Genomic DNA, 115,698 nt, shown 5'->3' with positions numbered 1-115,698 from the left:
TGTTTTCACATTACCCAGTGCCCAAACATTACCTTAATGTGTCATCTTCTGTTCTGTCATTGCCTCAAAGTATTATCATGATCCTTGTGAACACCCACAAACCTGCCTCATTAGCTCCTGACACTCCCTCCTCCCCTTCCAGGGATGACTGATAGCCACCCTTGTGCCAATGCCATTCCCTAGGCTGCAACCTCGTGCTTTGCTCATTCTCCCTCTTCTCTAGGGCTCGTATCAGCTCTCTCTCCGATTGCACTGTTGGATTTTTATGTTTCCTTGGCAAAAGGACAGTTTTTTGTTTCGCCTGTGTAGCACCCTGGTCCCTGACTCACTCCACTAGGTGCAAAGATAACACAAATAATGAGTGTCATCCAGAGAACTTTCTGGGAATTACAGGAAGCTGGGAAGGAGCACCTTTAATCTTTTTCTGCCAGATCCAACTCAAGCCTCTGTTATCCCTTTTTGCTCTAGACTGACCTTTCCATCTCCTTGATTGCAAAGCCTGAAAACTTTTCCTTGCCTGAATTATCTGTGACAGCAAAATTGCTTTGGCTGACTGGTCTCACCTGTCCTGCTTCCCTGTGGCGTGTCAGCCATGGTGGAGCTCAGGGATTGTCCTTCAGGCATGTCCAGGCATTTCCTACTTCTTCCTTTACATCACACCAGGGACAAGACTGATTTCTGCTACACTGTCACAGGGGTACAGGACACTTTTCTTTCCAGAAACGTTATGCAGAGCTCCCAGCCACAGGAACACAAATAAAACCACTAATAATAAATAGACAAGGATTCAGGAAGCACACCAGTGGCTGATAGAAAGAAGGCAATATGCCACAGTATTTGCTGTAAGAGTCCCTATTTCAGCTGTCTTTCCCGTTCAAGGCAGCGAGAGGAGAACATGAAGAGGCAGCCAATTCAAGTAAAGCACACTGAAAGGTCAGAGGAATCCATCTAGCTTGTGCAGCACCATTTTGTAAGCAGAGAATAGCTCTTCATTAAACTCGTTTTGTGAAAGTGATTGAAGGGAGAAAGGAAAATAGCTTAACACTCTCATTACAATCTCTGGGAATTACCTGTTCCCCACGACTGCTTTGATGGGTCTGGCTTTTGTCTGGCTATGCCCAAATCAATACACACACAGTGCTTCCAGCCCCCACCAGGGCACTGGAGGAAGGAGCTCTGTGTTTCAGTGTCCAGGGTACACCCATGCACAGAGGTGTCCCTGCTGGGCTGGGGGCTGGACACCTGGCAGAGCCAAACAGCACCAGAGATGAAGGCTGTGCCATGTGGATACAGGGGCAGTCCCTGCTGCTCCTTTTGACTCTCAGTGGTTGACACTTCCACAAGCACTGCAGTCCCTGGAGGTGGGAAGAGCTCCTTGAGCACCCCAGCAAAGGGGTTACAAAATACCCTATTTCTATTTTTTAGTCAAATGCTGTAAGTCTGGCACTAATGTCCAAGCTGAGACCGAGTCTGGACGAGGAACTGGTTTGAAGTTGATGGGTCTGATGCAACAAGATGTGAAGCAGCCTGAGTTGGTGTGGGCTTGCCTGTATGGTGACCCAGGTGGGGCAGGGAGGGCACCTCTCCTGGCAGGGTGTAACTAAGAGGCAGAGTTATCCTGGTGGGTCTAATGCCAGGTCAGCACCTTTGGGAGGCGAGGAGCCCTGCTCATATAAAGACTGTTAACCCCCTGCCTGTCCTTTATTTTCTTCATTCCTTCTGGCTGTCCCTTTAGTGTCACATCTCTCAGTCAGCCAAATTCTAGGCTCACACCTCCTATAGCACTATATAACAGCCTCATCAGGGAAGCAGCCCTGGGAAAATGGATGAAACACCATTCCCTGCCGGTTCTCTTCTCGCTACAGGTGGAAGAAAGATGAGCTAGCAATTTGCTGCTGGCCTGGCAAGATAGCAGTGAATTACGGCAGCTCCTGAGCCAGCTCAGCTGCGCTGGCGAGCGTTCAGGGAGAGGAGAAACCCTTCCCGCAGGAGCGGAGGAGGGAAGCAGGTGTGTTATTCCCTTTTGTTCACTTGATGGCAGAGATCACAGAGCTAACACGGGCCATAAAGGATCCTCGGCTCCTCTGAAAAGCCACATGCCCCCGAGGACAATCGATCCTGGCACTCGTGTTTGGCAAAGCGCATTGGGCTCTGGCAGCCTGCCGTGGCAGAGCCTGTTCCTGGGCTGCGCCGGGGGCCAGCGACACACGCGGTGTCCCGGCTCCTGCACAAAGACACCGCTCCTGACAGAGGGGCCAGGGCTGCCGAGGGGACACCGCGAACCCGGCACTCGAGTCACTGCATGAATGTGAGAAACGCCTGGAAAATCGCACAAAGCACTGAACAACCCGTGGGCAATTCTCTGTCACAGTAAAACTTCGGTGCAAATGAGAAACCTAACAACTGAAAACAGCTCAGATGCACTGGTAGGAAGCAAAAAGCAGCCTCAATTATCTACCACCTATGTTTTTCTTTCCCCTCTCAGGATTTCTTTGGTCTCCTCACACTGCAATAAATAACAGACATAAACCAGATCCAGGGGCAAATTAAGTCCTGTGTGATACAGATTGCCCGTGACACATCTTTGGGCCAAAGACTGGCTTTGGTTCACCACTGTTAAAATGCCAGGGGTTCAGCAGAGCTGCTCTGGACGTCTGGTGGCATGATCAGGGTCAGAGCCTGGTCCCTGCTTCACGCAGAAAGACGTTTTGAAACCAGCCAGAAAGATCTGCTCAAAAGATGCTCCACCAACCTTTGCTTTTGGGGCTGATGCAGATGATTTAATTGCTACAGTTTCTGGAATAACGCTGAATTTACTGATGGCTTTTAATAGAATGCTCAAAAAGGATTTCAGACGTGTCCTTCACAAGAGGCCATGAAGGAAACTCAGTAATAGTACGATAATTGCATTAGCATCTCCAGTGAGCCCAGGGCCGTGCGTTGGTGCGTGCCTTATAAGGCACGCAGAGAGGCCTTGCCCTACATACACAAGGATGGCAAAGTGGGAGAGAGAGGACAAGGATCTGCGTCTCACTAGCCTACATTAAACTGCCCATTACAAACCTGCACCAACAGCACAGGTGCATCAGCAGATGCTCTACGCTAGTCGGGTCAAATGTGGTTTATCCAGCTCACAAAGCCTGCCCAGCCCTCCGTGGGTCCTGTGGAACTAAGCCTGGGAGTTGGTAAGCCCCTGAACAACACAGTAACATGGAAAGCATCCTTTTCGATCTTCTTAAGAACCCTACTCGGACCCCAAATGACAGGTTCCACTAGGCTGACAGGCTGCTGACTTGCAGAGGCACCTTTCCCTTGATGTTCACACTGAAACATTTGCCCTGTGAGCTTGCTGCAAGCCTCCTTCCTCTCCAAACCCCCCTGCCAAGCAAGGGACAGCACACCCGGATGCTGCACTGCAACAGGTGCTGCCGGACTCGCCTTGCTTGCGAGCAGAAAGTTAAATGGCCATTTAACATGGCCAAATCTAGCAGAAGCACACTGGTGACTGTGACACGGGTGTATCACTAATGTGTGGCTATATTGAACCAATACACATGCCATAGGTACCGGTATGCGTGTATATGGGATTATACACACATACACACCTGTCTTACGCCGAGATACACTGTCTCCATCAGCCGTGAACAGCATCACGCTCCCCGGAAGGGGATGCAGGGAATCTCTGCCACGGCCGCCGGAGCCGGACACCTCACCGCACCCCACCGCACCGAACCGCACCCTGCGGCTGCCCCCGAGCCCCGTCCCGGCTCGCCCCCGGCGGGAGAAGGGAGGGGGCCGGGGGTCCGGCTGCGGGCGGCTCCGCTCCGCTCCGCTCCGCCCAGCCCAGCCCCGCTCCCATCCCCGCTGCGGCAGCGGGACCTCCGCGCCGCTCCGCGCCGCTGCGCGCCTGGCTCAGCCCCGCGCTCCGCAGGGGCCGGGCTGCGCGGGGGGCGGAGGCGTGGGCGGAGGGACGGAGGAGCAGCAGGAGGAGGAGGGAAGGGAAAAAGGAGGGAGAAAGGGAGGGGGATTTACCCCATTGTCCTCGGCGGGAGCTGGGCAGAGCCGCCGCCGCCGCTGTGCGCAGGCTCGTCCGGCCCCTCGCCCGGCGCGGAGGAGCAGCTGCCGGCGGTAAGGGGAGGCTCCGCTGCGCTCCGCGCCCCCCCCGTTCCCCCCAGCGCATCCCCGATGCCCCCGGGGCGGCGGCGGCGGCGGGCGCGGAGCTAGCGCGGGCGCGGGAGCCGCATGGCCCGCGGGGAGCGCGGCGGCAGCGCCCCGCCTCGCCGGGGCGGCCGGGGCGGCGGCGGCAGCGCGGCGGCGGCTGCGGGCATGGGGGCGCCGGGCGGCGCGGCCCTCGGCCCCGGCGCGCTGCCGCGGCGCTGAGCCCCCGGCCCTGAGCCCCCGGCCCTGCCCGCGCGGAGGAGGAGGAGGAGAGGAGGAGGAGGAGGAGGAAGGACCCGATGGCGAACAGCAGCGAGCTGGGGAGCAGCAGCAGCCCGCACCTGCCCAGCGCCGGCGGCCTGCTGAGCGCCTCCGGGCTGAAGCTCGCCACGCTGGGGCTGATCCTCTGCGTCAGCCTGGCCGGGAACGTGCTCTTCGCCTGGCTCATCCTCAAGGACCGGCACCTGCACCGCGCGCCCTACTACCTGCTGCTGGACCTCTGCCTGGCCGACGGGCTCCGCTCGCTCGCCTGCTTCCCCTTCGTCATGCTGTCGGTGCGCAGCGGGGCCGCCTGGCCCCACGGGCCCCTCAGCTGCAAGGTGCTGGCCTTCCTGGCCGTGCTCTTCTGCTTCCACGCCGCCTTCCTGCTCTTCTGCGTGGGGGTCACGCGCTACATGGCCATCGCCCACCACCGCTTCTACGCCAAGCGCATGACGGGCTGGACCTGCCTGGCTGTGGTGTGCATGGTGTGGACCCTCTCCATGGCCATGGCCTTTCCCCCCGTCTTTGACGTGGGCACCTACAAGTTCATCCGGGAGGAGGAACAGTGCATCTTCGAGCACCGCTACGTCAAGGCCAATGACACGCTGGGCTTCATGCTCATGCTGGCGGCCGTCATCGCCGCCACCCACCTGGTCTACATCAAGCTGCTCTTCTTCATCCACGGCCACCGCAAGATGAAGCCGGCCCAGCTGGTACCGGCCATCAGCCAGAACTGGACCTTCCACGGGCCGGGAGCCACCGGCCAAGCGGCTGCGAACTGGACGGCTGGCTTTGGCAGGGGGCCCACGCCGCCCACCCTCGTGGGCATAAGGCAGGCCACCCACAGCCAGATCAAGAGGCTGCTGGTGCTGGAGGAGTTTAAGATGGAGAAAAGGCTCTGCAAGATGTTCTACATGATCACCTTGCTCTTCCTGCTGCTCTGGTCCCCCTACATTGTGGCCTGCTACTTGCGGGTCTTCATTAAGGCCAGCTCCATCCCCCAGGTCTACCTGACCACCTCTGTCTGGATGACGTTTGCCCAGGCAGGGGTCAACCCGATCCTCTGCTTCATCTTCAACAAGGAGCTCAGGGTCTGTCTCCGAGCCCACTTCCCGTGCTGCCAAAGCATCCAGAGCACCCAGGGCACCATCCTTTGCGATCTCAAGAGCTTTGGGATGTAGGGGGGCTTTTCTCTTTCTAAAAAAAGAAAGATGGATATAAATTTCCATGTTTCTGCATATGAGCTCAAGAGAGTGTGACCTGTGGGGGACATACTAAACCACCACCCAGCACCCAAACCTTAGGCTGTAAGAAGCTATTTTATTTATTTTTCTATATTTTGCGTATGCTCTCTTCAGAACATAACAGGTTGCTGTCTATGGGAACAGGTACTTGAGCAGAACACCCCCAAACCTTAGGCAGTAAGAAGCTGGTTTTTTTCTTTGTGATTGTGTGGTTTTTAAAAACAAAACAGGGCTCCGAGTTTCTGGTCTTGCTTCTAACGTTTCTAAACATGATTCCAACAGATACGGATTAAGGCCATGACATTTTTTTTTATTTCCCTATTCCTGTCTGTTTTGATAAAGGCTTAACAATTTTACTCATGTAATATTTGATAAGGGCCAAGACAATTTTATACTAAAGTTATTTTTGATGACCTCAAGAGGTGTTGTTTTATTATTATTTGATTTTAAGTGAAGAACATGAAGAGGACGTTCCTAATGGGGTCAGAAGTCAGTTTTGGTGGGAGCTGTTGGGTTCATTCATTCACAAATGGTTTGAGTATTTGAAGCTGTTAGTTATAACTTTTGCTTGACATGCAAACAGTGTAGAACTAATTTCAAATTTTCTTGTTGCACTATTAATTTGGTAATATTTCAGAACTATTTGTGAAACGTGATTTTAAAATACCAACTTTAAAAATAAGCAACTATAGCAGTTTTTAAAACCTAGATTGAAATTCATATTTTACTGCCTTTATAGGAAGTTATCTACAAACCTGGGTAATACTTGTACATTTTGACTGTTTTCTTTAATAAAATATTGAAAACCTTTACTGTATGTAATTGTTTCAGAATGGCAGCATTCTGCTTTGCTGACAAATAACTTGTGTATGTGGAAGGTTGTATGTCTTGTGTCTGAGTAGATTTCACAGCTAAGGTTATTATGGACAAGCACAATCCTTATTTGCTGTTAGATCTCAATTTAGGTGTTTATACCAATAAAAGTGACTAAAGCTATTTTTAAGAAGACTTAAATTCATGATGGGCAACAGGTTTAAATAGCACAATTCTTTGTGTCTGCTGAAACCAAATTTCTGTTGTAGCTAACTGCTCCTCTGTTAATGACAGAAAAGAGTGCGTAATTGTGGATGGCTAATTTTAGTAGGCAAAGCAGTTTTTTAACTCTGGCTTGGTCAATACCATACTCATTTATAAACTATATTCTTAATGGGAAGCTTACATTTATTAAGCACGGCATTTTAACCTGCTCTGTTCTACAAAAACGTCTCTAAAAGTATTTCAACCAGTAACCTGATGGCGGGATCCTGGCCCAGCTTCTCAGCTGTCTCAGAGGAAGCTGGCCCTGAGGTGCTTCCCCTCTCTGATGGATCATGTAACAGTTAACAAACATGTGCTGGAGCAAGTCTCACACAAAATAGCAGGGATACAAGCTCAGTTTATATGCAGAAATCTGCATCTGCTGAGTATTTCTGTAGAGAGTAGTCCAAAACTGGTAGACATCAACTGAGAAATAGTTGTCTTGTGACTTTGAAGGGAGCCCAAAAGAGACGTGGCAGATCAGAAGAGGGCAAAGGTGGCAGCTTCAGATTGAGGCAGGGAATGAAATGAGGTGGGGCTCCTGGTTTGGTTTAAATCTCGTTTTTTCCATCCCCAGCTGGGATTTGGACACCAGAAAGGCAGCATTTCCTGCAGTGCATAAGGAGAAGGTTGCAATTTGAGTTTCGGGTACAGTTGCAGTACCAGTACTGCCAGAACTGGGCTCAGAAATATGACCATGGATGGGGTATCTTTAAAACAGAGAGGCTTAGTGATCATTTCCAAAGCTTCTAAAGCATTTTGAAAATGCACCTGGGTACAGAAGGAAAGCTGTCATACTTCAGATCACAGCAGCAGCTGGTTATCAGTGCTAATTATGTTTTCAGGCTGGAAAATAAGATGACAGCTTAGTGAGTGTTGGAGAGTAATGGACTAGAGTTGTTTTACAAAGACTGTGGGGCAAGGCATGGATGCTGTTGCTGGGAATTGTGTTCCAAGTAAACTTTATACCTCTGATTTACTTTTAGGTCTTTTCTGCAGGGTTCCAACTTCTGGAACTGTTCTCATATCTCATATTTCTCTCAGAAGCTGCCTACATAGTAGGGGCCTAGAACTGTGATCCGTAACTCAGATCTTGCCATCTTTTTCCTAATCCTGCTAGTAACCAAGCCAATATTTTCTTTCTCTTTACTCTATTAAAAATGTCTGATGTTTTGGCATCCTCTCTCTCTTCCAGGCTATAAGTAGTATGGTTATGATTCTATTTAAACCACAGAGATGGGAAAATAGTTATTTTAAAACCTCCTTAAAAGCTGCAACGACCAGATTTTTCCCTTCTAGAAAAAAATGAACACAAGTTGTAGAGTCAGTAGTATATGTGGGGGGTGAAAACTCACCTTTGGGTGACCTGATGGTTTTATTTAGGCTTGGCTTATCAAGCAGTGCTGCTGTATTGAATCCCAGCCTCTGTGCAGAGGCATCCCCTGGCTCAGTGATGCCCTCACAAGATGGGTGATTGGTTCTTATCTGGTGAAGATAATGTGTGCTATGCTATCACCCATCAGTGGCAGCCAGACCCAGCCTTGCTACAGCACCAGCATACAAAAAAAAAAAATAACAATCATGTGTATACCATGCCTTTTGCTTGCACACAGCTTCCAGGGCTGTCTCAGGACTCCTGATATACTCTGAGGGCAAAATCACTGCTGTTTGAAGTCAAGGTTTGAAGTTAATTTTATATTTTAGGTACTTGTGATGTCAGTCAGATTGTGATCCAGGCTGTGGTAGTACAAAAGAGAAGGAACTCCAGTTGCTTTAATTCAAGGTTTAGATGGGTTTTGTACAATAGGGCTTAATTCCAAAAGATGTGAAACTAAATATCAAGGACATGGCAGAAAATTAAGGAGTATTCAGTGCCAGCACACCAAAAAACACTACTTTGCTGGCTGAGAGTGCACCTAGAAAGTATGGAAAACCAAAAAGGGCTGGAGAAGCACCAGAGGAGAAATATTCCTTCTGAAATCTGAGGAAATATAAGAAAGTTGCAAAAGAAAAAAAAAAAAGCACTTCCAAAGCACAGCATTCACTCACATAGCAGCCTTTAGTCTGCATATGGGGAAAGTGGGTCACAGAGATTAAATGCTTTGACCAAGATCAGAGAAGGGGTGTCGGGGAGGATAAAAACCTGCTCTGGATTAAAAAAACAAAAAGAGAGAAATAATGTTGGGGAGAATGAGCGCAGGGAGAGATGGTTGCTGCTGTATGGACTGTGAGGTGTGGCTGCAAATCCCCCATCCTGCAAAAACCAGAGCACTTTCAGTCCACTCAGAAGTGCCAAGGGCTGAGACTCAGTGGGAGCTGGGTGTTAATAAGTACTCCCATATGAGAAGCTATTGCTGCTTGTACAAGTCTTGGGCTCTCTTGCAAAAACTCAGATGGTTTGAACCCCTCTTCCCATCCCCACTGACCAAAACACAAAGTACTTGGGAGGTTTGGTGGGCTGCACAGCAGCGGGGCTCTCCCAGCTCTCCCATCGACCTGTGCTTCACCAGAATGTCCATTCAGTCCTCTCTCCACCCCTCCAGGCAGCTGCATGATAGTTTCCCATATTCTGGGCACCACAAGTGCTGAGTACCACAGGAAATACCAATATCATCTCCCCCAGAGATTCTTCACAGTCTGGCTCAGAGGTCACAGCATGCTGCTTCTGCATATCTGTGGTGAGGGATTGCAGTTGTGCTGAGAGCTGCTCCAGAAAAATCTTGATTGCTGCTGGCATCTTCACTCACTCCCCAGGTATTTAACACATTCCTTACAAGCATCTCCAGTCAAAATCTTGAAGTCAGTGGAGGTTTTTAGTATAGACTTAAATGTCAGGCCAGCTTGAAAAATGACACTGGTCTGAAATCCCAGTTAGCAGCTGAGATGATCTCTGATTTACAGCACTCAGTGCACCTCTAGGGTGCTTGTAGCTCTGCTGCTAGATTTGGAAAGAGTTGGCTAGGAAAGGAGCTGAAACATTTCTCCTCAGCCAAATTATGTTGTTGGGTAAAGGTCTCGTTCAGTGCTTGTGCTAGAGGTGAAAGCTGAGCAGGGGATGTGTAGCCCACAAGCTGTCATCGTTTGCTTTTCCAATACCAGCTCTGCACAGAAGAGGTAAAGCTGCCTCCCAAAATGGTGCGCAGCCAGTAGCCTCGAGGAAAAGGGCAGGAATTTGGCTCAGTCTGATAGCAACAGTTCTTTCCCGAGGCTCTACCTGGATGTGGTGCAGCTACATCTTCAGAAGGCTGCTCTGCCATATGCTGTGGGACTGCCCTGGGACACACTGTGCAGAGCCCAGAGGAGAGCAAAGCTGCCATTTTCCCTCTTTTCCCCGAAAAGGATGCGGCTGGACCTTTGCCACTCACCCCAGGTGGTTAAGCACAGTCACCTTGCTCTTTGGAGGCACCTGCACTTGCTCAGAATTGCCAACAAACCGCCCTGAGGGAAGTGGCTCCAGACAGAGTAACAGACACATATTGGCAGAAGGCAAAGCTAAGTGTCACTTCATTAGCTCAGGCTGCAGACTGGATCATTCCACACAGTATCAGAATACCCCAGAAACCTTATTAGACAGTTATGCTGCTAATCAAAAATTATTAGAAACATGGCAGGGGGGCTGTTTTCTAATAGAGGTTTCCTAAAGTCATCATTTTTTGCACAGCTTCCTTTGTAGTTGCTCAAAACACTGCAGAGGCTATAATTAACTCTATTTTGATAGGAACCGGGAAGCATTTCCCATGCTATGATCTTCTTAGGCTTCAGAATATTAAAAAATATATGACATGTTGAGGAAATGCAGCCATCTGAGAAAGACCATCCGTGAAGATGGTCTCCTAAAAGCTGGTGCTGAATCGTGCAGGACTGGGGCTGTGCCTATGGACATCTTACCCCAAACCTCCTTCCATGCTGGTGACCTCTGATGCCATGTCATTCCTGAAGGATTTGTGTGGGATAAATCCTTATCCATCAGTTGTAGAACTGGTGACCGGGAGCTGATTTTCCAGCTTGACTTCTGTGGCACTCTGACTTTCCCTAGAGCTGCTGATGCTGAGCATCTCCAAGCCTATTTTCACTTGGTACAAGTCGTTAACTGCCCCACACCTCGATGCTTTATCCCAAGAATAATTAGTTATTCACCTTTCTAATGCAGAGAACCACCGATGGCAAGAGCATTATCACGGGTGAACAATCGCTGACTACACAAGCTTTCATCGCTTTAAAGTCAAGCTCAGCCTTTCATGCAAGCTGTTGCATTTCTATATTTCTATTCATGTTTAATGACCTCAGCACTTGCACTCTGTCTTTGATCTCGAGTCATGCATGGCTGTACTGTGGATCTATTTACTGGAAGGCCACTGCATTCAGTGCCACATTTTTCTCATCTGCTGTGACCAGGTTGATAGCACAAAGCACTTTGTGTAGGAGGCTTTCAAGTTCAAAGCCAGTCTTGCAAGGGCACAGGGAAGCTGTGAAGTCACAGCTAATTTTAGGCAGTCATCATGGCATTCATAGAGTAGGCAGAAATCAAGAGATTGCCCAGTGGAGGGAAAGCCCATCCTAAAGTTTCTGAATATTATCTACTGGTATGTCATTAAAAAAATAATCCTGTGTTTGTGTGAGGATGATTAACCATTGGAACAAATCATCCAGGGAAAAAAATGGATCTTCCATCTGTGAGACGTGCAGTGTGAGCCTGCGCGCCTGCCCACGGCACACCTGCCCAGAGCCTGCTGCCTGCCCAGCCAGGGCCCCTGCACCAGGGTCTGGGGCTCAGCCCCAGCACACAGGCAAGAAAAAGAAATCAGAAACACCAGGAACAGCACCAGAACCCTCTCTGTCTCAGAGTGATTCACGCCTTCCTTTTGCTAACTGTTTTACAATACCATTTTATCACAGCATAAAAACAGCAGTGCTTGCTTCTCTCAGAAATTTTAGCAGAGGTAGAGCTAAAATGGCTTTGTCATTAAGGAGGGAAACACAGGAAGATTCAGAGGAAGGGCTGAAGTCTGGGTGCATTCTGACAGTGAGAGAAAGAGGAATGATTTAGTGGAATATTACCTCACTGCATCGAACCACTCAATCTGTCCCCATCTGTCACTGAGCACTTGCAGGAGGGTGCTGGAAAGGAAACGTTGAATAGCTTGATAGTCGAGTAAATCTACTGGGCTTTTTCCTTTTCTTTTTCTTTCCCTCCCTCAGTAGGCTTTGCATGCTCACACAACACAGCAAGTCCCTCAGTGTGCTGTGCCAAGGGAGAGGGGACAGCCCCTGGGTGCCTCAGGGCTGCAGTGGCCCTGGGGCACAGAGACCAGCTCTGGGTGCCCACAGGGCCGAGCTGCCCCTGGGAGCCAGGACCAGCAGAGCCCCAGGAGCCCTGTGGGTGTGCAGGAAGGTGGATGAAGAGGGAATATGTCAAGCCAAGCTGCAGTGACTACAGGGGGAGAACGTGGGCACCTGAGCCAGGGAGCCAGCAGCATCACAGGCAGAGGTAAAGCTGGAGCTGTGGTGTGAAAGCAAGGAGGGGCATGTTTGGGCTGAGCTTCACCAAAGGGTGGCCCAGCGGGGTGATGAGGGAGGCTGCAGAAACCAGGCTCTGCAGGACCTGCCACAGAGCTGCCAGTGGGGATAGAGAGCTTGGCAATGATTTTCCTCCCCAGTAGATCCTAAACACTCAGCAGGACAGACTTTTTCTTACTGTTTGTGCAATATCTGTCTGAGCCTAAGTGCTGATGTAAACCAAATCCAAATAGTTGAAGGCTCTGTTGCAATGTGTGAAAGGTTTGTTAGCAACTTTGGGGAGTTTAATGAAAGGGTGGAGAAGGGAGCTGGAATTAGGACACCACCACAGTCAGGAAATTTTGCTGTTGGATTTGAAGGGGTGGAGGACCTTTCTGTCAAGGTTTCATCCATGTGGGAAAACAAATTTAGAGGAAAAAATTAAAAACCTACTAATTCCACAGGATGTGGTGAAATTTTTGGAAAGAGTGAGAATGTTGGCAGCTGCCTCACCAATGCCTTTCCCTGAGCTGACCCTTCTGGTCCCGTGAAAGAGGTCAGAGGCATGCTCTGCTGCCTGGGCTCCCATGTAGCCTGGAGGAGTAAATAAAGGGTGAATTCCTGCACCCCCTGGAATTAATATCAGCTTTGCTGGTTTGCAAACTCCTTGCAGCAAGAGCCACATCTGCCCATTTGTGGTGAAAGAGCCCACAAATCTCTGCGTGAAATGACATGAGTGCACTCACATGTGCAAGAGAAAAAGTAAGTAAGGAAGACCCAGCCCTGCTTGCTGGGCTAGAACCAGGCCATATTTTTAGTCTGCTTCTGCACTGCATTATTGCCTTGGGATTTACAAAGCCACATTATGCTTTAAAAGCAGATTTAATCCTTTCCGTGTGTTACGACGCTGTGGCAGAAGCACGGCACCAGAGTTTGGGAGACCTGGTGGAAATCCCAGCCTAGGAAGAGAGACCCTGCCCAAGCAGTGCAGAGCAGAGCTCTCCAGGGTCCATGGCCCACCCTTCCTGTACCATCTGCTGGGATGCAGGGCAGTCATTGCATCCCAGGCCAATGCAGGCTGCAGCAATGCAGGTACATGCTACATGCAGCACAGGCTCTTGCTTTGTATGGTCTGGGAGATTTGTGAACTTCTGGAGCTGGGGACAGGCCTGTAACACAGTGATATCTGGTGCCTTTAATTGATTACATGCTTATTAGGAAAGGGGAAGCAAGGCTTTTGGGGTGGAGCATCAGTCTGGGGTGCTCTGGGTACTCCTGGCCCACAATTAATAGACACAGAGTTTTCCAGGTTTTGCAGAGGAGATTTTCTGTCCTTTTGACATTGTGCTTGCCTTCATTTTCTGCCCCCACTCAGCTGCTCACACTCAGATTTTTGGGAAACCCCTGCCACAGGGGGTTTTACACCTGTCCTCTGTGGTATATTGCTCTTTCCTCCTCTCCTGCACACGTTGCTGTCACCCTGCATTGTACATCTTGTCACAGAACAAGCTGCCATCCATCCTTCTCCCTTCAGTGCACCAGGATTGCTCAGCTTTAGCCTTTTCCAGCCCTGAGGACCAGGCAGAGCGACTCAAAGGCTGCCACCATCCTCCAAGGCAGACATGCCACATGGGGGAACCTGCCCTGCCACATCCTTGAAATGTGTTCTACTGCACTGGGCCAGGTCTGCCTGCACTCAAGACTCTCCTTGAGAAACCACAGGTGATTTGCTGATGTGCATTAACTCATCTCCATTCCTGTGCTCAGAATTATTGATCAGTCTAATGACTGTACCCCTGCTGGTTTGCCATTTCATATCTATGTAACAGAGAAAGGCACATTGATTTTGCTGTTATCAAAATCCTCTTGCATTTGCACAGTCTATTCTCTTCCTGCAATTTTCTAATTCCTTCTGGAAAACACGTTACACATTGTCAGGATCAAACTCCTGAGACATCTTGTTTAAATCAAGGGATTCTTAGCACCTTCTGCTTCTTTTGAATATCCATCTGTGCAGAAAACACAAATCCCAGAGCTGCTGGCGTAGGGGGAGGCACTGGCAAGGACTTTGGTCTGGGGTCACACTTGCTGGTATCATCCTTTGGTTTGGTGGATTGTGCTGATGGAGAAAATTTGCTCAGTCCCTCTTGACAAGGAATGTTGCATGATCTCAAACACTCTAGAGCTTTGGGGTCACAACAAGACTACTGTTTCCCACACCACTACAAGCTAGCAATACCAACAATAATCACTTTTCTTACCTTAAAGTGTTCTCTGTAGAGGTATGCATTATTCCCTTTTATCTTCCCAAACACCATGATGACCTTCAGCCAGTTCATCTCCTTCCAGTTACTAGTTCTGTAAAACCACTATGTGGTCAGGGTGACCTGTCTCTTCTGTGTACACCCACTCAGATTTGAGTTCCCCCTTGCCACACAAACAGAATAATTTACTTTTGTGTCACCTCTGTAACACTGGTTTTTTGAAGTGGCAAAATTTTCCAGAGGTGAACTGTGGGCAGGAGGATGCAGATGGAGCTGAGTTTAAGCTGGGCTTGCTGGTGCTCAGCAGCAGAGCCTTCCCTGCAGTCCCCCAGGCTCACAAGTGTGTGCTGGCTCAGCCAACTCTGCACCCTCAAACCCCAAACACCTTGCTTCCCCTTTCCTAATAAGCACCTAATCAAATTAAGGCAGCAACTCGTTATATGTGATGGTGCCCTTTCCTGCAAGCTCTCTCTGCTAACCTAAAATCTGGCAATAAACATGGAAATGCCTCCAGTGTGGTGGGATATCAACATTATTCTATAGCATATCTGTAATATCAATATTCATATAATATTAAAAATTAATGCACACGTTTCTATTAATAATGAAATTACTGCAATATTAATAAAGTTAAAACACACGTTGGCACAGATCTAAGTGCAGTGAATAAAGGGAAGTGTTTAAACCAGCCTCTCTCTTCTCAAGCTGTGGGTATGGGGAGTGAGGCTTTTCCCCTGCACCAAGGAGGTTTCAGGGCTGCACAAGTTCTGTTCTATTTTCTCATCTGATTTCTTCTGCAAGGGCTGTCCCCTTCCTTCCTCCCTTCAAGGCGGGTGAGGAAGCTGTCCCTGGCCTGAGACACCTTCCAGGGTGATTCTGGGGCAAGCGCAGGGGACTGCAGAACACTTTTTGTGGCAGGGCTGGCTTGAGGCTGGCCACCTTTTCTGTGGGGCATCCTGAGTCATTTGCTGTGCTCCTCAAGACAAAAGCTGCCTCCAGGGAAGAGCAGAGGGGACTGCATGGCCGTCCACATTTGGAAATACTTGCGGTCACTGGTTTGTCTATTATCAGAGTAAAGCAAAGGTAAAGGGTGCCCTCCCAGCCCCTTCCACTGCAGACAGAAATTAAAGGGCCTTTGCAGGTGTGCTTGGGAGAGGAAAGCTCCCCTAGGATGGGAAAAAAAGATAATTGATTAGGGCAGAGTTTAGGAAATAATGGGGATGCAAAAGCTTAATCTTCCTTCCAGAAGGATTCTCTCAAATCAACTAACCTCCACTGTGAGTGTCAATTAATGGAAATTAAATTACTAAAAGGGGAATCGTAATAATTATTGCCAAGTGAATATAGTGGGGATGTAGGACAGTGAGGTTTTGCCTTTATCTCTCCTACATCAGCAGGGAAGGTGTGGAGAAGGACAAGTATGGGATAATGCATCTCTCAAAGCTGCACCATCCCAATTCCCTGTCCAGGAGTGTCTGCAGGACACAGAACTTCCACTGCTATAGATGGTGTGAACTTTGAACTCGTGTAATTGGGGCTGTTCTCATTACCCAGATAAATGCTTAATCCCACAAGTTAATTGGCACGAATGACAATACAAAGTTGATCTGCTCTTGTCTGATAAACTCTCCTAGGATCTGGCAGGTCTGAGGCAGTCTTTAGGTATAGCTGTCCACTCTTTTACAGTGATGTAAACCAGGGCCACTGCCTCCAGTGGAGTCACTGGTGAATGAGGCCAGCAGGAGATGAGGAGCAGGGCTATTGCTTCCTCCCATGGTTCATTTTTTGTGCTCTGATTTAAAAAAATGGAGCAAGAGATGGGACGCAGGCACATTTGGGCTGCTGCTATTTTTCTTCTTGATTTTATGTAAATTGAAGTCCTTGGTATTGAGCTTATTTTATGGGGACAAGCATGGACAAAAAAGCGACCCCCACACTTCCAGTGTGCTCCTCCTCTGCAAGCCAGCCTTTGGGGGTTCACAGGGTATTTGGGAAGCCCCCCTGTTCAGTGACAATGGTAGAATCAGGCTTGGGGGTTGGTTTTAAATCCAGGGTATGGGAATTTCTGGAGTGCTGGCACATCACTTTGAACTCAATAAATGACTTGGCCTTTCACCACCCCTTTGGGTTAGTGTTGAGCCCCTCTGAGACTTCAGATCTAATACAAGTGCTTCGTACCTGATCACATTAATGCAAACCAGATGTAAAATTACCCTGCAGTGGCACTTCAGTCCTTTTTTTTTTCTATCACCACTTGCACAGCTGCAGTATCACCACTGCAAAGGGGGAGGCAAAATTCAGAGGCACTGGAGTGGGTACCCTGGGGATGGACTGTCTTCTGCCAGGAGGATACAATCTCTCTCAAGACTTTTATTTCCCTAACATATGAGGAATCCATGAGGACCTGGCAATACCTAATCCAGTTATTCTTTTCTGTCTCCTGAGGAAGGTGGTGGAGCCCAGTAGAAGGCACCTGGTAACTCCCAGGGATGTTTCTCCTCTCAGTTTTACAGGTCTGGCCTTGACACAGTGTGCTCACTTCTCCAACCCCCCCATCTCCACCAGTAGCAAAGCACTGATTGTTGAAAGATGAATGACTTCACTTTTCCAGTTCCAGCATATGTTTGCATGTCTGAGAGCAAGAAACATGTGAATCTCACACAAACTGTTGGAATTCCAGCTCTGGGGACTGACAAGTAAATATGAAGTTGCACAATATTTCATAGAAAACCCACAAATCTTATGTTTGCTGGGCTAAAGTTGGTCCTTTGAGGCACCAGCCAAGAAAAACCTCTCATATTATTTACACCAAGATTCCTCCAAATTCTGAAACTGCAGTTTGATTGAGGAATTCATGCCTCAAGTTTCCCAAGAAGCAGCCAGAGAGGCACATAATCTTTTGCTAAGCTATCCATAAGGAGCTCTGCTAGCTTAGGTGGTGAATCAAGTGTGGGATAACAGATTACACTGAAAAAAAAATGAAAAAACACAATGACAAAATAATGTTATAATATTAAAATAAATCAAATCATACACTGCCATTATTCTGATACAGAATTTTTGCACAGCAGATTTGATACATGTACAAGAAGTCAGGCAGCCCATTACAATAAACTTCAGGGTTCCTTTTTCTTTAATATAAACTACATCTTAATACATAGTTTGGGATGATCAGGTAGTTTTACACCAATTCAAGTAACAACAACTTCTCATCTTAGAACACTAAAATAAGTAAATCTTTTAATGCTCTGAATCCTGAAATGTTTTGTTTCCACTTGCCACTTTTTAAAAGTGTAAAAAACTACATCTATTGGTTAAACCTTTACCCTAGAGGTGTGCCTAACTTACAAATAAAATTATATTAATAAAGATATGAAATGCAATGTAAATACAGTTATTTTGGCAATTGTCATATGCTTCACACTATGCAGTTATCCAAATCTCAGTTCAATTCGGATATTCCAAAGTGTAAAGATGTGGCCAAATTTTTTCCAAAACTGGCAATAAACTTGGATTTTTTCATTCTGGGGTTGAACTAGAACCACGAAGCCCACAAAATGATTCAGGAATGGTCAAGCCCTTGCCCTCAGAAAGAGTTTTGCTCCAGTAGATGTTGTTTGGTTACCCCAAAATGAAATCATCCTCCACTGCAAGTCCCTCCTGGAAACCTTGGCCACAGCAGCAGTGTCTCATCTGCAGCTGACGTTGGTGAGGCAGGGAAGTGAGGTGCAGGGTTCCTCCTGGCAGGTAACCCTTTTTGTCACGACAACGAGGGAAGGGAAATACTGAGCGGCTCTTTCTCGTGCAGAACAGTTCCTGCTAAAAAAAGACGTCTTCTTTTCTGAAGTCTGGTAAACACCTGAATCTGCTGTGGGGAGTCCTTAGGCAGGCCAGGCCCGGCAGGCACGGGCAGGTGTGGTGCATCCGCCGCCCGGAGAAGGGCACCTGGGGACAGAGCAAGGACATCAGCTGTGCTGGTGGGGTTATTTTTTTCCTTTTCACAAACAGGATGGCATTGCTGGGGTACATTCCTTGAGCTTTATTTGCAGCATCAGCCTCATTACACGGTTGAGACAAGAAGATGGCAAAAGCTTACTTACAGCCAGCCGCAGCCAAAGATTTCTTTGTTACAGAGCATTTAAAAACTTTTTAGCTAATAGCATATTTACTATTTCCCACAATCGGTGACAGGGAGAGCCACGGCGCTGGTGGCTGGGGGGATGAAATGGGAGGAATAATGGGGATATGGGGAATGCTGCCCAGTTCCCTCCCTTCACACCCAGAGCTCCCCACGAGCTGCAGCACAGAGCAGATGGCAAAGGCAGCCCCGTTGTACACCCAGCCCAGCCACTGTGAAGAGCAGTCACGTTGCTGTGTGAATCTACATCTGTGACACATGTTCTCAATTTACTCTCATTTCATAAAGGAGTTTGTTGTGAAACTACACGGGCCTTGAACATCACGTTTTGTGGTGCCACTATGCAGGGCTCTCTGCGTGTCCCGAATCCTGCCTTGTCACATGGCACAGAGCAGGACCTGGGAACCTTGGGATCCCGTGGTAAGCAGGCTGGAAGGGAACTCTGGAGGTCACCTCGCCTGACCTCCCTGTGAGCAGGATCCTTTTCACCACAGGGCAGAGGTTTCTCATTTCATCCCACCCTCCTCCAGCCACATTGTGCTGCAGGGAGCACATATGGAGCACATTAGACAAATGTAATTGTGCCATGACATGCACACGCACTGACAATCTTCAACAACTTGGTCACAAGCTCTGTCTCTTACAGGAGCCAAAAAGGCCAGCCCAGTGGGAAGTGTCTGGGAGCTGTGGTGCTGCCAGCTGGCAGCACACACTGAGCATTCCCTGGATGCAGCAAAGGAGGCACAGAGGTGCAAAGCCTCTGCTACCAGCCAGGCAGGCAGCCCTAATTCCCTCACTTCTGTGTGGCTGAAGCCTAAAATTTTATTATTCCAAGATTTTCTTGTGTCAGTGTACAAATTTTGTCTTTGAGAAAGCCCCACACAGTCCTCCATGCATGGTGCCAAGCACCAGCCTGACCCCAGCGACGCCCTGCTGGGGGCAGGAGGTGGCAGAGGGCTCACATCCCCTGACCTGGGCCAGCACCATCCTAAGAGCAGCTCCAGGGCAAGGGATGTTGTGGGTTTCCATGTGCCACCCTCCACAGCCCCTCTACTCCAGTGTGAGCAGAGAGGCAACGACCTCCCACACCTGCTGGGGACTCCCCATGGGAATCATCCCTTTGGGTGCCCCCACGCAGCGCTGCAGCCAAACCCAAAACCTGAGCTCAGGTTTCTGACTGCTTTCTCAGCCTTCTGACAGCTCAGGTGTTTCATTCTAAACAGTCCACTTGCTGCAAGGAAATGTTCCTCTCAGTGGGACTCCCATGCTGCCAAACCTCACCTGCCTGCAAACCCTGCCTGGCCCTGCCTCAGACCCGGCCTCAAAATTCCAGCTGGGACTGCTAATGGCATCAGTCCATCACCATCTCGTTGTTGAGAAGGAACCTAGAAGGTGGAACCCCAACTGCCAGCCATCTCCTCCAGTTATCTCCTGGCTCCTCTGGATGTCCCCAAGGTGCCATGGCCATGGTGGTGCCTGATTTTGACCTATCCTGCAGTAAATGAAAAGTTTTGGTGATCAGGGCACCCAGCTGCTCCCTACACAAGTATTTACCAGAAAGGAACCACTGAGCAAACCCTCCATCCTTAAAACAACCTCATTTCACGTTCTCCAGTAAATCAATTTGGTTTGTGTTTCTCAGGAAGATCAGTGGAGATATTAAAATTAACCTCATAAAGCTTATAAACATCAGTGACTTAGTGTCTGGGGTGGACAGGCATCTACTCTGATTGTAATTATGCAGGCAATCAGCTTGAAATATATCAGACAGTTTAAATTATTGCCCAATAACAATAAGCTCATAAAACCCTCTAGAAGACAATTCCCCTTATCCTAATTCCTGGTAATGGAAAGAGCCCTTACAAGAAGAACCTGCTACATTACATAGTAAAAATGACCATTTGGTCCCCAATACCACAGCAGAAGTTTTAAAAATTTAACTGCAATAAAATAGAGCCTTAAACTTCCTAAAACTGAAAAAATAAACTGAGGAGCCAGGCCTTGGAGGAAACAGTGAGAGAGGCAGCTAACTAGCTGCACATTTATGATCTGAATTTATTGCCTTATATCTTCCACTTGTGATGACTCTTGGGCTGTGCTCTTCCTTGAGGATGACTCTGAGGACCATCAGGTTCTCAAGCTCCCTGCTAACATCCCATTCAGCCTTTTGTGTTTTAAATAAGCAGCTTTTTTTTCATACTGCATAACAAACACATAATTACATAGCCTTAAATAAATAAATAATGTTAAAATCATTGTATTAATAATACAGTGTGTGTGTATATGTATCTATACATGGATATTTAAAATTAATAGGTAGAACAGAAACAAAGAGAGCCTGCGGGCACTTTTCTCAAGTCCAAATGTGTGTCAACACTTTCTCAATGCACCAGCTGTCCCAACACCAACTGGTGACATTTTTATGCTTGTGACAGGGTCTTGTCCACTGCCCCTGGGGTTGGTGGCACTGGCTGTGCTCCTGCTCACACCAGAAGGGATTGGCAGGGCTGGGCTTGGGAGCTGCCAGCACGGTTTTGGATCACATAACAAAACAAAGCAGCGACAACAAACTAATAAGAAAACAATCTGGGAAGCATGTAGTGCTTTCATCCTCTGATTCTCTTCAGCATAATTCTGACAGTAATGCGCTTCCTTACGCAGGTACCTTCATCTCTGTTCCCACACAGAGGCAGGTGGCTGGATATTGTAAGGAATGGGAAGTTTCCCTCCCTTTCCACCACGTACAGGCTTTATGCCGTGTGAAGTACAGCTCAGCACGTTCCTCCAGCCCCCCAGCCCCCTGGTGAGGTACTCACTCTGTGACTCAAGGGGTGGCACTCGTCCCCCAGGTTTCCCATCGGGGTGCACACCCTCAGGCTGCGGATCCAGAGGCTGACGGCGCAGCACATCCTGCCCCCGCACTGCTGGTCTCGGTCACAGGCCTGGAGTGCAACACAGCATCAAGCAAATTACATGAATAATAAATGTACTCCAGAAATAGGACAGATCAGGTGCTCAGGAGCTGCCTCTGGCACCCCTAAGTTATCATGGCTCATTAAGGCTGAATAATAAGATTTAAGGCTGATTTGCAATACTTGTGTCTCCCATGGATTGGAACGTGCAGGCTCCTGGCACATTTTGGAGGTGGGATCGGGTTGTTTAAAGCCAGGACCACACACAGAGCTGCTCTGGGCCAAACCCAGGACTGTCAGCGATTTGCAGTCCAAACTTCTGAGCACTGATAGACCATGGCACGTGCCACTCGCTTTCCCAGCGCCCAGATCAGTGCCTGAGTGAGCTCAGCCAGGAGCAACTACCAACCACACTAAACTTCTCACCAAAAGAGTCACCAAACCAGTCTTATGGAGAAGCTAAGATAGGAAATCATCATTATTTAACGACTTTTAGGTAACTATTCCTTCTAACTTCACATGATAATACCAAGGTGAGTGCCCTTGCAACACTACTGCATGAGAGTTTCGTTAGAGAAGTCCAAGTGGAAGCAGCTAAAACAGAAGTTTAAGTATAGATTCTGTGGTTGTTATCTGGAATTACACATAGCTAAAAGAGGCCTTAAGAAAAGCTTTGCATAAGTGTTCACATCCAAAAAAAAAAAAAAATTCTGCTGTGGTAGCATTCCCCTTCACAGGAGGCAAAAAATTATTTTAGCCACTTACCCAATACAGCTTAGATAAGCAAAAACCAAAATGCAGACTAGTGGGTATGTTTAAAACCCACAAACCATGAAGAGCAATTGACACATTAGGGTTTGAAAACAAGCTACTGTACGTTTTCAGTTACTTTTTAATCAAAAGCTTCTATAGATTTAATACAAAAACCAGTCTCCTTTCTCCAGTGAGAAATGCCATCAGTTAAAGGTTCTGCATACATCCTAAATGTGGGCTTGATTAACTCACTGCTCTGGATGTCTGGCAGCAGCAGGGAGAGATGGAAGGCACTGGTCAGCACTACGTAAATGGGAAACTCATAAAAACATACGTAAATGTTGATAACAGCTCTGGGGAAGGCACATTCCCAGAGTAAACATGCTCTTGAGGGAAAAACTCACTGATCTTACCTTGGGATTTACGTGATAAATGGCTTTAGACTGTACTCACTGGGTAAATATTGCACTGACCAGCAGAGCCAGATCAAAATACAAGTTTAAAGCTCAGTCAGTAGTTTAGGAAGAAGCTGTTGCATTAGAATCATTATTAAATAGTGTGTGTGACCCAAACAGCTCCTAAACAAAGAGCTCTGTGCTGCAGGTAAGCCCAAACACAGAGCATTTGATTGTAAGACTAATATGGCCAAAAAACTACCACTCCAGCCTGCCAGGTAGATAATACTCACTTTCTGACCTCTCTCTCAAAAAAAATTAAAATAATAATAATTTTAAAAGCACTTGATATTATTTTGCTGTAGTCACAACTAAAAATGCAGGTGCAGTGATTTTGGCTGCCCCCAGCACACTGCTGGGGTGTCCACTGCTCAGCTGGAGTCACAGGCTCTGCTATTTCTCACCTGCCAGCTCCTGACTCCCTTTTGTTCTCAGTTATGTATCTCAAAGTCCATTCAGCTCTGTGGGACTGGTCCTGGGGTGAAATACCACTCAGCTGAAAAACCCACCTGGGTATGTTCTACCGAGCAAGAGTCTTGAATGTCCAGGCTGCACAATTTCTTTCCTGACCTCACACACACACTTTTACATCTGGCAGAACTTTTAAGGCTCCCTTTCCAAAAATGTATGACAAGTTTTGAAAATATTCAGCCCAAGCGTTCCTGCCCACACCTTATCTGCAATGTGTAATTCCTGCTGCTACTCCTAAACTTCCCCAAACACCTCATGAGCGCCTCATTTAAACGCAGTCTTCTGGAAATCAGCCCAAGAATATGTCCCAGGTGAAATGCCAGCTGCAAAGGCAACAGGTTTCAGCACAGGAACCACCACTGGATTGAGGAAAGTTTGAAAAAAAGTCCTTAAATTGCAAAGGAAAAACACCTTTCAGGCTCAGGCGTTGGGGAACACGAACGTCAGCTCTCATCTGAGATTTGCCCGTTCATCAACAGCCAAAAATGCATCAAAGTGGTTTAAGCAGAAATGCTCTGCAATAGTTAATAAAGTAACATTTTCTAATTCTAATCTATTTTTACTTTTAGAATCTGCCTTGTCCTTGATCTATTATTCAGTGCCTCACAGTTGCTTTATTTAATGGATTCATTATGCTTTAAAGGTGTAGCCACAGCTCTAATAACAGATAAACTGCTCCTCTGTTGCTGGGTATGTTTCTACTTAAAAAAAACTTGAAATCCTCAATTATTAAAAAATTCCTTCACATTCTCTGGTCTTTAAATAAAAGAAAAAAAAACAGTCCTGGGAACTGATCTGACTTCCAGAGAAATGCCCACGAGCTGTTTCATGGACTTCAGGGGTCCGGACAGGGAGCCTGGAGCCACAGAGAAATCCACTGCTGTGAGTGCAACTTCTGATGGTTACAAAAGACATGTGAGCTCTCAAAGGAATGCAAATGCTGAGTTATTAATCCAAAGCAAACACTTAAAAATCACTTAACTAAAAAGTGATGCAACTCTTCGGGTTAAATAACGATTTTAGGGAAAAAAAGTATTTTCACAACCACAGTAAATCTTGAGCCTAAAAACAACAACAACAGAGACTTGTTTGCAAGGGGTGGCTATTGAGGGGAAAAAGCAGAACAATCATAGACAAAATTAAAAAAAAAAAAAAGGGAAAACAGAGTTTCCTAGGATTGTAATCCTGCCCTGTACATGGAGGTGCTGGAGGAACTTGGGGTGCACAGTGAGCAGTGCAATGCCCTGAGCCAGACCCCCTCAGAGCAGGTTTGGAGACAGCTGGGGTTGCATGCGGGGAGATGGGAGACAGCTCCAGTCCTGGAAAAGCAGCAGAAACCTCTGCATGCTCCTGGACAACCCCCCCGAGTCCAGACATCCCTCACCCCAAAGAAACAGACCCCACGCTGTGGCATCCCCTCACCTCAGAGACCCACGAGTCCTGGCATTGCCCACCGCAGAGACTGACACATCTGGCATCACTCACCGCAGAGAGACCCCCAGGCTCTGCTGGCTCTGAATCCAGACCGACCCGCAGCTCCGGGCACCCCTCATCCCTAGAGATGCCACGTCCGGCACCACTTATCCCAGACGGACCCCCAAGCCCTGTCACCTCTCACCGCCTGACTCTGCTTTCCCTCCCACGTCCTCGTTATCGCTTATCCCAGCTCCGGCCATCCTTCACCGCTCTCGGCACCGCTCCGTCCTGGCATGGCTGAGTGCGGACAGACCCCGAGTCTCGGCAGTGCAGAGAGCAGAGAGCAGCCGCGGGAACCCCTTAGGGCAGAGCGCTCCCCTCTCCCTGGATATCCCTTAGGGCAGAGCGCACCCTCTCTCTGGGCACCCCTTCGGGCAGAGCGCTCCCCTTTTCCCGGGCATCCCTTAGGGCAGAGCGCTCCTCTCTCCCCGGGACTCCCTTAGGGCAGAGCGCTCCCCTCTTCCCGGGCATCCCTTCGGGCAGAGCGCTCCCCTCTCCCCGAGCATCCCTTAGGGCAGAGCGCTCCCCTCTCCCCGGATATCCCGCCCGGCAGAGCGCTCCTGTCTCTGCGGGCGCCCCTTATCCCGGCCGGTTTCCCCAGTCCCGCTATCACTCCCCGCGAACAAACCCCGACTCCCGTCCCCGCCGCCGCGGAGCCCTCTCTCCCTCCCTCCCTCCCTCGCTCCGTCCCTGCCGGTGCCGGCTCCCGCCGGTGCCGTCGGTGCCGGGCGGCGGCGCTCACCCCGGTGATGACGGCGCCGTGCCCCGCGGCCAGCAGCAGCGCCAGCAGCACCAGCAGCATCAGCGGCGGCAGCGGCGGCGGGGCTCCGCGCAGGCTCCGCATGGTGCGGTGCGCGGCGCAGCGGAGCCGGGCTCGGAGCCGCCCCGCCGTTATAAAGCCGGGGCTGAGTCACCCCCGCGGCCGCGGGCACACACCGCGCCCAGGTGCGCAAAGGCGGCGGGGGGGCCCCGCCGGGATGGGGGCGGCCCCGGGGAACATCCCACAGCGTGCTGGGGACATCCCGCATCAGCTCCGGGGGACCGGGGCTTAGCGGGTAACATCGCACGGCGGTTCTGGGACAGCGTCCCAGGGCTCGGGGGGAAATCCCACAGTGCGGCTGAAGGATCGCCACAGCAGGTGTGGCGGGGTCGTCCCCGGGCTGGCTGGGGTACACGCTGTAGCAGGGATGAGGATGTCCCACAGCTGGTCTAAGGGTTCATCCCAAGGCTGGCTATGGGCATCCCACAGCAGATTAGGGAGCAGGGAGGCAGCCAACAGCAGTTTAAGGGGGAAACATCCCACAACATGTTGGGGATGTCATGCAGCAAGTTGGGGGCAGGAGACAGCAGGTAAGAGCACATCCCACAGTGGGGCAGTGGTTGCCCCCAGCCACTGGAGCCAGCATGGACCAGTTCCCTCTGCTCTCCGGCCAGCAGCAGACCCAGACCCTGTGTCACCCCTGCTCCCTCTGTGAACAGAAACCACCTGCAGCCCCCAGCCCAGCCTCTGCTGACACCTGGCAGAGCTGTGGGCATGGCCATGAGGGACATGCAGGCTGTGCTCATCTTGTCTGGGACAGAGCAGCATCAAAAGTACCCCACAGTCTGAGTAAGAATTGGACCAATCCCAATTCCTGCTGGAAGCCCAGAACCCCTTTGAATTCCTGTTGTCCTGTGGTTCTCCCCTCCTTGCCACGGGCAGTCTCTGCCCCTGCCAAAGCCATCCCAGCTCCCTTGGCAGCCAGGGGCACAAGAGGAAAACAGCTCCCTTCTTCAGCAGGGCTGGCTCCCACCAAAGGTCTGTGGGAAGACAGTGAGAAGGAGCACTGGGAGCAGAGAGCCCCATTCCAGAAGCTGTGCCCCACTGGCTCCTTCCAGCACAAATGCCAGGCCATGCTCTCGTGGTCTCAGTGAGCACCTGTTTCTACAGGCACACCACTGAAATTCAGCACAAACCAAGGCCTGGCCACTAATGGTGGTACCTTTGGGCACCTCCACCCTCTGTGAGAGGACATCACTAAAACACATGCAGCATTTCCTTCCCTTCTTCTCTCACTCCTTTTCTTCTCTATTTTCCTTACTTTTCCAGCTCTTTATGCTTCTTTGTGCCTTTCTTCTCCCTCCTAACTCCCCTTTTATCCCTTTTCCTGCCTCTCTGTTCCTACTTCCATCTCTCTGTGCCCTTTATTCTACTCCCCTCCTCCAGCGAGTCCCATTCTCACAAGTAGGTCCCGTTTTCCCCAGATTTTTCAATTTATATTTTTGTTCCAACAGGGAAGGCTGAGCCTTTGTAGAGCCCACATTTCCCTGAGCCCTCAGCCAGCCTTGTTCCTTTCTGAGGTGAGCCTGAGCGTGGCTGAAGGGGAGCAGGAGCACCGAGCCTCTCGTGCTCTCCCGCTCGGCTCAGTCCCGCTCAGGAGCTGTCAAATCGATTCCTTGGTGGCCTCCCCTCAGGGGGGTCAGTCTCTCTGGAGGTGTTTCCATTACAAACGTGGCCTTTTTGGGTGCTTAGGGTTATTTTGTACAAGTGCACTCAAGACAAATGTGGGCTGGGTAAATGGGGTTTACTCTGAGGATGCTTTAAAAGCAAACTGGGATGAGCCAATCTTGACGTGAAAGGATTAAAAATAGCTGGGATGTATCCTTAGTTGTTGTAAACTCATGTTGCTGCATGAAGCAGTTTAAACCAGGTGAAGGGATTAGCTTATTTTAAATTCCGTTTGTATCCTGAAAACTAAAAATTAATGTAAGCCAGGAATGATTATTTTCACGATCTCCAGGTGTCCAGAACTTTCAAAAACATATAATCACTTTCAGCTTTAAACCTCCTGATCCTCTAAAAACACTTTACAATTGAGGAGAAATAATAAGGGGGAAGGGAAGAATTTTGTGCAGGTTTGTGTAGACTCAGTCATTTCTTGTGAAATACATTGGACAAAAAAATACCATTTATGAAAGGTTGTCAATCCTGAGCCTGGAAGGGCAGCATTATACATTACAAAGGGGATGCTACAGACTTACTAGAAGCCACCCTAATGTGAATATTCTTATTACCAACTTGAGCTAAAACTGGTTTGCTATCAGAAGAGACCATTCACATCTATATGGCCTTTAGGTGACTATGAAATTGTAATGAGATATTAATTAATTCCGATTAAATCGTTCCTGTTCTTAAAGAAAAGGTGAAAGTTGAGGAGATGGCTTTCTGAATTTCAGTGTCATTGCAGTTGTTTTACTGCAAATGTAGTAAAAACCCACAACGTGTCTTCAATGTAAATCCTCACAGTGCCCATCTCATGAATGCAGTTGGTGGGACTCTCTGGTTCTTCTCAAAGCCTCAGTTTTACTGAAGACTATCTGTGAGCAGGCATTCAAATAATTATTTGGCCTATTCAAGTGATAATGCTCTACAGAATTTACAGAATTTTGAAGACTAAGAATGTGAATACATCAGCTATCTAAAAAGATAATTTTCTCATAAAAGAATTGAGAAGAAGCATGTAATGCGAGACAGGAGAATTATCTTTTTTGCCCTAAAAACTCTCTTAATAATGACAGTGTCTAATTTGTCTAATCTTTGACACTGTATATCCAAAAATGGTCTTGATTCAGCAAAATGGTGAAAGCCTGCTGACTCTTGTAGAGGAAGAATGTATTTATTTATATCAGACATAGAAAAATGTATAGTCTAGGTGTACAGTTCACCCAAGGTAGGAAAGACCTCAAATCAGTTGCCTTAGTGCCTGAAATAACCCAAACACACAAGTCACTCAAGAATAAATTTTCTAAGCTGTACTCTGAGTTGGGATGTAGTCCAACACTTCTGCTTTAGGTCAATAATTAATGTTAATTAATTAAAGTAGAGGTTGACAGACAAACAGCCCAAGTCTCTTCTCAATCATTTGTCTTCTCTTGAGGTCTGTGCACGAGGCAGAACAGACCATTTCTGCTGACATTAATTTGGGTCCCCAGCACTTACACAACCACCATTTATGGTTTTTTTTGAGTTGCAAATATTTTTGTAAATGACTTCTAAGTTTCCTGCCTCTCTCTCTGATGCGGCTGGAGTTGGCCAGTGCCTTCTCAGGTTACCAGCAGCAGTCTGGCAGAGAAATGGAGGCTTCACACCTGCAGCTCTTGCTGAGACTGTAAAACCCATCTGGGATCCAAGGTGTGAGTGGCTCAGCAAGTCTGGGCACCCCCTGTGTGAGGCTGGATCACATGGACAGTGTTTGCATCATGTGGAGAAAATGAGAGGCAGTTCAGGCTGTGAGATGCAATTCTCACAGTGGGATTGCCTCTGGGGAGGTCCATGGGGCTGCTGCTTGCAGGAACTTGCAGCATTGGCTGAGAGCTCAGCACGTTTCTGCCCCGGGATGGGAGGCAGATGAGGAGAGCAGCAGCATCCACGCACCTCATGCTCACGCCTGGCCTCTTCTGACGTCAAATAAACTAATTTCTAAAACGTCTAAACACAAATGCTGATGTTGGGATTAGGAGAGGCACCGTTGTCTGAATTCCTACCAAATCAATCCATAAATTTCACTGGTGAATGCAAAATGTAGAGAAAAATTGTGTTTTAAACTAGCACTTAAGAGATATCCAGCACTGGCTTACAACATTGAAGACAACTTCCCTCAGCAAACTACTCCAACTCTTAAAACCTCATTTCCTGCTTGAATTTCACTGAGCTGGACCAGCATATGATATTAAGCCCTCTAATATCAGGAATTTTCACCTTCCATGTGTAATAAGCTGGGAACAAATTCCACAATACCTGTTTCACTAGACAGCAATATTTTTGTCACCAACAAATGAATCTGGTAGCTCATCTCCATGACCTTTCCAATAGATCAACAAAGTGCAAAGTCTCTGGCATGATTTCAGGAATATTGTCATCCCCTGGGAATAGCCACACTGCTCTATGCTTAGTTATATAATCTTGCAGGCCAAGTCAGCAATCAGTGTATAAACAGAAATATAGTGGATATACTAATAAAAAATGAAGCAGATTGACAGAGAACTTCAGCATTAAAAAAGCATCCACAAGTGATTTTATTTCTGGGGCCAGACAAGAAATGGTTGTAGTGAGCTGCTGTTGTATGATCTGTTCCCAGTGCTCCTGGTGTCTCATTACGCTGCTTTTCAGCACTGCTGTTGTCATAGTAGTCCCTGAAGAACCTTATGTAAGGAATAAGATGATGGTTCTGCAGTATGTTAAAAAAGAGCATTTAACAGGTAAGTGCTAATGTTCTAGATTAGGGATTCTCACTCCCTTACTCTGCACTGGCTCATGTAATTGCATGAATCACTTTGATTGCAAAGTGCACGCTCTCCTGTCAGCTTAGAGGGATTGAAGTGGAATATTACAGAGTCTGCTCAGGAAACAGTGCTAGAATAAGAAAAAAGCTGTGAACATACCACAAAAACTAACAATTCCTAGTTACTCATGAAATGTACTTCTTTGATTTGCACACAGATTTTACTTAGACTTTTGTGCAGACATGACTGCGTTGGCAAAGTCCAGGGCAGCACAATTCCAAGTGATTCAGCAGGAACTGTGGATTTATGTGATGGGCAGGGACTCCATGCCTTGCTGTAATTTTCAGATATGTCTTTTAAAAAATGTAGAGTTCCTGCCAAGAAGATATAGAATTGGTTTGGGGAGTTTGCTGGACTTTGGGGAAACATTCTTTCAGCCTTTTTTGTTCTTGCTGATTGCTTTTGGTGGGAAACAGCTTTGCCTTACACACCAAAATGGACCATAAGCTGTGAGCTGTGGGCAGAGGATCCTCTGGTGGAGCCAGGGCCTCTCGATGCACACCTAACCTAGAGAGTGAGGTAATTTTTCACTGAAATGGGACTCACTGGGCCATGGGAGAAGGAGGTGGGAAGGTTTTCATGGCCACAGAGATCTACCCAACACAAGAACTGGAGAGGAATTATTCAGGAGGGCATTGCTGTAGTCTGCTCCCACCATGGACAGGCAGTTTATCCCATGCCTCAATGGGATCTAGTGAGCCCAAAGCCAAGCAGGTTTTGCAGGCTCGTATTCAATAAACAAACCAGCCCATCTTTTCTCCCTGCCAGGCCCCTCATGGGTCCCTCTGGTCCCTTCCAGTTCTGCCTCCCCACCTCTCCAGGCACCATACAAGTCTTCTCTGTGTGCCTCATCATGGAGACCTGAGGGAGCACTATGAATGCTGCTAATCCCTGGCTTGCCACTGTCTCCAGAGGGACCAAGAAGAGGTCACTTGTTCAGTTTTTATTTACTGAACTGGTGCCATATGGCTTCCTTAGATTGCCTGCAGGAAGCAGGGTTTTTTTCTCCTTAACACACAGTTTAGTTTGTGTTTTGGTTTTGTTGCTTTGCTTTTCCACTGCTTGGCTGGAATGTGGTGGTGGCCAGTGAGAGGATACAGGGCAGGTTGTGCTCCTGCCCCTATTAGCATATTGGGTCTGGAAAGAATTAACCAATGAGGCAATGCCCAGAGAAAAGAGCCAGTTGTTCTGCAAACTGGCAGAATTTCACCACTGAAATCTCCTCCTTTGCACCTCTGTTCTGTCCCACTGTCTTCCCAAGGCCAGTGGCAGCTGTAGCTGTTCTCCTGTTCATTTGGGGTATGTGTGGCAGCTGGAAGCACATCTCTGTCCATCCCACAGGATGGGGCATTCCCCACTGCAGATGTGGGACTGGCAGCTCCATGGCTCCCCAGCCTTCCCTGATGCTCTGAGCATTGGTCATCCAAGGCAGAAGCAGGGAGGACACATACACAGAGGATCTCGCCCACTTACCCGTCTGCCTTGGCTTTCAGGCCCCCCAGGAGATTTTTTAAATTTTAATTTCTCTGCAATTTTTCTCGTTTCTGACTTTTTCCTTTCATCCTTGTAGTTTGCGCGGTTTCATCTGTCACTGCCATGGGAAGGCAGGTAATCCCAGCAGAGCCCATCTGAGGGGCCTCCAGGGCCTGGAGTACCACTGAGTTCCTTTTTCTCCTTTTCATCCATATGCAAGATTGCTCAGAAGGGTGAAAATTCCAGTGAAATGGCATGTTAGCAAAAAGCATGCATTAACAACCCTGTGGGGATGGCTGCAAAATGCTTTCCCTCACCAGAGCCACCTCCAACACAGAAACTTCACTTACTTCTCCCTTAAGGATGAACTTAGAAAATTGCAGTGTCTCTCTAGTGAGTTATATTCCTAGGAATCCCAAAGCACTTAGTAAATTACATTCTCGTGACTTCCTTCAGCTGTGACTGGGGTATAACCAGAGCTGGGGTGACAACTGGCCAGGCTTTAGCTTCACGTGCCCTCATTGAAAATGAACTTTGGCTACACCAGAGAAAGAGCCCCACCCCTGGCTCAGTAGCGGTGCAGTTTGCGGTTCTCTCTTAGGATGCAGAAAATAAAGTGCTAATGTGGAGCTTAGATCTGTTTGGGCTGCTCTCAGGAAAAAACACGGACTTTTCAGCCCCAGAAGAAATCAGCACCTTGGGTTTATCTTTTAGCTGACAAGCTGTGACGAGGGTGAGTCCTGCACACGCAGGCGAGGGCACTGCCCGGGGCTGCAGCCCTGAGATCCCCCAGCCTTGGCCAGCTGGGTCTGAGCAGAGGTGCACAAGCCCCAGGTCAGGGCAGGGAAGCCCTGGCTTTGCTTTCGAGGGAAGAGCGTGACCTACAGCATCACCTCCTGAAAACCACCTGCTACAAAGGACAAATTATCCGCCTCATCCTCCCACTTCCCACTCTGTTCTCCTGCCAGCTCGCTTTTCAAGAGCCACTAGTGCAAAGGGCAGCTAATTATTCCAGGAATTCAAATTGGTTCCTTTTATGGCAGAGATCAAACAAAAGCAAACCCCCAGCAATGCGAGCTGGTGTTGGCTGCCTGCCTCAGCCGCCAGCCCAGTGCTGGGAAGATGAGTCTCATCCTCCCAACAGCTCATTATCTGGGCAGAAGTTGCCAGAAAACAGATGGGAAAGAATGGAGGCACAGGAGGATGAGGATGGCACAAGGCTGAGGGAAAGGAAGCAGCAAAAGGAGTGTGGTTTAAGTGTGACAGGTGAAAGGTGTGACAGAGCTTGTCCATGCTAGACCACACAGCCCAGCAGCAGCTCTGCCGTCTCAAAACCACTTCACTGGGTGCTGGTATCGTCTCAACTCCAGTTCCAGGGTGACTTTGTGGCATGGCAGGGGTTTTTGGGCCATGAACACCCAGGTGGGCTCATCTCTCCCCACCACAGACCCATTAGCCAATGTCCCCATGCTGAGGACATGGACCTGCACCACCTCTTTTGCTGCCCAGGTTCCCAAAGGGAATTTTCCCATTCTACCAACTACACCCAAACAGCATGGCCAGCTCAGGCACACGTGGCAGTGACATTTGCCATTCCCCCCAGAGCCAATATCTCCTGCTGCCTCCCTCCTGTGACCAGGGTGCCACCAAAACAGCTTTGCCTGAGAACAACGCCGTTATGAAAAATGGCTGAATAAGACCATAACACTCTTTCTTGTTGCCTTGACAATACACTGAAGCTCAAGAGATCCATTTTTACCCTGTGCTGGGGTAATACCAGCTGATGAAACCCTGCAGGAAACAAGGCAAGCAACTAGACGCACAAAACTAAGTTTTTACACATGTGTAGGAGCATCAGGATAAGTGGGGTTTTGCCTCCAGAGAGGGTCTGGCTCTTTGCCTGGGAAAAGTCTCCAGTCTCTCCCTCTAAAGGCTGAATTTTCAAGTACTATATAGCAAATCCCTTCCCAGTGCTCCACTGTTTTTATAAAGTACAAAGTAATCCCAAATGTCCAAAACACTCATGTTCTTTAGCTAGAGCCTTGCTGCAAAATCTGCTGAGTCTGGAGATGACCTGCAGTCAACATCCATGGGCTTAAGGGGGTTTAACCAACAGGCTGTTGCTCACAGAGGAACTGAATTCCTATTTTCCAGAGCACTGTTTCTTTTACATTGCTATTAATTCCAATCATGGCACATCTAATTTAGGAATTCCTCTGTGACCAATACATTTCAGTGCCATGACAGGAGCATGCAGCAGTGAGAAAACAGTTAAATGTGGCTGCCTCAGCTCAGTCCATTACTTGGTCTCTGGGGAACAGCACCATTTCCTAAAGTGACTCCTCCCTTGTCACTCCATGTAGGAGCTCCATGAATGAATGAGAAATTGGCTTTCTTGTGAGGGTCATTGCCCAGCCAGGATTATCCTGCAGGGCTGGAGGCTCAGGAGTCCCTGTTCTGAGAGGCACTGAGCCCTCTGCTCAAGGTCCCACAATTGAGACAATATCATGTGGTTTCATGAGCTACTGACTGTATTCAGACCTGTTGGAAGCATCAAGAGCGGAACAGGCAGGTACTGCTCCAGCTCTTTCTAAATCCAGCTCTTTCTAAACCCAGTTTCTCAACTTCCTGCAGCAAGACAGAGCAATTACACTCCAGATGATGAAATATTTCCTTCAGTTTACCCTAAATTCCAGCGAGTGATGTAACCAGCCATCCTTTAGTTTTGCATCACCTAACACAGTAAAGAGAGTGAACAAATCAATTCTCAGTGGATCGCTTTGGTATTTAAATCCCGCAATCAAACCTTTTCTGTTTTACTTATTCAGATCCCTTTCACATCTGCCGTCAGGGTGTCCTTACACGCCTCATCCTGCCAAGGTTAATAGTCAGAGCTGGGATGGTTCCAGCTCATTTCGTCGTCTTGTCTGAGATGACATTTTCAGCAGCAAGTGCTTTGTGTCTGACTGGCGTAAAGTCAAGTGCCTTACCTCTCATAGCCAGTGCTGACAGTGCTCAGTTAGAAGTCTGCTAAATGGCTGGTTTCTGTAATTACACTAATTGCCTAGGAGAAAAGAGAGAGGAGGGTATCCTTCATTGAAAAAAAACACGTACGTGTGAGTCTACGCTGACCTTTTCCTGCTGTTTCCTTCTCCTCTGTGAATGAACACTGTCAGCTGAAATTTCCCAGTGTTTGCTCCTTGTTTTGCACTTCCTGGTTACAGCTTGGGGGGACATGGCCAGCAATATGCATGGATTTTTTTAAAAGAGCAGGTACAATTTGCATGGACATAGATTTTACTTTTTCTGAGCAGTATAAAGAGAATACTCTGTTGAAAATAAGGTGAAAGGGAGCAATATTCAAGTATGCATGTAATTTTCTTCAACTTAGTCCTACTTGCTTAATATTAAGCACTAAATGAGAGAAAAATAAAGGAAAGTGTGTGGTTTCAATAAACAGGGAACTTAAAGAAATCCCTCTGTACATTATCATCTTTAGCTGCATCTTAACTTCCTCTACCAGAAGAGCTGCCCAGAATGTGGACAGCAGAGCGAACTTTGCCACAGACAAATCCTAACTCAAGTTCAACCAGCAGCACTCAGGAATTAACTCCTCATGTCCTGGGACCTGTGACTTTCCTTTGCCCTGGGAATGGCTAAGGTTGTTTATGCTTCTGCCTCTAATCCAACATAAGCTGGAGGAGCTCTGGGGGTTTCTCTTTGCAAGGACAAATTCATCCTGACTGTCTCAGTGGCAGGACACAGCGATCCCCCTGCATCAGAAACACAGCTCCCTTGGCCTTGGCATCCCCACTGCAGCTCCCAGTGCACGGGGAGCTCCTGGCCCTGGCTGGTTTCTACCACCCCACTCTCTACTGCACCCTGACAGCTCTCCTTTAAGCAGCTGGAGCCCCGCAGATTTCCCTCAGATCCACAGGCCATCAAGAGACCCCTAAATAAGCAGCAGCAGGAGAAAGCCCTGGGTGCAGTGTGGGCCAGCCTTTGAAGCTGACATCACTTGGGTTGGAGGTGTTTTGAACTGCAGAGAGGAAGCTTTATGAAAAGGCTTTTATTCTGACAGTCAAGCTTAAGCCTGCCATGACTGTATGTAAAGTGCAAACTCGGAACTTAAAGAGGGAAAATAAAAGGGCTGGATTCAGCGGACAGTTGGGTTTGACTCCAGCTCAGCTGTCAGAGGAATAATGCCTTTGAAAAAGAACAAACCAAATCCTCAGTTCTTTTCCCCAGCATCAGCCCTGACTGTTGCAGCTTCAAAGGCTGGGCTATGCTGTGGAGGTCCCACAGGGAGAGCGGAGCCACCCCCGCAGCTGCTCCAGCCCTTTGCATGGCAGGCCACAGCACAGCACAGCCCCTTGCTCCACACCCTGGGTCCCCCAAGCTGCCCTGGTCAGGCTGCTGCCCACCCACAGCTCCATAGGAAGGGAGGCTCATTCCCTGGCTCTGGTGTTTCTTCACTTTGGGGCTGCTCTCACGGCAGCACTGAGTGTGGGTCAGTGCCACCTCTCAGATGCTCATTTAGGAAATGAGTGAGTAATTATCATTTCTGCTTTGTACCTCCAGCATCTGCTCCTACACCTCCAGGTACACCTGGTGCTCCAACCATGGGGGTGACCTCAGTGGCCGAGCTCCTCCAAAGGCAAAGGTCTGCTCACAAAATATTCATGTAGAGTCAGCAAACCCAAATGGCAGAGCTGGACGTCAAGGCAGAAACTAAAGCAGCTCCTATTCACTGGGGTTGTATTTGCCTTTCCAAAGGGCCTAACATTTTATGTGATTCATTACGATTAGAGCCCTGAGTGTATTCATCAGGGCCTTGTTGGTATGGAAATTAATCATTTTAGTGTTCTGAGCTTTGATGGTGGCTCCCATGAGGCTTGGCATGCTGGCCCCTGGGTGACATGAAGGTGCTTGTGCATGGAACAGCGTGGGGTGAGCTCAGCAGGGCTTGCTCCAGGGCTGAAGAGATAGCCAAGGGCTCTGGAATCCTGACCACAAGCTCAGCTTGATGAGGCAGGAGGAGGGATAGCAGCCATCTCAGGCCTACACACCACTCCATGGCACAGCACCAGGAATGAGCAATCCCGAGGCATTTGTGTGCTCCCACCTCAGCCTTTGTGGTGTTTTAATAGCGGCCAAAGCAGTTAAATTAAAGGGAGACCATTGAACCACTGCTACTGCTGCCATAATCTTCCACTCTGGTATTTGTCTCCATCCCCATGGTTAGTGCCCCTCCAATGAGGGTGGTCTGGCTGGATGAGTGGCAGAGATCAGGTTTTGAAGGTGCTGGTCCTTCTGCAGGGGGGACAGCAGCAGGAATAGCTGCTCCTTTGGGACTGGGTCATACAGGCAGGAGCAGGGGCTGGGCTGTGGGATGCTTCACACTGGGTGTGGTACATGCACATCTCTGCACCTCAAAGCCCATACTGCCCCTTCCTCATGTGGTATTTGGTCATAAGTGAGAGAAATTAATCCACATTTTCAGTCCTCTGGATATTAAAAAAAAATTAAAATAAAAGTCTGAAATGGGTAATGTTAAGACTGCTGCATGATAAATTCATAGATTTATTACTCTTATAGTCCTGCATAGCTGCAAAATCTCTGAGTTATTACAGCTTTACAGCATCCTGACCCTTCAAGTGTTTGTATTTCCCATTGCATCCTTACCAGGGATAAGAGATAACTGCACTTGTCTGCAAAACGCCCTGGGTAAGACAAGATCATCAGGAAAATGGCAAAAAGTAAGATGCATGTTCTGTGTTGCAGTGACTTCCCTGTCACTTCTGCTCAGTTTATTAGCAGAAAACATACTTTTACTGCACTCCTGCCTTCAGATTCAATCTAATGCAGGAGGTGCACAGACACAGAGGGGTTTTTTTTCCCTTTTCTCTTTGTGATGTGATACTGATCACTCTGAAAAAACCTCTCCTCTTTGTCGGCTGGTTGGCAGCCAGTGACGCAGGGACAGAGAATTGCTGCGTGTTGCCAACGTCTCCAGCCTGACCTCATCCATGAGCTGACCGAGCATCCATGGGACGACGACGTTTCTTTTGGCATGAAGAAAATCTCTGGCAAGTTCCCTCAGTGAGACCTTGCAGACTTTCCACAAACATTCCTGACGTAGCAGGAATCAGGGGACAAGGCCAAAGATCTTCACAAAGGTGGCCTTAGCTTTGTTCTTCCACACTGAAATTGAGCTTTCCTGCAAATTTCAATTTTTTTTTTTAACCAAAACCATCCCACCTTGGTTTTTTCTGGCACAACCATCTCCCTCCAACACTAAATCTCATTATGAGTTGAAAAGAATGACGGAAACCACGAGGCTGTAAGAGGAGGAAGTGCTAAGGTTGTTGCTTCTGTTTCCAAAGCATGAAACAAGGTATTGAATAATGAGTTTTTCCTTTCAGTGCTTGAGCTCTGTGGGGATATTGCTACAGCTAATTCCTAGTCGTGTATTTAACAAACTTACAAGCAAGGTCACTTGGTCACATGTCAGCTCTGGGAACCCCATGAGCCCTGTGGGCAAAGAGAACTAAAAGCAAAAAAAGAACAAGATCTCTGAATTCATCAGAAAACCAGACAGAAAAAGCCTGTGGAATAAATGCTGTAATCCCTCATCCCTCAGGGATGGAGTGGCTGTCTGACCCTGGGCACTGCTGGTCTAGTAGCATTTCCTTGGGGACATTTTGGGCTAGTTTGCCCAGAGCTTGCCTGTGGTCTGCCATAGAAACTGTTTCTCTCAAAGCTCAAATGGTCATCCACAAGCTCCCTGTAGGAGGAAATAATAACCACAAACTTTCTCAGCTTGTCACCACAGGGCTGGCCACATTACGAATGAACTTTTCCCATTCATACTTGGATTTCACCACATGAAGAAGAAAGAGAAGAAACACTGCGAAGAGAGGGAGGCTGGAAAGAAAAGAGCAGAGCAAAGAAACAGTCATTGTAAACAATGATTCAGGAGATCCTTCCCAAAAGTAACACAAGCAGCTCACTCAACATCCTATGTCAGAAATGGTGATTCCATGTCTGGGATTCAGGAATAAGGATCATTAAGTATTGACAGCATTTGCAAATATTAAACAAAGCATTTCTCTGCTGTTGCATGGGTAAGTGAACTAACAGGCTGACATTACATTTCTTAGAATCACAGAAAGGCTGGGGTTGGAAGGGACCTTAAAAATCATCTAGGTCCAATCCTAATCTTAACTCTAATTATTATGAAGCATTTTGAAAGCACTTTATCAGACTTGTACCACGACACAAACCCTCCTTCAGGAAACTGTGACAGTGCTAAAGAAAAATCTGGTGAAATCAGGAAAACTGTTAAAGATCCTTGGCCTTGGAAGGATCTCATAAGAAGTCCCCATTCCAACTCCTGCTGGGTGGCTGGCACGGGCTCCTGTACCCCAGCATGTGGTAGGATTTGATGAATAACAGCAAAATTAATGCTGCCATTCCCCAGCTCCCTCATTTCAGCCCTGAGCAGGATGGATGCAATCAGGGATGTGCAGCAGGGTGGACGTGAACCTCCCTTGGTTTGCACCTACTCGCCTGCCAGGAGCAGGATGGGGAGCAGAGCTTGGAAAGAGATAAGAACTCTGACTGGTTTTATTTTGCTGTTTAAATGTCTTTTCCTTCCTTTAACTTTACAGCCTTGAGTCCATTACTCACTCCATGTCTGAATTGAAATTATGGGGGGGGGAAAAAAAAAATCTTCCATGCATTTACTTGGATTCATTATCTGTCAAGTGGTATAGAAGGAATAAATTGGGAAGGAAATTTTAAAACCATTCTTTTGACATGAGTCACAGGAGTAAGCTATCAGAAGCCATGTCAAAGGCACTGCAGTAGGCAAGAAACATATAGCATCTTTATGATTCTTCATTTCATAAAATCCAAACCATAAACAACAGAAACAAGGGAAGGCAGGGAATGTAATTTCATTAGAGCAAACGTGACATAAATTTAATAATAAATATTAGCTGTTATCTAGGAAAATATGAAAAGCCATTTTCAAAATCATTAGCTCTAATCACAAATGAATTTTGCAGCTTCTTTTCCATTTTGTACCTCTGTAATGAACTCTGATAAATTCAAGGGACTACATGTTAAATAAAGAGATAGAAGGGTCTAATTTGCTGCTTCATTAAACCGGCTTATTTCTGGAACGTCTTGCGTGTTGCTCTGAATTTCCCATCTCTGAAAGGTGGAGACAATGAGCTATCTGTTTCTAATGTAGTGTGGCACACAATTAGGGATTCAAAAGGATGTGAATCTCTTTCCATCAGAGATACACGCAGCAATTATTATTTTATTACCAAATACTGTCAGCGTTACGGATTTCCAACAGCTACCCTGACACCTGACGCGCATGTTAAATTTGCACAAGGCGTCGCAAGAAAAAGTCAGATGGAGCATATTTATGCCACATTATTCTTTCTTACTTAAGTCTCTGGAATGGTTAAGTATTCCTGGAGTGAAGATTTGCAGATGGACAGGGTATTTAGAGGATGACCTGCCTGTTTGGGTGTATTTTAACATGGTGATACAGCGCAAGCTCAAGTTTACAAACTCTGCTCACAGATCTACAGAGCATTTAGGAAGTTGTCTGAATGTATCTCTGCCCAGTGAACTTACACATGTGGATCTGAGACACTGGCCTGCTTGGGGATGAATTCCACTAAAGTTCTCTCAGCTTCAGCTGAAATTTCTTTTCAAAACACACGTTAACCAAAAAGTTCTGTAGCCTCCACTTGACTCTAGCCAAGTGGATTTGCAGGAGGAAGATATTTGAAGCAGTCCTGGAACCATAAAAATACTCAAAAAGGCTTTGACCTCACAGAGAAACACAGATGTCTCTTTAGATGCAGTATCAGCTCGGGATTTATCTCCAAAACCAGGATATATGTAGCTATCCACATGAGAAACTCTCCTGGTAATCTGAACAACACTGGAAGGAAATGATTTAAGCATTTAGGGTCCTGTTTGCCTTCACATGTATATGGTCAGGATTACCACTTATGTACCACAGGTTTGCAAAATTTCCAACCACTGGACAGTCCTGGATTTCATCCTCCTCTCATTGCCTTTCTCAGCACAAGATGATGGGGCTTGGGACAGCCTGGTCTAGTTGAAGGTGTCCCTGCTCATTTTAGGGACAGAAGAGCTTTAGGAACTAGAAGAGCTTTAAGGTCCCTTCCAACCCAAACCATTCTATGTTTCTGTGAGTCTCATGAAAAAACAAAGTTCTCAGCAACTTGCAGGATCCAAATTGCCATGCCAGAGCAAAGCAAAGCAAAAGCTGTAATACACTTTATAACTACAGGGAGGGAAAAGGAAAGAAAGAAACTCCCCAAAACACTGGACTTGAAAATTCAAACTCTCAAGTCAGAACATTCAAAATCACGGTCCCCACAGCACCCATAAGTCACCTCCTTGCACATATGTCACACATGCTACTGGGTATGAGGTTATATTTATGTCTTGTTCTTCCTCTGCCAGGAACAGAGTTATGGCTACTGGGGGAACTGTAAGTTTCATTTTCCTGACTTATGTGTATTGAATCTTCAAGAAAGGAAAAAAAAGAACCAACCCAACCTGCTTGCTTGGATGGTAGCAAATATGTCTCCCTCTGACTTTATTTCCACTTCCTTTTCTGTTCCCCTGCCTCTTCACAGCCAGCTAAAACTCTGGACTCTACCCACATGAAGAGGAATAGTTGTTAAAAAGAAGCAACTTGTGTGTTCCTCAGGAAAAATTTTTGACCAAGAGTCTTTGGACCAGGTTGTCCAGGGCAGTGGGGGAGTCACCATCCCTGGAGGGATGTAGGTGTGACACTGAGGGACATGGTTTACTGATGAGCGTGGCACTGCTGGGGTAACAGCTGGTCTCAATGGTCTTTGAGGTCTTTACCTGAAGGATTCTATCATTCCTTGGAAGAGGCAACATCTTCCCATACAGTTCCAGCCCCCACAGGACCAGGCTGGAGAGGCTGCACTAAAACCACTGAAGCCTTCTAAGTTCTCATTACTAAACTATAGCTTGCAGCAATCTTTTAAAATAAACTCTACCACTTTCTTGTGGGTGACTTGCAACAATGCCTAAGCTATCCCTGTCTGGAACTGCTTACAACACCAGTTCAAAGTTCATCAAAATGCAACTGGAGCAACTCAGAACTCCTATTTCAGAGGCATTTACCAGCAGTCATTGCACAGTGGCAATTGAGAGGTGAGGAACACTTCTTTTTCTTCTGTCTGCAGTGACAATAGCTGTTGAGTGGCCTTCTTGCTGGAAATTGTATTTAGGAGATTGGCACATACTTTTAAAGAAAATTTCAAACAATTTCTCCTGTTTCTCTGCTGAAAGTTATGAAGTAACACCTATTGCAGTGGCTCAGGGGTGGTTACGGGGAAAGGGTCTTTGCAAAGGCTGTGGGATGGTTCCCAATGACTTTGATAACCCCTCTGCCTGTTTGACTTCCCCTCTCCCTCTCTGGCATTCCCAATTTCCTGCTGACACCCACCATGGGCAGCGGCAGCAAGTACAGCAGTCCGTGTGTCCAGGCACTGGGCACAGCTACCTGGGACAGAGAGAGAAATAAGCAGCACTAACAAAATCAATTCTCAGCATTTTGGTGTTCAGCAGAGCACTGCTGCCATGGCTCGCTCTGCAAAGCAAAAGATGCTCCTCGCTCCCTTTGGTCATTTATGGATAGGAGAAAAAGGAAAGAAAAGAGAATTAACCTGGAACCTGCTGCTGTGTCTCTACACTGTGATACTTTCTTGTGGAAGCCCCACTGATTTAAAAATGCTTTTGATTTGATTTCCTGGAACATTCTGTTGTTTTCAACTCCAGCATGGGTTTATTTCAGACATATTTCCGAGGCTTTCAACGAACAAAGATGCAAAGAAATATATTGCATTTGGGAAAACCATACAAATGGTAAATGTCTTTTCAAATAAGTTATAATGATATTTCAAGGGCAGTTTAGACCTATTCAAATTGCATATTCTCATTACCATTCTTAGCAACAGACGTAAGTCCTTCAATCTCCATGTAGTTTTGTTACTCTCTCTCCACAATTTTCAATTTCCCTACAACTATTCAACTGATTTATTATTTCCCTCCTGTATTTTAAATGCGTTGTAACCCCATACATTTGTTTCACTCTCTCAGCTTCAATACTAAAGGTCGTTAAAACCCCCAAAATATCCTTTGCTTATACCACAACTTTAAATGTGCTCTTTCTTGTCCAGTGGCTTGTTACGTAATTACGAGTGGCGATATCATCCTGTTTTTATATTTTTATGATTAAAGAGATAAAAATGAACTCAGCTGAATAAAATGTAGGAAGCTACTTGCAATATCTGTGGCAATTCTGCTGCTGCCCCAGTTGCAGAGGTGACAGAGAGATGCAGAATTAATCTCTCTCGGTGTGTTGCTTGAAAGTTAACTAAGAAGAAATAAATTATACAGTATTAACAACTGACCCTTCTGATGAAGTGCTGCTTAAACATGCAACAGATTTTAAATCAATTGCATTGTAGAGAGAGGCAAGGTACATGCCAGCCCAGGCAGTCTAAATCTGCCTTAAAAGTGAAGATGTGCTGCCAGCCATGTCCCAAGATCACACCTCAGTGTCTCTGTGGGTAGCACTTGGTGGGACACCATCCCTTTGGTCCTGTGCCTGGCTGGGAGCTGCTCACCCTCCACACGCCAAGGCAGCCCCACAGGTTCCCAACATGCAAGGACACAACCCTGGCCATTTTTGTTTGAAAATGCAAATCTACAAACCTCCAAACCTGACAGTGGAAGCAAGAAGCCGGTGCGAACACATCGCAGCTCCCTGGGAATACACCATGCATGGGAATTCAGTCTCCCAGCTGTGCTGAGGGAGGTCAGGAAGGCTGTGGAAGGTCGAGGGAAGGTGAGCAGAGCTGAGTGCAGGGGGTGGCAGGATGCTGCTGCAGGGAGCTCGGGCTCAGGGACCCGCCAGGTGCTGCAAGGGCTGCGCTGACGGAGCGCGGGGTGACGGCCGTGCCCGCTGCCATATGGGACTGTCAACACTGCTCACAGAGCAGCAGCACGGAGCTGCAGGGGACCTGCAGAGCCCAGGCAGCCAGTGCCCTGCCCCAGAGCAGGATCAGGCCTGGCAGACCCTCCCTGACAGCTGATTTCTAACAGATTGCTCCTGCCTCCTCTCCAGATCTAGATCACCCGTTCAACACGCCCTGCCTCCACCACCACAGGACTTTCTGACTGCTCATCCGCATCCTCCCTGCCACCCGCTCCTGCCAGCCCTTTGCCAGCTCCTCACCAAGCCTGAGGAGCACCAGCTCCTCTGCAGAGAAATTCTGATGTAGGCACACAGGGAAACGATGATGCAGAACACTGCAGTTGTGGTTTTTATCTCTGTGTTCCTTAGTAACCCATTTTGTGTGCTGGAAAAAACAGCACAATATCTGAGCCCCTGAATTGCTGAAGAGAGCAGTGCAAAGACTGTGGACAAGGGACATTAGAGCCAACCAAGTTCATGGCCAGATTGCCTCAAGGACTCTTGGACCTCCTCACTTCAGACACGTCTTTGCTGCTCCCAGCCCCTTTGCTCCAGGTGTAAATCCAGTGATGGAAAAAGAGGGGACAGTGCCCTTCCGGAGCTGTCCTCAGCGAGGCTGAGATCACTGCCATTTGTTCCACTGCTGGCTCCAAGAGGTGTCAGTGTGGGACGTGCCAGCCTCCTGCAGCGTGTTTACTGCGTGGATGAGCCCAGGAGCTCAGACAAGACAGGAAAGGATCCGCTTTCATTCCCGCTAGCCCGGGCCCTCCCCTTGAATCACAGCCTTGGCTTGAAAACAAAAGGTTCATGTAAACATATAGCTTGCTTTCAATCTGAAGCTGCAATTCCTTCTTCTCTACTAAAAGGTTATGGGTTTTTTTCCTATGTCACTGCCAGACTTGGAACCTGCCCGGTGCTGGCATGGCCAGTGCTCGGAGCTGGGATGGGGACAATGAAGTAAAACCCATGGCTGGTAGAAACCCCCCATCCTGAGCTCCTCTGGGTCTTGGATCTCTGGCGTTTCTCTGGACAGGCACAGTCCTGCACACCCAGAGGAGATTCCTGATGCTGCCCTAAGAGACAGCCCCCGGGAGCCATGGCTGGAGGGGAGCCGGGGGATGAGGCAGAGCTCCTTCAAAGCTCGTGTTCAACTTAGGAAAACAAACGAAAGGAAGAGAAAAGCTCTGCCATTACTCACTCCCACGCTGTGCCGCCGCGGGAGCGCTGGCTCACAGGAGCACAGGGAGGGCAGCAGGAGCATCCCGACAGGCTCTGAGTCACACCTGACACACACACAGGCCACTGTGTCACCGGGGCTCCCAGTCACCCCCAGCCACCGGCCCCTGGCTGCCCTGGCCATCTGCATCACTGCAGGCACCCTAACTGTGCTGGCTCCCAGCCCATCCAGGCACTGGACATGGAGAGAGCCTTTGGCGAGCCTGGCACTTCCCTCAACAGTCCCAGCACGTTCTCCCAGCACCTTCTCAGCTTTCCCCCCACCTGCTTTACCACTGCTGTGGCTGCTGCTCTACCTCCAGCAGCACAATGCCACCTCCCGCTGCTCCTCACTGTCCCAGGCTCTTCTTACACATTTTATCTGTACAAAATAGACTTTGCTTCACTTTTGCTGGGAGTTGCAGTAAAATACACAGACTTCATTTGCTCGTTCAGCTGGGGCTAGTGGGAAAAGGTGCCCACAGCTGCCCCTGGACCAAGTACCTCTAATCCTTCACTCTTCCACAGCTGGTTTTCCTGGGAGAGACTACAGCAACTCCTTGGCAGCTTCAGTGCTGAGAGAGCAATGATGGCAGCAGAGCCCCAGCCTCCCTGCCTGACACCCCTCACCCTCCCCACATGGAGCGGTTTTCAAAGCAGAGTTTAAGTGGACAGTAATAAGACAAAAGAAAACAACCCCAAACCTATAACACAAACACACATCCTCCCTCACATCACCCTTCTACAAAAGCAAGCTAATTTTGCACCAAGTCACTCATTCCCTTCAGAGAAAAAGAAGCCACTGGTGCATCTGCTCTCCAGGCACAACCCCTTCAAGCTGGCGCTGCCATCCTCAGGGATCTGCTAATTTCACATTCCCTAACAAGGGCTGCAGTCCCACACTGCTGACTTGCTCTGTGTTATCACAACCATTAAAACACTCATTAGAGAAGTGCTCTGCTTGCTCTTTGGCCTTTGGAGCTCATTTGAGTCGCTGAGTAGCTGGTCAGGCTCTTGGAAGAGTATTCTTAAGAAAATAACATCTGATGATAAATTTACAGCTCCAGCAACTGCATATTAAACGCATTTTACTCCAGCTAGTCCCGTGTCACAAGTTGTCAGTACAGACTGGTGAGAAATGAATATGAAATATTCATGAAGTTATCAATGGGACCAAGATATCTGGTTAATGATGTTGCTGAGCAGTTCCTCTGCTCCGGGTGCCTGGTGCTGACTGGCTCGTTAGGGTGGCAGGGTTTGCTCCGTACCACCGACACACCATCTCCTGGACCAACTCCATCTTAATTAGCTCTGCTGCCACTGGAATTAGCCAACATGTTGGAGGAGTCACTTAAATTAACTTCTGACTGTTCCTCAGACAGATGGGACCTCGGTAGCCGTGCCTGCCTATTACATTTGTTTAATCACTCCTTAAAGCACTGTCACAACACGCTGTACCGGCTGGGTGCGTCACAGACCTGGCCTTGGCTCCAGCACTGGGTTCTGGAAACGAATGCTTTTCTTAGAAGGTGTCTGAGCTTTGCCAGGCAAGCTGATTAGCAATTTGGAGCACAGTGTAGAGGTATCCAGGTAGCGAGGTCCCGCTGGCTTGTGCAGCTGGTGTCCCAAAATAGGACCTGCTTTGGAATTCGCATCACGCCCCACCCCCAGTGCCCACTGCTGACCCTGGTGGTGGGGCTGGGGTCCTTGGGGGTCTGTGCTGTCTGGGTCCCCCACCATGGCACAGGCTGGACACTCTCTAGTCCATACACAGAGCCCTGCTGATGGGTTTTGCATGAATGGGCACAACAAGTACCGACAGGATCCCCTCGTGCACCCCTGGCTGTGCTGAGCTTGCTTGGGAGACCACCAGCTGATGGCTGACCTCTGACACTCCAAAGACAGAGGGTCAGTGCCCTCTGTGGCCCATTCCAGCCCGGGGCTGTCACAGAAGGAGAGGCTGGAGAGCTGCTGTGCACTTGTACCACAGCTGCGTGCGAGAGGGGCTACAGCACTGCCCTCCTAAAGCTGGCCACAGTGTCTACAGACTGCAGGATAGCTGCAAGAAGCCCAAATGCTGGAGGATGGGACATTCTGGAGTATTTCAGCCCAAATTCTGGAATTGAAAACTTTAAGACATTTCTACAAATATTAGCAATGACAAAAGGGGCTGGGATGAGGCTGTTTGGTACCTGGAGGTCGCTGTGCTGCAGACCTGGCCCTGTCACACCTTCAGTACCACCAGCCAGGGCTTTTGCCTGCTGCAGGAATGTTCCTCTACCTGCCACAGCACCTGCTGAGGACCCTCTCACCCAGCTCTTGCTTTAGTTTGACTTCAGAACCACAAAGAGATGGCACAGCTCCAGTCATACCCCTGTATTTGGGTGCAGGAGCAGATCTGAAAAGCTGAACTGATGCTTAGTCAAGAGACTTTTCAGAGCCCATCTAGTCGACTTTATGTGAAGGAGTGAGCAGAAAGTGCTCTTAGTTTCCAGGGTTTAAAAAAAAAAAAAAGGTTCACATTGCTTCCTCCCTGGAGGTTTGCTTTCAAGTTTCAGCTTCAAACCAGCCCAGATTTCAAAGTTCCAGCACACACATCACTCTGCATGCAGACCACGCAGGTTAAGGATTTCCCTGCAGCTTCCCACGGTGCACAGCCCCTGCTGCTCCCTGCCTAATGTACTGCACAGCTTAATTGTGACAGAAATAAACCCACATCACTTGCAGGACCCGAGCTGTACCTTGGTTGGGGGATGTTTTCCTCATTTCTCTCAAGATTTCCCATACCAGCAGTGCTGTTGTTCTTTTCTGAAGTGATAGCATCTCTCTGGTAGGACCATACTGCAGCTTTTCTGAAACTCACAGCAAGGAGCAACAAAAAATGCTTCCACCATGCCTCGTCCCACTGCAGGTTTACTTCAGTGCCAGCACTGGTGCTGATTTAATTCCATAACTCTAACTTTTAAAGGCAGGCTTAATCTGCCGTACTGTGGCCTCTCTGTTGCAAGTCATCTTCCCTTATTCCAAGCAATTTATTCACTGATGCAGTGAGGCACTTAAGTCCGTGCTTAAGTGTCATTTAATTCAGTGCACAGGCCTTAGCTCTAGCAGAGTCAGAGCTACAACACTGTAAAATCCTCTCCTGCTGTGGGGATGGGGCGCTGTGTGACGTGGTGTCCCCTCCGTGGGGTACAGGATGTCCCTGGGTCATGGCCCTGCTGACCTGGGGCTGCCCTGCTGAGTGCTCTGGTTTTGTGGGGAATTAGGGGCAGGGATGTCTGCTGGCTGTGACTGCTCTGGGATGAGTTTATCAAAGCAGAGTGGGTTTGGAGGCCACGCTCACAGCCCTTGCACGGTGTTTTTTACAATGAACATTATTCAGATGGAGATAGCCATGGCTTGGCATTCATTCCTTAACCCATGCTAAGATCTCCTGTTGTTTCTGTGCTGATCCCTGGGTGTTGCCCCTCTCTGTGAAGCAAGATCAGCCTTCCATGGCTGCAGGAGCACTGTTGGCATTCCTGTGCAAACTGCCTGCTCTGCAAAGGGAAGGAGCAGCCGTCCCCTGCACAATAGTGCACAAATAAGGACATGATTAAACCATACTGGATGCTGAGAGGCAAACTACTGCACTATGATGTTCAAAAAGCCAGAATAATGTGATGGTTATAAAGACAGACAGCTCAGGCAAAGCTTGCCTAGAGCACAGAATGATTGTCAGGATGGGCAAAAATGTAGAAAATCATGTGAGTGTGTAAGCTGCCAAAGCCAATTAATCCAAAGAACATTTTGCAACCATTAGGCTTCTATTACTGTGCGTGCATTGTAATTACTATGGGTCTGCACAGATATGATTGCAGATCTTTAATGATACTGAGGTTCTATTTGAACTTTAATTATTTCCATTTAATTTGTTTGTGTTTAATTGTTGCAGCACCAAAAGTTGGGAAAAGTGACTTATTTTTTAATTTGTCATTTTGAGTGCTGCTGTACCCGGATCGTCCTAGCAACCAAGAAGAGGAGTCTGGAAGGGCTGCCCAAAAGGAAGAGATGCTGTGGTGTTTCCCTGTCTCGTGCTACTTTACAGGCAACTCATGTTGTTAATATCAGAGCCTGGAAAATAGCAGGAACATGGTGATCAAGGAAACTTCTGCTGATAAAAAAGTACAGAGAGCACTTTTCTAGGCAGCTTTGACTGAATCATCGTCCTCTATGCCAGGGTTGAAGCAGCCAGAGGAATAAAGGTGAACCCAAACCTTACAGTCAGGACTGCATCCACATTTTGCTCTTGGCTTAAATCAGTGTTGCAACATCCTGGACTCTAACTGTGAGAAATATATAGGATAAAACTGAGATTTCAGCTTGGGTATTTGGGCTTATCCTCTGCCAAAGACAAACAATGTGAGTTTGTGTTACTTTCCTGTCTTGATTGGTAGCCCCTCCTCCCTGTTAAAGAGCACAAAATCTATTTTATCAAAAAAATGAGAACATGATATTTCTCATCTTGGTGTATGGCTGACCTGAGGAAGGTGCAACAACTGTTTGCCACTTTTAGGGAAATGAAATGAGTGATGAGTTATTAAATAAATCAATTCAATCCAGGGAATATTCTTTCATGTCTTCTGTCCATGTAGGTAAAACTACAGTGAAATGCTGCTAGTAGGAAAAACATGAGACAGGAAAAAGTAGCTGAATGTCTAGCAAAAGAGTTTAAGACACAAACCCCACTGGTTTGCCACCAGTTGAAGCATCTTAAATTCTGAAATTGAGTCTCAAGTCTGTAAGTTGCCCATCAGATCTCAATGTCTGTGGAGGTAACATCTCTGTACAGTACTCACTTCCCTGGACAAGAAATGCTGACCGTGCCAGTCCTTTAAGGAGGGTTGTGCTGGACCAAAAGAATGTAAAATGATAGAATGATGATAGAATGGTTTGGGCTAGAAGAGGCCTTAAAGATAATTTCCTTCCAACCTCCCCACCATGGACAGGGACACCTTGCACTAGACATACAAAAAAAAAATCTTAATCTTGTGATTTAAAAAAATACAATAAAACTTAAAAGAATAAATCCAAGATATAGCAGAATTGCTAGTAGAAGCAGTCATCTCGGGGCATTTGCCTAGCCTGGCCTTTTTGAAGTCTCAAAGCCTTTAAAGAGATGGATGGCTTTGGACAAGCCATTAACTACTAATCTTATTCCTTTTTGGGGGAGAATGAACTGTAAGCTACACTTTCTTTTGTTCCTTCAGCCAGATGTAATTTCAAGTGTCTGAGTTCTATGATAGCACAGCATTCTGGACAACTGGGACAGAGGAACCCCACACAAAGGATTGCCTTGCCTCCCTGCTGGCATTTTCCAGCCTCAGTGGCTCTGTGACAATAGCAAAAAGAAGAGAGGCAAGGGGGAAAAAGAAAGACAACGAGGAAAACTCCTGGTCCCAGCAGTGAGCACTGCAAACAGGCAGGGACAGCTCTCCCAGTAAGGAGATAAACAGGCAAAGAAATCCCCTTCTTGTGGGTCGGAGCACATGGCTGTGTTTGTTTTCAGAGTCCAACAAGAGGGACTCTGATCTATCTGCTTCATCTGCACACAGGCAGCTGAAGGTTTTCAACCTGCTGCTCAAGGGTAAGCAGCTCCTGAGCCAGCACGAGTTGGGGCAGCACCTGGGTTTGTTTTTTTTTTAATATGTCTGCTTTACTTAGGAATGACAGAGAGATTTGTGACTGACAAAACTTACAGCACCGTCTCCCACCTCCCTCGCAGACCAGCCCTGACCTAAAATCCTGTGAAACAAAGTAAAGCCTGAGCTTCTCCCTCCCTCCAGCCCTGACGGCGTGGGCTTTGCTTCCATTTCCTTTTCCCAGTGCCATATAAAACATGCAAAAAAATTACAGGCAGGTCTGTAAGCACAAAACCTCTACCCTGCACAGCCCATGCCCACCATGTTATGGGTGTTTACAGCCCAACCCATTCCCCAGCCATACAACTCAGACTGAAGCTCAATCCCTGAGCAATACATCCTCGTGACTGATAGAAACAATCACTTTAGACGAAGGCTCACAGGTATTTAAACAAGTTAAAAGTGTTTCAGCAGCCTGATTAAAATAAGTGGGCCAAAATCCAAACACAATTTTCTCCCTGGCCAGCCTTAGCAGTGGTTGTAAATCAAGAGTGGTTGTGATGTTATTAATTACTATTTCAGCTCCTGTAGCAGCATTATGGAGACAGAGCACAAAGATCTCGTTACAAGTCAGATGGACAGCTCTGAAGTGATCAGAAAGCCATGAGTGCTCATGGGAGTGCTCATGGGAGCACCCTTTTAAGCTATTAGTTATTTAAGCAATTCATAAGAAGAGGGAATTGAGCTGTGCTGGGAAGGAGAGAGTGCCTCCCAGCCCCTCACCACGGAGAGAGGTTTCCTGGTTTGTCTACATCAAAGGCTCGTAGCTGCACCTCCTACTCATTTGATCTTAATTCAGCTCAAAAAATCTCTGCTTCATGCATTTCTAGGTATGACTTAGACATGAAACATGATGTGATGGGCCTTTAATGAATAAGGGAACACGTACTGGGAGTCATCTGTGCCAGGAAGATTTGATCTGGTTTTGGGAAAGAGGTGAACACGTAGCCATACACGCACATACGTGCAGCTATAAATAAAGCAGGAGCTGTTTGCAGGGGAAACAGGAGCCCAGAGCCACTCCCTTGATTCAATTCATTGTCCCAGCTTATCTCTGTAATTTTATCAGCCTAAAAATATCCAACAGCCAGCGTTCTCTATGCAAATCATCATAATTTGAAGTGAAACATGGGGCAGCAGTAGGAGCCTTGGCAAGAGCACGGGGTGAGGCCAGACTCTCCTCTGGCTCCTGAGCAGTGGCTGGTGGTGGCACCACAGGGAGCAGCCCAGGCTCCCAAACCTCCTGGTCTGTCCCCCACCCACTTCCCAGAGTCCCTGAGCAGCCACAGCTTCCCAAGGAGAGCCTGCAGAAACCTGCCAATAGGTCCTGTGAGACTCACTAAATACTTCAACTGTCTTGGGAGACTTCTCAGTCACTAACGTGTGCTGGAATGAAATAAAGGCTTTCTCTGGTGGTGTCTGAAAGGCAGATGGGCTGGCAGCAGGCAGGCAGTGTGGCAAGGGATAGGTCACTGAGGATAATCCAAATTTTGGGGTGCAGTGCTACCCCAGCCCTCCTTCAGGCCCTGGGATATGTAACTGCCCTGTCCCCACCCTGCTTGCAGAGAAGCACCCTGATTTCTCCCTCCTAATTTTCTTCTGAGCTGGGTAATTAATATTCCAGTACAAACAGTTAATTACTTGAGGATGTTTTTCTGCTCCTTCTGACCATGTGTCCGGGGTCAGTGTTTGCTCATGGGTCTCTGATGTGTAGCTCTCAAAACAGTGATAACTAATGACTATGAAGTCTTGGTGACTCCCATTCCAGGGAAAAACCCACCAAAGGAGGATCACCACCAGTGCTTTCTGTCTAAAAAGCAGCAAAATTTTCTTCTGTGTGTCTTTTGAAGCAGGGTGGCCAAGGCAGGGAGTTCTGCCCAAAGCACAGAACACAGAAATCAAGGTGAGAGAAGAGATTTGGGAAGCATGAAATCTTAAAGGACGTAGACACGAGAGATTTCCAGGGGCTCAGATAGCTGAGCAGAGAAAAAAGCTATGCCTTTATAGCAGACACATGATGCTTAACAGATGGGTCAGCTCAAGAAGTCTGTGCACACAAGGGGAGGGAGATGATAATTCAGAGGAGGAAATGCACCAGGGACAGGAGATCCAACCACTGAGGAGGAGCCATGGCCTCTGGTTGGCACCGTTTGTTTGGTGTTTGTTCAAAAGACGTCCCAGCAATGCTTACAAAGCTTCATAAACCACCAAGGAGCAAAGCTCAAAAACTCAAAAACTCTCTTCTCAAAGGGCTACTCAGTGGTAATTGAAGATTTTTTTTTGAAATTACAAGAGTTTAAGCAAACCAAGGCAGATATTTCTCCGTTCAGCGCCGTGTGTTGAAGCAGGGCACTGTGGATGTGCTGTTCTCAGCACACATCCCCATCTGTTACACCCTAGCACAGGGTGGGCACCTCCCCAAACATTGGGGATGGCAGAATGGCAAGAGCTGGTTGCATATCCCAGAAATCTGTTTGGGTTTTTTGTAATAAACAGGTCCTGAATGACGTCAGTGGGTTAAAAAGGCACCATTATCACACTGACTGCCTGACCCAAGCCCTGCTGAACCCACACAAGTCTTTTAGTGACTTCAACAGGCAGTGGGTCAGGCCTGAAGAGAGCACCACACACTGAGCCATCTAAAATCGAGACAAACTCAATCAACTTTGTGAAATAACAAGATTTACCTCACTGCAGCCTCCATAACCCCTGCTAACGTCAGGGTCCAGGCTTTAAGGAACCAAATATTAAAGGCTTCTCCGACATGAAAGTCAGCAAGTACTAATTTTGGGTAAACCTCCTCTGGGACACAGGGATTAGCTGGGGGGGAGCAGCTGGGCTGCTATTAGCTCCTGAAAGTCGAGTCATTCGTTTCCTTCTTTCAGCCTTTAATAAGCTTCACTGGAGGCAGCTTTTAAAATAAAACCCAAAGCTTGAGCATAAGCCCTTCATCCCTCTCTGTCCTGGGCAGCACTCCCTCCCTGCCCTGATGTCTGTGCATGTCCACCCCTGAAAGAGGCCAGGGGGTTGTGTCAAACCCGTTCTGCAGGATCAGCTCCTTCCAGAGTGTTACTCACTGGGCTCCAGAAGACACAGTGCCAGGCCCCGTAATACAAATAGCTTCTGAAAGAAAAATTAATGTATAGTGTCAACAGCCCAGAGCTCCAGATAGGGCAGAGGAAAACAAGCTGTGGGGCATTTTGTGAAGGTGAGGAAATGGAAAGGCTGTTTGCCTGCATTTCACCTTGCGCAGATGGGAAAGGAGTGCATGGGCACACTGACACTCATCACCTTTATGAGGTGTCCCAGGGCTAAATCCTCACTCACCGTGATGAAATGTAGGGGCAAGCCTGCAACTTTTGTGCTTCAATAATAGAAGAAGCTATTTATACAGATACGTGAAATATTTAGACTCAGAGTGTTTCATTTCACTTAATTTAATACCACTTAACACTTGTGGAACTTCTATAAATGAAATCTCTAGAGATTCAGATCCCTACTGTGTCCAAATGTATCTGGAAAAGAAATGTGTCCATTTTCAGAGCAACAAATGCTCAATTGCAGATTTTCAGCACAATAAAATCCCCAGACTAGCAATTTAATTATTCAGCTGACTGGTGGAAGAATAAGAAGTTAGAGAAGTCTAAAGCCATGTGATGAAAACTCTGGAGCAAGTTATAACAAATGTTTGCTTTAAGACACTAACTGAGCTACCCAGAAGCTTGCATTTATGGGATAATGATAATTTAATAGTTATGCAAGAAAGTACCATCTTTGTTCTCGTAATCTCTCCTCCTATGGTCAAAGCTATTTTCTTTCTGAGAGCTACATCAAATAGGAGTATTCTTCATGCCAGAATTTTTGACCAAGATTTTAATCCTGTTACAGGAGGCATATGGCCAGACACATTCATTTCCATGGGTACCCATGCAAACATAAATCTCCTGCCCTGAAATCAGTGTGCTGAAAAATACCCAAGTCACACTATCAGGTCAGCTTTCAAATTATGGGGCTCTGTGCTCCTTCCTCTTCTCCCCTCATCACCTCCAGGAAGGCATCACACTTTGCCACTGCTCTTGATATTGGTGTTGGAGACCAGCCAGTTCCTGCCATCTCAGCACTGAACCACACAGAAATGGGAACTTTCAGGGGTTTCAAGGCTTAAAAACCCAAGCACATATCCAGAGCCAGTAATATTCCCTGTTTGCAGAGAGCCTGTGATCTAAAGAAGGAGAAGGGGAAAGGAGCATGGCTGTGTTCCTCACAGCTGGGATTTCAAGGAATAAACAAGGAGAGCGTTGTCAGCACATGCTGTTGGAGCACTGCAGGAGCTCCACCAGCAGCCACTCACCCAGCCTCCTTCCAGGGAAGGATCCACCAGGATTTGGTCTTTGTAACTTGCTGATGAGCTGTGGGAGCAGCCAGCACAGGATGCAGGCCCAGAGCTAGGATCCAAATGTATTCTCATGGCACAGGCTGTTATTAGCCACAATACACTTCTGGCATTAGACAATTTATAATTGCGTTACTAATTACATCACCAATTAAGTACAATCTGCCATTTCTGGAATTCTCTCCCTAGTCAAACGCTGTCCTTGAGGCATTAAAAACATGCTGACATCCAGCAGCAGGAGCAGCAAATCACAGCATTATCACAGGATCCCTCTTGAACTGCTGCCCATCAGATAAGCCTGCAGGAGCTCAGCATCCTCCAGCCAGCTCAGGCTGTGCCTTCACTCACCCTGCAGCTGATGCAGCCCAAACCACAGAGGCAGCACTTGGGAAAAAAGCATCTCCCATCACACCAGGGCAAGCCCCTGCCTGCTGGGGTCGGAGGTGATATGAGGTCCTGGCTGCCCACACAGATCCAAAAAAGACTGAAAATTCTCCTCTCCTTCCTGCTCTGGGCTCTGACTGTCTGCTTCAGGCCATACTTTCCACAGACTCATCTCTGCCATGGAGTAATTTTTTCCTATTCTGGCAGCCTCAAGACACAGCAGCCCTGATGAGCTCTGTGCCGCCAGCACACAGCAGGAATCGGGCACCAATTTGGGACACAATGCATTGGTTATGGGGACTTTATGGGAGCCATCAGAAGGGGGATGGCAGCAGTCAGGTGCCAGATGAGCCCTCCCTGCTAAGGAGGCAGCTCACAGCCCTTGTGGCTGGGGTGCTGGCACGTTTGCCATGCCCCCAGTGCTCCTCAGCAGCAGTGAACATGCACAGTGTGGCTTTGGGAACAGCCTCACTGTTTCTCCTCCATCACAGCTTAACCCCACGTGGTGACAGCCTGGGCTGGGGGATGTTCCCCTGTACCACCTGTGTGGCTCTGGAGATTTTCCCCATCCTTCCAACACCCTCCTGAGAAAAAAAAAATTCGAGGACACCCAGCTGGTTTTGCAGACTGTTTCACCCTTGGGGGACACAGCTTGGTGAACTGCACCTCCTCTTGTCCCACCCCACTTTACCACCACTTGGTGCTCTCCACCATCACACACTTCACGTCCAAATCACTCACAGAGAAGCTCCCAAGTGCTGCCCTGCATTTTAAGCCATCAAGGTTGGTCCCTCCTGACGTGTTGTGACAAAGCCAGCCAATCACTCAGTCCTAGCTGGTTTATTTTAGTTGTTTATTTATCCATTACAGCTCTTACTGGAAGGGGAAAAGCAGGAAACTTGCACTGCAAGGATCAAGAGCAAATGCCCCAGTAAATCCTGTGCATGATGCTGAGGGCTGATGCTCCTAGTTGTGGCTTCATGTTTGGAGAAGAGCCAGCAAATAATCTACAGAAGGAAGGTGATGGGCCAGGAACTGCATCAGTGGGGCACAAGGGTGACAAACTCGGGCTGTGACCCAAGGACAGTGCCAGAGTCCCTCTCTCTGCCCTCACCACAATGGGAGCAGCTTCCCTACACACACCTCCTGGTCCCAAAAGTGCCAGAAGAAAGGTGTAATTGGGTCACCTGTAACACAGCAGTGACACCAGAAGCTTTGTAACACATTTGATATCCACTGAGGAAAACTGCAGCACAGAATTAAATATTTAACTGGGATAACCATGTTAACTCAGCCTTTTCAGATTTAGGTCCCTTCAATAAATTTTTTCTTCTGCACAAGCAAAGGCCAAGTGAAGAGCCATCAGATTTGTGCAGCGCTTCTCCTTCCTGTGCATTGATTTTCCAGACCTGACATAAATCCATTCCCAGCATCAATGGCCTGCCCAGGACTCTCCTTCACTGGAGTTGCACTGTTGTCTGGTTTTGCTTCAATACAACTTGTTGGAGGCAGCACTGAGGCAAGTCAAAAATGCCTAGTGCTACAGAGTCCCAGTGTGGATAATGCCACCAGAAGAAGAAACCTGCCCTAAAATCTGGGAAACAGCACCCCAAAACACCTCACAGGATCACCACTGAGGTGGACTGAGACCACCTATGTCCTGCTATCCAAGGGGGATGCTATCTCCTCCCTCCTCAGTGTGTCCTTGCCACCCCTGGTGGTGGCACAGCCCGTCTTGGGGAAAGTTTTGCCCTCTCAGATGCAAAAGCTGAGTTCAGGCTTTGGATGCTTCACAGACTGATTTAATCTTTCTTGACAACTTGTCTTCTACTGTGTGGATTTGTTTAAAAGGGAGAGAGCAGTTGTTAATATCTACAGGAAGGGAAAGAAAACAGAGTCCCCGCTCCACTGGTCCAACAACCCTGCTGCCACTGCTGCCTTGTCAGGGGAAATTAGGCTGGAGGGGTGCAAGTCCCACAAAGAAGTTGTTTTTTTCCTACTAAATGTTCTTTAAGAGACCTCAGCTGGCCTCTTCCTGATAGTGATACTTAACTCCAAAAGTTTCCACTGGCTCAAATTTCTCGGAGGCTGAGCTCTTCAAACTAGTGGGGAAGAGATGCTTCCATGGGAGTGAGTTCCTGAGGAGCCCTGAGCATCCTGGAAGCTGAACTCTACATGAAAGGCACATTGAGGACAGGCAGTGAAGGAAATACAAATCATTTGCCTAATGAGCAGACAAACTTTTCCTAGCTGTTTTCACTGCATTTCCAGAGGAATAATTCTGATTTCTCCTGCCAGGTTTCTGCTGTTGGTCTGTGCTCTTCCCACTGCTGTCGTCATTCCAGCTAACCCTTGTCCACTCAGGAAATTCATGGTATGTATATTTTTGTGCATGGTGCTCTTGAGATGTCTGAAAAATGTTCCTGTGAACCAGGCACTGATTTATCACTCTCTGGAGAAGATAAATTTCTGTCTGCTTCCTGCATCTCTGTGTTAAGATACAATGTGAATACAAATTTGTTTGGAAAGGTTGCAGTAAAACAATAATAAGCCTTTCTCTTCTTGTATTTTATGTAATGCAGCTATTCCCATTTCACACTGGAAATGCGAGATATCAGTATTTGAACAAACATTTGGCTGGGTTGGCTGAAGATGTCTCATCACTGACTAACATTAACTTTGCCTTTAGGATTATCTAATTTTTATAAATAAAATGGGAGAAAATACTTGGCATTTGAGGGTTACAGCTGCTCTGCTCTGCAGAATTCCTGCCCACAGCCCACATCCCAAATTTTGGCACTGCTCTGGACATACCCTGCATGGAACTTCAGCTCTGGCTCTCTCTGAGGCCAGGGACAAAATCTCCAAGCACCTCCAGGATTTCCCGGTCCTCACAAGGACAGGGCACTGCTGATTCCTGTCCCCTGCAAGGGGGCTGTTTGCAGTGGGCACAGGCTGGTGCAGAGAGCAGTTCCCAGGGAGAGGTGGTGGCAGTGGCCAGGACCCCCAGCTCCCTCCCTGCAGCCCCACTTCCAGCCCCAGTCTAAACCTCACACCCATCACAGCTAATGCAAAAAGCTACTCCCTGGGGCTCTGGGGCCAGCCAAAAAATGATGAAAGAAAATTGAAATTCAGGCAGAGGTCTGATCCTGCCCGAGCTCACAGCTGCACAAATCCCAGCAAGATGAACCCTACTGAACTGCAGCTTCAGTTGTGTCCCTTTGTGGGCTGGCACGGTGAGGCTGGCAGTGGAGCAGAGGGACTGGGTGTCACCCCAGGTCTGTGTGGGCAGCAGACAGGCCCCTGCCTCCCCAGGGAGGGGAAAAGCCAAAGCAAACCCCTCCAAAAGAAGGGACAGAAGGGTCTCAGGTCCTGTGCCACGTATGGAGATGTTAGCTCCTTTGGCAATTAGCTGCATTATAGGTGAATTAGAGGTTCTTATGCCCACTGAAACAAGTAGAGATGCAGCTCCTGATAAATTCTGACTGATAGGCAATGCTGATCTCTGATGCAGATCTGGCTCAGGAATGGAAAGAGCCCAGCAGTCACAACCTCTCTGCAGAGAGCATCTCTCCATCACATCCTGCTGACCCCAGCATCCTCCACTGGGATGAGCTGGGCAACCTCAGCACAATAAAACCACAAGAGGATTTTTTCCAAATCCCCTCCTTTTTGTGGGTTTGTTGGTTTTTTGTTTGTTTGTTTGGGGTTTTTTTGGTTTTGTTTTTTGGGGTTTTTTGGTGGTTTTTTTGGGTTTTTTTTTTTACCTTTGGATGTCAAAGATTGGCAATACTGCCCAAGGGAATCAGGAGGAAACAGTAAAACACATCTAGCCTTTTGCCTGGACTGGAACTAGCAGCACTTTGTAGGCTGAACTCAAATACTCTCAACAGCAGTTCATCTCACTCAGACAATTTTCAATAAATGTGTACATTTTTAACAGCCTACATATACATCAGGTTCCTTTTGCAGATAATGACAAGAAAAACAAGGAGTTCCCTTAGTGATGTGCCCACGTAATGGAGACAGTTCTCAGGAGCTGGGAAAGCAGGGAAAATGCAGAAGAGGAGGATATTTTTTACATGGTAAAAACTGTGCAATTTGGCTCATGATATGTCCTTGGACAAATCTCTCATCCTGACCACATTTAGGGAAAATTACCCTATAATAGCAGCAGATGAGACTTTTATTTGATCAACAGTGTGAGAAGAGGGAAGCATTTGGGCTTAGCAAATGCTTGCTTCTGCCTCCACATTCTCACTCTGCAGCATTTTGTTTCCGAGGATAGTGCATGGCACAGCATGAACCCCCTCCATTCTCTCACCTTCTAGGCTGAAATACTGGGACTGAATTTACAATTAAAAAGAGACAACAGCAGCTAAGTGAGCAGCAAAATATTTGCATTGTTGTAAACTGCCAGGTTGCATGAACTGTGAAGTCCCTGGGCTATTTTGGGATAATTCAGCACCTTTCAACTGTCACATAAAATTTCATGGGGGATGATGCTTGGTATTGTTTATATGACATTAGCTTCACCTTTTCATCCTACTGGGGACCATCAAATGCAAAACTGGATTAAATTTGGCAGATCACATTATATATGGGGAAGTGAGAAATATTGCTGTATCACAAATGATTTTCCCAAAGGCACCAGCCAACCTCTGGTATTTTGATGCTGAGGCGATAAATAATTTTCCACTAGTAATTTCCATATTCAGTAAGCTGAGAAGTTTTTCTCAGTATGCAAATGAGATTTATTTAAAGCACCATTTTCTGTTGCTTACAATTAGATTGATTTGGATGGCTGCAGGAGGATGTTTGTCTTGGGTGTTGCTGAGTGGGCAGGAGCACAGGGAAGTCCTTCATGCAACACACACTCGCCTTTGAACTAAACTTGCTGGGCTTGTCCTGGCTGGACAAGAAATGTGCCAAATTAGGACAATATGTGGGTGATCTGGAGTTTTATGTTTTGGGTACTAGAATTATTTTACTTGATTGTAAAAACTTGGGTAGACACAGAAATGAGCAGGCAACACAAAATGAGTGAGCCTCAAAACCAACCCTGATTAGGAGGAGAAAACTTTCCAAGTACCAATTCTGCATTTAGATTGTTTCTGCAATATCACAAATTCTTATTTATTTTGACACCACCATTGAAAAGCACCAACACAGTCAGGTCCACTAATCTTGTAGTCAAACATAACAGGGGGATAAAAGCAATGCCCAGAAAGTGAATAATGAACTTGATCACAGACATAAAAAGGAAGATCTTGACCCAGATATACTAAAAATAGAACCAACACCATTTTTACCAGGACCTACATTTCCTTCAAGAGACCAGTGATGATCAAATAGACAAAGTATAAAATGGTATCCACTTGGTGCCATGATCTAGTTGAGGTGTTAGAACACGGGTTGGACTCGATGATCTTAAAGGTCTCTTCCAACCTAGAAATTCTGTGATTCTGTGATTCTGTGGTTGTTCCCCAGCCCACTGGTTGTTCCCCTGCATACTAAATCCAGCTGAATTTCTGCATTGGCTTCTCCTAAGCTCCAGGAGAAAGCTCTGGCCAGCTCAGCACATCCCACCCCCCTGCAGCATTCAGTGACAACACTCTGAGAAGTTTCTGATGGGCTGGATGGGAGACAGAGCAAGGAGGAGGGGAGAGGCTGGGCTGGAAGGGCTGTGAACAGCACAAACAAAACGAGCTGAAGCATGTCCTGGGTGCTGTGTCCTGCTCTCCCACCAACATTTCCCACCCCCAGACCTGGCAGAGCACTCAGACAGGGGCTCTTGGATGCACTGCACAAGCCTCAGTGAAGGAATGAGCAAAGAATAAAGCCTTTCCTCCAAACAGCTCCTCCTCATCTCGCTCACAGGGTAAATCAGTCTCGGGTGGCACAGCAGTGGGAATGTCCATGAGACCCCCTTCCCCTGGCACCAGCCTGCCACAGCTGCCAGCTGGGCTGTGGGGTGCAGAGCCCCCTTTGGTCCCCCCTGCTGCCCCCCCTTGCTGGCTGGCTCACCCAGGATGACAAGGTTGTTATTCTGAGTCATCCTCGGGCTGCTGCTCCACTGCAGGCCCCGCTGTGAGCATCACCAAGGCGCCTGTTTCCAGTTTGCACACCACGGGAAGGCAGTTTAAAGGAAACTCAGTCCCATGGAGAGAGCCAGCACTAGGTTGATGCGTCTCACAAACTCTAAATTAATGAGTGATGCACAGGCTTTACATACAGAGCTGAACTCAGCTCTCAGAATTTGCATTTGTCACTGATGCAAGCCCTGTGATGGCTCGATGGCAAAGCCTGTCCCTCCCTGCCCAGCCTGATCTGGCACTTTCAGTGGAGGTGCCTGCAGGCACTGGAGAACAGCCCATGCATTAATCACACTTGCTGGACCTTTCCAATGGTCCTACACTCTGTCATGTTGTTGCATGGTTTTAAATTTGCTTCCTAAGGCTTCTCTCTCAAGCTAGACATTATATCCTGTATTTAACTGGCATTGCTTGCTTCCTTCTGCCTCTCCCCAGCAGGCAGGAGTGCATCTCAGGGCCTGGTTGAGGATCTCTGCTGACACAAATGGGTGCATTGCTATAATTTTGATGCTGCTGCTCTCACTTTAATGTGAGGAAAGTTTGATCTCCTAAAGTTAAGAAAACTCACACAAAAAAGTTTGAAATTTCCACAGTGGGAGACTTGTTCTTCTTTTTATGGTAGCACATGAAGTGCTGCCTGTTAACGAGGTGTTCCTGGCAGTGGTGTTTAAATCAGGAACGTGTGAGTCTGAATGCACAGATGTGAAACCCACTCTGGTTTGTACATGAGCTGCAGTCTCACCCAGCAAGTGCTGGAGGCAGCAGAAAGCTGCACTGAATCTGCTTTATGGGCTGCTGGGGCACCACAGAGCAAGCAAGAACCAGCTTACCCAGATCAACAGCCCCCAAAACATGTCAAATGATGGTTAAGGTGTCCTTCAGCAAAGGGTGGTTCCTGGTGCCTGAAAGTTTAGGGCCCATCTTGAACACTCTTATAGGAAATGACATTTTTGAAGCAACTCCCTTCCAAACAGCAGACCCCTTCTCCACATCCCAAGTCTGATCTAAAGTTTGCCATCTACTCGTTCTCAGAAGAAAACCTGGGAGTGACAGAGCAGTCCCTGAAATGAAGCCTGTCCTCCTGCCAGGGAGTTCAGCCTCCCTCAGAACTCCAGCAACAGCTCAGCACCAAGGAAAGGAGAGCAGAGCCTGAGTCACTTGCAAGTTTCTCTTCCTTGAGGCTGCTATAAATATGATAAACCATTTTTTGTTGTTTTAAAGTGCTGCCTAGAGTTTAATAAACGTTCATATGTATTATTAATCTGAAATATTAAACCTAAATCTCATAATAAAATGACTCAAGCATTCCAAGCGATCTCAGATGCTTGCAAAATCCTTGCAATGTACTAATTAAGCTACATTGGAACAATTGTTCAGTAAATTTTGCAGTCAGGTTTCATCTCCTCTTTAGAAGAGCAGACTACAAATTTATGCAACATGAAATGGAAGCTAATGAACTTGGAGGATATTCAGTATGGAGCATGCATCTAGGAAGTGGGAATAAAAACATTAACAGTGTTTTGAGATAATGGACTATTTAAATTCATATTTGTAGAAGCCACAGACTAATCTGCAGTGATGTACAGTTTAGCTGTTGTCTCCTGGAGGGCACAATCCTGAATACTCAAGGATTCAGATTCTCCAGCGGAAGAAATCTCACACTGAAAATGGTCTGGGAGGAAATGAGGTGCAGTACAAAGGACCAAAACATGCCAAAACAAACCTCACAAATGCTGCAAAAGCACAGGAAAAATCAAGGAGGAAGACAGAACGTTGAGGGGAAGATGAGACATGGCATGGGTACTGAAAAAAAAAAAAAATTCTTTGCCAAAGTGGAAGGCATCAAAAGGCACGGAATGCCATGAAGTGCAGGGACATGGACCAAAGCTTGCCAAAACTGATCTTGAAATCGAAATCTTGGAAACAAAAGAAGGACTTACAAACAGTCTGGAATGGAGATACGATCAAATGGAATGCAATTGAAGAAAAGAAAAAAAACCAGAAAATTGGGAAATTTAGTGACTCCAACAAAATGGACCAGGATTACACGAGGTGCAGTGCAAAAGACCAAACCATCTGAGGTTGTGACAGCCAGCAAAGACTGGAGCCCACACCATGCTGGGGATCTCCAGTGTGGGAGCATCACATGGATCTGCAGGTTGGCCCCATGCTAAAGGAGGAATCCACAATTTGGTCTCCGTAGAGCTGAGGGGTGCCCCTGGTCTGGTTAAAGCGAGGAACAGATGCTCCTGTCCAGGGAGAAACACTCCCCTGTGGTAAAGCCAGTATCTCCACTCTGCTTAATGGTTGGCATGACAAATACTAAAAAGTAAATAATGGAACCTGTTAACAACACATCAGTCACTTCAGAGCTCCATACAAGGATTTTTTGCAGGTTGGAGAACCCAGAGCTCTCATCAGCACTTGCAGCAGTCCTGGGCTGGGTGAGGGAAATCCAGACCCACTCATTTCCACAGCTGTAAGATGAGTTTCGTAAGGATAAGCCCTACATCCAGCAGATCTCAGGTTCTGGTATCCAGCCAATTCATAAAGCCTTATAAAGCCTCCTCTTTTACTCCATATGTGGCTGAACCAGTGCTGGCATGTGATGAAAACAGTGAATCCCCTCCCTAAGGCAGCCAACACAAATCATTCAATTCCTGGTCTGCCAATGGCTGAATTTTAGCCTTGTCTCACCAGACCTGGAGCTGAAGGAAATTTGGACATCCATTATTATAGCTGTGCAGCACCACATCCTGGCTTTTGATCTCCAGCACTGGCATAAATCAGGTCCTCAGGGACCAGGAGAAATCCCTTTGGGAGCTGTGCCTGTGGCCCACATCAAACACTGCTGGGAAGCACAGACCCAGCCTTTAGTATTTACATCATGTTTCCAGCTGTCTGCAGCGCTACAATGCCAATGATTTATTCATTTATTTATTTCACCCTTTGCACAGAGCTTGCAGAGAGCCAGTGAGATGCAGTCGTGCTCCAGCTGTGTGCTCTGTGGGGGTTTGGGAGCACCCCCATGTGCTCAGCACAGCCAGGAAGGGGCTCACAGCCCTCGAGGGCACCCAGGCAAGCCCTGGCACCACTCCTCAGGCCCACAAGACACACCAAAAGCTGCCAGAAAGCAAAACAAGGAAGGGGCTCCCTCCAAGAGCTCCTCAGGGCTGGGCAGAAACGGGAAGGGAGATTTAGACAAGAGAAAAGGGAAAGCACCACAATTATCTCTTGAGAAATTCAGGATTTCCCTGAAACTTTCTCATTGGACTGGTGGGAATTGTTAAGACGTGAAGGATGTCTTGGAAATGCTTCTGTCCTTTGGACTGCACTGACTGCTCTTTGTTAATCTAATTCTGCAAGAAGGGATTAGACTGATACCTGCATCATACTTCACCCATTTCACACCAAAAGGACACAAAACCTGGGGTGTTTGTTTGGTTTTTTGCCCACAGCAAAACCAGACCCTAATGGATGCCATTTTTGCTCACAAAATGTCCCTAAACAGCCTGGGCCAAGGATGTTTGGAGTATGACATGAGCTTGTGTCCTCTCTCCAACCTCTGCCTCCTTCTGGGATCACAGGCTCCAGTCCAGCCTCAGGACCTCAGGAAGCTCCACACCCCCACGGTGCCTGGGCAGAAGATGCACTTGGGCCTGGGTGATGTGCTGCCCTGCAGGGAGCTGGTGGAGCTGAGAGCACGTCCAGGAGCTGTCACGAGGACAGGTTTTCATCAGGGCTGGGGCTCCCTTTGGGTTCCACTCAATTCACAACAGCTGCCCACCCCTCTGGCAGCAGAGGAGGGTGTGAAACATCTGCTGGAGACTTCTGGGACTCTCAGAGCTCTGAGGGGTTCGTGGCGGGTGTGTGTGGCCAAGGCTCAGACCCAGGTGTGCAGCACGAGCTGCTCTGCAGCACCTGAGCCACGGGAGAGCTGCACGTGCTGCCCAGCACATCAGTGCCTGATTCACTGACAGACGTGCCTCTTGCTCACATAACCTCTAATTTTTTGCAGATGATGGAAAGCTCCTCTCTATATCCAGAAGGATCAGGCAGTGTCAGGCAGCTTAGCAAAGCTCCCCAGCATGCCAGAGGAGACTTATGCAGCTCCAGCCTCATGCTCCCCCTCTGGAAGGATGCCAGGCAGAGCCTTGTGCTCCAGTAATCCTCACACTGGCTGCTTACACAAACACAGAGCAAAACAACCCAAAGTTACAGTTTTCAATTAAATTCCTTGGGCAAGACCTGAGTCATCTCAGCCCTCTTTTGTCTGGTATAAATTTTAGCTCTGTTCTATGATTTTCATCACTCAGGGTTACAGGGTTATTTTTTCTCCTCAGTTTCCAGCAGGTCACCTACTTTGCTCTGGCATCTTTGCCTGTGTTTAGCAGCAACTAAACTTTCTCTGTGCTTTCCCCAGAGTTCCCCAGCCTGGCTGCTGGAGGCAATGGACCTTCCTGGGCAAAATGGGAAAGAGGGTGGACTGTGGATTGGATCTGGATCAGGCAGAGTGTCCAGCCTCAAAAAGAAGCAAAGGTTATTGTTATGGCAGTAGCAAGTCAGAACAGAAAATGGGCTATGCTTAAGTCTAACGATTTTTGTGCTAATACCAAGGATGGAATTACAAACCTTGGCCAAGTCAAGGGGGCCTTTGCCTGAGGCAGGAACTCTGTTAAACCACAGAGCCTTCATGCACTTAGGAATTCACCAAAACAGCTTCCAAAAACATCCCCAAGACACAACTATGCCGATGATCAATTAGCATTGTTATTTTCATGGTGCAATAATCTTCCTCATTAATTTTCTTTTTAAAATTCAGATGGGGAGATGAGGTGGATTAGATAAGGCACATACTCAGGCAAGGAACAAATGTGTTTCTTGTACACAGAGCGTCTATCAGGTAGTACAAATGTCTGAGCAGATGTGCTAATGGACACAGACCCTGCGCTGGAACCAATTACTTCATCATTAATAAGAAAATAACCAGTTACACATCCCAGTGATGTAAAAAGGAGGACAAGAATTTCATTAAAGGTAAGCTCAAACAGGAGCAGCAGAACTTTTACCTACTTTTCACCTATTTTTGTGGGTGCCCAGCACAGCACAGCACTCTCTTGCTATACTGAACCCCACAAATCCTCACTGAGCCCTCCCTGGTAACATCACCCTCTGAAGCTTCAAGGATTCCTTTCATCTGGTGACTGGAGGGCTGGAAAAGTCTGATGCTTTTCCTCCCCCTTGCTGAAAGTCTGCAAAATGGAAGTAATAAGCTCAGAAAAGGGTCTCTCCACCTCCAGGCTGTTTAGCACACTGGGCAGCAGGCATCCATGTAAAGGCCACAACAGTTCCTGTGATTCCTCCCAAATTTGGAGGATGCTGGGCAGCATCTTCCCATAACCTGTCCTGCACTGCACATGACCTCAGTGCCAGCCACAGGGTACCACACACAATGCAGTGACCACCTCTGCTAGAAATTGAGATGGTTTATAGCAAGCAAAACCAGTTGTTAAGAATAAACAGGCTTCAAATTTTGACTGGACACCGCCGGTGCCAGACCGGGATCATTTCACTGCTGAAATCTCTGGGCAAAACCCTGACACTGACAACAGCCTGATGAATGAAGATCCTGACGCTTGTCCTGACTCCCAGGAAAGCAGTAAATCAATGACATAGGAAAACCCCAAGCCCTTGAGTGCTTGAGAAGTGAGTAGTGAAATTTAAAATCAATGGGAAGCGTGGCAGGAAGGCAGCGCGGGGCGGGTGGCAGGAGGGACGTGCAGCTGCTGTTCAGCTGGGGTGAGCTGCCAGCATGCTGGATCCTATAAGCCAATTTTACTTAATAATCCCACTAATATGGAGTGACACTGGTTGTAATCCTTCGGTGATTACAGTGTGGACCAATGCCTCAGCATCTCTGTGAGGATTTCGGGGACAGTACAGCATCTGGAAGGCTGTAGCCAGACTTTTCCTCTCAAGGGGAAGGGAAGAGAATATCAAGGCACAGAAAAGCAGGAGCTGCTGCATGCTCATCCATAGTTCTGGAGAGGAAAAAGAGAGCAAAGCTGGGGCTTCCTCACTGCGATATTTGCCAAGTGCCTCTGCAAAGCAGAGTCCAAACCCAGAGAAGAAAAAGGGGGGCAAGCACGGCAGAGCACTGCAGCAGAAACGTGGCACAGTGTGGGGAGAAGTACTTGAATTAAACCAGTGAAGGAAATCAGGTGCCAACCCTGGGTTTGAGGAATAGCAAAGAGAACAAAGCCAACATTTACAGTTGGTGGGGATTTTGATCTCTGTTTGCACCAAGAGGGACCAGGAGAAGGGACACTGGGAAGGCAGAAGGAAGGCAGTGAAAGGGAGCCAGGAGCTCTTGATCTATCCTGGGACACAGCATCTTGGAATATTTTGGGTTGGAAGGTATCTTAAAAATCCTCTCAATCTACCCTCTCTCATGGGCAGGGACACCTTTCTCTATCCCAGGCTGCTCCAAGCCCTGTCCAACCTGGCCTTGAACGCTTCCAGGGATCCAGGGGTAGCTCTGGGAAACTGCCAGGGCCTCAACACCATCTTTGTAAAAAATTTTTCCTAGGATCTAGGCTGGATCTATTCTCTTTTCATTTAAATCATCACCCCTTGTCCCATCACAACAGACCCTGTCTGTCCCCATCTTTCTTTTTACTCCCCTTTAATTATTGGAAGGCCATAGAAAAGTCTCCCCAGAGCCTTCCTTTCTCCAGGATAAAAACCCCAACAACATCTAAAGTAACATTTCATGGTCTCTTGTCCACCCCATGGAGTTTCCCTCACCAACAGATGTCTGAGCTTTTGCTGAAAACAGCCTGAGGATGATGCTGTGTCTGGGTTTACAAGGAGATGCCAGGCAAAACCCACCAGCTCTGTGAATTGCCACCAGGATTTAAATGACTGCTGATTTATTGGAAGTGCCACTCGTACAATATTTTCAATGTCTATCACCAGCCTGGGAAGTGAGGAACTGGAGCACAGTGAGGAGGTTTCACGAGCTGGTGAATCACCACGGGGGGTGCTGTGAAATTATCAGCTGGATATTGAGAACTGCTGGAACGACTCCAAGAGCTGAGGACAGATGCAAAAATTGTAGGAAAGAATGATTCAGCATCATCACCAGCAGCAGTGTATGAGCCGTGTGGGCCAGGAGGCCTGCAAAACAGCTGGCCAAAGTGGACTTGCTGAATTATTGTAACAAAATTAGATAAAAACCACAGAGGAAATGACTGCAACCCTTTACATTAAGGCAAGAGGCTTTCCATGGTGGAACAGCTGGAGGACTTGGAGAGACCATGCTCTCCCAATAGTAATCACTAAATTGGTCAAATGCAGCCAGTGAAGATGTTTTATTATGAACAGATGGAAGTTTGAGGCTTAACTCTCTGCTTTGCATGAGTGTATTCAAAGCAGCTGGCGATCCCTCTGACACAGGGAGAGGATGTCAGCACGGCAGAATCATGGCTTGGTGGGAGCTGGCTGCATCCAGGGGCTGCCCAGAGCTCAGGGCAGCCACAGGAACCCGGCAGAGACAAAACGGAGGCAGATATTTGGCATCACAACCAATAAAATACCCACATTGCTTCTCCCAGAGGAAATGCCCCTCACTATTTCCTCTTCCCATTCCCACTGGCCATTCCCACAGGTGACACAAGTCCCAGCTGGCAAGCCAAGGTGGTCCTGTGGAGGTGGAACACCAAGAAGGGATGTCTTCAGGACTCTAATCTCTCTTGAGATTCCAGAGGGGGGGGAAATGCCTTCAAACTGCAAGTTCAAACAAGAGGCAAAGGACAGCACAGAGCCATCTTTGCTGGTTGTGGGATCACAAAGCTGCACCCCTGGAAATGCCAAAATGATCCAGCTGATGGTCCTCCATGTCCTGTATCTTATCTCCAAAGTAGCAAATCAGCAGCCTTCTAGATGAAAGTTATAGCAAAATGTGAAAATCAGAGGAAAACCTTCTTATGCCTCAGTTAGAGGGTATTGCACAGATTGAACCACCAGGGTTTGCATTTGCATCACAATCTGCTTGTAAAGAGCCTTTTAACTGATTTATTTTGAAAATTACCATGCTCTTGGCATAGGGTGCCTCTCAAGCAGAATGATTATTTTCCAGACATGGTTGTGTGGTGCCTCTGAAGGCACTGAGATGCAGAGGGAGCAGTGTGCTCTGGAGTGGTACCTGCTGGGCTGCTAAGATGCTGCTCTCAGCCTAAAACAAATTCAGAGATTCCTGTCTGCTGGCAAATGAATATTTCCCCTTATGAAAATCCCTTTCAATTTCTACTCTTTCAGTAAATGAACATGTGCTTGGCAGTGCTGAAGCATTTCATCTCGAATGACCTCATGCTCCATGTTGTTCAAGTTTGTGAGCTGTCCCTCGTCATTCAAGGTTTGTCCTAATATAGATACTCTCTCCCCCCATCATCCCAGTGTGCTGGGATGAATCATAAATCATATTTCTAATTGTGAACCCACATGCCAGCCTACATCTGGAGCGATGACTCTTTTCAGTAGCCTTAAATCTGCAGCTCCCTTTGTCAGGGTGAAGTTTTACAGGTTGTTTTCCCTATCCCTGAACAAAGAGGCTTTGAAAAACCTGCAGTGCTCAGAAATGCCTTCTAGTTTCGTTCCTCCAGTGTAGGCAGTTTCCATGAACTTTGCTTATCCTTGCATTATATTGACAGGGAGACTGAGAGTGGCTGAGCAATAACAGCTTTATGAGCTTCTTGCAACAGAATTGGAATTAACTCAGAAAATCATCTGAAAAGGAAACTTCTGTAGGGAGGAGAAAGGAAACTAAAATATTGCAACCACAGATTGAATCTTGATGAGGACTTCTGGAAATGTGTTTGCTCTTGTGGTAGACCTGTGACTTCACAGTTCAAAGACTTCAGCTGAAGGAAACCCTGGTTTCAGCCCAACTGAAGCATTTTCCTAGCTTGGACCACACCAGGAAAAGGGCAGCTCAGACACCCCCTCCCACCCCCTAAGTATTCCGTAAAATCCCAAATGAACTCAAACAACACTTGGTGGAGGCAATGAACAGCACAGGTGGGAGGCACCAAGGTGCAATGACCACATTTTCACAGCTGCCTGCATTTCAGTTACCCAAACTGCAATCATCCAGAGCTAAAAGTCATCTTGGGGATGGTGTCTATGAGCTATAAAGGCTGTGGCATTCCCAGCAGACTGCACAGAGAGTGGAACACACAGCAACTAACAGACCACTAATTTTAAACCTCCCTAAAACCACTGGTTAATGTCTGCAAAGGGGAAGCAGCAGCGCTGCTGTGACTCACAGAGAGCTGGTCCTGCTCTTGCTCAAGTGATGATAAAAGTGATGCTGCCTCTCACTGCTTATTTATTTCCCTTTCCCCTGATTGACTGAGAAGGGGAAATGATTTGCACTGAGAGATCTGTCTTCTGCTCTTCCAGGGACTAACCTTAGATCAGTTTCAGCATCCTCTGCTAAATCAGTTTGTATAAATGTATATATAACAGCACAAACACTGCTGCAGAAACAAGCACAGCAAGCAGCAATGCAGAACCTGCCCTGAAAAAAAGCACAAAATTCTGGCAAACCTTTTACTATGTGCTCCTGCATGGACAACAGGTTCCTGTTAGCCTGGAGGAGCTGCCACTTTTCAGACCTGTAGCAAACAAATATTTCATTTTTTTACTGAAACCACTTAGGAGCTCTCCACAGAAAGCCCTGGGTGAAGAGAAATAAACATTGGAATCTGTTCCCTGCAAAGCAAAATTGCTTGTGGACCATAAGAGCTGCGCCTGCCCCACCACTCCAGGGTGTCACCCACCTACACAGACACCTGCCCCAGCCCAGTCAAGGATTTCTGGGGAAAAATGTGCTCATGAGAACTGCAAAGTGCACCTAAAAACTGAGGAGGAGCTCCAAGGTGACTGCTGCACCTCTGGGCAACACCTGGATGGCAAAAGGGAAAATGAGCACATCATTTGGGCAGTGCTCCAGAGCCACAGCCCATCCCAGCAATCCTGGCCCTGCATCCACAGGGACTTGAAGTGCAAACCTAGATTAGGCATGATTTTACACTCCATGAAAGCGCTACAATAAGTCAAAGCTTGATCCCCTGACCTGTTTCTCTGGCCACATCAGCTGCTTCTGGTGAGGGGGCTACAGACATGCAGACCTGCAAATTTCTTGGCAGGATTTTTAATTCAGCCCCAAAGATATTTTGTCCTGACGTAGTCAATTACTTTTTTATTTTTCTTTTTTTTTTTTTTTTTTTTTTTTTTTGCCGTTTGAGCATTCCCCTAGAATGCTTCTAAACAATGAATTTTGCACCTTCCCTCCCCAAAGATGATGTGCTTTTATACCTGAAAACATTTAAGTGGGATTTTTGACTTGGTGCCTTTGTTCGCATTGTTAAGCCAATCAAGCTCCAGTGCTATGGAGAAAAAGAGAAGAGAAACAATGTTGTTTTGTCTGCTAACATGATTGATAGACAACTTTCAATTATTGTATCTTTACTGACTGGGAAACACTTAAAAAGAGACAGGCTGCTGAAAGATGGGTTATTTCCCAGCTCGGTGCTGTTTTTTCCACAGAAAAAGTATACAAGGATGCTCTCTGGTGGTAGCTGTAGGGCAGGGCTCTGCTCTGGCCACCACACTTTGAGTTTATTTTATGGCCTAAGTGATAGCCTGAAACCTTGTTATCAAAACAGTAAATATATACTTATTTTTAAATCACTAATTGACCCAATTAATTCTCTTCGAGTATTTTCAGTGCATGGGCAGATTGGAGGGTCTGTTTTTACAATTTATAAAGAACCATGTGCTTTCCCTAGGGCTGTGCTGGGATGGGGACGCTCCTGGCAGAGCATCCATTTCCCATTTCCCTCTGATCCCACCTGCCCTTCTCCCTAGTCCTCATCTCCCCATGCCAGCAGCACCAGCCACGCTGGGTTTTTCCCTGAACAACTCCCAGCTGTGTGGATGCTTCAGCTTCCACCTCCCAAATTCAGCTGCTTCTCCAGCCATTTTCTTTCTGCCCTGGAATTTCCACCCATGAAACAACTCCATACCCACAGCACCACACTGCAAAGTCCTCCTCAGCCAGGGTTCCTGCCCCGGGCCAAGATTTGGATCTTGCTCTTGCCAAATTCTGTAATATCTAACTAAATATCAAACTGAGCCACTCAGTGTCACCCTTTGAAACGCTAATAGTTTTTCTATTAAATCACATCTCAGGAAATTGTGCCAGTGCAAAGACTTCTTTGGCTTGACTTACTATGGATTTTGAGCTGGTGGCCAGCTCAGGGGCTGGTACACAGCTTCCCTAAATGCAAGCATTAAAGCAATTTTCATTTTACAAGGACTGCGTTAGAGTTTATGGCACATCAGTGTTATAAAAATGAACTTCTCATTAATCCATTGCAATGCCCAAAATGACACATAGACCTTGCACCCTTTTGCTGGCTGAGTGAGAGAATGGTTTTTGTCCTTTGATTCCCCTGCTTGAGGCTCTGAGATGAACCAGATTCATGCCTGGAAATGAAGATCGGTGGTGGAAATTAAAGCGGTGCTTAGAGGAGCTGGCAGGCTCCCACAGCTGAGGTTTGCTCTGACAGCAGAGTGTAAAATCACAAGCATGACCCTCAGTTTAGTGACACTGATGATTTTCAGCCTGGGAACAAACACACTTCTGGTGCTGTTTCAGTGCTGGCCTCAGCAGCACCTTTTCTGTCAATTTTCCTGAATTTCCTCCACATAGCCCATTTCCCTCACTGCCCACATGAGCACATGATGGTCCCTGGGGGGACGTTCCCCCAGAGCCACTTCTGAGTAGATCAGCAAATCCTAACATCCATCACTTATTTTTGCCAAACCTCTTCCCCTTCCCTCACTGTCCTGAACATCTGACTTCTTTGATCCAAGACCTATAAAAGCGGAATTGCAGGACCTCCAGCCCAACACACCTGCCCTTACCATGCAGGCAAGCCTCCCCCAGGCATGCATTAGAGACAGAAAGCATCTTAATCACCCACCCTGCTGCAAATACATTCGCAGAGCTTTAATTGATTAACAGGCAGTCCTTGCCAGCAAATGAGCGGCTGGCTCCAGGGAGCTCTTGCTTGCTTGTTTTTAAACAGTGCAAAGTGGGAAAATGGCAGGAATAAGCAGTGAAAGCTCCAGGGAGCCCTGAGAGGGAAGGGCTGGCGGGAGGAAGGCAGAGCTGCTCCACGTGCTGACCTTATTACTGCAGGGATGTGGAGGTCAAGTGGTGGCAGAGCAAAACACCGCAGGGAGCAGGGAGGAACTAAACTGCTTCTAACCCCGAGCTGCCAGCTCAACTTCAAGCCATGGGAGCAAACAGTAACTGTTTGTGGATCCCCAGCAGCTAAGGTATTGCTAAAACTGTCTGAAACCCACTGATGTGCTCATCTCTGGTGACACAGCTGAGCTGGCCATGTCAGCCAGAAACAGCTTTCCAGCATCTGGATGCACGAGCAGGGGGAAGGGAGAGGGCAGGGCTCTCCCAAGGGCTTCCCTGGCCACCCACCAGTGGCTGATCTCTTCTTCCAGCCATCCTTGACCCAGGGAGTTGGCCTGATTTTAGAACCCCTTGTAAGCCTGAGGAAGGCACAGATCATGCAGAGAATGGCTGTGGCAGCATGGCCAGAGCACCATGGCAGTACCACCCCCAGTGGAGAGAGCGGGTCCATTGATAGACCCTGTGCAGGCTCCAAACCATCAGGATAGAGGAGGCTCAGGGAAGAGCAGGACTGATGGTTCACTGCTTTGCAGTGCAGAAAAATACACAAGATCCCAGAAAGAAGAAGGTAATTTTCTAACCAGCTCAGCTCGAGCACCTCTGGCCAAGGGACAGCAGGGCTGGGCCCCGGCCACCCATTCTCCCTACACTGAGTTCCCCTGCTACTGCCTCTGCTTTGGCTGCACAGGGAGCTGCACACTCCCAGCTGCAGGGGAGATGCTCACAGCCCCCGACACAGCCAGAAAATCCCTATAATTAAATTCATGCAATTAAAAGTTGGCACAAAATCCGAGGGTGTTGCTGGCGGCGTGGGCGGGCTGCTCGGAGCAGGCAGCTGGCGCATGTCCTCACCGTGCTCTGCCTGGGGTGGGGTTTGCAGCACGCTGGTTGTCACCTCAGTGCCCCCCAGGGCTCCCCCAAGGCTGAGCCCTTCCCGAGTGGCTCGAGGAAGGGACAGCCTCTCTCTGCACCAGCCCCAGCGCTGCCTGGGAGCTCCAGTCCAGCCCAGCACAAAGCACCATGCTGACACGAACCACTGAGCTCGAGCAAAGCATCACTCCTGGCTTCAGCAGGGGAAGGAAAGCAGTTTAACAAGGTGGCTGCAGCTAGACAGCATCCAGCTGCTGGCACACACGGCTCGTGGGGATGCATTTCAAGCTGGTTTCACAGTGCTGCTCCCTCCTTTCCAGCTCACAGAGCCTGCTCCTTTCTCCAGGTGCCCACAGTGAGACCTCCAATGAGATCTTCACCTCCTTAAACTGATGATTTTCAGGTCTCAGGCTCAGTCCCTGGTGATCCAGCTGTGAGGATGCCATGTACTCCATCACATCCACACCTCTCTGCTGTAGGAGTTGCACCCCAATCACTTTCAGGACAAAATACCCTGCTCCTGGAAACCCTTCCAGTACCAAACCAGCGTTGGCCAAGGCTATTTCTAGAAAGCAGGTGTAATCTGAGATGGGCAGAAAAAAGCCTCTGGATGCAATCACTGGCTGCTTTTATAAGTCAGATGGTGCAGGAATATCCTGCTTGCTGTATTTTCTTGCAAAGATAAAATCCAGTTTTTAACAGAAGAGGAGAAGAGTTGCCCATCTGGGTGCAAAATCCGTACCATCATGCTCAGAAGCTCATTTACTCCACGCAGCCCAAAAGGGAGAAGCAATATGCTGCAGCACTGGGAATCTGGGGCAGTATCCAATAGTAGGAAGACTCACATCAGATTCCAAAACCCTGTGAACCTCAGCCAAATCAAATTACTCCCATTGCTGAATATATCATTTTCCACCTTAAGTGGAACAGCCTGCCTGCCCTTAGCACGCTGCAGCCTCGCCCCAGCGCGGCGCTGAGCGCTAATAGAGATGTCTTTCCCAGGGCTGTCACGGCCGCCCACCCGCTGTTTGATGACTTTACACACGTGTGACAGGTAGTAATGTCACTGACAGCCTCTCCCTGGCACCCAGTTTTTATTCCTACCAACACCTTGTCTGTCTTTGCCGCTCCAGGGGAAGCGCCGTGCCTGCTGCTGGGACGGAGCTCGCTTCCCCGCTCTGGGGGCTGCTTATCTGTGCTGAGAAACTGGACTTCATTTTGTTGCTGCTTCCCCACACCAGTCCATACATCAGCTGTGAGGGCTAAACCCCAGATCATGATTTTAACAAGCTAAGAAATATACACAGTGCCAAATCCCTTGCAAAAGCACGGACAGCCTCCTGACAAGGGAGGGATCAGACATTAAACTGGTGCTGCACTCAGTCTGAGCCAAAAGGCCAAAGGAGAGCAATCCCACAGGGGAAAAAAGCATCCCCAACCTTTGCCTGTCCGTTCCCTCGCTAAGCTGATGGCAACTCAGATTCTTCTGAAGTGTTAATGCTGTGGGGGCTGGCTCTGGCCCTGAGGTGCTGTCACTTCAGCTCTCTGCAAAGCCACCGTCCCTGCTGCGCTGGGGCACGGAGGGACCCCTGCTCACTCAGCCCCCTCCCACCTCTCAGTTAGAGCAATGTCGAGGAGATGGTGACAAACGCATTTCTGAGAAGGAAAACTAACTCCTGCAAAGCCTGGAAGCAGCAGGGAGCAGAACATTCCCTCCCCCACCAGGCAGGTTTTCCCTCTAAAGGTTTTTCTCATACTCAGTATTCAAACTATTGGGGATGCTGTCGAATGGGAGCCTATTGCTGTTTCAAAAGACTAATAATAGAAGTTATTAGACTCTAGAGAAGCTCAAATATCACTAAGAAGAGTTCAGTTGGAGAAATGGAGAAGCAGTATTAAAAAAAAAAAAACAGGCAGCAGCCCAGCAGCCTGAGAACCTTCAGCACTTAACTAAGAATAATTAGCTGTAAAAACACAAAATACAAAATGAGTGCTTAGGCAGCAGCCCTAAGAGGTAGAAGAAGACCTAGGAATTATAACAAGAAGGAAAAAAACCCTGTTTTGGAGTAGGGGCAAGCCAATATCCCATTGAGCCATTGCCAGAGGTGGCAGCAGCAGGAAACTTCCAGTGCCTAAGAGGGAAGGAACTGGAGCAGCTGAAATGGAGGGGGACAAGGAGACAGAGCACAGTTCTTGCCCCATAGGGATGTGCAGAAGGAATGATCATAATTCAGTTTAGAGAGAAGAAAAGCCTTGGGAAGAGATGATAAAAGCCTCCAAACCTATAAAATCTTCAGAAAGTTGGTGTTCATTTTTCCTACTGCTGGGAAGGAGGTAGGGCTTGAACTGCAGCAGAGGAGATTTATTTTAAGATATTTCGGTGGGGGAAAAACACTCCTGACTGACTTTCAAAGGTTGATTGAACTCTGTCCTTCCTGAGAAGGCAGCACAATGCACGGGGGAGAGCTGGAACCAGTAAACCTTTCCATTTTGGGTTGGCTCTGCCTTCCCCTGCTCTGGGCGAGCCAGCGAGAGTGAGCAGAGTTCACAGCAGCAGCAGCAGCCCCAAGCCCTGGGCCCCTGTTCAGTCAGATAATTAAGCAGTGTTTAGACATCTAAGCTGTCCTGCTGGCTACTGCCCCAGTACCTCGGGAAATGAAGTCATTGCTTTGCTTCCCACCAACTTCCCCCCTAACTGTGAGACCCGGGAGGTGGGACATGGAGATGGAGCCCTCCCTGGCCCCAGGAGTCCCAGGAGGAGGTTTTCAGGTGAATCTCAGCTCTCTCTGCTTGCAGACAGAGCATGGAGATAATGAAATCCTACCAAGTACCATTTGTGCTTTAGAAGGCATGATGGTGTTAATTAGTGTTCAAATTAAGCAGTAAGATTGAAGCAGGCATATAATGGACCACTAATAAATGCCTTGAGAGTGTTGAGACGCAGGTCTGAGGGAAGAATGATTTTAATCACCAGGAGTATATTAATGATGGCCCATAGATTCCCTTATTGCTGTTCCAACAGGCTGGAATGCTGTGTTTTCCCATTAAATCACCCATTAGCCTTGAGCCCACTAAAACCCTATCAGTGAAGCCACGTTCAGCTCATTTCTGTTCTACATATGACCTAATTAACACCATTGCAGGGATTTGAGCCCAGCTTCAAATACTACTGCTGGATCTGGAAGCCCAGGTAGAGCCAGGTGGTGTTTTTGGGAGGCAGTTGGATCCCTTTGGGTACCCGCCACATCAGTATGAGCACTGCCATCCCAGCTCAGAGCAAGAAGAGCCAGCATATCCCTGCACACACAGCGGGCACGTGGCATGCCCAGCATGATTGATTACACGACAGCATCAGTTAAAATAATTGTATTTTTCATTTCCATGCAGATGAATTACTTCTCCAGAAAGCCATTTGTGCTTAACGCCATTTGTCTGCACTATGGTGCTAATCCAGTGCAAGGACATTTTTGTGCCAAGATTGATTGACTCCGTGTAAATAGGTGGAACCTTTAATTAAAACACAAGCGCCGTCGCGGTGTCTCGGCGCGCTGACAACGCGCGGCACACACCACTTAAGGGGCTGATTCTATTTTAATCTACCCGGGCATAAATCAGGAGAAAGACCCAGCAAAGCACTTAGCACATGTTTAAGTCCATCATATTCAGCAAAGTATTCAAGCATGAGGCGGACTGCAGCAAAGGCTATCACGGGAAAATGACGGTGCCTGCTGAAAGGACGCGGCTTGAGTGTGACAAAGCGATTTGTTTACCAGGTTTGTGCCCCCTGGGAGCACACAGTAGGTTTATGGCTTGGAGGAAAACTGGCAGGGTTGGTAAAAGCCCCTTGGGTGGTGGTTAACCCACCAAAGAGAATTGCAGTAAGAGCCTGGAGGAGGCTGAGCAGAGAGGAGGAATCGGCAGTTGGCTAAAGGCAGAGCCAGTTTCCAAACAATGGGGTTTTCAAACAAACCCCACCTGGTGTTTGATGTGTTAAAGGATGGCAGAAAACAGGTCAGAAGAAGAGGCCTCCTTGCCTTCCTGCAAGGTTTTCATCAGGTTGTGCTCAAAGTGCCAGAGTTTGGTGCTCTGGGAGCAGCTACTCCTTCCCACACCTTCAAAGGAGGGGAAGATCCCCTTGGCCATTCAGCAGCTCACCCTGCCAGGCTCCACAACTGATAACAGGGATTACTCAATCCATCAAGGAATCACAATGCCAGGTGTGGCAGGAAGAGGGTCTAATGTGAAATATCGGAGAAGAAACATGGAACAACTGCTGAGCTGACCTGAGCTGCTGGTGTGAACACAAGAAGTAAAATGGCTTATGACAATTGAAATCAAGAAAGCCACTGAATTCCTTTCTAAAATTATTATTACTATCACTATTATTATTATTGATATTATTGTTATTGTTGCTATTATTGTTATTATTAGTGTTGTTGTTGTTGTTGTTCTTGTGTTGTTTTTATTTTGCTTGAGAATAATGAAGTTTCTTTCTGTATTCTGGCCTGACCCACGCTGCAGCAGTACAGTGCACCAGGGCAGGTCACCAGCTATGTCAGAACATTTTATCTCCATGTCATGTTATGCCAATTTCCCTTTGATTATTGTATTTTTAAAATCCATTAGCGGCGGCTGCAGCTCAATACCAATTAAATACTCTGTCGTGCTTTCTGCAGTGAAGTGCTTCTCCTTTGCTTCATCAAGAAGCAATTTGACACTTTGAATAAAATAAGCATTAATTATAACAATCAATTGGAGCAAACCTGGAAAGATGATACTGGGCTGACAGAAGGAGATTGTCCTGCCCTAACCAGTTGGAGTTGTCTCAGAGCAGAGACCATCAGAGTGGCTGGTCTCTGTGGCTGGTGTAGGAATTCTGACAGTGTTATGGACAGCAGGAGGACATGGCTCTGATCTACTTTAAAATCACCTTTTCTGGACAGTTTAAGATACCATCTGTCACAAGGAAGTGGCCAAAGGGAAACTCTTCTGCAGAAGGAGGTGTGAAGGCTCCTGCTGGCAGCAAGCAGAGAGCAAGGGAAGCATCAAATGAGTTACCTTTGAAACTCCAGCTCCTCTGCTGCTAGCTTTCTCAAAGCATTCAGGTTGCTCTTTTCCAGGCTCCTACCAGCTTTATTAGCTACAAATAAGTTGTTTAACAGTCAACTTTAGTCATTAATACCTTTAGCTACTTTTCTCAATGATCTCTCAGTTCCCCATAGCTGACATTAACCAGGGCACCTCCTCTCTGGATTCCCAGCTGGCAGCTTTAGGACCAGGGGAAGAAGAGGCAGGTAAACCCACAAAGTCCTTGCTGTCCCTCCTGAAAAGCCTTGATCTGCTGCAGCTCTGCTGAGCTATAAACTGGCTGCAGCCCTGACCTTGACCGAGAGCAATAGGGGTGTATTGAAATAACACCATCCTACATCCAGGCTCGCTGCCCCTGGGATCACCATATTCACCTTCTACGAACGAGCAGCAATTTGTTGGGTCTGACCTGAAAATTGAAGTGCAAGTGACAATGCTCAGTGAGAGCTGCAGGCCTCCTTTGGGGAGACAGATGCACAGCCTCAGCAAACCCAGCTCCCAGGAACGGCCCTTTTCCTAACGAGAGCTGACAAGCACAGTTTACCCACTGGCAGGAAATTATAATAGACAGATTTTCCCCTTGAAAGCAGAAAGCCTCACATGCAGATCAAATGCAGTGTCAAAGTCCATCCTGTGTCTTTTGGTGACTGTCCCTTCCCTGTGGTGGCTTGGCAGAGCACTACGGGCAGGCACAACATTCCCAGCTGACTGATGCCTCTGGATATGAGCAGAGACTGTGAATTGCAGGAGAGAAGGGAAGATAACATCCCTATCAACCCTGCTGATGTAAATCTTACTTATTTAAAGTCATTTATTTAAAGCTTCCTGTGAAAGAGATGGAGACCCAAAGCAAAGCATCCCAGGAGGGGAAACTGCTTCCTTTGCAGGTGGGCAACAAATTCTCAGTTGCTGCAAAGGTGACCTTGCACAGACACATAGACAGAAGCCCTTGATGAGCTTACTCCCCACACTCTTAGTCAACTCTATCTTTTTTTACAAAAGCAGGCCACCTGAATGTTCAGGCTTAGGGCTCTCCTGCTACAAAAGGACTGAGGTAGCAATAGGTATTAAGCTCAGCTCAAATGCAGATTGTAGCCCAAAGGTGTCTTTTGTGAATTTGTTTACAGAATCAAAGAATTATAGACTGGTTTGAGGTGGAAGGGACCTTAAAGATCAACCTCCTGCCATGGGCAGGAGCAGCTTCCACCAGTCAGGTTCAAAATCCCATCCAACCTGGCCTGGATCACTTTGGTCTGGGATACTTTTACATGGACATTTCTTTTAAAAGATTGCATGCAATTTTGTAAATCACTAGCCTGTGTCACAGCCTTGTGACCCCCACTTTTGTCACTATTAAATCAGAAAATTTTCATCTACTCATCATTAGAGGCATCATGTGAGCACCTGGGCTCAGGTCTGTTGCAGGTCCCCAGTGGTCCCTAAAAAGCAGGGATGAGAGCCCTGAACTTGCACACTCCCTGTTTGTGGGATCATGCTCAGATCCAGCACCAAACCTTTTTGCTGTGAGTATTGTTATTTTTGGCAGAGCCACAAACACAGCAAGAAGTGAAAACCCCACAGGCTCTGTTACAGAGGAAGTTAATGGACAACCACAAAGGTCTGCCCACTTGAGAACAGAAATCCCTCCTTTGTGACAAAGTTTCTGACAACCAAATCTGAAATTTCTGAGAGTCTCTTTAAAAATAAAATTGCTTATTTCTAAATTAAATTGTGATTTTATGATAAAGCTGAATTTTAAAAGGCTTTAGCAGGAAGGTAAATTAGGATTGAAAGGAAGGAACAACCTTGCTCCAGGTCAAATGAAACTTTTGATACAAGACTAATATTTTTGTCTCCATTTTAGCTGAAGAAAAGTCTGCTTTGATTTTATCAAGCTAATCCTCTTTTTCCCTACATTTATTAACGATCTCCTAACTTAAGGATCCCATTTTTGCCCAGCTTTCCCTTGTAAAGGTCAGAAACATCAGGGACCCAGCAGGATGAGTGTCCATACCCTCCCTGTGTGCCCAGCTCCCAGGGCAGAGCACTTTGTCTACTACAGCCCAGACACTGCACCAATGCACTTTTAAGCCTCTAAACCTCAGCCTTTCCATTCCAAATTTGATTTGTAATTCAGCATGGAGCCAGCTGTGGCTGGGAAAGGTCAGGCCAGGAGGCTGCAGTGCGAGGCTCCAGGTACCTCTCCAAAATCCCACTGCACTGAGCTTGGTGGGGTCCCCTTGATGGGAGAAAGTCTGGATGGGGCTGAGGTCCTCCCAGTCATCAGGAAGCCATCCTGGAGGCATGGAGGGGAAAGAAATGGATAAGCAACCAAGGGAAACACGGTGGTTGTAAAAGCAAGCTGCCTTTTCCCTGCTCGAATTTGACAGCGGCCAATGCTCAGTGCAGCTGCCAGGGGAGCAGTGCTGCTCCCGGCAGGAAGATGCTCTTGCTCTGCCTCTCCATTCCCTCCCACGTCCAGCCTCCCTTGCACTCTCAGCTTGATTATTTCTCGCTCCCAGCTCGGAGGCTCTCAGCTCCGCACAAGAGGTGGCTGCACCTCATTTGCCAGCCAATTGCGTATGGAGCTCATGTAAACTGATCCACTTTGGTGAGTCTCCAGCAAAGGGCATAAACCACGATTACGAGCGTCCACCAGCTAGGAGGTGCCATCAGGAGAGGACAGGAGCCACCAGCGGCTCTCTGCCCAGCCCCGCTGGAAGGAAGAGCCGTGGGATGGGGATGGAGCGCTGTGGGCACGGCCGCTCGGGCCACATCATTTCTGCTTAAACTGCGAGCAAAAGCCTTCCTCGGCACAGAATCCCCCAGCTGCCACATCATTTCTGCTTAAACTGCGAGCAAAAGCCTTCCTCGGCGCAGGATCCCCCAGCTGCCACATCATTTCTGCTTAAACTGCGAGCAAAAGCCTTCCTCGGCACAGGATCCCCGCTGCCGGCGCTGCTGCGGAGCAGCCAGCGGTGCTCGCAGGGAGGCGAGCGGGGCCAGCCCAAAACACCGCCCGGCACGGCTCCAGCTCCAGCTCCAGCTCCAGCTCCAGCTCCCTGCCGAGCGTGGCTGGGTTCCACACAGGACCCGACAGGGACAGACGGGGATGTGACCCCTGAACAGCCCGAGGACATCGCAGGGCACCGACACCATTCCTGGCAAGGCTCTATCTGCACCTGCCCTGTCATCCCCCCTGGCACAGCGAGGTCGACAAATCCGCTGCCTGGAAAATGCGCTTCCCAAAACAGTGGAAGTAGTTACCATGGAAATAAAGAAAGGTTCCTCGGCCCAACTCCACCAAAATATTTATTTGCCTCCCAGGGTTTCACAGGCTACTTATTAACAACAACAACAGCAGCAGCAAAACCAGAGAGACACTGGAGCAGGACTAACTAGTCAGGTGTGGGAAGGACTGCCAGGAACCATTGTGTGTCTGCTGGAGGAGTCACTGCTGCACAGGGTGAGCCCATGAACCGCCCAAGGATTTCAGCTTCTATCTTGCACACAAACATGCAGGTACAAAGATGTGCTTTGCTGTTCAAGGGCTCGAGCAGATCTGCTCACAGAAATCCCAGGTTACACCCAGAGCTGGCTGCAGTTCACCCCAGCTCTTGAGTGTCTGGTGCACATCGAGGTAAAACAAATTGGTACTGAGCGCTGCTGCCCGGGACAGAGCTCTGCTTGTGCTCTAAACACACCTTCACCTTGCCCCAGCTGCCAGCCACCAGTCCCCTCCTGCCTGGGGAGGGATGTGAAGGAATGCTCACAGCCCAGCTTAGAGCCCAACCACAGCAGCAGCTCAAACCACACCTCCTGAGCCAAGGAATAAAGCGGCTCAAGCCATACCTCCAGAGCTAAGCAGGGATACAAAAGTTGTTGCTCATAAACAACCCATTTCTGAAATAAGTAGGGAGCAAGCAAGACAAAGGAAAACGCCCATAACTAGGAAGGTGATGGAGGTTGGTTGTCCATGGGAGGCACCTGTAAGAGCATCCTGAATGCACTGAGGCTTCCCCAAGTTCTGAGCTCAGCATCAGCTCCAGCCCTGCTGAAACTGAGCACCCCACCCTGCCCTGCCCTGTGCTCCACGTGCTGCTGACACAGCTCAGTGTTCAAGCACCACTGAAACACCTTAGGCTCAGCAGAGGACAGGCAGCATCAGGGACACACAGGCAATGACAAACAGCCTGTGACAGATGCTCAGATGCAGAGAGCCTGCGTGGCACCTGTGTAGCATTGGTAATCCATGTAGGAGCAGTGCAAGGGATGCAGATATTGCAAAGGCCGGGTGTTGCATAAAAATTAATTTCACTTTTAAAACTTGTTATGACTGTAGGCTATTTTTTTCCTAATTAAAGCGACTTTGGTCAGAAACATGGACCCAGATCAAATTCAGATCCCTCAGTCCCCAAATACCCTCAGAGACCTGGTCCATGGTACCCAGATGGAAATGGATCGAATCTGAACGCTTTTACTCACACTGCTGGATCATTTTGGATACTGGACAAAGCCTGCCCTGAGGAAATGAGCACCAAGGGTAATGATCTGGTCCTTACTTCCTAACCCCCTGCCTACTTCTCTCATGGAGGGCTGGGAGGGGCAGGATCATGGGGCAGCTTGGGCAGTGGGGGTGATCAAATCCCAGCCACCTACAGATGTCACCTCAGGAACTTCAGGGAATTTTAAGGGAGCCCATCTCATACACACTGGTCAGCTGGAGTTAGTAAAATAGTCCTGAATAGAGGACAACAAATGCAGCCTTTCTTTGAAAATACCATATTGTAGAAAAAAATGTAATCAAGAGAGTGTTTTTCACCTTAGTGAGGCCTTTGCAAATGGGAAGAGTAGCTTTGTGCCCTGTACCAACAGGTTTTGCACCTTTTCTGCACCCAGGTTACCCATACTGCAGGAGTTTGGGAGTCAGCCTATCATTAACATGCATATCTGGGAGTGTCGTGTCTCATCAAAACTGTCTAGGACATATTTTAGCACATCAGAGCTTCGATTTGAAGATGCTTACACAGAAATACACAGATGGGTATCGGCACAAGATGGAAACACTTCAAAATATGTGTGGAGCTCACAGCAAACTTTGCCTTGCTGATCCTTCCCTCCTTGGAAGGGTTTGTGAAAGTCCTTGGGGGGATCTGGATTGTGCTATGCTTGTGGGAGGGAAAGGGGATGCAATTGAAGCATAAAGTCGTATCTTGTATAAGGAACAGGCCTTGCACATCTCTGCCCCAAAGCAGAGTGCAGCCTGGCACAGGCGGGGCTGCAGCACATTCCAGAGCTGCCCCGTGTATTTCTGGGCTCTCTGCAGAGCCAGCAGGCTCAGCTGAGATTAAAACACGATTGTCCCTAGAATCACTGTGTGTAAATCACTCACAGAGGGCTGGAGCTGCCCCACTGATGCAGCAGCCAGCAGAAAGGGACCCTGCGCTGGAATGAGAGCCGCAAGGCAGAAGAGGAGGGAGAGGGATTCCCTCTGCTCTCCCCTGCCCTCAGCAGCCTCTGCGCTGAAAGCAGCCCAGCTTCATCCCCCAGAGCCTGAGGGAAATGAGCAGCTGAGCTGTAAACAGAGGTGAATGAATCCTTCAGGGAATCAGTCCAACAGCTGAGAGCTCCGAGGGGCTGGAAAGCAGCCCGAGAGGGTGGCAGATCCCGCACTCGCTCCAAGCGCACACGTGCTCTTGTGGCCCCGGAGAAAGTTTAATTTGCTGCAACTGTTTCAACGCAGCCAAAGCAGTAATGCTGTTACACGCTGAAATCACTCGGTGGCAAAGAGCACGGAGCAGAAACTGCTGTGGGCACAGAGGAGCCCCCTGGCTTTCATCCAGACCCAGACCAGCCTTGGCACCTGGACTTTGTGAGGGAGAAGCAAGGAAAGCCTCCAAAACCTCCTGAACCACCCCAGAGCACTTAAAATATATGGTGTGCCAAAACAATCTCTTGATTTAGTGCAGGGAGGCTGAAGGGGTAAGAAAATATGGAGAAACTCCACATAATGTCCTGGAGAGTGCTTAAAGAAAAGAGGTTAGAATCCTAGAATATCCTGAGTTGGAAGAGACCCACGAGGATCATCAGATCTGTCTCCTGGCCCTGCACTGAGCACCCCAAAGAATCACACCATGACCCCTGAGAGTGTTGTCCAAATGCTCCTGGAGCTCTGGCAGCTTTGAGACTCTGACCACTGCCCTGGGGAGCCTGTTCAGTGCCCTGCCACCCTTTTCCTGATATCCAGCCTAACACTGCCTCCCCACAATAGGGCAAAAAGCTGATGCTGAGTGTATTTTTTGGCCAAAGAATGAGGTTTACATGAGGACAAAGAGGTACTTTTTGTCACACTCATGTCCCCCAACACCAGGGTCTGAGCACCCTGCCTGGAGTTCCTTTACACCCACTCCTCTCCTCTCACCTATGCTACACACAGAGAGGCATCCACAAATCCACAGGGAAACAGGTTTGGGCTGGCAGGACGCTGAGAGCTGCTCTCATCCCTTCTCCCCTCCAGCTGTGGCCATTCTGCTCAGGCAAACCACCCCATCCTGCTGATGCTTCCCATCTGGTTCCTGCCTGACCCACGAAGGTGCCCAATCTGTATCTGGCTCTCCACCCTGCAGTGCCAGGTGCTGCCTGGACACAGAGTTAATTCACACCAGGTTGCTCTGCTGCACTCTCTGGACAAAGATACACAGATCTGAACCAGTTTAAATCACCCTTTCTACCTTATTCCCACCAGTGGAATTTCCTACACCAGCCTTGCTGCCAAGATCTCTGTGCAACTCAGCTCCAGCTAAAAGAATCATTGGACCAGAACTTCTGAAGGGCCAGGGGAACTCCAGTAACTCTGCACCATCCCCACCATCCCTGCATGACATCCTCAGCCAGGCTGAGTCAGCCATACACAGGCCACACGCTGAATCACAGCAGGAGCTGCTGAGAGCTAAAAAAATTCCTGCGGGGGTTTTTTGGTTCTCAGGTTGTTATTCTTAAGCTGCTCACTTCCCCTTCCCAGGTCGCCACAAAGCTCCTTGCACACATTCCCCCAGCACTGGGGAAAGGACCTGTAAGGGGAGGGTGAGTGCTGCCCACCACCACCCTGCAGGCTTCAGAGACCTGCCAGAGCTTCCCCTGACAGCACTGGCTGTTGGGGTTTGGAGCAGGCTGTGTGCACACCTCACTCACAGGGTGGTCACAGCCAGCGCGGTGTCAACCAGCAGCACCAGAGCCAGCCAGTCCTCTCACAGCCCAGCAGCGTGCCAGGGGTGTGTGTCAACACCTATTCTGCACTTCGCTTCTCTTTCAGCTGGCAGAGCTGCTACCTCAGTAGGGAGGTAGCCAAGAAAAACAAGCATTACCTTACGATCCTGGGCTTGTTTGTCATTATCGTGGTGCTCTGCTCCGACTGGGAGGCCGCATTATGCATCATGCTGCCTACTTCCAAATAATAAGCTACATGTGTAAATAGGCTCGGCTATTTCGAGTTGAACAGCTAACAAATGAGCAAACAAAACCTCCCCAGCCTTCCACACTCCTGTTTAACTGATGCAATGGGTGTCTTTGTGCATCCTAAAGGTGAGGCACCCATCACACTCACAGTGCCAGCAGCTTCTGCATCGCTGTCACAAGCCAAACACCCTGGTGCTGGCTGCAGCCAGGACAGGCATTCTGGAGGGTCAGGCTGGCACTGCCAGCTCCTCTGTGAGCCTCAGACCTACATCTGATGTGATACTCCCCCTACATCATCATTATCACAGTTGCTGTGGAGGCTTGATGTGGATTCAGCTGTGCTGAGTGAGTCTCCTCACACTGGGAAGGAAATGTAGGGTGTTGGGAGGGTGTTTGATCCAAGCAGGTGTCCCGTGGGGCACCCTGGCTCTGGATTAGACCATGGCAGGCTCACACAATGAGCCCCTATGAGTTTCTGATCCCTCTCCTGCTGCACAGCTTTCCCACTCCATTGAACCCTCTGCAAATGATGTTTCCTTCACCACAGCTCTAACTCCTTTTGTATTCCCTAATTTCCTTCCATAGTCTGTATTATTATCTATTGCAAGAAGAGTTATTTAAGAACCTTTGGGCTATAATGGGCCTGGCATTACAGGAAAATAAAGCAGCTCTCCAGGAAACTCGTGCTGATTTCAGCCTTCCCATTTTCGCCGTGATGCATCACACTGTGCTCTAATGTCTCACTAATCTGCAGCTCAATCTGCTGTTAAACAGGCTCATGATGCAGAAGCCGCTCACTGAGGTTGCTTGATATTCATCTGTTGATTGAATCATTTGCTTCTTGTGATTTGCAAATGCGCCAAAGAGCCAGAAGCCCTTTTTCTTCTAGAAAAGTTAATTGGATCAGCATCCTGCGCTGGCAGGTGGCACCCGCTCCTACCCGGGCTTCCACTGCCTCCACCACGGCAGAGAGGCCACCCAGCAGGATGGGGTGCTGGGACACCGCAAGAGACAAATTCCCCAAGGAATTCAACACCCCATTTTTCTGCAGAGCCCCGAGCAGCCCGTGCAGAGATGATCCTGCCCTGGAGTGATGCCCCGTCCCTTCAGCCTCATCGCAACACAGGTATCCAGCAGCGGGGCTGGTCACCAGCAATCCTTGTTTCTAGACATTCCCTACAATGAATTGGCCCCTCCATTCTTTCATCTCTCCAATTTTTGAGAGCTAAGCTTCACCAGCAGCCCCTTTGGATGCATCCCACCTGGTTATTCACAGTTAGAGCTACTCCTGTGTGGCCTGCAAACGAAGACCCTCCAGCACCACTTGGTTTCAGCTATTTTTTTACACTCCAGCGTGCCACACACCATTTGATATCTTCTTCAATAATTAAGTGCTCAGTGCCATCGTCAAAGAAGCCCTGGAGGACATTTCTGTGGGGTTTCCAAAGCACTGAGGTCCCAAGCAGGGACATATCAGGCGCCAGGCCTGCAGGGCTGGTGATTATCTGGCTGTAAATAACACCTCGGAATATATGGTTTATTGTGGTGATAACACACATTTTGTAGGTTACATAAATTGGAGCAATCCTGCTGACAGAGGAAAAATAGTGGTGTGTGTGATGGTTTCCTCTGGTTGCTAGGAAATAGAGTTAGTGCAGGGTCCTTACATGCCTCGGTGCACACTGGTGACAGATGATAGATTCAGCACATGTGTGGAGCCCAGCCTGTTAGCAAGCCCTGACTGAGGGGAAGGCAGCCACGCAGTGACAGCAAGATCCATTTAACCAAAATATATGCATTTTTCATTAAGAGAACTACATTTGTTTGCCCAAGGCATTTAGGGAAACGTAAGCAAAGAGTAAAGTTAGATCTGAAGAGACAGGTGGCCCATGCAGGCAAAGCCAGACCAGCTCCACAGATGCACAAGATGGGCTGTGGTAAGGATTTTAACACCTGTCCAAAGCCCTAATGTGAACGAGCTGTGATTTTTCAAAAATGGGCTTTTATATCACTTTGTGATATAAAAGTGATATCACTTTTAAAGCCCACAGAGCCCAAAGGTCCCTCCCTGCCGTGGGGGCTTGACTCTAAGGTTCCTTCCCCTCCCCTCGGTATGTGGAGTTATGTTCTGCTGCATCAAGAAGCTGAGCCTGGTTTCTGCTTCTGCAAATGTTTGCTAAAGCAAATTGCAGTTTGTTCTATTGGTCTCATGCTCCAATTTGCTTGAAATAGCACAGCACTTGGTCAAAGGGCATGGAAAGTGGCCAGAACCTTCTCCTTTGAATATTTGTACATACAAATAAATATATATATACACACACACATGCACACAGACACTGTTAGGTCAGCTAATCTCTCGCCCTCCCTCCAGGCAGGCACAGATTTACCACCCAATCCCCAGGTGCACCTCTAACCTGTTTTTTACCATGGCAAAGCTCAATTATAAAGACAATGTTAAGCCACACAGCTTAAAATAAAGGAATTGGCATGATTACAGCTGTGCCCTGTCCACAGGCAGGGGGTTTCATCCACAGCCAAGGGAGCTGCTCTGGCTTCTGGTGTTGTTATTGCTGATATTATAGTGTTGTCCCATCAGGACAGCTCTGCGACCAGCTGCTCTGCAGGCACAGTACTGGCCTTTGCTTTTTAGAGCTATTAAATTCTCCTAAGAGATGTTCCTAGAGTGATCCAGTCTGTCTCTACTGCTCTCACCAAAACAAATGGGACATCCTCTGCCAAATTCAGCAAAGCAATGTCAGAGGAAATAAAACAGGGTTAGCAGGGTTGCAGACTCCTTATAATTAATTATTTGGCACAGCCAATGGCCTTTTCTTTAGGAGAATCCTAAGGATTTGCCAGAGTGTGAGCCTACAGGTGTTTCCTGAATTTTGGTGTGCTCTTTGGTGCCAAGGTCCTTGGCTTTGGATAACCAGCAGAGCAGGCACTGCCCCATGTGCAGCAGCTGAAGGCTGTGCTTGGGCTGGGATGGAGGCAGAGGATGGTTAAATGCTCCCTTCCCCAGCTCCAGAGGGTTTCTCTAGCTCATCCCCAACCAGCACTGGGGTGGGATCTCCTGAGCTTGGTGTTGGACTGGCGCTGCCAGGGGGACTCAGCCCCACGCCAGCCCAGTCACACACTGGGAGGGGGAAGCAGAGCCCATTTCTACAGCCTGATAAAAATGTAATTTAATCCCAGCCACACAAAACGCTTCCCTAAGCCTTTGAAAGGCCTGCTAATCCTTGATTTACCCTCAAATCTTGAAATTCTCTTAAAGAATGAAGGAGGAGCTTTGTCTATCGAGTGCCTCTACGGCTAATGAGGTTATTAAGGCATATTAGCATGCACAGAAGGACATACCCTCCTGACTTTGGCACAGCAGAGCTCAGGGCTTTTGTCTCCCTTAATCCGAGTCCTCCTGCTCTGCTGCTGCCCCAGCCCTCAGTGCCATGAGTTTGTCCCTGTTTTTGGCAGAGATGGCCATCACTTCACTCCAACAACAGAGGAGAGTTCCCTGATCCAGCTCCACATGGTGCTTTTGTTGTTATGCCTTCAGATGCTTCTGAAGAGCACACCATGCCTTTTCCTACCTGCCTGGAAGACTAAAGAGGTCCCTGAACCTACATGTGTATCCTGGGGTCTATCATCTGATACAGAAATGGGTTAAATTTTTGTTTCAAGCAGAAATCAGTCTGTTTGCACAGAGAGGACATTGGTTTTGTGGATGGACACGCATCAACCCAGCAGCCCTAAAGCCTTCAGCAGAGCAAGGTCACCTCCTTTAACACAGGGGAAGCAAGAGTCTGATTCCTGCCCAGCTTCAGGACAGGAGGACAACACAGATCCACATTTCTGGCCTGCTTCCCTTTCCCACCACAGCCATATGGGAAAGGGAACGTGCTCAAATAGCTGGGGGCTCAAAGCAAGCTTGTGCTCTCAGCTGAAGTGAGACACATCATTTCCCCAGGATGCACTTTTAAAGAACAAAACCTTTGCCAATGTTATGCTTTATAATGCAATGATTTTCATAACAGCCCAACACGGTTCATCAGCATGTGATCTGGCATGGGATCAGCATTCCCTCAAACCACCCAAATGGGCTGCAAGAGGTGCAGGAGAGAGCAGACACAGGATCTGGTGGGGTTTCCAAGCAATCCTTGCAGCAGCCTCAGTGCACGATGACCTCTAAGGTTTTTACATCCATCTTACATCAACCTTAGTGATTCTATGGTCCCCTTCCTGCCTTGGACCAGAGCTGAGCAGCCTCAGCTCAGCACCCCAGCCACGGGGCTGTGGGCTGGAAGGTCACCTCCCCAGCAAGCCTGGGACCACCCCCTATCAATAGGATTTGCTTCATTTTCAGCACGAAGCTTGACAGCCTGCACTCATCTCTATTTACAGTGACCATGGTTAAACAGATACCTAAAAAATTCCAGTTAGCAGCCTTAAACAATCTCACCATTAAGAAGGAAAATGAGGGCTGCAACACAGACTTCCCCAGAGAGCTGGGTCCCCTCAGTGAAGCCCCTCTAACAGAAGCAGCACAGAGGTGCCATCCCACCAACATCTCCTCCTGGCAAAGCCTCTTTGGGATGTTCCTATGCGCCAAAAACAGAGATCAATTTTCTCCTCTTTTTCCAAGCTTCAGCTGTTTTCAGTGATGTGATTAACAGAGGTGCAGGCTGTGGCTGGGGCATGAATGGATGGGTGGGGCAGGGTGAGGGAGCAGGGAGCAGGCAGTGTCCCCGAGCAATCCCTCCTGCAGCAGTTCCTGCAGCCTCTTCACACACACCCTGCCCTCCACCCCTCCTGCTTCTGCACTGGGAGGGCGTTTTGGGAGGCAGCAGAGGGAAAACAGCTCCAGGGCTTGCTGGAATCAAATCCTTGCTCCTCACCATGGCACAGGATTATTTTTAAGCTAGGTGAGGTCCCCAGCTCAGCTGGATTTTGTAGCAGCGAGGTGGAACCAGCACCTGAGGTGTCAGCTCGTGGGAGAAGCATCCTCAGGAGCAAGGCTGAGGGGGGCTGGAGCAAAATCCCGACATTCTACCCCCCATCCTTGGCTTTACAAGAGCTGGAACGTGCTATCCAGCACAGTTTGGCACAAAGCCCCATGAAGGCTTGAGCAACTGGGAGACAACATTCCCTGAGGGAATGAGGAGCTTTAACTTGTGTAGCACAGCAAGCATGCAAGCCCAGGATCTCGAGGGAATAAGTAAGATATGTCATTTCATCACTGTTCTTGGAACAAAGACAAAAAAACCAAAGGAAAACAAAACAGAGCACCCCCTGGGATCCATAAAGAGGAAACTAAAAATATGATAAATAGGCTGGATCATTATTTTCTGAAGATGACATATTGCAGCTCATGTTATATATCTAGATTCCTATTGTCACTAAGGATAAAAATTTTGGCACCAAGTAAGTCAAGGAGAAAAATTTAATTTCTGCTATTCCACAAACTAAAAAAAAATACTGGTAAAGTGCCATCTACTAAAAATATAACCCAGAAATTCCAGTCCTGTAAGACAAGAGAGGAGGAGGACACCACCAGCTTTCCTTGCCAAGAGCAGGCAAAGGGTTAAGCAAAGATGTAATTCATCAAGTTAGCTTGAACCTTAGGAGCAGCTAAGAGAATTACAAGATCAGAAAATAATTGCAAAGTGTGTAAAGATAATCATAAATCTGAGGGAAATAATACAGGCTAACAAATGCTCAGGAGATTACACTAAAACACCTTCTGGTTTTATAATCAGGCAGAAGAAAGGCTGGGTACCCACTGCAGCAGGTTATCTCCTGCAGAGGGGGTCACTGTGGCCTGCACTGGGACTTACCCATGGAAAAAAAACTCCCAGAGGAATCTGGAGATAAAGGCAAAGAGTAGAAAGCTGCGTAATATTAAAAATAAATTCGGAGAAGGCAGAAAGCTGGGATCCTTCATGCAGTTTTAAAGGCACAACAGCATAACAAGAGCAGCAGCCAACAGAGATGGGAACCCCCTCTTTTAGAGCTGCTTGGCACCAGGCATGAAGTCTTCAATTTTACATATTGGGGAGGAACCTATACATTAGCACATTGTGACAAGATTCCACTACCCTGCTGGCTTTCCCAGGAAATAGGGGTCACAGAGCCAGCCTGTACTCAGAGCTGGGGAATTTTTCCTCATTTTCTTCCTGACTCTGCTAAGTCATCTTGTAGTGAAGTCTCTCTTGGTATAACTGCTGCTCTTTTAACTCTTGAAACCCTGAAATAAGACTGGGAAGATTGTGGATTTGTGGGGTTTTTTAGTCCCTAAGGCTTAAAGCATTTTACTGCTCCTTCACATCACCACTCAAGGGGAAGCAAGTGGACTGGGCAGAGCTGGCAAGATGCCCAGGGGCAGCTGGCCAGTTCCTTCTCATCCTGCCCCATATTTCACACGGGCTCTTGAGAGCTCTGCTGACCATCCAGGAACATGTCACCTCTCAAAACCTGAGATTTTAGCATCACTGAATGGTAAAATGAGGGCTTTGGTCGACATCAAGCAGAGGTTGGAGTGCACAGGTTTGGTGCTGCGTGTGGAGGTCTGCAGTGCATCATGAAAAAGCCTGTTCAGAGTGGTTTGGTGTTTTTTCTAGTTCAACCAGAACCACTGGCCAGGTGTGATAGGAGCAGTTGGATTTGCAGCTCAAAGGTGGCTGCACCTCACACAGAGCTGCAGCTGCCCTGGGCTTTCAGACACCTCCCTGGGCAGCACAAATGCACCCTGAAGCACAGCCTGCACAGCCAGGTAACCAAACCACGAGCACAAACAGCTAACCAAACCACGAGCACAAACAGCTAACCAAACCACGAGCACAGTCAGGTAACCAAGCCATGAGCACAAACAGCTAACCAAGCCACGAGCACAAGCCAGCTAACCAAACCATGAGCACAATCAGGTAACCAAACCACCAGGAGAGAGCAACCTCAGGTGAACATTTCTGCCATCACCAAGCACCTCTCAGGTCGGTCCACAGGTGTGTACAGACACACAGCAGGTCCAGGGGAGCTTGCAGATGCCAACATCATGTGCTCAGCTGCTAACCCAGATGGGAAAAAATAAACCTGTAAAACCACCTTTTTCTCTCTGTTCTGGTGGTTTTGAAACTTTTCTTTGCCTGACCCATTTCAGAAAGACACTTGGCTAAATACCCACAAAATCCATTTCTTTGATTTCCCCAGACACCACCAGATGCCCCCCATGGGAGACGAGGATGCACAGAACACATTCCCCTCATGTTTCCACCACAGGACTCAAACCACATGTTCTGAGTGAAGAAAAAAACATTTGAGGATGGGATTTACTATGGAGACCTTTGGATGCCAAACCAGGACACCCTCACGGGTTTCCCTCACAGGAAATCCCATCCTCAAATGGTTTTTTCCTCACCCAAAACACATGGTTTGAGTCCTGTGGTGGGAACATGAGGGAACTCACAGAGCCACTGCAGGCTCAGTCCATCCTGGACATGCTGCACACCCTTGTGTTCATATTTAGGAAAATATTCCTGAGTTACCTGCAACTTTGTCTTGGGCAGGAATGGAGTACCATCAAACACAGGATAACCCTCAAAGTAAAAGTTTTCAGCACAGTTTGGTGGAAAAGAACAAAGAGGAAGAAGAAGACATAACCAACTTCTCTCCTCCTGCATGTTTGAATCAGCCCCTATTCACCCTGGAATCCTGGATCTTAGGAAGACACGTGTACTACACCAGGCCTCTAGCAGGCTCCAGTCAAATTTAATCTGTTAAGTCCTAAAAAACCAAAAAAAATACCAACAAAAAGAACCTAACCTGAAACCAACCCAAGTAGGACTCTTGCATTGAATCTAATACCTGGATAAATCCCTGTGGAGCACCAAGGGAATAAAAAGGCAGAGCAAGATGTGTACCCTTTCACTCCATAGCAAAAACACAGCCGCTATTCACACTGCAGAGTCTTTCAGATGATAAATACTGATCCATCCTTCATTGGAAAAACATGGACTTGCGATTTCCACAGGGGTTCCTTTCCAGCGCTATGGCCCCATCCTGTCTTGGAATTAATTTTTACCCTAATTGTACCCATAAAACAAGGATTTGCTCCCTACACAATTAATTGATAGATATCTATTTCTGGCCGATGATCTCACCTTGTTTGTGTAGGAAAATTTCCAGAGGGTTCCAAAGACACACACACGAAAAGGTACCCACCTCCCCCAAATTATTCCCAGACTTCTCCGGTCTGAACATATTTATTTGCAATAATGATTGTGGCTTTATGTGAGCAGATGGGCAGTCCCTGAGAGGATGATTTGTTTCCCCTCTTTCCTTACTTCATGACGTATTTTATGATTTCAGCAGGTCAGTGGCTGCCATGTGTTTCTCTCTAATCTGCGAGCGCTTTTCGTTTGCCTCACTCTTGGCAGCCGCCGTATTTACCAAAGAGATCAGACACGGACAGAGGATGGCAGGGATCCAGGCTCCTTGAGAGTTCAGCACTTGGATGCTGGCAGCAAATAAAGATATATGGGTTGCTGGTGTTGGTTCAAACTTACAGGGGCTTTTTCCCTCATTATATTGCAGTTTATGTGTGCACATACATATATATATGTATATATATATGGATAGACGTGTGTGTGTGTGTGCTTGCACACATGTGTTTTCAAATTCTCTTTGCAATACCCTGGACCAGATAGAATACAGACGAGCTGTTACACAAGGAACAATAGATGTCAACTAGATTACTACCCACTCCTTTCTTTCTTTTCTCCTCTTCCTTTCCCCCCCTCCCCTTTTTTTTTTTTTTTTTATAGGCCTGGGTTGTTATAAATCCTCCATGCCCATTAACCTCTGAACCCCACTGATGATATCTCTTCCGAGCTAAATTGCCTGTATTTCCAGACATTTGTTTGTTCACTTAGAGGTCTACTGGCAGCGGGAGGGGGAGGACAGCCCATCCCTGAATAGGTCTCATGGATTATAAATGAAAATACTTTCTCTCCTTGTAAGATGATGCTTTGAGACCTGTAGCAAATGGACAGCTTGAGTTTACAAGCCCACAGGCGGAAGTCAACAGCAGAAAGTTAATCACAACAATAACAAAAATATCTCAGCAGCACTGTGGCAGCAGTGGATCCATCCCTGTAGGTGTGTCCTACCCAGAAAAACCTCTGACCTGCTGCAGCAGTAGCCGTGGGGAGCTGAGAGGGGCTGGGACACTGCCCTGCAGGGCCAAGGAAGGCAACAGAGTCCCTGGAATGGACCAGAACTGGGGCGCTCCTGTCCAGGGGCACTGACAGAGGTGGGGCAGCTGCAGGTGCAGCGAGTGCTTCCAGGGCTTCTGCTCCCATTATTGCCCAGAAAGGAGAAACCTCTTCATCCTACAGGCTCTGTCCTTTGGATGGCCTTGCACAGAGTTCAGCCACCAAACTACCAAAGGTGAAACCCTGTGGCTGTCAGTAGCTCCCAAACAGCCTCCAGCAGGACCCACCATGCAGTTTCTCAGCAAACATGGCCTTAGCACTTCCAGGGGCCTAGCAGCTCATTGGAAACATACTGAACAGCATTTCCAGTATCCTGACTTTAAAAAAAAAAACCTTGGAAGCAGCAAGTGTGCTGGCATTCCCAACACGGATCTCCTGCCTTCGTTACTGTTATATATATTTAAACTTTGAGTTCCAAAATGACATTTTACTTCCATACATCATTACATCCATTTAAGAATGGCTTCCATCTGATCTGTCCTGGAGCCAGTTCCTGAGTCTTTCCTGCTCACCATGGGTGTGAGTCTCTGAATGCTGTGGATGCTGGGAACAAGAGTGTTTTCCCAGATCCTCTGGCAGGTTACACCACCCCCCTCCCACCCTTTACATGGAGGGCATCCTCCACCAGCCACTGGTGAAGTTATGGAAATTATCCCCAGCTTTTTGGACCTATCTCCTGGTTCACTCTCTTCCATGGCCTGGACAATCCTTCCAGCTGAGATGAGATACTCATGGATAATTTGGGGGTGTTTCTGCCTGGGGTTTGTCACAGCCTGCTGTGACCCACAGCAGAGGCTTCCCAGGTTATTTCCATGCCCTGGTTACAGCTCCTACCTCCTCCTCTGGACCAGTCAGTGGGCCAGAGCCCAGAGCTGCAATGAAAAGTGGGGATTTTGTGCCCCCCATAAATGCGTGTACAGCCTGCTGTCCTGTGCAGCTGCAGCAGCAGGGGCAAACATCTTCCCAGAAAGGAATTCAACAGTCTGGGGTGGGGTTTTCCAGTGCAGCAGAGGACAGGAAGCTCCAAAAACCCATGGTTTTCCAGATCATTCATGATTTTCCTGCTTTTTCAGTAACAACTCCTAATTTCCATGGCAACCCTCACATGCTTTGGTACGTGGTACTTTTTGCTTATGTGGAGCACCGTTCCCACTTGCTGGGATGACCAAGCTCCCCAAAGAGCCAACAGACAGTTCCCAACACAAACACTTCACCCTCTCCGTCCTCGTGTGCACGTTTCCCTCTGCCTTGGATGGGATCACCAGGATTTACCCTCCTGTCTGCTCCCCATCCAAGAGCTCATTTTAAACTTGGCCATGGCTTCTATTTTAATCCCACACAGACATTTTTGGAAACACTTACTAAACCATTAACACATTTATAGGAAAAGAAAGATGGTGATTAATGTTTCCCCTCCCCCTCACACCCCATCCTTTCTTTTCCTGTCAATTTTTTGGCTCGGGGGCTGCAGCAGAACGTGGTTACAGCCATGCATACAACTCCAGTGGGTGTGAATTCCTTCACAGCATAAACTTGAGTTACCTCTCCCTTGCTTTGCTCTTCCTGTGTTTCTATTCACTGTTGCACCAACAATCCTGTGCTTGTAATAAGATGAACATCACGAGCTCTACCCCCAAGCTCAGAAACCAGTGTGGGAACTTCACCTGGGCTCAGAGTTTTTGAACAGCCTGTGTTAACGTTCATTAAGACAGTTGATTTGCCTGGTCTGGAGCGGATGTGTCTCCTTTCTACACCTTTTGAGATGTTTTCATAAGCAAGAATGACTTCCAATATAAAGCAGCAGCAATTAGTGCATTTATTTATTTTACTGTAATTCACACCCTGGCGCTGGCAGCCTCTGATGGCCGAGGTGCAGAATAAATAAACAAAATCCACTTAAGCTATCTTAAATTTCTCCCATATGATGGGTCAGAGGAAAATCAAGGCTGCTGGGGGAATCTCTGGCCACACGAGATCGTGTGTGCAAAGATGTAACCCACAGGGCTGCAAATGAGCACAGAGGAGAGAGAGGGTTGGAGAGGGATTCCAAGGAAGCTCAGCACTTGGAGCTGGGGAGGAGACCCAGCCCCAGAGAGCCTTTTCCTTGGTGAAAAGTCCTTCTGACTTATTTTCCAGCTGCATGTTTTTCTCCCCTGCGCTGAAGTCTCATTTGACACTTGCTAGCACTCATCAAGGAGCTGCTCTCACAGTGGAGATGGCACCCATGACCAAGGAGCCACAGGCATGAGCCAGCTGCTGACCAGAAGGCTGCAAAGCAGGGCATGACGTGAGGATCTGCCCAGAACAAGAGCACCGGTGTCCCTTTGGGTGAAGATGACTCTGAATGTATCCCACATCTGGCCAAGGATGCCAAATTTATCACCTGCAACCTTGGAATTAGGAAGTTATGCTGCTCCCAGGTGGAGTTTGACCCGACCTTGTGGGATACAGAAGTTTCCCAGGAGAGGTTTGGGCAGGCCACTGGGGACTGGATTCCCAACAACAGTGCTGCATCACTGAGCTCCCTTTCATGGTTTAAGGTTCCTCCAGGTCCTGCTGGACCTGGAGCTGGGACAGGCTCAGACATCTGCCTGCATTGCAAAAGCCTGGCTTTTCTTGGACTTCTGTCTACAAAGGAAACATCTGATACAGCAGTGTCTACCCACAGCTCTTGATATTAGCACCCACCCAAGATGTCACTACACTCTGCTATTTTCAGGAGAGACACATCACGCTCAGGAGCATCACAGATGTTCATGCAAGACAAAAACCATAGCTCTGACATGAAAGATTCATCCAAATAGTCTCTTACAGTTCTGAGACATCTTTGCTGCATCCAATTTGCCCCCTTGAATCTGATGGATATTAATGGGAGAGTGGGAAGAGATGTTTCCATATAAAGCCTCTTCTGCTTCCTCTGCTTTCTTCAGGGAAGAATGTAATCATTGCTGAGACAGCAGAGCCATCAGGATGGAGCAGGGAGCGAGTTTCCACCCTCCTTATGGGTCTGCACAAGGCAGCACAACAAACCAATATATAGATTAAAACTCAAGGCCTCTCCCTTGACTTACAGCAGCTGCAAGAATAAATAAAAGCCAGCCTATTTTGTAAAAAGCAGCTTTCAATAGCTGTCATTTGCTCCTGGCCCTGGAGGGCCTGGGCTCCCACCTGCATCTTTTGAAAAGCTATTCCCGTGCTGTTACACTGGTACTGTGTGGCTTCCCACCTTCCCCAAGGTCTGTTCCCTGGCACTGGCTGAAATTCCACATGTGCCAACGATCCCCAGAGCTGCACAGGCAAGGAAGGACCATTCCAGGAGCTGAGCTCCGAGGAAGAGGGATAAAGCTAAGGGCTAAGAAATCATAGCTTCTTCAGGCTTGAGGGGATGGGTCAGGCAATGCCAGCTGGAGATCAGCTCTGTTTAGATGAGAGTCAGCAAAGCAGCCAGGCCGTGCTGCTGCAGACACAGCCAGCAGAACCTGGCCATAGCACATTTCTCAAGCAGAAAGGAGCCAGGTTTGCACCGGTGCTCACACAGAGACACGGGGGAGACGGGTCTGTGTGGCCTCCACGCACATGCAAGGCCCTGGATCATGGGAAGAAACCTCATGAGCTGCAGAACAAAGAGGCTGGATTTTGGAGGTGGAAGCCCTTGGTGTGTTCGCAGCAGCTCCAGGTGGCCAGCACATGAGCAAGGGAAAACGCGCCTGCGAACGGAGCGATGACAGCTCCACAGCCACGAGCCATCTTCTCCAAGATGCACTTAGGCATCTGCTCTGGATTAGCATTCTTTTACTTAAAATGAGCATTTGGGAGATATTTAAGCAGGTAAGTGGCTGCACTCATAAGGAAGAGGCATCGGAAAGCAGATTGGAGACACTTGACAAAGTTGGATGAAGTCAGCTCAAGACAAACACCAGAGCACCTCGTGGGCTTTGTCAGGGGACACAAAGAGCAGCAGTGGCCCAGGTCAGCAGCACAGGATACTGCAGTAAAATGCTGAGTAGTGAGAATTGCAAGAGTTTTGAAGAAGTGCAATAAAAAGGCTGAAAGTTGCTGGTCTGTTTCAGCTAGAAACTGTGAACCCCAGGTTTTATCACTTGGAAAGAAGAGTCCTTTGTTTTTATGGCAGGATAACAGTGCACATGACTTGTTCTCTGCAGTTAAGAGACATTTGCCAGCCCAGCCTGGCTGGGAAGGGGTCATGAGCCAATGTACTCAGTCCTGGCTTCCCTCGGTGTTCTGCAATATCTGAGTTTATTTTTACGGCCCAAATTAACAACTACAGCATTCAATCTCAGATAATGCCCAAATATGACCATTAACTGTGCAGATGAATGAACCAGACGCGGGTAGGGGAGAGGACAGCTTCAAAGGCTGAGTGGTAGACACATGCAAACACCTAATAAATATGACAAAAAACCCATTAGACCAAGAGGAGCAGCCTTGACCTTGAGGCCGAGGAAGCAGGAGGAAGCCACTCACGTGGCTGAGGCAAAGGGGATGTCAAAGCAGGAGAGGAGCTTCCTGAGGGCCAGCACTGAGCAGTGGCAGAGGCAGGGCAGCAGCAGAGCTCGTCCTCAAAGCCCTGAGCAGGTTTGTTCCTCTGGAGAGTCCAGCCAGAAGCCATTTCTTCTGTCAGCCAGCGGTGTGCACACAGGTAAAGCCTCAACATTTTGTCCAAGACGGAACTTCAGCCTGGTGAACTCAGCACAAGGAGATGGGTCTGGGCCCACAGAAAACCTCACAGAATGGTTTAGGTTGGAGGGGCCCTTGAGGATCACCTTGTTTCGATGCCCCAGTCATGGGTGGGGACAACTTTCACTCGACCAGGCTGCTCAGAGCCCCTTCAGTTTCCATCACCAGCTCTCCCCCAGCAGCAGCACCCCCTAAATGCACCCTGTCAAACCCAGCTCTGCAAGCACACAGTGACTGCAGTGACTGTGAGCAGCTCCTGCACAGCCCCCTACTGCCAGTCTTCTAATTTCCCCAGCCTGAACCACAGGACATGGATGGCAATCCCAGCCTGCTCTTTCCAGAGGCCAGAGCACAGGGATTTCACATACATGTCTTAGTTCAGGCTTTCCTCTCATTTCTTCAAGAGACTTAATGCCTCCAATGCTTGGATTCCAGGGTTTTAATGGGTTTAGCTCTGTTTCCCCCTTTCCTGCTCTGCATCTAATACTTCAGCCCATAAATCTCTGCAAGCACACGGCACAAAAACAGATAAGGAAAGCTGTAGAGCCATAAAATATGCTGGAAAGAACCAACATAAGATCCACCCAATACAAGGTTTATAACCAAGGGAAGAAGAGGCAAAGAAAGCCAGATTAAGCATTGCTGTCAGTTTGAGTAAGTTGCAGAAAAGGTGCCATATGATAGCTTAATTAAGCCACAATAGATCTTAATCAATGATAATCACTCTGCTGATGGAAAAGCTTCTGAAGAGCAGCTGAAAACAGGACAAGCCAAGGCTGGGATATTTTCTGCAGGTATGGTGCTGCACTCACAGCAGAGATTCCCCCTTCCTCGACTCCCACATCCCTGAACACCTCTCCTCTGGCAGGGATGAACATTTAGAAGGGGTCTGATGGACCCATCTCCTTTCAGGGGTCTGTAAATGCCCATCCCATAAACCATCCCCTGGTACGGCGTGCAAGCAGAGCCTCGCAGCGCATCGCCCTCGGCATCTGTGCAATGATGACACAATTAACATGAATAACTATTCCACTCCATAGATTTAGGCCTTTTCCTCTGGGTAATTATGATCTTCCTTCCCCTCCCCAACACTCATTTCAAATCCTCCAGGGTAATATGCAGTCAGCTGATTTTACATTTATCTCGGTTCTATTTGTTTGACACATTTCAAGCAAGCTCCACAAAGCCAAAACCTCCTGCTCATTAATAACATTCACATCACCTCCTCCTTAGCTTCTTTAACATGCTGCTTTTATTTGGTCTAATTGCAACTCTCAGCGTGATTAATCACAACATTTTTTGCGGGGAGCTGGGGAATTTGATATCCCTGTCCTCATATGGATCTGATCACAGCCATGCTGAGAGTCCAGGCACACTTCCTGCAGTCTGAATGTAAAAACCTGAGTGTCAAACAACCCTCCTTGGCCACTGCACGCTAATTACCAGCGCTGCCATATTCACCCAGGTCCCAAACGTGGATAAAACATTGAAGGTGGGTAATGTGATCCCCTCCTGGGAAATAAAGTTTTCTTCTCACAAAGGTCTCCTTGCAGGAAGGCTCCCTTCTCAATTAAACCTCCAGACCTTCAACATTTACCACACAGAATTATAGAATCATTTAGGTTAGAGAAGACCTTTAAGACTATCAAGTCCAACAGTAAAAAGTTAGCAGGGAAGTTGGAAGTTTCAAGAACTAAAATTACACCCAGGAAGAGACCCTCAATTCAAGGGGCTGAGTCTCTCTGGAGAAAGACTGCCAAGATGGGAAAAGGCATGATGGAGAACAAGCTCAGAATTCATCTGAGTTAATTATTCTTACACACAGAACCAAAACCACCAAAACTCCTCAAACCCGAGTTTGATTCTTGCAACAGTTACAGCTTTGATTTTTTTTTTTCTTTTTATTTTACAGTGCTATGATGAAAAGTATTTAAATCAGCAATCTCAGAATATTGTCTCTTTCTTACAGAACTCAGGGGCAAGGCTCCCATGGATTTTAAAGAAACATGAAGAGCATCGGTGTAGGTTTCTGAAGCATCACCTGGAGGTCACACATTAATATTTGATGGTGACACAACCTTGCCTCACACTGGCAGGAGCAGCAGGACTGTGGTTTGCTTCTCCACTGAAGGCTCAATCTTTCCCAGTTAACCAGTGATGTAGTGTCTCACCCACTTTCCACCTTACAAATCCCTCTTCCTGCCCAAAATCAGCTGGGGAAAGGCCCAGGCTGTTTCCCAGGAGTGAACTGTCCTTCCCCCTTTCCTCCCACCAAGGCAGACTGTCAGACCAGACGAAAATCACAGGGACACCAACAACCTCTCCTACCCACTGCTCTCTCTTGCTGGCACATGTGAAATGGCAGATGTGGCTGCACATTCTCCACATCATTTGCTTTGTAAAGCCCATTAATTAATCGGGAAAGGCCCAGTGATTATCACCTACTCAGAAAACACTATTTGAAAGCAGGGAATTAACTGCAGGCTCCAACTCTAACCCGGAGTTTCATCTTTTTCCCGATGATCTCCTGCAAGTGCTATTCCCCTTTCTGTGCTAGACCAGATGTTGTCACTTGGACGTTGAAAGGCTGAGGGCTAAACACGGGATTGGGGATGGAGTGTGGAGGGGGAAAGGACCTTTTGACAAGAGGCAGAAGATGAAGCAGGTCGTGTACCCCGAATCACACACCTGGAGGGGTTCTGGGCACGGATTTCACTGAACTTCCCATGGATGGAGCTGCCTGGTCACCCACGTACCACAAAACATCCCCGCTCCAGCCAGCCACCACTGACAGGGTGAAACCTGCACGACCACACAGCAGAAGGTGATAAGTGTGTCATAACAGGATGCGATGCTCCTAAAATCCTCCACCTAAAATCTCTGGTTGTTTACGGAGCATTTTTCACGCATGCACATCTGCAAGTCTCTGTAGCCCTGACAACAGGCTGCGCACAAATCGGTGTTTCTGGGTCTCAGGTATTCACCCAGAGAAGGCCTCCCGAAAGAAAATGGGAATACAGGCTCGGAAAAGCCCCCCAGAGCACAGGGCAGCCCTGCCAAAACCAACACCTCACAATTCCTCACTTTTCTCAGCTTGTCTCTGTGCCGATGCCTTTTCCAGGTGCCCAGATCCCAAACTCCTCCCCACTCCCACGGGTGCTTGAGCTGTGACAAACAGCCCTGGAAAAGCATTGCTGCTCTGGAATCACATTGTTTTGTTTGTTTGAGTTCTTTAAAGGAAAAAAAAAGACTTTTTCCCCTGAATATTTTTAAAACTCCATCTAAGTCACCATTAGCATTCTAAAATGCTGTGGAATTGCATCTGCACAGGTACACTCTGTCCTGCTCTGGGACCATTGCTTGGAGAAATGCAAGCTGTATGGATTCTGTCTCGCCTCTTCCAAAATAAATTCAAAATATCTACAAATATGATAATGAACATTAACTGACCATGATGAATTAAGGGATCTGTTACTGCAATTTGTTATCCAACCATACTCTTCCTCCAAGCTGCCCAGGGACAGCAGCAGCCAGGGATCTTCTGCTGCTGCAGGTGATCCACAGAGGGGTTAATGGAGGTTTTTGCATTCACAGAGCACTGCAGGTCGGTGTCTGCACAAGCTTGCCTCACCATCCCCATCACTCACAGCAAAAAAACCCCACTCAGAGCAAAGGGGGAGAATCAGCCAAGGCTGGGAGTTTTTCCCCTGCTCTAACGTTACGCTAAGCACAGTCAGAAAATCTATCAAAGCACCCGCCCGAGCAGCCTGTTTCAGCTTTTAATGTGCTTAATATAGACTTCTGAGGAGTCTCTTCAGTTCACACGCAGCTAACTCGAGAGCACAGCGTGAGTGTTACACACAGGCAGCTTTGGATCTCAGCAGTAGGCACGGAGCAGCTGCCAGGCAAGTCCCGCGTCTGCCACCTCCCCAAAGGGCTCTGTCCCCAGAGGGAGGGACAGACACACCTGTAGGTACCCAGCGTGGCCCTGCTCCTGGCACACACCCCACACCCCTTTCTGCTGAGTTTGTCCTCTCTAATAACTCAGGCAGGCACATTCTCAGGTGAGCTGTGTCTGGAAAAGAGCACGGAGCTGGCAGCAGAAGGGACAGCCCTTACAGCTCAGTGATGGCAGATTTGGCACCACGTGCTTTGCACTGCATGCTGCTGCTCAAACAACTTAAACACATCCTAAGGAGACACCAGGAACCATCCTTCCCCAGATAAACACCAGGGCCAGAACAGATACAGATCGCTGAGAGCATTTCCTCATGGAAATGCACAGACCACACACCAAATTCAGCCTTCTTCAGCTCAGCATGAAAAGAACCCAAACAAAACACCCAACACCCCCTTCCTCAGCAGCAGCAAGCAGCCCACAGGGCTTCTGGCAGATTTGGGATGAGGAAGCCCACGAGCAGCATCTGTGTTTCTCACTGATGGAGATGTGCACCATGCCCAGGGTGACACCAGCATCAGATGGAGTCACACGTGAGAGGAAGGGAGGAAGGCAGCAGGGCACACACGACCCTCTGAGCACCTCTGTGCTGGAAACAGGCTGTTATCACCTGTCCCAGAGCACACCAGGGATTCTGGGGGTTTTCTGAAATACAGGGATTCAGACGTGTTGGCTACAAGCAGGAAGATGAGAAGGAACTCCTGCAATAAAAGGAGTGCTTAAACCAAAGCTCCCTGTTTTTTCTGCACAGAACTTCACCAGGCAGGCACGTTTACACCAGATCAGCCAGCATTTTAACTGGAGCCCCGCTGGAGCTGGTGGTGTTTGCTCCATGCTGGCACACGTTCAGACCCTCCATCCACCGTCACTCACCTCCTCTCTTCCTGGAGAGCTCAAAGGAAGTTGCATCTTCCCAGCGACTAGCACACCAGGCAGTCCCTTCCGAGCAGCTTCTTCCCTTATCAGCGGCCCATTTCCTAAAAACAAGAAAGAGGGGTGGGGAGGGTGGAAGGAAAAAACCCATCAGCTAACTACAATCTGGTTGTTCTCCCATTGTCCTTAAAATATTAACTCGACGTTGACATACTGGAGTACTTGCTGCATGAAACCTGCTGCGACTGGGGATAACCAGGATGTTACAGAGGGCCATGAATCAACTCAACTGCACAGGCTTTGAGTCCTTTTTTGCTAGGCAGAAGTGAAATATGCTCCCTTACAACCAAGTGACCATTTCTGTATTTTTTCCAGTTATCTCCAGAACATTTATTAGATTAGGGGGTTTTATTTATGGACTCTGAAGCTGTGCTGTTTCCCAGTGAAGTGTTTGTTATCTGTTTAATGTTCCTTTTGTTCTTCTGGACATTTGCATTTATTTATTGTGATTCATTGCTGCACAGGTACCGGGCTCCAAGTACCTGCAGTTTTAAATACATTCACAACACACACATCTTTGCCATTTAAAATACCTTTCCTCTAATAGCCTCTCTAGAGCCAGAATATCTCCATTCCCAGATGAAACCTGAGATCCTAGGATCAAAACTGCTTCCACGTGACAGGTAACAGCATTTGTGCAACCCTATGCAAGTTACTTCATAGTTTGGCACATTTATGGGAAAGTCAGAGCTTGTTACAATGGATTTATTGAATGTAAGGCTTCAGAAATAGGGCTTCTTTCTGCAATGCCTGATATATATATATGTATATCTATATATATATGTATATGTGAATAATTGGGATGTTATTTGCCTCCCAAAGTTGGCCCAGCCCATCTAAAGTTGGCCTTGTTAGCAGGGAAATTTCACCTGTTCCTTTGCCCATTGTCAAGGTTAAAAGTTTGCCCCTGTGTCTCCAAGTGATTTGAATTTAGGACTGAAAGCAGATTTTTTTTTGCCTGTAGCCAAGCCGTCAAATCGAGATGCAAGTTTTCCATGAACTGATTTGTTTAACTGTGATGCTCAGCAAAGCCCAGGCTGGATCTGAACCGTCTGCAGGACCAGGGCCTGAGCAAACAGAGAGCCCACTGTGCTCCTGCCAGGAACAAAAACGAGCAGGGAGCAAGTTGCCAAAGGAAACCAGGCATGAAGAGTGTCTCCACCCCAAAATACCAGATTTTGCTGGACTCAGATGAGTGTGTAATGTAACTCTGAGCATTGATCTCCAACCCTACAGCGCTCAGCAGCTCTCCTTGGAGCAGATGTGGTGGGTGCATGTCCACTCCTACATTCAGTTCCTTTAGTGCCAAAGGTGCCACTTCTTATCATGCATATTTTACATTTCATAGATATTTTTAATGCCTCTCTCAGTTAGAAAAAATATGGAACCAAATAATACCTGAGTAAAGGCAACATTTACTACATGGATTTGCATGCTTTCAGGGAATTCAGGTATAAAGTCTGGGGACCCTTGAAATCAAAGTTCTTTTAATTAATTAATGCAACCAGTTGATTTGGAGCAGCCCTGCAGAACAGCTGGAAATTCAATACATCAGGGTTCTTTTGAAGAGGTTGGTTTTTTGGTTTTTTTTTTCCCTGACATGACTACCTGTGGTTCAACAGATGTTCATATGGAAAAAAAAAAAACCAAGCAGGAAAAGGAAGACACAAGAAGAGTATTCCCCCCTCACCCCAGATTCCAACAGCAGGGGAAAGACAACACAAGGATATGGATTTCCAGGAAACTGGGACGTGCTGGAGGCTGCTGATCACCCCCCACAAACAGGAAGGGCATCACCAGGGATGCAGGAGGGCTCCCTGAGGGTGAGCCAGGAAAGGGAAACACCAGGAGAGCACAGGAGAGATGCCAACACGAGCTAAGACTGCAGCAGCAGCCTCTGCCTCCTGCAAGCATCTCACAGACATATTATCCACCAAGAATTCCACCTGGAAAAGCACTAATGAAGCAAGTCAGGCTATTCCCCAGCAGGGGAATCAGAGCTAATCATGAAAGGATGCCTTCCCTGCCCCTTTCCGGCTGCGAGCACAGGCAGGAGCTGTCACTGGAAGGTCTCACTGTGACACCGGGTGGGTCTCTGAAGGAAGAGCAGCAGTTGCTCTAATTTCTGTGTTAATGGCACCGAGCACCACCCATGGCCTGGGGAGCTGCTGCCCTGACACCAGCAGGAATGGGACAGGGAGGGAGCAGGACACCACACAGAGGCACATTGAACCTCAGCCCTCGGGAGCCACCAGCCCACTTCACAGCCAGGACTCATCTCCTGCTTTCCAGGCTCTCTGGAAGAGCTTCTCCTATCTGCAGCAGCACACCAGGCACACAGCAGGGCACCTGCTATAAACAAACCCACCCTCAGCTGCGATGATACCAGCTCTGCCTTTGTTGACTCTAAAATTCTGCTTTTGAAGACAGCAAGGGAAGAAAACAAGAAGATGCAATCCTGGCTGCCGCTCTCCAACCATCCTTTCTCCCCCCTGGCTTATCTCATTTCACATATGTAAAGAACCACAGGCAAGACATCCCTGAAAGGAAGCAGACACCAGAGCATGCTGCATCCCCTCCAAATCGGGGGCCAGCACAGGCAGCTTGCATTCATTCTGCAGCAGGTTTTAATCCCTGCCTAAAGAAGGGAGGCTGGGGACCACTAAGGATCTTCTGAGGAGCTTTAGCTGTGCCACGATTGGTGATGGCTTTGGGATCAGTGCTCAGCCCAAGTGCAGACTGGGAAAGCACTGCTGGTCCTTCAGCATCTCCTGAGCAGGAATTTTGCCACCATCCTTCTGGCAAATCCACAGACTGGGCGTGAAGCCCTCCACTTGAATGAGAATTTTAAAAAATCCCCCCAGTTAAAACAAGGGATCTGCTTATGAACCCACAGAAGATAAGAGTAGCTTTTAGAATAGCTTTAGAGAGAGATGTGCATGTGGAAGGGTGGGACTGAGGTTGTCAGGGGTGCAGGTGGTGAGGGAAAGAGCCCGGAAATGAGCTGTTCTCCATGTTCAACATTTCTCCAATCATTTTCTTATTAGCATATCTGTAAGTGCATATAATTTTCACATCAAAGGGTAATTTTTTTAGGTATTTAAAAAAAAAAAGAACCAACAAAAAAACCCCTAGGATTGAAGTAGAGAATAATTTCTTTCCTGAAGTCTTTCAAGAAGCTCCTATCTATGACATGACAGTAAAATTACAGAGGAGACAAGTGTTTAGAAAACTCTTCCCTGGAATTCAGATTATTCTTCAAGCACACAGTAAAATGGTTCAGCCAAACTGCAACAGGAAACGTAAAGAAAGCCCTGGGAGCACCAGAGCACAGTGTCTTCACTCAGGAGCAGCCTGAATCCTCTGCCCATTACTTGGGGGCTGAGATAATCAGCATTTCTGAGCTCGTGGTGGGGAGGGAAAACTGAAGACAAGTCTGAGCCCTTCTTGTCTCCCACCAGTCCTTCCTAGCCAGGGTGGTCCCTGCTCAATAGCTGGGAGTAACTCTCTCCCTTTCCCTCTGCACTGCAGTCTACAAGGCTCTTTTACTCCTCTGGATCCAGCCAGGGGCAGCATGGATGAGCACCAAGCACTTCCCTTCAACCCTCAGCAGAGCCTTGCAGGGCCCCTTTTCCTCTCCCCTGCCCCTTGCAGCAGCTCGAGGCTGGTTTTGGTGCTGTGTTCCAGCAATCTCAGGAACCAGGCTCGGGCAGGAGCTCTCCTTTAATGAGGTTTTATTAAAAGACTCTATTACAAATAGCCACTTAAGCAAGTGAACCTTTGGAGCCTTTAGTCCATGATGTCAGTGCTGTGGCTGGATGTTTCCTGGGAGTACTAAACCTGCTGCTAATATAGGGCTGTTCTATATGACAGCTATAAAACTGCTTGAGCGTACCAGGCAGGAGGCCAGCAGGGCTTTTTGTGGCTATCAGGGCTTGGCTGCAGGTCCCCTGCAACAAGGCAGGAGGAAGCAGGGCCCTAGGCAGGGATTCAGCTTTTCCTCACCTCCTTTGCAAGGCTGGAAAACCCCCTGAGGCTGGAGAAGTCCACAGAGCAGAAACTCCACAGCAAAGCCTTTGCATCCTGCCCAGCTCTCCTGAGGCTGGAGAGATCATCCATCTCTGTGCCCTGCCTGTGGGGCCCCTGAGGCTGCTCTGCATCCTCACACCACCCCACCTCTCCCCCTGCATGGAATATCCAAAATTTCTGCAGGAATACCCAAAGATTCTCCAAGCCCAGTGGGTTTATTGTCACATGCAGCAGCACCACTGATACCAGCCTGGCTTTTCTGTGCCATCCACTGCAGAGCTGCCTAGCTGCCCTGCCCTCAGAGGCATCCCTGGGGCTGCACGTGTCCCCTGGCAGCTGCCTGCCTGCAGCACAGCCTCCTGTTTGCAAATCACACCCAAGATACACGAGGAATGCCAGCAGTGTTTGCCAACAGCCACCGATATTAAAACTAGCAGCAGAACTGGTCCGACCCACCTGTCAGCTGGGGACAGATAAGCAGAGGGCATAATAACACACATTAATCACGTTTTAATCTGCAGTTTTCCACCAATAGGTGGCACCAGCAATTTTTGGATGTGCTACAACATGGTACATCTGCTCCCTCGCCACAAGGCGCCCAGCCCATGGCGGGGCAGGGAAGATGGATGGGCCATCTATTGCCACGGCTGCACCCAGCCCCTCTCTTTTTCCTTGAGGAAGGAAAGGTTAAAACTCCCACAAGCCAATTTTTCCTTCCCCAGACAAACTTATTTCCAGGATTAAACCTAACTTGAATGAGTCTTTCAGGGAGTAAGAGTCTGGAAGCTGTGTGCAAACACATCAGAAAAAAAAATTCTTGAAATGGAAGGACAGTCTAAGCCTCTGTAGGAAACACAGCAAGAACACAATTTAACACAGAAAAAACAAAATTTCTTGTAGCTGAGGCTGGCCACTTATGTGAAAACATCTAAATCACAAACTAATACAGTAAAAATATATTGTATAAATATGTTACCTTGACTAGAGCATCCCACAGAGGAAAACATCACACCACACACGTGCCTGATCTCTGTACACACCATAAAGGAGAAGCAACCCCAGCCAGGTCCAACCAAGCCTGTGGCCTGCACAACTTCACAGGAAAAACTTCCCAGAGCCAAGGCAAGGCAGGAAACTGCCCGAGAAGCAAAATCCCATCAGCTGTGTCACACCACTACAGGTGCACAGCATCCAACCACTTCAGCTTACAACTCCACGCAGCTGAATCCAGCCCATATAAATTATTAAAGAGTCTGCAGAACATTACACAGTTCATGTAGTTAATGATTATAGTTCAGTGTCTAGGTCAGATATAATTAGATGTTACATTAAAATAGCTTCACAGAGCCATTTATTCTGATTTAATTACTTAAAATGATAATATAATGAGCAGCGCTTTCAAAGAAAAAAAGAGAAATCTTTTAATGAGCTCATTTTAAGTTAATATAAGGCAAATTAATCATTTAACAAAATGCAATGAAAAGACAAGTTCATATTTCAAAATATGTTGTGCCTTTGTCAAGGGGGCTTGTTTATTACCGTGCTGGGAAAGACACAAAAATGGGTGGCTCTTGAAACAATATCACATCCCGCTGTACATCTGGAACATCTTTAAACCATATTTTCTTCCTTCCCCACATATACCTGCTACGCCAGAGCCCTTTGAAATACAACCTGAGCAACAGATTTATGACCATCAAGCTGTGTCTTTATTCCAACGTGAAGCAGAGCCATGGCTGTGCAGAGCAGTCACCCGAGGAGGTGAGCTCCTGACGAAGGGTTAATCGTGGCTTGGTTCATTAATCATTCATTTGCTGGCTCAGAAAATTAGCTTTCACTTGTTTGTTTGCTCAAGAAGCGATAAGCCCATTCCCTCGCTAGTTCATCTATTTTCTTCCCTTTGCATTGTTTTAGAGATTTTAATCCTTTCCAATTTTTGTAATCAGTCATTTTGGTCTTTTAGCAGGAGCGTTTCCAAGCGTGCAATTACTGGAGTGAAAGCAGGCAGCTCTCTGCAGGGAAGGAGCAGCTCTGCCTCTCAGCCCTGCCAGCAACCGCAGCCCTGCTCTCGTCCCACGGGGCACAGCCCCCGAGCAGAGGTGTCCCCACCTCCAGAGCCAGCCCATTTCTCTGCAAACAGGACCCCCTGCACTTTCACAGGCGTTTAAATAAACATTTATACGTTTATTATACATTTATACAGGGGTTTAAGAGCAAGGCAAGGCCTCCTGAGTGGTTTGCAGGTCGTGTCCCGGCCGCTCACCTCCTCTATCCTAACCTGGAACTGCAGCCTCACCCAGCCAGCAAGGGAAACCTGGAGATATTTGTGGAGGGGGTAAAGGGGGGGGGGGGGTCCTACTCCCAAGGCTGATTTCTTTCAACACAAACCTGCCTCAATGAAAGGTTTTCAAACATTTCCATAGCATCGCCTGCACAAGGCGCGGTGTTCCAGCCCAGGCATCCCTCGGATGGCTCGGTGAGGGAGCGGAGCCTGACTGGCACACGGCAGCTGCACTCCTCCCAGCAGGAGCAGGAATGATTTGGGGCCGCACGTTTCTCCCTCAGCACATCGCCTCTACTCCCAATTAGAGCCGGCGGCTCCCTCGGCAGCGGCTCCGGGAGGGGAGCGTGGTGCCATGACAACACCGAGGGTGCCATCCATCTCACAGGTGGCACCCCAGCCTCCGGGGGCACCAAGCCGTGACCTCCCCGGTCCCTCCCTCTCAATTACTGCCGCCTAGGTAGGCTGCATCGGGGATATCGCTCTCCCTTTGGGTTGGTTTTTGGTTTTTTTCCCTTTTTTAAATCTTTTTTTTTCACAGCCCAACCCACCCAGGTTTGCAGCAGCAAAGCCCCCCTTCCGGCCAGTCGCCCACGTTTGCTTGTGGCAGGGGAGCAAAGCAGGATGTGTGCCTCAAACTCCACTCACTGCTGCTTCCCCTTTTCTAGGCTGAAACCTGGGTTTTGAAGAAAAACACATCCCTGAGCCACAAGGCCCCAGCGTGAGGCTCGTGTCACACAGTCATTAATAAGGCTTTCCAGACAAATCTGACTGCAGAGATAATAGGCTTAAACAATTAGAAAAAGAAAAAAAAATTTAAAAAAAATTCTGTCATGGAGTATTTTCTCGTCCTATTCGCTGTAATTATTTTCTAAATGCAGATCATTATATATGATGCAGGCAGCAGTGTTCCAGAGCTGATCAGGCCATATGTTTCCACATTTTGAAAAGAAAACTAATTAAAAAGAAATTAAAAATGAAAAGGGGGGAAAAAAAAGAGAGAAGGTTTGTGAAGAGGACTGGTAGGTTTGGGTCGGAGAGGAGTGGTGAAGGAATCTTTCAGGAATGTATACATTCACTCTGCTCGGCTCTGCGTTTTGTTTTCAGAATTGTTTCTGGCAGAAACCTAAAGAAAAATATGAACCAGATGTACAAGGAAATAGTTTCTTCATCAGAATGAGAAGAATAGCTCTCTGTCTGCCAACAGACTTGGAGCCCTTACATTTTACCAAGGTGATGTTAAAAATACCCTTCAGTGATGGATTCTCCTTCAGCAGTGCCAGGGGCTAAAGGGACACAGGGACAGCATCCCTGGGAAGGGGGATGCCCCAGGAGAGCACCTGGAACTGCCCAGGAGAGCATCTGCCCCTCCCAGGTGCCCTCAGGGCTGCAGTGAGTGGCGGCACATGCCAGTGCCAGCAGGGATCCCACAGCCCTGGCAGCGCTGGGCGGGCAGCCAGGGCTGGGCAGGGCACCTGGCAGGCGGCTGCTGCTGCTGTGCTTGGCTTTCTCCAGCCTCTGCCAAGGATTCACCATGCCAGGGGCTCAGTCCCGAGCCAGGCGCAGCACTGGGGGCTGCACGGGTCCCAGCTTTCCCTAAGGGTTCAGGGAATGACTGGCTGGGGTGGGGAAGAGAAGATTTGAAAGCCTCATTCAAGAGCAGCCCTTGGCAGAAGGGAAGAGCCCAGGAGCAGCCTGTCTGCCCCTTGGCAGAAGGGAAGAGCCCAGGAGCACCCTGTCTGCCCCTTGGCAGAAGGGAAGAGCCCAGGAGCACCCTGTCTGCCCCCGGGCAGAAGGGGAGAGCCCAGGAGCAGCCTGTCTGCCCCTCGGCAGAAGGGATGGGGGTCCAGCTGGTATCTCCTTCATTGCCTCCTCCTTTCGTTTGCCAGGTAAAGCAAATCCTCTCCAAATTCTCCTCTCTCCTCTGCTCCAAGGCTGCAGCACAGGACCTGGGCTGATGGTGATGGCCCAGCCCTGGGCTGGCCCTGTAGGGTGAATCCTCCCCTGGGCATCTGCACCACGAGGGAAAAGCATGAGCAGCACCTCTGCTGACACAGATCCTTCCCCAGCCATGCTGGAAATCATGGGAAATGTCCCAGGAATGGGTCAGCAGCTTCGTCACAGCATCTGGGCAGAGGTGTGAGGAGGGCAGGGACTGAGATCAAGGGGTGGGGAGAGGAAATAGTAACAAATTATTCCTCTGCTCCAAATTACTGACCCATGACAAAACTAGCCATGGGCAAGAGGACAGGTCCTGAATGCTGAAGTGCTTCTGTGCCCCATCCCGGGGCTGTGGCTGCAGCAGGTGACCTTCAGACACCCTGGGGTTCCACCCTGTCACCTGTGGGTGGCACAGAGGCACAGCCAGCTCTCCAACCCAGCCGGGCTCCCATGGAATCCCCACTGGCTCCGGTGAGGTCGGGGGCTTGGGAAGGGAGCTCAGCTGGAAATTAAACAGGACAGAAAGAAAGCAAGAGAGAGCAACCAGGGAACTTTAATCTCATTAAATACACCTTGAGGCTTAATTTTGCCAGGAGGAGTCTTTTCCTTGCCTTTAACCTTGCTCCAGCCTCCCTGCACCAGGAACAGGCTTCACAGGGACTTGTCCTTCTCTGCTTTGGGCAGGGCAGAAACCTCTCTGAATCCTCCTGGGTGCTGGATTTGAAAGGGGGTGGGGAAAAAAGTGCACTGATCTACTGAAACCAGCTTATTTTGAGGGAACCACGTCAGCTTTGATGAACAGAATTGCTGATGAGGACCTCCAGCAGCAGTAGCAGGCAGTGGCTCTTCCGTGGGCGTTTGTTGTCCACAGAAGATGAATTTCTGTCTCTCAACAGTTTTTAATTCCAGTAGAAAAAGTTTTCCAAGGTTTTGTAATTAAAAGTAAGGAAACCCAAGGCCTCACTACAGTAGTATTACAGGATCTTTGTTTTCTGGCCAGCACTGCTTTAAAACAAACAAATGCTGCAAGCTCTGGAGTTGGCTCAGCAAGCTGGCTTAGTCCTCATAGGCACTAGCTAATACAAAGTGCAAGAAGTTCAATCTTTCTGCACTGAAAAAAACCCAGTTTCATCTGTCTGAAAGCCAGCAGCATCAGCTTCCCAGGTCTATCACAACTCCCCATAAATTAAAAAGGCTCAGTTGTATTTCACAAAGCATCTAAAGCAGCCGAGATTTCACGTGGGACACCCGGGAGAGAAGTTTAACAGCGCATGTTTCATGGTGATTGGCAAATTATCAGGTCATTGCTCCAACTTCCACAAACATCAGCAGCCAAAAGCAATAAAAATACAGGTTTTGGTCTCAGGAGTCTTCAAACTATTTTCCAGAGTTCGACTGCATGACAAGATGCTCACTACAACACTGCAGAAGCACTGAGCTGCTTAATTAGAATAACACAGATGCAGCTCAGTTTTTAAGTCAATCAGAACAATAAACATAGAACCAACAGATTTTCACAAGAATTAATCGAATTAACCTTGCTTGGTGTTTTAAATGC

The 115,698-nt window shown here is 48.1% G+C and overlaps 2 protein-coding genes across 3 annotated transcripts; one reads left to right on the top strand and one right to left on the bottom strand.

Annotated features, from left to right (window-relative positions):
• Positions 1-4,351: 4,351 nt before the first annotated feature.
• GPR27 (G protein-coupled receptor 27) lies at positions 4,352-6,657 on the top strand. The gene has a single exon (XM_038149619.1). It carries the CDS (start codon positions 4,458-4,460, stop codon positions 5,598-5,600), a length of 1,143 nt encoding a protein of 380 aa, XP_038005547.1. The 5' UTR covers positions 4,352-4,457; the 3' UTR covers positions 5,601-6,657.
• A 10,866-nt stretch (positions 6,658-17,523) lies between these two features.
• On the bottom strand, positions 17,524-105,902 carry PROK2 (prokineticin 2). 2 transcript variants are annotated; one of them, XM_038149226.1, is made up of 3 exons: positions 105,830-105,902; positions 21,455-21,580; positions 17,524-18,445 (listed from the first exon to the last, which is right to left on the bottom strand). In XM_038149226.1, the coding sequence occupies exons 1-3, from the start codon at positions 105,863-105,865 to the stop codon at positions 18,320-18,322; spliced, it is 288 nt and encodes a 95-aa protein (XP_038005154.1). In that variant the 5' UTR covers positions 105,866-105,902; the 3' UTR covers positions 17,524-18,319. The 2 variants fall into 2 exon arrangements, with proteins under 2 accessions (XP_038005154.1, XP_038005153.1); XM_038149225.1 differs by lacking the exon at positions 105,830-105,902 and adding an exon at positions 25,448-25,556.
• Between the last annotated feature and the right edge of the window lie 9,796 nt (positions 105,903-115,698).

This window comes from Motacilla alba, chromosome 12, assembly GCF_015832195.1.
Source record: "Motacilla alba alba isolate MOTALB_02 chromosome 12, Motacilla_alba_V1.0_pri, whole genome shotgun sequence".
In the NCBI taxonomy this organism is placed as follows: domain Eukaryota; kingdom Metazoa; phylum Chordata; class Aves; order Passeriformes; family Motacillidae; genus Motacilla; species Motacilla alba.
Note: the sequence above shows the minus strand (reverse complement) of the source record. Positions and strands in the feature narration are given on the sequence as shown.

Bases quoted from the DNA above. Each gene is read 5' to 3' on its own strand.
- GPR27 (XM_038149619.1), top strand. From the start codon at position 4,458: ATGGCGAACAGCAGCGAGCTGGGGAGCAGCAGCAGCCCGCACCTGCCC.
- PROK2 (XM_038149225.1), bottom strand. From the start codon at position 25,549: ATGCGGAGCCTGCGCGGAGCCCCGCCGCCGCTGCCGCCGCTGATGCTG. The intron at 21,581-25,447 runs GTGAGCGCCGCC...GTTGCACTCCAG, and splicing joins ACGGCGCCGTCATCACCGGG to GCCTGTGACCGAGACCAGCA. The intron at 18,446-21,454 runs GTGAGTACCTCA...CTCTGTCCCCAG, and splicing joins GCCACCCCTTGAGTCACAGA to GTGCCCTTCTCCGGGCGGCG.